This window comes from Xenopus laevis, chromosome 6L, assembly GCF_017654675.1.
Source record: "Xenopus laevis strain J_2021 chromosome 6L, Xenopus_laevis_v10.1, whole genome shotgun sequence".
NCBI classification, from domain to species: domain Eukaryota; kingdom Metazoa; phylum Chordata; class Amphibia; order Anura; family Pipidae; genus Xenopus; species Xenopus laevis.
Genome location: NC_054381.1, coordinates 125,069,357 through 125,213,535, shown reverse-complemented (window position 1 = coordinate 125,213,535; position 144,179 = coordinate 125,069,357). Strand labels below are relative to the sequence as shown.

Genomic DNA, 144,179 nt, shown 5'->3' with positions numbered 1-144,179 from the left:
AATCTCTTTTTTTTTTTTTTTTCGAAAGAATCAAGTTTCTCGAATTTTTGAGAAAACACAACTCGACCTTTATTAAATAACCCCCCTAATGTTTACCTTTGGAATATAAAGCTTTAAACCCATATATTATGGCAGTGCTGTCCAACTTCTGTGGTACCGAGGAGCATAGGGCAGGCATAGTAAGACACACAGAGGGAGCATAGGGCAGGCAGAGTATGGCACACACAGGGAATATAGAGCAGGCAGAGTATGGCACACACAGGGACCATAGGGCAAGCAGAGTATGGCACACACAGGGAGCATAGGGCAAGCAGAGTATGGCACACACAGGGACCATAGGGCAAGCAGAGTATGGCACACACAGGTAGCATAGGACAGATAGAGTATGTCACACACAGGGAGCATAGGGCAAGCAGAGTATGGCACACACAGGGACCATAGGGCAAGCAGAGTATGGCACACACAGGGAGCATAGGACAGATAGAGTATGTCACACACAGGGAGCATAGGGCAGGCAGAGTATGGCACACACAGGGAGCATAGGACAGGCAGAGTATGGCACACAGTGAGCATAGGGCAGGCAGAATATGGCAGACAAGGAGAATAGGGCAGGCAGAGTATGGCACACCCAAGGAGAATATAGCAGGAAGAGTATGGCACACACAGGGATCATAGGGCAGGCAGACTATGGCACAAACAGGGAGCATAGGGCACACACAGGGAGCATAGGGCAAGCAGAGCATGGCAAACCCAAGTAGAATAGGGTAGGCAGAATATGGCACACAGGGGGAGCATAGGCCAGGCAGAGTATGACACACACAGGAAGCATAGTGCAGGCAGAGTATGGCACATAGAGAGAGCATAGGGCAGGCAGAGTATGGCACACAGAGAGAGCATAGGGCAGGCAGAGTATGGCACACACAGGGCTCATAGGACAAGCAGAGTGGCACACCCAAGGAAAATAGGGCAGGCAGAGTATGACACACAGAGGGAGCATAGGGTAGGCTGAGTATGGCACACACAGGGAGCATACGGCAGGCAGAGCATGGCAAACCCCAGTAGAATAGGGCAGGCAGAATATGGCACACAGAGGTAGCATAGGGCAGGCAGAGTATGGCACACTCAGGGAGCATAGGGAAGGCAGAACAGAGCAGGAGACAGGAAAATCAGGACCAGTCTAATATGTACTACATACAGTGACACAGTGCTGGTGCCCCATTAGCATTTTGAATAAAGTGTGAACAGGAGAACAATGTGGGCAGTTTCAGTCTGGGTCTCAGGTGTGAACAGTACAGGGCTTTAGGGGAGTGAACAATAGAGGTGTCACAAGTGTGAACATTGCAGGGGGGATTACGTGTGAACAATACAGGACTTTATAATGGATAATTATAGGTGTAAACAATGCAGTACTGATAACTTTTAAAGATTACACATGGTAAGCAGGCACAGCAGGCAGACTTTCATATGGGGGGGGGTCACAAAAGGGGGATCACATGCCACATGCAACCTGCAGGCCGCCAGTTGGACAGCACTGTATTACGGTCATAGTTTTTTAGAATTCATTTTCTAGTAATTCGTCAAGATAATAGAGTTCGATAAAGCACAAGCCTCCATGTTCTTTTTGCAATTTTCACCCTGTCTCACATTTTGCATCCTGGATGTAGTCTTTGTGCTCCAGGATGAACACAACACTGCCTGTTTTCTACATTTCTGTCTTACTGAAACGGGGGCTGGGGAAGGCATGTAGCCCAATCCCAGCCCCTCCTGCCACTTGCATGTCATTCAAACACACAAGTTAGGGAGTCCGGTAGGTGAACAGTGTACCTTGTGTCTGATATTAAACTGGACACGTGTGTTGGGCATATTTTTGCACCTCTTAATAGACTTGTGTCAGGGATGGACGTAAATAAGCCCTAATGTTTTAACTGCTGTTTAGCAGCAAAATATTTCATCATATTGTGACCCCTATATTGATTGCTTAGGTCAATTTCACCAAAAAAATCAACATATCGATTTTTGTGTCAGGTGTGTGATAAGGTTATTTAGCAAACAGCAGCTGGAAACATTGCTTATAATTGTTCTCTCCCTCAGATGAGGTATACTCCATTCATTTTTATGGGCTGTAAAATAGAGCCAAATCAATCAGTATAAAGGAGATTATGTTCCTTAGTAAATACACCCCTTAGTCCTCTATCAATTACTATTCACTGTGTCAGCCCCTCCATGATTGCACCTCCCCGGCATCCATCACTGGGAGCTTCATCTCTCTGTACCCTGGCCATAATATAGAGCACACGCAGAACACACACTTCCTCCTTATTTTACTCTCTTCTTCCTTCTCCTCACCCTTTGCCTCCCTTAACGGATGGATTTTATGATGCATACATTATTAAAAATGGATGCTTGTGCAGTATTTTTCTTTGATGAGGATGGAAGCGTGGAGATGAAGCTGGTAATTAACGCAGTGCGTGCCTTTCCAACAGGCATATCTCTTGGACTGAACTTCTAACCTGACATAAATATATTGCATATTGTAACCTGTTCCTCCTGATTATTAACCTTCAGCATGGCAACCTATAAATCATCGCTGAAACAGCTGGCGTTCTGGCATTGCCCCAGAGGTGTAGAATTCTAATCGTTTCCTATATATCTTGGTGGTGTAGACATGAAAAATGCATTGGAGGGTGTTCTACTATAGGACTTATTGTAAAGAATTGCCACTAAAACATACATCATGCTTGAAAGCGGTGTCTGCTTATTATAATTCAGCAATTTATATTTCCCTGAATTACCTTGTCCGGCTCATTCATTTTTCTCGGTATTAGAGAAAAAGTCCTATTATAGTGGTCAGCTGTGGGCAGAATAAAAATGATGATCTCCTTGTTTCAGTGGCTTGGGGCAGAAATCTCTAATGATTTAACATTATTTAGATTCAGCTGGGATACTGAACTAGACTTCCTTAACTCTTCTGCATTATATGGCTGCCCTTTGAGTACTGTTTATCTGCTGGTGGGTCTGAGTATTTAACCACTTAGTATCTCATTCACACTTACATACTAGTAGTATGCATGAGATACCGGACCCCATACAGAAAAACATTGGGCTTTTCAAGCATCAGTTATGATGACCAAATCTGGGGGACATGTAGTGTGAGCATATTGCTGTTGAGCATCAATTAAGGACCCCAGCAGGGCCTCTATACTCCCTGACCCCACAGTAGCAGCATGGCCTACTGTGCTGCTTGTTAATGCTTGCAGATAAATTAACTTAATTAGCTCTTTCTCAAAAGGTATCACTGTCTGCAGACCAAAATAGAGTTATTCTTTATATTATTTGGTGGATTAAAGCTTTGTGCTTTCTTAAATTACAAAGTGTAGTTGCCTTATCATCCATGAACATAAAACATAGTGGGTGCAAAGGAATGACTTGTCATATAATGGAATATGCTTTTCTTTTGAAGGAGAAGGTAATTCTGTTGGGAGGTCATTCTATTCAAACTTAGGTCTTTAAAGAAATACCTTAAGGGTAGGGGCACACTGGGCAAATCGGGGAGATTTAGTCGCCTTGCGACTAATCGCCTCGTCTTTGCGGCTAACAGTCTCCCCGAACACCTTCCCTCTGTCTTGCGCCGGCTAAAATGAAAAATCGCCTGTGCTAAAGCACACGCAGTGCTTCGTCTTCTGAAGTCGCCCGAAGTTTCCTCATGCGGCCATTCAGGTACTGTACTGTGTCCATTCAGGTAGAATGTCACTCCTGGCTCCTAATTTTTGATATTTTTTTTAATATATCTTTCATCCCAGGATGTCTCTTACCCACCACCCATTTGAGCATGATCTGTCACTCTTGTAAGTGGTTTAATATTGGCACCAGTACAGCCATAGGATCATCTCATGCTTTGTGCTGCATTTGGGAAATATCTAGCAGTTGTTCCTGTAGGAAAGTTAACTTGTCTTGTCATAGAAGCTGATGCTACAGAGCTGATTATATCATTCTGATGCAATTTGCACTGGTTTCTGTGCTGCCATGTAATGATAATCTGAATTAATCACTAGTTAGCCTTGTATGTGCGACCTTTAGATTCAGTAGAGCAGTGATCCCCAACCAGTGGCTCATGAGCAACATGTTGTTCACCAACCCCTCGGCTGTTGCTCCCAGTGGCCTCAAAGCAGGTGCTTATTTTTGAATTCCAGGCTTGGAAACAAGTTTTGGTTGCATAAAAATCAGCTGTACTGCCAAACAGAGTCTCCTGTAGGCTGCTAGTCCACATAGGGACTTTCAAATGGCCAAGAACGACCCAAGAACAATTGTTATGCTTACGGTGCTCTCCAACTCTTTTTACATCTAAACGTGTCTCACAGGTGAGACAACTTTGGGGACTCCGCTACAGAGCATGTGCAGAGAATCAGCTAAAAAGAAAATGGGGAGCTACTGGGGCATCTTTAGAGATACTGATCTGCACTGCTACAGGGCTGTCATCACATTGGGCTATCAAAAAGGAATAAAACACAATGTGCAGCATTTTTAGACTTTTGAGCTTTGGTTTTCCTTTAATTTAGTGTAATGACCCATATCATATTTGTTGAACCCTTCACATGTGACATTACTATCAGTGCCGACCAAGCCAAACGGGAAAATCATTTTAAAAGCTACTAAACTTCCCAAACTTTAAGGAAAAACATCTGATTTGTAGACATAGTCTTACACTGGTCATCAGTACCACAGGAGGTTCTTCGTGCTTCTTTTTCATCCCCTCCCTCCCAATTGCTGAGCCTGTCGCTTCTGTTTTTATGTCTTATTTGTGCACATTTTGGCTACAAGTGTCCAGCTCTTTAACACACATTTTATTCCGTTATTCAAATAAGACAGCTACTGTATGTATAGAGCTACTTATATTTTCCTCTGCAGGATAAAATGGTAATGATTTGATAAGCAAAGATAATGAAATAAGCAAATGAAGGTTTAAATAAAGGGCAGCCTTTAAAGGTTGAACAAAACTAGTAACCATGGTTTTTATTATTTATCTTTGCATTCCACTCGTGTTTAACCGAGAACTAAATTAAAATGAGGCCACATGTAAGTTCTAAAAGGTCAGCAGTAATTACTGCAAACAAGTAGGGTCCCTGTTCTCAGACAACATAAGCCAGGCAGGCTGGCAGGATGTTTATATATCAAATAAGTTGATTTCAGTTTGTTTGTCGCACAAGACATCGACTGGGGTGAAAACAGAACATAATATATAACATTAACCAATAGCACTGACCATAAGCACAGTCCACATTACTCTCCCAAGGTTTACTCCCATTAACCATAAAGCTGGACATACCGAGATCTTTTATTAATATACCAACCTTGAGGTGGGTGATATTAGGCTGATCCAATCACAAAATGGTACATGCAGACCACCAGGGCAAGAACTGCATCAACGAGCCAATGGGCTCCTCATCCTGATGGGATTGTTAAACCTGCCCAATTAATATGTAGCTGATTTTCAGCCATATATTGGTTGGGGATACCCAACGTCAGCTTTTATTGGCTCATGTATGGCCACCTTATGACAAACACTTATCTTTAATAATAAAGGCTGACTTGAATTACCCCTTATTAATACATTTTAGGGTACCTTGCCTAATTTACTGTCTAATCTACCTCTCACCTGCACCAATGCACTCACGGCGATTCCGAAGACGGTCGAAGGTTTCTCACGAGTAAACTCCAGACGACTTCAAAAAACGAAGCACCGCAAGTGCATTGGCGCAGGAGTTTTTTCATTGAAGCAGGCAGAAGACACGGGGAAGCAGTTCAGGCAGATTAGTCGCCCCAAAGAATCTCCAGGTGTGCCCTTACCCTAATGGTGTGAACTAGGAAGCTGATCATCTTAAAGCTCCACCAAGAATTGGTTAATGGAGTTGGCACCCAAACAGCAGTTCCAGTTTTTGAATGCATAGAATTATGAGTGGAGATACTTATCTTGAAGTATTTTCCATAAGTTTTGCAAACTGCCTAAGTTGTTAAAACATTTTACTGAGAGAGAATAAAATTCTGTATTTGCAGATTCTCCCAGGACATGGATGGATTCTGTTCTCAGGCTAACCCTGGTCACTAGTACCCTAGCCTAGAGACAGAGCCACCTGCTTGGCTATAAGAACAGTTCTTTGTTTTTATGCTCTTTGATGGGATATCTCTATGTTCTCCCAATGGTAACTCCCTTTTACTCCAATACTTACTGTATACGTTCTAATGTTATATATTCTCAAGTCTATAAAACTTCCTTTGTTGATGGTTCTGACTCTCTGTGAGTTCAGAATCCTTGAACCTCGTGTCACGTTAACTTTGTCTTTCACTTCAAATGATCTCTGGTTCCTGAAATGCCACAACAGGTCTTCTTCTATTATTGCATGTTTATTAAGTTACTATAGGATTAAGAATGACTGACTCCCTTTATATCTATTTTATAATTGCTAAGCGTGCACCACATACTGAAATAATCTACTCTTATTTACTATATGCAAGGACTCCACTTAAATTTAACCTATGCTCTACCGATAGGCGGCTTTGGGGGACCGACATGATCATAATGTTATATGCACGTCCACCTCTGCTTCTGGATGTATCTGCATAGATGTTTCACCTCATTTTGCTTTTGATAGTTATAGTCTCACACTTTCCTGCATTTTTAAATGAAGGCAAAGCAAGTGAAATCAAGTTAACTGGAGAAAAAGGAAAAACGGGGCCGTTTCCAACTTGAGGAATAAAAAGCTTAAAGCCAATTTTATGCACATGATTTAAACACCCTTAGGCCCTAACACTAATGCAACTGGCAAATGGAATCACCTGGCCTTAGTTAAGGACCCTTTGATTCCAGAAACCGGTTATACACTTTTAGCTAAGAATTTGCATCAAATCACTTTATTTTTCCCATATGACGATATTTGCTCTCAGAATTCAAGCACATCTTCCATTCCTCTTAAAATAAGTACAGTGGACACCGAGTACAATCTGCTCATCTGTACATAAATATTAATGTGAATAATATATGATTCTACACAATAGTCGCTAATAATATATCATTCTACACTTGCAACCAGATGGCACACTTGGATGATATACAAGTATCAAGCATTTATAATATCCACCATTACTCTGCCCTTCTGCTGTCTGATCACAGAAACAACCAAGGCTCCATACAAGTGGTGGCTTTATTAGTCTGAATTCTGGATCATTTTATATGGATCATTTTCCATTGTAACGTTATATGTTTTATATTCCACATCAGTAACAGTTGTGCCTTCTTTTATACCAGGAAGTCAAAAACAAAGTTAGGGGCAAAAATCATCAAGTACAATTAAGTAAAAGTAACGTTTAATAGTCTGAAAGCAGGAAAGAATCTCATGTTTTGCAACATTTCCAGGACAACAGAGGCACCAGTATGTTAAAAACCAGATAGGAGAGCCTCAGGTATAGTCCACAGTATGCTGATGGTGTAACAATATCTTGGTTCATGAGAGATGGTCTCCACTACCTTTGTGGCCAACAAGAAGAGAAATGCTTTTAAGGCTTTGATAATAGATACAGTATCGAACCATCTCACAAGGCTCCAAGCAAATATTCCTGAAAACATTGTATTTACATATATAGTGCTGTCGGCTTTCTATATAGGCTAGATGTAGGTCAGGGACACATTGGTGACAATGTCAGAAATTCAAGGTTGACATACTGTATGTTATGCAGGGTTTTGTAGTCATATGACTTTACATAGTTAAGATAAGCTCTAAATCATGAGGGCAAAGACTTGTAGGCACTCTGCCAGTCTCTACACTTGCTTCTCCTACTTCTACCTTTGAGAATAAAACTAAAAACAAACTCATATTCAAAGCAGTTAGTAATTCTGCTACTCCCTGAATCTATCTGAAGTTATCTCCAAGTACTTACTAAATTGCTCTTCTTCTAATACACTCCATAATACCTCATTTATTACCTCTTCACAAACTCACATTCAGGACTAGGGGGTTAGGGCTGCACCTGTTTTCTGAAATTTCTTCCTATGTTCCAACTTTCTCCCAATCTTTCTGCCTTGAAACGCTCTCTTAAAATACATCTCTTTAGAGCAGGGATCCCCAACCTATTGAACCCGTGAGCAACATTCAGAAGTAAAAGGAGTTGGGGTGGGAGATGGGATTTCCTCAGCTTGCACAGGAAGTAGAGGCGCTGTTGGGCTTTCTTGGCTAAGTAGCTGGTGTTGTGGGACCAGGTGAGGTTCTCCGCCTGGTGGACACCAAGGAATTTGGTGCTTTTGACAATCTCCACATTAGAGACGTCAATGTACGGTGGCAGGTGGTCACTCCTAGTCTTCCTAAAGTCAACAACCATCTCCTTTGTTTTGTCTACATTGAGAGACAGGTTGTTGGCTCTGCTCCAGTCTGTTAACCGCTGCACCTCCTCTCTGTATGGTGACTCGTCATTATTGCTGATGAGACCCACCACGGTCATGTCATCAGCGAACTTTATGATGTGATTTGTGCGGTGCGTGGCTGCACAGTCATGCGTCAGCAGAGTGAACAGTAGAGGACTAAGCACACAGCCTTGAGGGGCTCCGGTGCTTGGTGTGGTGGTTCTGGAGATGTTTCCAATCCTGACTAACTGAGGTCTGTCAGTCAGGAGGTCCAGAATCCAACAGCAAAGGGAGGTGTTCAGTCCAAGCAGGCTAAGCTTTTCTATCAGATGCTGTGGAATGATAGTGTTGAATGCTGAACTGAAGTCTATGAACAGAATTCGAAACGTATGTGTCCTTTTTGTCCAGATGAGAGAGGGCCAGATGGAGGGTGGTGGTTATTGCATCGTCTGTTGAGTGATTTTGACGGTATGCGAACTGTAGTCGGTCCAGTGCAGATGGCAGCAGGGTTTTGATGTGTTTCTTGACAAGCTTCTCAAAACACTTCATGATGACGGGGGTGAGTGCCACAGGATGGTCATTGGGGCCGGACACTGATGACTTCTTTGGCACAGGGACAATGGTGGTGGTTTTGAAGCACTTCGGGACAGTGGAGGTGTTCAGGGAAATGTTAAGGATGTCAGTAAAAACATCTGCCAGCTGATCTGCACATTCTCTTAGCACTCTGCCAGGGATATTGTCTGGTCCTGCAGCCTTCCGTGGGTTTACGCTTTCCAGAGTCATCCTCATACTATTGTTTATATAAATAAGCTGATGTGTAGCAATGGGGGCAGCCATTCAAAGGAGAAAGGACACAGCAGATAGCAGATAAGCTCTGTAGAACATAATGTTATCTGTTATCCATTATTTATCCTGTGCCATATAGCCTTTTTTCAATTTCCACCATTGCTACACAGCAGCTTGTTTATATGAACTATAGTAGTGTTTCTGAAGCAAACATATCCGTTTTACCAGGGCAGGGCAACAGTACATTATATTGTCATACTTTAAAACACTTTAATTCTATGGTGTTGCTATTCCTTTAATTTTTAGTATGCTAAAGAATGGACATTCTAAGCAACTTTTCAATTGGTCTTCATTATTTATTTTTAATAGTTTTGTTTAAATTATTTGTCTTTTTCTTCTGACTCTTTCCAGCTTTCAAATGTAGGTCACTGACCCCATCTAAAACAAAATGCTCTGTAAAGCTACACATTTATTGTTATTGCTAGTTTGTATTACTTGTCTTTCTATTCAGGCCTCTCCTATTCATATTCCAGCCCCTTATTCAAATCAGTACATGGTTGCTCGGGTAATTTGGACCCTAGCAACCAGATTGCTGAAATTTCAAACTGGAGAGCTGCTGCATAAAAAGCTAAATAACTCAAAAAAACTAAAATAATAAAAAATCAATTGCAAATGATCTCAGAATATCACTCTCTACAGCATACTAAAAGTTAACTTAAAGGTGTACAACCCCTTTAAGTATTGCAATTTGTAGCATTAGCTTACAATGAACGATGAGGGATGTCAGGCTAGATGAGGGTAAGCTGCTCTAAACAAATGTGTTTTATGAAATAAAATTATGGCTGAAAAATTGGGGAAAGGGGTGATGACGACGGAAGGGAATTCTTGAGAAGGGAGTGGTGGGGATCCAATTACTGGCTGCATGTTGCTGAGATAGCTCCTGGAAGTGTATTTGTGTTGTATTTCAAATCCAACAAGCCATTGGCAATTGAAGATTGCTGAAGTATTCTTGACACCCAAGGTTATCATCAGGAGACAGTGTACTGCCTGTTTTCCATGAGTATTCTCACTTTATTAGCCACGCTTGAAGATTCAAAGCTTCAAAACTTCCTCTAGGATGACAAATAATCCCTTAATTTGACACCCTTATTCCATCACCCCCAGCAAGGTTTTTAAACTACTGGTATCAGATTGTTTTTAATTCCACATAAAGTTTGTGAGTTAGTGTAGGTGGTCAGATAGAGAGGACTAGTTTCCCTGTCTTTAATTATTTAGTTTTTGTCCATGTGAATATGTTTGTGATTGAGATAACAAAAGACTAGTGAAATAAACACATTGAGTACAATAAATCACCAAGTGAAAGGTCTGATTACCCTTCTAGAGGCAGGAATGATGATTTCTCCCCCTGAATGGAACCTTCTTCAGGTTCGGGGGAGGGGGCACTTTCTTTTGTATGAAGTAGATGCTAAGAAGGAAATAATGATACTGGGTGCCTAAGCCTTTATTCAATCTCTGTTTACGCAGCCTCTAAAGATGAATGGGGATGTCATTGTTTGTCTAAATCAGCTAATCGGGCCTCCTAATTTCAGTGGCAGTAAAATTGCACGGTGTGATCGGGTAACTGCTGCAACAACACACTGAAAACAGATTGCATGAAAACATTGCCAGATTTGCAACAAAAAAGTACATCAAAGGCAGAATGTTTTAGATACCATCTGGGCATGTGTCATTTTATGTGCACAAAACAACAGCAGCATCTTGAATCCTGGGCACCATCGCACTATACATTGTTATTGGTCTGCATACAAGTTGCCGAAGGTCACAAGGAACTAAGAGAGATCCGGGTGTCTTGTCTGTTTAGCTAAGCTTTAATATCTCTGTGTTCTCACTGCGCTCATTCAATGGTAATATATAGAATATATGCAATTTCATATGACTTTGCATAACCGGCCTGTACCCACATAGGTGCCTCTGTAACCATTTGAGCTCAGTTAGTAAGGGGGTAAAACATGCAACTGTGCCATAGTATTATGCCCCATTTATCTCTAGAGCTACTATGACTGCAGGCAGGCCCGGACTGGCAATCTGTGTATTCTGGCAAATGCCAGAGGGGCAGCTGTAACATGCCATAGACAGTATTTGGTGGGCTGGTGGGAGGCTATTTGGGCCTCTGTGTACTTGGAATGCCAGGGCCTATTTTTAATCCAAGGTAATATGAAGGTAATATGGGCACTGGTTTACCCGAGAGTACAATATTCACCATAACATGTCCTGTACTGTAACTACTGTAAGCTCTTAGCAAGCAGTGACTTCCGGAATTTATGTGCCAATAGTAGTTTCCTCTAACCTTAGTTTAAGGCCGAAGTGACCAGCCTAGGAAATGCCAGTAGCACTAACATAGTGCCAGCCAGATCCAGGCCCAATTTGTGAAAAGTCCGCAGGGGCCTGGGGCAGCAGAATTTTATGGGTGTATGGGACCCAGCTGCTTTGCAATGGGTTTACATATGTGGGGAGGCAGGAAGGGTGAAAGAGAGCGAGGAGTGGTCCTGGCCTAGGGGCACCTTATGTATAAATCTGGCCTTGGGCAGATCTGCTGCATGTTTATTTACCCGGCATATTAGGACAATTTAATTATATATTCTATTCTATATTCTAAACATTAAAAGCCTGATGCATTTTGGGCATATCGCCCTGAACTATAGGTGTCTATGATTAAGGGTGCTGCACCTGAAACGTGTCAGGCTTTGTTGTCCAGCAGCCTGTTGCAGAATATTACTATTTTTTTAACCCTGAGTGCGCCTAGTTTGTGGTTGAGAGGAGTGCGGATACAGTTGGGAAGCCCGTGGCTGAGCACCCAGGAAGGTCGTGGAATAATATATGCAGGAGCTGTGAAGCAGGAATGTCTGATGGAAGGTGGGTCTGGAGCAACTTTCCCCTATTAAAAAAGCATTGTCTGGTAAAATTCAAGCATTCTGTCTCACTAGGCTGACCAAGTGCACTGAAGGGGTGATGTTGTAATAATTGCAATACAGGTATGGGACCTGTTATCCAGAATGCTCGGGACCTGGGGTTTTCCGGATAAAGGATCTTTCCGTAATTTGGGTCTTCATGCCTTAAGTCTACTAGAAATTCATGTAAACATTAAATAAACCCAATAGGCTGGTTTTGCTTCCAATAAGGATTAATCATATCTTAGTTGGGAAGTACAAGCTACTGTTTTATTATTACAGAGAAAAAGGAAATCATTTTTAGAAATTTGGATTATTTGGATAAAATGGAGTCTATGGGGGGACAGTATGGGGGACAGTAATTCGGAGCTTTCTGGATGTCGGGCTTCCGGATAAGGGATCCTATATCTGTATTTGGTCAGACATTAACAACCAGTGATATGCTTGTTTTTGCTATTCTACCTGCACAAGACCAGTCAAAGCTGATTGGTTGGTATAGGTAACTAGGTCAGGTTGATATGTTGCCCATTACTACATAGCCTTCTAATGATGCTAGTCTGGAAGCTACTATTCAGATAAATAAATGATAACATGTGGGGAATATTTGCAGAAAAATAAACTTAAATACATATGTTTTTAATTTAACATGAGAAAGTCTCAGTTTTTATACCTCTCTGATAAATGTAATGTCTGTCATTTTTGCAGGTCCCCATCAGCAGAACATGGGCCCTCATTCGCATATTTTGCTGAATTGATTATAATCAATGTATGATTTTGTGATTATGATTTTGAGCCAGTTTTCTTACTGCTCAGGAGACCTCTGGATCAGGGTTTAAATTATTGCCAGATTTCTACAGGTTTCTGCTTGGAAGATCTGCTCAGGAAAAGCAAGCATATTAAGCAGGGAACAATCAATACAGTTTCCGGTTCCCATAATGCTTTTCAGAGTGTTAAAGGTCCTCTGGCACAATGAATGGTTAGCTCTTTTATTGTTTTTATTCTCCTTTCTCAGCAGAAAAGATATTGTGTCCTGTCTCTTCAACTAGCCATCCAGTAATCACTATAGGAAAGCCACTATAGGAAAGCTCCTGCACTGGCAGTTGTACCAATGGTCCTAAACTGGACAGTCAGTGGTGTCTCTGCATGAATAATGAGCTAATGACTTTCCTAGTGCTGGTTGGATATCAACATCTCAAAGACTTCCTTTCACTCAGATTTTCTTTGAAGATGGATGCCATTAATAATTCTTGTAACAATGGCCTACTCTAGCTCCATGCCTTGTGATACCCACAGTGATACTCTAGCTCCATGCCTTGTGATGCCCACAGTAATACTCTAGCTCCATGCCTTGTGATACCCAAAGAAATACTCTCGCTCCATGCCTTGTGATACCCACAGTGATACTCTAGTGCCATGCCTTGTGATGCCCATAGTAATACTCTAGCTCCATGCCTTGTGATACCTATAGTAATACTCTAGCTCCATGCCTTGTGATACCCATAGTAATACTCTAGCTCCATGCCTTGTGATACCCATAGTAATACTCTAGCTCCATGCCTTGTGATGCCCACAGTAATACTCTAGCTCCATGTCTTGTGATGCCCAGAGTAATACTCTAGCTCCATGTCTTGTGATGCCCAGAGTAATACTCTAGCTCCATGTCTTGTGATGCCCAGAGTAATACTCTAGCTCCATGTCTTGTGATGCCCAGAGTAATACTCTAGCTCCATGCCTTGTGATACCCATAGTAATACTCTAGCTCCATGCCTAGTGATGCCTACAGTAATACTCTAGCTCCATGTCTTGTGATACCCACAGTGATACTCTAGTGCCATGTTGTGTGATACCCATAGTAATACTATAGCTCCATGCCTTGTGATGCCCACAGTAATACTCTAGCTCCATGCCTTGTGATACCCACAGTAATACTCTAGCTCCATGCGTTGTGATTCCCACAGTAATACTCTAGCTCCATGCCTTGTGATTCCCACAGTAATACTCTAGTGCCATGCATTGTGATACCCACAGTAATTTTCTACCTCCATGCCTTGTGAAACCAACAATCATGTCTAGCACCATGCTTTGATATTCACAGTAAGCAGTAGCTAAAAAGCAGAGGAGGTATAAATTTCTCTGTAAATACGGGTGAGGAAAATTACTGTGGCACAGAAATGATGTAAAGAGTGATATTTTGGGACAATTTGCAATTGGTTTTCTGTATTTTTTATTAAATAAAATTAATTATATATATATATATATATATATATATATATATTGTGGTAGAGTGACCAAAACAATGTGGGAAAATGTGTGTTTTACCTTTAAGTTCTCCTTAGTGGGAGAGGTAGGCACCAGGAAGGGTGTTCATAAAGAGAGAATAGGTTCTCTCATTAAAGGTTTTGGCAGGCAGATTCTGGAAGCTGGAGTATTCTGGAAAGAACAGGCAAGCCAGGTACTCCGATCCAGAAGTCCAGCTCATGGATTAGAGCTCACCTTTCACAGGAAGGCTGTCCTGGGGAAAGGTATTTAGTTCTAGTGAGGCTGTTAGGAAGCTCTCTCAGAGCAGGACACAGAGCAGGAAGGACACCTGCCTGTGTAAGGAACTCCCAGAGGAGCTGGGGGTGCCATTTGCTACTGCAAGGTGCAGAGAGAGGAGACCAAGTGACAGAGGGTCTGTCTGTCTGTCTGACTGAGGAAAGCCAGGAGGCTGAGCAATCCCCCAGGAGATTCGTGAGTACAGGGGTGACCCCTACTTATGTGTTTGCTTACTGGTAGTCCACAAGGGGCCCAGTTTAGTAAGGGAACTCTTCATGTGTAAAGGTAGAGCCCAGTGGGCAGGATTTATTTTTATTATTTGTTTTGTATCCTGAAATGGTCACCCCTGTGTGTAAATAAACTGCCTTAAAGAGAAGAGAAGTGTCTGTCTTGGATCCCGCAGCTTACATATGGTGGAGGCATGCAAAGGGCAGAAGTTTGTTAGGAAAAGCAAACTTTGAAAATTTAAAGTAACAGACACCATCTTAAAGGCGAGGTTAAAGGTTCACAAAAACAGTGAAGTTGGGAAACCGTGTACCGTGAGTTTAAAATACCCATATTGTGTGTTGCAGTTGCTGTGGGACTGTGTAAAGTGAACTTGGGCTAAAACAAGTGTGAAAGTCCTGGCAAAAGTGTGTTTGAATCATTGCTCTGTGGTTCAGAAGCTGCTGCTGAAAGTCTGCTCACAGGTGCAAGTTAATTAAAGTGGCTAATTGATTCAGCTTGTATATGCAATGTTCACAGTGCAGAAATGGGCAAGAAAAGCAGAAAAGGTTCTGTGAAAGCAAAGTGCTTGCTGAATGTGTGTCCTAAACAAGAGGAAAGCTTGAGAAATCAAAGTTATGCTGCTGGAAAATGTTTACCACAAAATAATATGAATTGTGTGCCTAAACTTAAAAATGCTGTTGGTGTTAAACAAACATGGGGCATAGACTGTGCATTGCTTGGAGATGGCAATAAATGTGATTCATGCAAAATATCTCCGTGTCAATGTGAAAATTGTGCAGCTAAAGTGGGTAGTTCACAGCCCAAGGAAATTAACACTAAAGCAAACTTCCAGGTGCAGCAATGGTTAAATAGAGTGAAAACTGACAGTGAGAGTCAGAAGTTGCAGTGCCTTACTGAAATGGTTCAGTGGTTACAAGAAGGAACTTCAAAGTATTTACCAGAGTTTCCAACAAAGAGTGTTGTGTTTGCACTTATAAAACTGCTGGGAATGAAACATAATTTTGATATGATGAATTTTGCCTGCCAAGCATTAAAATGTGTTTTGGAAAAGTTGCCTGTCTCTTCTGAAGTAGTAGTTGATGCAGTTCCCATATTACTGGAAGAGGTACAATGTGTAAGAAACTTGGATGTGGTAGAACAAGCTTTTGCTATCCTTGAGATTATGTCTCATACACATGGCAGGGCCATATTACAGACTGGTGAACTGGGTGACTGTTTCTATGACTTAGAGTTCTTCAGCATCCAAGCACAGAGAAATGCTCTAGCCATGGCTGCCAAATGTTTACAGCAAATTCAGCCCAGTGAGTTTCATTGCATTGATAGAGCTTTGCCAGAGTTGTCACAAAGGTTAAGCCATCCTGACAAGGAGTCAACAGAAAGCATACTCCTGTGTTTCATGCACCTCACCAATAACTTTAAGTTTAACCAAGTGCTTTTGGAAAAAGTGTTGTGCCCTGAACTGGTAACCTACATCTTGCAATGTGATGGCAAGGAGAACAAGATGGTGGCATCCCTACTCCCACTGGTAAAGGTATTAGCAAATCATGAGAGTGAATCCTTGGTGGGGAGTGTGCCAGTTATAAAGAGAGAATGTGCTGTAGCCTCTCAGGAGGTTGATGTTTCTACTGCATACAAAGCAAAGGAGGTAAAGACGGCAGCTAGAGTGCAAGTGCCCACTAAAGCTGTTGTGGAAGAGGCTGAAAGGAGGGATCAGCCTGAACAGGTAAAATACATTGAAAAGTTGAAAATGATGTATGCTGAACTGGCCAAGGCTTTTAAAGAGAAAGAAAGCCAGCTTGAACAGTGCCAAAGAGAGGGCGTCACACTTAAAGAAGTGCACTCTGTAAATGTCCTTGATCTGGAAAGAGAAATCCAGTCACTAAAGGGGAGCCTTGCTTCAGAGATTGAGAATAATTTCCTGGAGTCAGAGCGGAAAAATGGAGTTGTGACAGAGCTACAGAAGGAGGTCGCTGACCTAAAAATCAGGCTTGCTGTGGCCTCAAACCTTCACAAAGAGACTGCTGAGAGAGCACAAAAATGTGAGCAAACGTGTACAGAATTAGCCCAGGCAAATGCAGCACTGCACACACATGTAGTAAATTTGCAAAGGCAATGTACAGAATTGACTGATGCCAAGGACCTATTGGCTGACGGCGAAAAGAGTCTGCAGGAACAGTTGAGAAGAGACACTGCAGAAAGAGCAACATTGAAGTTAATGTTGGATGACCTTTCCAAGTCACACGGGCTGCTGGAGAAACAGCTGTGTGATATGAAAGCCCAGAAAGCAGATCTGGAGAGTTGCATACAGGTACAAGCCAAATCTATGGAGCAGCTTCAGGCCCAACTAACCGCCACTCAATCAGAAGGAAAGTCTCTGAAGGATCAGAACTTTGAGTTTAAAGCTGAGAGAGATTCTCTGCAGCAAAGACTTTGCATGTTACAGGATCAGGTGTTGCATGAGACACAACACCAAATCACATTACTCCAACAGAGGGAGTGTTTACAACTTATAGTCTGTAAGAAGGATGCAGAGATTCAGTTGTTAAATGAGCAGTTCCTGCAGAACAAGTTAAAAGATACCAATGCCTTTTTGGAGAATCAGAAACCTGAAAGGGGAGTTAACCATCAGCTGAAAGTAGTTGTAAGCTTTACTGACCAACTGCAAGGGAGTGCAGTTGCACAATGTCCTAAGCTTAAAGAAGCAGGTGTACCTAATTGTAAAGCTTCACATTCTGGTGAACCAACAAAGTTGTCTGGAGATGGTTCAAGTACATACAAGGAAAAGTGCTTTGATGTTGAGCTCACAGGAGTGAAAATACCACAAAGTACAATACTGAGAGACTTTGGGACAGAAAGCTCAGTTTCTCATGTGGAGTCACTCAATACTCCTATGGATTCTGATGACCATTGTACTGGTGCGGTTGGACAGACCAGAGATGCTTCAGAGACCTCAGCGAAAGGTTTACTGTGTTGTGACCCAGAAAGGGAAGTGTTTTCCAATCTAAGAGTTAAGCATAGTGGGGAAACTAACAATGAACTTTCTGAGGTTAAAGATCCAGATGGAATGACAAACAACTATCACAAGAACATTGAAATACATGCCAAACGTACTGCAAAGGAACAGTTTAGAGACTGTAGTTGTAATGTTTTGTTGTCTAACAAATTTTCTTTGCAGGTTTCAGATCCAGTTGTGTTGCAACAAAAATGTATGATTAATGTGATGCCAATGATGTTACTGAAAGGAGACTTTAAATTACTGTGGGGGTCACTAAGTAAGAAAAATGTACCCCTAGGACAGGTATCCCAAGTGGTAGGTATTTCAACAGAGTATTTGGGCCCAATAAGTCAAACTGAAAATGCTGAAGAGAAAGGGGTAAGTAAAAAGGTTTTGATTTCCCGTTCCACTTCACATGAGACAAAATGTGTGGAGCTAAACTCAAAAGTTCAGAAAACCCCCACGATGGTCAAGTCCCTAGAGCAAGAGAGCAATGGGATGGCTTATTGTGCTCACCCCTACGGGCTGAAGCAGAGGGGGAGGATATGTGGTAGAGTGACCAAAACAATGTGGGAAAATGTGTGTTTTACCTTTAAGTTCTCCTTAGTGGGAGAGGTAGGCACCAGGAAGGGTGTTCATAAAGAGAGAATAGGTTCTCTCATTAAAGGTTTTGGCAGGCAGATTCTGGAAGCTGGAGTATTCTGGAAAGAACAGGCAAGCCAGGTACTCCGATCCAGAAGTCCAGCTCATGGATTAGAGCTCACCTTTCACAGGAAGGCTGTCCTGGGGAAAGGTATTTAGTTCTAGTGAGGCTGTTAGGAAGCTCTCTCAGAGCAGGACACAGAGCAGGAAGGACACCTGCCTGTGTAAGGAACTCCCAGAGGAGCTGGGGGTGCCATTTGCTACTGCAAGGTGCAGAGAGAGGAGACCAAGTGACAGAGGGTCTGTCTGTCTGTCTGACTGAGGAAAGCCAGGAGGCTGAGCAATCCCCCAGGAGATTCGTGAGTACAGGGGTGACCCCTACTTATGTGTTTGCTTACTGGTAGTCCACAAGGGGCCCAGTTTAGTAAGGGAACTCTTCATGTGTAAAGGTAGAGCCCAGTGGGCAGGATTTATTTTTATTTGTTTTGTATCCTGAAATGGTCACCCCTGTGTGTAAATAAACTGCCTTAAAGAGAAGAGAAGTGTCTGTCTTGGATCCCGCAGCTTACAATATATATATATATATATATATATATATATATATATATTTATTTATTTATTTATATAAATATGTATTCTATAAAGGGGTAATTTTACAAAGTACCAACATACAAATGTTATCCTTATAAACAGCACATTCTTATGTCAGTATCTAGCATAACTGGCAGTCACTGCCACACACGTGTCAAAATTGCTATCCTACCTGTTTCACATTGTGCCCATAGCAGCACCTGTCAACGAGTCATGAATTATCCCCCCAACTAATATTTTTCATAAATCATAAAGCAAAAAGCTATATTGATAGGATCACTGATCTAATAGCCTTTAAAATGACTGTATGGTGCTTGTTATAATACAGGTAAGTATTATATGTTATCCAGAATGCTCGGGACCTGGGGTTTTCCGGATAACAGATCTTTCTATAATTTGGATCTTCATACCTTAAGTCTACTAGAAAATGATGTAAACATTAAATAAACTGAATAGACTGGTTTTGCTTCCAATAAGGATTAATTATATCTTAGTTTGGATCAAGTACAAGGTACTGTTTTATTATTACAGAGAAAAAGGAAATTTGGATTATTTGGATAAAATCTATGGGAGACGGCTTTCTGTAATTCAGGGCTTTCTGGATTATGGGTTTCCGTACATGTACATAAAATTTAAATAGAGGCATTTTTACAACCAATTTATATATTATATTCTTATATAAAGCACATTATATATCAGGAAAGAAAGCATATCAATAATATAAGGACAAGATGTCCATGTCTCAGGAGGATGCCTATTTAATATGATAATCTTTTATATTTACTGGCATTTTAAAGAGCAGTAGTGTAATATAAACCTCACTTGCTAACATCACTATCAGTAATCGGTTTCTAATGATGCCTTTACAAATGCATATAATGTCCTGAATTTCCTTGTTTATGGGCTAAATGATTCCGGATGATGCCACAATGTATATTTTTGGGATTTGGAAACTTAATAATAATTATTTCAGTAAAAATATAGTTTTTTATTTTCACAATTTATATTCAAAAAGTGACTAAGCAGAACCATCTAATGGGACAAGAACCCCTGGTCATATGCTCCCTGTGGCCTATAAAGTAATGGATCTTTATTATGCCAATGAGACCCACATCATGGATGTCAAATCTGCAGCCTCCTGGTGGTGGTGTACTACATTTCCCAGAATCCACCTATGGCTATTGGGGGGTGCTGGGAACTGTAATTCAAAACAGCTGAAGGTTGGATAAAAGTGTTTTTCCCTGGGCCCCAGCATCACTAAGCACAGCCATGGCAGGAGGTCACACTGATGTTGTCACCTTGAGTAAGGCGCATTATCTCTAAGCCTGTCTGAGCCTATAGATGAGCAAAGCCAAGCACTCCCAATGGGATAAGTGATGATCAGTTACACCACACATAGAGATGAGCTCAGCATTCTCTCGTGTGCAAGAAATGGCTGGCAGAATAAAGAAGGAAAAAGCTTCTTCATTCACGGAGAATAGTGCAGTAATGCTGTACCTCTTGTCCTAGAGCCCTTGTCACTCTACAGATCCCAGCAGCCCCACACAGCCAAACTGACAGTTGCAGAAAGGTCGTCTCTGGAATAGAACAAATGTCATGTACAATACTACAAGCAGAAGACCAAGAAAATGTACAGGTTTTATAAGAATTTCACACACTATATATGTAATCATACTTAGATAGGATTTTATATATATATATATATATATATATATATATATATATATATATATATATATATATATATATATATATATATATATATATATATATATATATATATATATATATATATATATATATATATATATAATAAACACAAACTGCAGCTCATCCCTTTTTTATTGGGTGCACGTGGGTGAGGCTTGATAAACAAATTACACAAAGTTTAACCCCAGCACTCCAATATAGAACCCCAAGAGAAACCTATTTTTTCACAGCTGAACTGTAACTAGTAAAAAAGACACTTTTAGTTACAAAGTTTGTACAAAATATGCATAAGCTGATGCGCCCCGTCAAGGCAGTGTCCATGCGTCAGTCCTACCTAAGTGAAAAAAGTGTTAATTTTTCGCTTATTTTTATTCAGCTGTGCAAAAATAGGTTTCTCTTGGGGTTCTATATTGGAGTGCTGGGGTTAAACTTTGTGTAGTTTGTTTATCAAGCCTCACCCACGTGCACCCAATAAAAAAGGGATGAGCTGCAGTTTATTGTGTTTTATTTTATAGTATGGGGAGGTGGCTCTCTCCTTAATGCTTGCTCTCCCAACCCCCATTCAATGGTGTTTTTGGAAGAGATCATGCTAAATAAAGAGAAAAGCAGGTATGGTCTTTCTCCCCCCAAAAATAACACTTTTTTCACTTAGGTAGGACTGACGCATGGACACTGCCTTGACGGGGCGCATCAGCTTATGCATATTTTGTACAAACTTTGTAACTAAAAGTGTCTTTTTTACTAGTTACAGTTCAGCTGTGCAAAAATAGGTTTCTCTTGGGGTTCTATATTGGAGTGCTGGGGTTAAACTTTGTGTAATTTATATATATATATATATATATATATATATATATATATATATACACACACACAGGTATGGCGTCTGTTCTCTGGAAACCTGTTATCCAGAAACTCTGAATTACAGAACGGACGTCTGCCATAGACTTTTTTTTTAATCCAAATAATTTACATTTTTTCTCAGTAATAATAAAACAATACTTTGTATTAAATAATTAATCCTTATTGGGCGCAAAATTAGCCTATTGGGTTTATTCAATGTTCACATGATTTTCTAGTAGACTTAAGGTATGAAGATCCAAATTACGGAAAGATCCATTATCCAGAAAACGGGGAAGGGATGGTTCACCTTTAAAGGAGAACTAAACCCTGGGAATGAATGTGGCTAAAAATGTCATATTTTATATACTGAACCTATTTCACCAGCCTAAAGTTTCAGCTTGTCAATAGCAGCAATGATCCAGGACTTCAAACTTGTCACAGGGGGTCACCATCTTGGAAAGTGTCTGCGACACTCACATGATCAGTGGGCTCTGAGCAGCTGTTAAGAAGCTAAACTTAGGGGTTGTCACTAATTATCAAACAAAATTAGGTTGGATTGTAATATAAACTTATGCTACAGGGCTGATAATTAAATTCTGATGCTAGTTGCACTGGTTTCTGTGCTGTCATGTAGTAATTATCTGTATTAATTACTAATTAGCCTTATATTGTGACATTTCTATACTGTATATACTATATATTGTGAGTGGGTCCCTAAACTCAGTAAGTGACAGCAGCACAGAGCATGTGCAGTGAATCAGCAGAAAAGAAGATGGGGAGCTACTGGGGCATCTTTGGAGACACAGATATTTACTGCTAAAGTAAATTTCAGTGCAGAATTCTGCTGGAGCAGCACTATTAACTGATTCATTTAAAAAAAAAAAAAGAAATTCCCATGACAGTATCCCTTTAAATGCTCTGTAAGGCTAGACATTTAGGGGTCAATTTATCATGCTGTGTAAAAAGTGGAGTGAAACATTACTGGTGTTGTTGCTCACAGCAACCAATCAGATCTTTGCTTTTGTTTTCTGTTGAAATCTAATTGCCGATTGAATCACTTTTTACACAGCTTGATAAATAGGCCCCTTAGTGTCATTGCTACTTTTTATTGCTCATCTTTCTGATCAGGCCTCTCCTATTCATATTCCAGTCTCTTATTCAAATCAATGCATGGTTACTAGGAAAATTAGATCCTAGCAACCAGACTGCTGAAATTGCAAATTGGAGAGCTGCCAAATATAAAGCTAAATAAATCAAAAAAACAAATAATAAAAAATGAAAAGCAATTGCAAAAAGACTTTCACTCTGTACAGCAAACTAAAAGTTAATTGAAAGGTTAAAAACCCCTTCAATATTTTGTTCACATGCCAGGAATTTTCCATAGGCCTCATTGTAGTTCACCCGAGATGTGTCCCAAATGCATGGCTAGCGTTACTTACTAGCAAAGAATGGGAGCTGATAAGAACACGCCCAGCTGCTTCTAGAAATTCAGCCGTGGCCGACCCACGTGTGGGTTCCATCTTTGTCTTATAGAGAAAAATAGGCGCATAGAATTACAAAGGCTCCCTGTTATTTCCCAAGCATTTGTGTCTTAAAAGGCCTCAGAGAAAACATTATGTTTGCAACCATATATATGCTAATTCTGCATGTACATTTCCAAAATACCAGACATGTGGGTGTAGCCGAGCACAATAGCGTTTTGTTGCGTCTACACAGCACAAGGCCTTATTGTCAAGAGCAAGTGTATCGGGGAGTCCATCGAAGTTGCAGACTTAATGAATTCACTCAGGAAAAAAACGAGACTTCAATAATTCATCTTAGTTGAGATTGTGCTGTGGGTCTGTGTACCCTTCCCTGATAGATTAATTCACGTCTGCTTATTTTAGTAAAATATCAGCAAAAAAAAAAAAAAAAAAAAAAAAAACGATTCCAAATCCTGGGCTCACTCTCCACCCCAGAACAATTTCCATTACGCCTGTGTGTTCCCATTGGAAGCCATACTGTGCATTTGTATGAACTGCATGAGCACCTGCTGCTATAATACCTGGGGCTCCACATAGACAATCAATAACTGAACACACTGAAAGTCGCTCACATAAAGAGCTTGTTTCCTGCAATTACTTTGCCAATTTAAAGGGAAATATACCTTATTGCTCAGTAGGACTTATATTTATTATGCCATAGTGCAGCCCCACTGAGCTATATTCCACAAACACCAGTACTGAGGAACAATAGCAAAGGACAAATGCTAATATTCAATGAATTAAAATTGATACATCCCCCGTTGTGCCATTATTTGATGCAAATTAATGAAATATAAACACCACTTAGGCGAGGTACAGTATCGGAGCCATAGCAAATGTAGGCTTTTTTCTACTTGCTGCCAGCTCATAAACGTTCTTAGCCTTAGTATAAAAGAAAAGGCCACCTCAGCAAACTGATTTCTTGTTCATGAGAACATAGAATGGAAATGCGCTAAAGAAGATAGGCGACGAATAAGGACGATTTATGGAGGCTTAGCCTCTCCAAAAAGAGATGAACTTCTATATAATCATATAAGTTCTCCAATCAACAGTCTCCCTTTCTTATTAAAAATAGCTTTTTCACCCTTACAGGTTCTTACAGTAACAGAACAGAAATAAATATAACATGTTTAGTAGCTGGGATATCAGTGATTGGAGAAAGTTTATAGTCCAACAATTGTAGATACCGCACCTCCTCTCCTTTCCTATGATATTCCTGCCCGGTGGAGCAGAACTCCCTAGACGGTTGGCACACGTCAATCATACATAAGGAACATAGGAAGAGAGTCGCACATACACCATGTTGTTTTGCAGGTGGGGAGCTTGCCCCTTTTATTTTTACCACCCGTGCATCAACGTTTCACGGGGGGAGGGTGTCATCCTGATGAAGGGAGGGTGAAAACCCCCCTGAAACGTTGATGCACGGGTGGTAAAAATAAAAGGGGCAAGCTCCCCACCTGCAAAACAACATGGTGTATGTGCGACTCTCTTCCTATGTTCCTTATATATCAGTGATTGGGACAGGATAACAAAAGAATGGGCCAAGAAAAAGACCCAGCTAGAAAACGTTGCCTAGCAGGGCTCTAGAATCTCACTGACCTCTGGCCATAAAGGGCTCTCAAACTGAGCATAATGCACATCCGATGTAATGCTCCCTCCAGACTGTAGATGGCGCTGTAGAGTTGTTCTATTATCTACAATCATTATGCAAATATGTGTAGGCAGTTCCAAACTAGATATGAATATTATCCATGTGTGGGGAGAAACAAAAGCCACCGACTCATCACCAACAATCTAAATACAGTGGATCAACCACAGTCACTGAAATGGTGCTCGACTCAGAAGAAGCCTTCAAATCTGGACAACCACTGAGGCCTACATTTTTTCTCAAGTATATTTTAAAAGAGTGGTTCACCTTTAAGTTAACTTTTAGCATGTTATAGAATGGCCAATTCTAAGCAACTTTTTAATTGGTCTTCATTATTTCATTTTTTTATAGATTTTAATTATTTGCCTTTTTTCCTGACTCTTTCCAGCTTTCAAATGGAGGTCAATGAGGCTACACATGTGTTGTTATTGCTACTTCGTATTAATAAGGTTCTCTCATATTCATATTCCAGACTCAATGCATGGCTGTTAGGCTTATTTGGACCCTAGCAACCAGAGTGGTGAAACTGCAGACTGGAGAACTGCTGAATAAAAAGCTAAATAACTCAAAAAAACACAATTAATAAAAAATGAAAACCAATTGCAAATTGTCTAAGAATATCCCTCTCTACATCATTAACATTTTAAGTTTTCAGTGTTTTAAATTCTTAACATAAAAAAAAAATGAATGTGTTTTTTATGCGGCAGGGCTGGTTGATTCTGAAAGGTGGAATGAAAGAAATCTTGGTTCTCTCTACAGGAGTTTTACAGTTCTACGAAGCACCCTACAACTACTTTTTTTAAGAGTGGTCTTATGTCTTTAATCCAAGGCCACAGTTGCTCACAGGACCAACAGAGTGGTCTGACGTTGCTCTGATCAGGTATGCAGGGTGATGAGAGTTTATTAAATCTGACCATATGGCATAAGAGTGCTTGCTAAGCATGTTCATGTCATGGAGAATCCAGAAGGAATTACATTTTGACTACATTGCTTCAAAGAAGAACCTTACAAAGGCCAGTAGGCTGTCGGGGAAGAATTTACACTATTGAAGACTGCTAAACTGGCTACTTCCAAAGCAATCCATGGGATGGAAGTCTGAGGAGCAATAACTAGTTTCAAATTGCACACTTCTCATCTACTATGACCATAGACTTTTCCATTTTCAAGACAAAAGAGCAATGATGATGTGGGGGTGTTTCTGAGTGATCCCCACATGACACCGCTAATCCCAAGGTAAAAGTAAATGAATAGATTATAGGTGAGCAAGGGTGTTGTGACCATTACAGTTCCCCACATCAGTAACAACTGTTCTGCATGTCACGAGCTTAAGGAAATTCTCTGCAATGCTACAAATAAATTAGGAATGCACAGTTAGCGAGGTGATTTGAGTCCTGTAATGTCAATGGTAGACTCCTGTGCATAATTGTTCACCAGAAACTGAAACATCTACCTTCTGAAGTGTACCTTCTGACATGACAAATAATTCTGGGTAAGCACCTACTTTCCACAGTTCTGCAATATTATCCAACAAACCCAATACTTGATCCTGCATAGAACTGAACACCAAGCTTGAGGTGGAACTAGTGGGATCTTTACTGTAGCTATCATGGCTGGAACCATTAGATCAGTGACCCCCAACTAATGGCTCAGGAGGAACATGTTGCTCACCAGCCCCTTGAATTTATGCACTTAGTGGCCTCAAAGCAGGTGCTTATTTTTGAATTCCAGGCATGGAGGCAAGTTTTGGTTGAATAAAAACCATGTGTACTGCCAAACAGAGTCTCCTGTAGGCTGCCAGTCCACATAGGAGCTACTAATAGCCAATTAAAGCCCATATCTGACACTCCGGGAACTTTTTGCATGCTTATGTTGCTCTCGAACTTTTTAAACTTTTGAATGTGGCTCACAGGTAAAAAAGGTTGGGGACATTTGCTTTAGAGGAATCTAGGACTCATTTGCTAACACTGGGCAAAAGAGTCGTAGGCTGGTTATCATGGGTTGCTATACAAGGACACTAAACTGCGATAACCAGTCAGCAGCTTTAAAAAGTGACCTGAAGGTACATAATAAAAGACGGTATCTTGTTGCATCCATACAGATTTGCCCAGGGTTAGTAAATGAACAGCACTGAAGTTGCAGTCTTGAAGGCAAAGTATAAATTAAAAGAGGAAGGGATTGCAAGTGGTTCCCAAGCTTCTGTTTTGCAGGGTAATTAAGAAGATATTTTTTCCATTACTTTAATGCCTTCACGTTTTCATACACACACTACAGATGGTGTTGAACGCTCCCATCTCCAGGGCTTGCTTTGCTTGAGTCTATAAATCATAAGCTGACTCATAAATTGTCCTTGCCAGGATCATAAACCAGCATTAAATCAGGTGGGCTTCTGATCATTCAAAATTCTGCTGAGTCTCTGACAACAGGGAGACATTTGTTTTTGACCTTGTGTGACTTCATACAGCACAGCAGTTTTATTCTCTACTCAAAAAGCAGCGGGGAAAGAATATTACAACTTCCCTAAAGGCCAGGCTATCTGAGACACCTACAGCCTTGGGGCTTTCTTTCACGGCTCTGCCCCTGGTGCTTTCAGAAAGCCTGTTCTGGTTAGACTGGCTGAGACCTGAGCTGTCGCCTTTCATTTTCCCTTGGTTGACAGTAGGGACAAGATATAATTGTTTACATGATTATATGGAAGGCATACCATAATGGATAATATTTAAAGGGGACCTGTCACTGAAAAAAATTATTCCAAATCCTATTTTATCACGTTTGTCAAGCAAAATAAACTTTAATTACACTATTATTTGAATTTTGTTTCCTTCAATTCATGATTATAGAAAGCAGGCAGGAGCCATTTTTGTGGACACTGCATCAATTCAAAATCGTTTGTGCACCAGAATGGGGGACCTGATGTCCATCCCCATGAACTGACTACTCAATTAAATGGTGAAGAGAGAGGGGGGATGTGGGGAGAGCAGTGACTTCTAGGAAGAGCTGAATGGAAAGTGAAAGTAATTGCCTGCTCTGCTTCTATGGCTAAAGCTGGCCATACACAAGCCGATAAAAGCTGCCAATTGGCTTATTGGCCCATTTGTGGGGCCCTCCGACAGATTTCCCCCTATTAATATCTGGGCGAAAGTCGGGCAGATGTCGATCATGCAGGGTTAAAAATCCTGTTGCATTTTTTTGTTGATGTGGCCCCGCGATCTGAACGCCCGCATTGCCTGAATTATGATCCAATCGTTGGGTCCTAGGGCCCGCTATCGGATCATCCCAAAATCGCTACACACCTCATTGTGGGCATATCGGGGAGAGATCAGCTTATTTGGAGACATTGCCAAACAAATGGATCTCTATGTGTATGGCCACCTTAAGGCATAGAGGAGGGGCAGGCAATATTTGATTGACAGCTGGAATTTTTAAATGTGTTTACAACCGATACGAATGCTTTAATAAAAAAAATAATTTGGATTTCATGCTTTATTTGAAAAGGACTTTTATTATATAGCTTTTTATGTCTGGGTGATAAGTCCCCTTTAAGGCATTATTTTGGTATGTTTAGTGTAAGCAAAATACGTTGCTTATGCCTGAACTACAGTATGTATTTGTAAACTGTAACAGGACGATCAGTTGTTGAGATGGCCTAGAGCCCTGGCTGCAACCAGTGGCTCATTCCTGGCTTGGAGGCAAGTTCTAGTTGCATAAAAACTAGGTGTACAGGTATCGGATTTATAATCCAGAATGCTCGAGACCTGGGGTTTTCCGGATAATGGATCTTTCCGTAATGTGGGTCTTCGTACTTTACAATTTACTAGAAAATCATGTAAACATTATATAAACCCAATAGACTGGTTTTGCTTCCATAAGGATTCATTATATCTTAGCTGGGATCAAGAACAAGCTACTGTTGTATCATTACAGAGAAAAAGGAAATCTTTCAAAATTTGGATCATTTGGATAAAATGGAGTTTATGGGAGACAGCCATTCTGTAATTCAGAGCTTTCTGGACAATGGGTTTCTGGATAATGGATCCCATACCTGTACTGCCAAACAGTGCCTCCTGCCAGTCAACATAGGGCTACAACAGGGATCCCCAACCTTTTGAACCCGTGAGCAACATTCAGAAGTAAAATGAGTTTGGGAGCAACAAAAGCATGAAAAATGTTCTTGGGGTGCCAAATAAGGGCTGTGATTGGCCATTTGGTAGCCCCTATGGGGATTATCAAACTACGTTGAGGCTCTGTTTGGTAGTACAACTGTTTTTTTATTCAACCAAAACTTGCCTCCAAGTCTGGAATTCAAAAATAAAAGTGGCTTTGAGGCCACTAAGAGCAACATTCAAGGGGTTGGTGAGCAACATGTTGCTCACGTGCTACTGGTTGGGGATCACTGGGCTACAAGATAGCTAGATATATCCTTTATTTTCACCCCCAGTATCTTTTGTCATGCTTGTATTGCTACCCAAATCTTTTTACATTTGAATGTGGCTCACAGGTACACAAAAAAAAAAAAAGGTTGGGAACCCCTGGTCTTTAGGGTAAACATGTGACAGATAGTCCAGAATTGTAGGGCTGGGTGATGGCTTTGTACACTTGATGTGCAAATTCTGTAACGCTAAATGATTACTTACAATAAAAACCAATGCTGCATAGACACTTCCATTGATACCAGCTCATTGCTTCTGTAATCTGATTGTGCAACCTGAACAACAGGATTAGTGTAATATACATATCTTGGGAAGTTGCACGTAACACAATTATTTGTCTACTGTTCTTGCCAATCTACCCACACACCTCACATGTTTGCTTGAGTTAGTTTCCTAATATGCCAGAGACACCCATTTTGCAATCATGCCGGAAAGGTTGGCTACTTCTGGTGGGTAAGTGGAAGAGTGGCTTGTAGGCAACTTTTGGTTAAGTAAAAAACATGTGTACTGCCAAACAGAACCTCCTGTAGGCTGCTAGTCCACATAGGAGCTATAAAATCAAAACCAATCACAGCCCTTACTTTGCACCACTCAGGAATATTTTTCATGCTTGTGTTGCTCCCCAACTCTTTTTACATGTGAATGTTGCTCACGGGTGTAAAAGATTGGGGACCCCGTGCTAGAGAAATCCAAAAGGGCCTAACTACATGTTAGACCAGTGATCCGCAACCAGTCACTAGGGAGCAGCATGTTGCTCTCAGTGGCCTTAAATAAGGTGTTTATTTTTCAATCCTTGGCTTGGAGGCAAGTTTTGTTTGCATAAAGCCATATATACTGGCAAATAGAGCCTTCTTTAGGCTGCCAGTCCACATAGGGGCTACCAAATAGCCAAACACAGCCATATTTGGTACCCTCAGGAAAATGTTTCATGCTTGCATTGCTTACCAACTCTGTTTAAATTTGAATGTGGCTCACGGGTAAAAAAAAAAAAAAAAGGTTGGGGACCACAGACGATCAAATGCATTATTATGAACTGTGTCTAGCCTTCCTCTGGGATTAGTTTGTATAGAAGCACTGCATATGGACTGCTTGGAAGCTGTTCATTTAGGAGAAATGTTTACAGGTTATAGAGGAGAGGCTAGTTGGAAGTGATAAAGAATGAGATTTAAGTACTGACACACACACACTGAATAAAGTACCCCCTCTTATAAAATATAAGGATATTATGTTACAGAGGAGTTTCATGACCATATTCGGCCGAGTGTTTTTATACAGGTCACGGAACTCCGAGGTAACTTCTAATATCCTCATTTTGCAACAGGGGGTACTTTATTTATTATAATACACAAGTTTGAGAGTCATGTGACAGAAATGACCATTACTCACCGTTTATAACTGATGACATCAGAACTCACCGTTTATAAGGATATAATTTACAAGATATTCATGGCTTTTGTGTGTGTATATCTATCTATCTATCTATCTATCTATCTACATACATACATACATACATACATACATACATACATACATACATACATACACACCAGGGATGCACCGAATCCAGGATTTTGGCCAGGATTCTGCCTTTTTCATCAGGATTCAGATTCGGCCGAATCCTTCTGCCCGGCAGAACCCAAATCCTAATTTGCATGTGCAAATTAGGGGTGGGGAGGGAAATTGCGTGACTTTTTGTCAGAAAACAAGGAAGTAAAAAATGCTGGGTTCGGATTCGGTTCGGCCGAATCATTCGCGAAGGATTCGGGGGTTCGGCCGAATCCAAAAAAGTGGATTCGGTGCATCCCTAATATACACACACAAATATATGGTATCCGTTATCCAGCAAACTCTGAATTACAGGAAGGCCGTCTCCCATAGACTCCATTTTATCTAAATAATTAAAATGTTTAAAAATGTCCTTTTCTCTGTAATAATAAAACAGTAGCTTGTACTTGATCCAAAATTATATATAATTAATCCTTATTGGAGGCAAAACCTTATTGGGTTTATTTAAAGTTTAAATATTTTTATTCTTTAGTAGACTTGAGGTATTTAGATCCAAATCTTGCAAAGATCTCTTATCTGGAAAACCCCTGGTCCTGAGTATTCTGGATAACAGGTCCCATTCCTGTACAATCATTGGCCAGAAAGGGAAAATTAAAATGTGTCCCACAAGCAGATGACCAAATAGCCATATAATGAAATGAACCATTAGCCAGCCCAGTATTCAGTTTTGCTCAAACAACTGCCAATAAATGTAATCAGCCAACAGAACTGTCAGGAAGGCACATAAAAACCCTTATATGGATTAGTTGGAAACTACACACTGTGCAAAATATCCATGACACATATACAGACACAAAAAGCTTGCAACTCACTATACCTGCTTGTGATATTTAGTTTCACTATGTTATAGAACTGAACTCCTAAAAAGGGTTCTACTAACATCACAGATATACATTTAGGGCTCTGGCACATGGCTGTTATGCCATCAGTCTCTCTTGCTCTTCAAGTTCTTCCTCTCATAAGCCATGTTCCAATATTTTGTATATTTAGTTCATTAGTTTGGATTATGGTTCTAAATTATAAGGCAGTACCTGTGCAGCTTTCTGTTGCCAATACACTGTATAAACAACCCCTTCCCACAGCTTCAGCCTTTGTTAATCACAGAGCTTCACAGTTGTTTGATTGGGTACAGAAGGTGGTTGTTAATGGCACATTCTCTACTTGGAGGAAGGTTCTTAGGGGGGTCCCTCAGGGCTCGGTATTGGGTCCACTTTTATTTAACTTGTTCATTAATGACTTAGGGGAGGGTGTTGTAAGTAACGTATCAGTGTTTGCAGATGACACAAAACTATCCAGCCCAATTAATTCCATCCAGGATGCTGTATCCTTGTAACAGCATCTTGACAAACTGGCAATCTGGGCAGCTAAGTGGCAAATGAGATTCAATGTTGATAAAATGTAAAAATATCCAAGCCACTTATACCATTAATGGGACTGCACTAGGCAAATCCATTATGGAAAAGGATCTTGGAGTCCTTGTAGATGATAAACTTGGCTGTAGCAGGCAATGCCAGTCAGCAGCATCAAGGGCAAATAAGGTCTTGAGCTGTATTTAAAGGGGCATAGAGTCAAGGGAGGAGGGGGTCATTCTTCCACTGTATAGAGCACTTGTAAGGCCCCATGTAGAATATGCCATACAGTTTTGGTCTCCATCACTCAAACAGGACATTATTGTATTAGAGAGGGTACAGAGAAGGGCAACTAAGATGGGTAAAGGTATTGAAAATCTTAGCTATGAGGAAAGACTGGCTAAGTTGGGGTAGTTCACGCTGTAGAAGAGGCGCTTAAGGGGTGATATGATAACTATATATAATATATAAGGGGATCATACAATAATCTCTCTAATGCTTAATTTACCAGTAGGTCTTTCCAGATGACAAGAGAGCACCCATTCTGATTAGAAGAAAGGAGGTTCCATCTAAATATTCGGAAGGGTTTTTTACAGTGAGAGCTGTGAAGATGTGGAATTCTCTCCCTGAATAATTTGTACTGGCTGATACATTAGATAGCTTTAAGAAGGGGTTGGATGGCTTTTTAGCAAGTGAGGGAATACAGGGTTATGGAAGATAGCTCATAGTACAAGTTGATCCAGGGACTGGTTCAATTGTCATTTTGGAGTCAGGAAGGAATTTTTCCCCCAAATTGGAGAGGCTTCAGATGGGATTTTTTTTTTGCCTTCCTCTGGATCATCTGGCAGTTAGGCAGGTTTTATATAGACTTAAAAGTTTGAACTTGATGGACGCATCTTTTTTTCAACCTAATTTACTATGTTTCTACGTTTGGAATGACTCTTGAGCTGGCCATGCACAGGGTGATTATAGGCTACTGACAGGATCAGCAGATTATTGGTCTATTATGGGAGGGTCTGGACATCCAGTCAGATATCTCATGGCGGGTTTGGACCAGGTGAGGATTGCATCAATGTGACAGGTCGCTGCAGCCCTACAGCACATACAGAAGATCTGCTTGTTTGGTAACCTCTTGCCCCACTGCAAGAAATAACCATAACATTGCTATTTCTTAATTTATAAACTAGGAAATGTTTTCAGCGTAAGCACTATTAAAAAGGACACTGCTATACTGTATATAATGCTATATATGGAGCATGTGGAATGTAAAGATGGCTTTCAATGCGTTGCTTGCTTTCACCTAACTTCTGTAGTTATAAACCCCCATTATACACATATAGCAAAACTAGGTTATTTCACTCTAAGCTTCAACCAGTAAAGACCAGTGAAGGGTAAAAATCAATAGGTTCAGCACCTGGTTTTAGAAAACTGGGTCAGTTTTCATTTTATGTTTACTTGGCACAGTTTCTGCTGGCAACACAAGCTCCAGTCTACAGGATAACAGTGATTCAGCCTTCAGCTGACACCACTCTATTGTCTTTATACCTATTAACCAGAGATAAATGACCTACATATTGTGCCTATCAAAGACTTTTTTTTTTTGCCCTTCTGTTGCTAAGTGCTCCATATCTCTCTTTGCAGGCTCTCTGTGTTTTCCAAAGTACTCTCTGGTGTATGGCGCCTGTTACAATATATGCTTCTGCACAGACAGCAAGCCCGGTTGACATTAGAATTTCCCTCCTCCCAGCACCAGTGTTCCTTTCATTTACCAGTCAGTTCTCCGTTGCAGTTATCGTGTACCCGCCCCCATACAAGGATTTCAAGAAAATATACAAAAGCCATAATACTGTATTTGCTTCTATTGTGAGTACAAAATATAAAGTGGTGAACACCAGCTCTGAAATTTGGTTTCCCTAGACACTTCTACATTCTCTAATTACATCACTGCATCTCATGGATCACTTTTATTAAAAGCATCATTACTACGTTGGCAGCAATTTACATTTTATCTTACACGATAGCAGTTTCTGAAAGAAAAAAAACCCCAAAAAGACATCACAAAAAAAAAAAATCAAAAAGAAAAAACACATTTACAAAGTCTTGACTGTAAACTTCAAGGCTAGTTTAGAGTTGAGGTAATGCTGTTTAGCTTTGTGGCTAAAAGTAACAAAGTCCTTTAATTTAAAAAGAAAGACAAAAAAAAAAGAAAAAGAAAAAAAGGTACCTGATTTTAATTTTTATGCTTTTACCAGTGCATTACAAATTCATGAGACGATTCAACTGTAGTTTTGTCCTGTAACAACTTTTCTCAGTGTGTATGTTGTTAAAAAGGTACTCTTCACATTCAACAGCTGCCTTTTATTGCTGTGTCTCCAGGATGAGACATTCTCTCGACTGTGGAGATTGTCTGAGTGTATGTACGTGTGTGTTGCGTGTGCCGTTACGTGGAGTTTCTGTATACAGTCAAACGTGTAGCTATGATATGTACTTGTAAAAATTTATCTTGACCTTCACAGCAAAGGAAAAAAAAAAATGATAAATAACTTCATACTTCCTTAAGCAGCCTCACCTTCTATTTGCACAACATGATTAAAAAAAAATGCTGCTCTCATAATACCAACGGTAAAAAAAAAAAAAAGAGAAAAAAAAAAAAAATACCCGCAGAGCATTATGTATGTTTCCTTACAAAAAAAGATTTTTTTTCCTTGAAAATGTCATCTTCTCCTAGGAATAATAAATAACGCACTGCAAAATACTTAATGACCAAAATACCTTTTTGACAAATCTGTGTGACATGGACTTTTTTTTTTCTTGCTACACTATTTTACAGAACAGCTTATAAAAACTATGGACATTTACTGTGAGTGTAAACAGTAGGACTACCACTTGTCAAAAAGTTTTAGAACACTTTAACTGTATTTTTTTTTTTTTTTAGTTTTCGGTTTCATTGTCCAATTCATCTTCTCCATCTGGGGACTCCCCTTCTTCTCCTTGAGCCATTTCATCATCCAAAATGGATGAATCAGCCGTTTTATCAATGCTCTCCTCTGCGTCGCTTGCTTCCTGATTCTCACCGTCGTCGGCAGCCTTTTCTTCACTAGAGCTAACAGCACTCTGAAGTCCAGCTAGTGATGGGAAACCCGGTAGTGTCAATCCTCCTAAACCAGGAGGTAGAAACATGGATGGGTAGAACAGGCCTGGAGCCATTGTGGAGAGTAGGAAGGGACTGAAGGCCAGAGGATTGGCAGACAATCCAGCTGTGGTAGTAGCAGCAGCACCAACAGATCCAGAGTCAGTAGCAGAAACAGTATCTGTTTTGTCAGAGTCTTTAGCATCCTCTTCAGTTTCAGTCTTCTTCTCATCAGCCTTCGAAGTGCCATCCTCCGTTTCTCCTTGACTGGAAGCTGTAGTGGAATTACTGTTGCCAGCTGCTAAGGGGTTATTCAAAAGTCCACCAAGCCCAAACAGGTTTGGCAATCCCGCCATGCCTGGCAGCATTAGAGGCAACATGGCAGCAGGATTTTTAGAATCACCTCCAGCGGCAGCAGCTGCTGCAAGCCCAGGGGGAAACCCCATTAGGCCAGCAAGTTGGAGAGACTGCAGATTCTGGAGATTTTGAAGGCTAGCAAGATCCATTCCAGCAAATAGGCTATTCATCAGCAATGGGTTCATTCCAGATGTCGAGGCTACAGCAGCTGCAGCTGCTTTGGCAATTTCACTTTTTGGCCTTCTTCCTCTCCTGCTAGCCCCTTCTTCTCTTACTACAGGCCCAGTAAGAAGACGATCAAACATCGACTCTGGTACGAAACCCTGCAAGATGGAAAAAAATAATGAGGGCACTGAAAAACAAAAGTCTGACCATTAACTAGATTTAAAGGCCAGAATCTGCGACGGGGGGTAAGTATAAAGTATGGGGCATTTCCCCGGGGGGAACTTAAGCTGGGGGGTCTACGGGGTTTTTTTTCATTACAGGGTTGAATTCTCCTTTACCGGCTTAGGTATAGGATAACAAGTTATAACTCGGCATCCCATTCAGTATAGGTAACACAAACCACACTACAAGATGTATAAAGATTTAAAATGATGGCAAAATAAAGGAATATAAATAAGAAAAAGTAAAATTCGTTTTTTTTTCAGCTCTGATGCATATACCTACAGTATTTAGTAGAGGAACACTGTCCAAGTTTAATACGCGATAAAAGATTAATGAAGTATAAAATAATCCAATCAAAAACACCAATTCGCAATACAAAAATGGCAAATATGGTGGTGCTAAACAACTACATGAAGAAATAAGTACTGCTAAACACAAGTCCACTTACAGATTGCTTTACGATATCTGTCCAGTCTGGACTAACCCCAAATTCGGGGTTTTCTTCCAGCCATCGTGGAAGGTCTCTCATAGGTGGTGCCATGGCTCCTCCCATCTGCAAAACAAGTTCATATTTTAATACTGAACAACTCTGGTCTGAAACAAGTGCAGAGGATGCAAAAAAAATGTTCACTGCAACAAACAGCATAATTAAGGACCATATAATAGTTAAAAGGAAACCAGATCAACATTTAAAACATCTTTATGTGCCTAGAGGGTACAATGTAAGAAGATGACCACACACCCATTCAACCCCATACATGTGGTGAAACTTTGTTGTAATGCAGCTTTCATTTTTTATTAATATATTGGATAGACAAAAGCTCCAATATAGGCCCTATCTTTTTGTAAAATCTGGAGATACTAGTGTGAACAAACTTATACAGATATATTTAAACTAAGAAAAACAGATGTTAAGGCTCTACTAAAGCGTTGTTGTTCCAGTAGATCAAATAAATGTAAATATATGCCACTGTAAATAACGTGCCATGAATATACTAATACACTGCACAACGGATATCACCAATATACATCTCAAGCCAAGCAGAGTGAAAGATATCTGGAAATGTGGAATGTTGTCTGCGTTACTTTTGCAACTGGCCGGGGAAACATCCAGATACTAAAGTAAAAGCAAAGAGGACACACAACATACCTTTTTCCCATTGCGTTTGTTCACCACAGGCACCCGTTCATCTCCTGTCAGTGTGTTAATGTCCAACTTGTTAGGATTTCGACACCTGTGTCGCTTCTGTTTAGGCTTTTGAAAGTGAGAGAACAACATATCTGCAGTCTTCTGGAGTAAAATAAAAATAAAAAAAAGTTAAATTATAAAGACATTGACACAATTGCCAACAATTTCCTTAAAAAGGCTAGCAAATGTACTCATTCTATATAGCAAACCCAGCAGCCAGAAAGGTGCATGAATTCCATATCGTGACTTAATACAAATATACAAGTCAAAGTCATTCTTCTGCTTAGCAATTCAAACAAAAATGCTTAAAATGAACATATTATATAGCCTTGACAAAGACTAAAACATTCGATGCAATTAAAAAATGCTGTTTTATACGAACAATAACATTCAAAAAGCAGTAGAGAACCTCAGCACAGTCTGAAAGAGCAACTGGATTATTATTCAGGGTTGCATGTGATGATCACCTTAGTTACAGCTCTATGCTCTTGCAAGTACTCTGATAGAAGGCCAGTATATTTTGAATAAATTTAGATGCAAGTTCTACATTATGCATGCAAACACGGCTGCAGTTATCACTTAACATAGAAATTAAAATGACTTACTGGTACATAACTTGGCATATCAACAGTGTACGTAGGATGCAACTTTAACCATTCAACTAGATCTTTGTTTTTGGGGGCTTCTTCCCCAACAAGCCTGGTCCCATCGTCCAAGTTAATGACAGGGATACGGGTCTCCGGCTCCAGCTGTCCAGGAGATGGAATGTTTCTAGTTGGTGGTGTTTCTATATCTTCATCATAGGCTTTGGTCACATCGGTGTCATCCTATAAGGGAAAGGAAAAAAGTTGTTTATATTACTAAGTAATTATCCTATTTTGGATTCGGCCAATGCCCCGAATCCTTCATGAAAGATTCGGCCGAACGAAATCCGCATATGCAAATTAGGGGTGAGAAGGGAAAAAAATTTTTACTTCTTTGTTTTGTGACAAAAAGTCACGAGATTTCCCGCCCGATTTGCTTATGCAAATTAGGATTCGGTTCAGATGGGCAGAAGGATTCGGCCGAATCCTGCAGAAAAATGCTGAATCCCGAACCAAATCCTTGTGCTGCACACAAATCAGAGATTTGCCAGATTTTCTACGGAATAAAGCAACAGACTAGCCACAATTATGAAGCCATGTCTTTATCTGCTTCCATATTGGAGTTTAAAGAGTTTTGCAAACATGAGTTTAGATATAGGAGGAAATCCAAAAGAAAAAAAAAAATTGCGTCCATACCTGCAAAATTCAGCAAAAGTTCTACTAAATGGACTTTTTTTTTGCACTACATCTATTTCTGTTCAAACATAAGAATTTGCAAGTTTTATAATAGTGTTCCCCCATGAGGAATAGTTAAAGGTCCAGAAGGTACACAGTTATGGTCTTGTTAGCAAAGCATGACAGGATTAGATATTACTACATAGATAAAATAAATGGTGCCTACATAAACCCAGAAAATGTCAAACTCACATTGGGCAACCAGAATCAGTAAGAAATATTTGCTGGCAAGCGAAACCCAATAAGAAGATGTGCTGATTTGTAGCAAGGCAGCTGGTAGGGATGCTGCTCAAGAATCCAGCTAAAATTTTTATTTGGTGGCCTATATACTAAATCCTCACATGGTCTTTAGATCAATATGGCAGTGATAATGGTGTCTAAGCTGAACCATATTCAGTATAAGGCACTTTCATGAAGAAATGCTAGGCCAAAGAAAACCCTAAATAATGTTCTTTTTTAAAATCAGTTTACTACTTTGTTGTTTTATCTTACCACAGATAATGAAGACCTTTTGTTACTCATAAACAAAAGATCTAGGCCTTCAACATTTTTCCTTCTCCCTCTTCGCCTTTTCATGGGGGGTTCACCGTCAATTAAAGAGCCATTGAGTAGATGCCTTGTAGGTGTGCATGAAAGACCTGCCTGCAGTCGCTCCATTTGAGTTTTAAAGGCATCTGAGACTGGGGTGGATGAATTATTTAACAGAAATTGAGACGTAAGAGATGGAAAACTTGAGGTAGAACTTGTAGCCTCCCTGGAGGCATTTGATAAATCTACAACTTTTTCTTGTCCATTTTCTGCTCCCATTTGAGATCCTCTCAGCTGAGCCACCATCTCCATAAGATTCCTTCTCTTAGCAGCCCGCTCTGCCTCAACCTCAATCTTCCTTCTCCTTCGTCTTCGCTGACGTGGCACAGATAAGCTCAGTGCAGTTTCCTGAAATGTACCAAAAAATATAAATGACTGTGTCAGAGAAAAGAATTTAATGCATCACAGTGCAGATCTACATTTATTGTGAACAGTTGGAACAGAGAAATGCCCAGACAGACACTCTTTACTAGAAACCTTCAACTTCTGGGAATTATCACAAATGTGAAAATCATGGATTGGGATGAACCATACACCAGTATAGAATACCAAGGGTTAGATTTATTATGGGTCAAAGTGAAAGTTCAAATTTTTGAATTTCTTTTTTGGTCAAAACACTCAAATACGAATTGATGATTATCCAAACTCGATTTGAGTCTTAATTCAAAGTTGAAGCTTGAGATTTGTAATACTCTGGCCCTTTAAGAACTCAAATTAGATTATTCGCCACCTTACACCTTCCAAATTACTGTATAAATCAATGGGAGAGGTTCAAGGATCAATTTGCAGTCTTCCTGACATTCAAGTTTTTTTTTTTGGAGAAAAAAAACTTGAATCGAGTTTTTACATTCGATTTGAGTTTTCGGGTTGATTCAATTCGTCCGAGCTGAGAAAATTCGATTTTTATTAATACATTTCAATTGGTCGAATTTCGAGTTAATGAGAGTTTAAAAAAACAAAAACAAACTCGCATGAATTCGAAATTCGACCCTTGATAAATGTGCCTCCTAATGTCCTATTTTACCGAAAGTCTCAATATAGTAATTTCTTTGTTAAAAAAGTGGGTAGCCACACACGAGTATATCATTCTTTAAAATTGATTGCTCTGTAATAAAAAGTATTTCATGATAATGTGACCATAGACGGCCTTGGGGGGGGGGGTCACACAGAATAGATTATTGTCTATATGAAATGCATATAGTGTATTTTTAGAAAGATAACGCTATTCGGATAATAAATAAAAACATTTACCTGGGAGACTTGCGGTGAAGCACTAATGTCTTCACTGCCACTATAGCTGCCCTGAGCCACCATGGAGAGCTCAGCAAAGCTTCTCTTTTGCAATGGGCTGTCCACAGCAGTTGGTGTGTAGCCAGGGAGGAGTCCTGGGAAGTCAAACATCTGCCGTCTATTTACTGGCCACTTTCCTTTCAGCACAGTTTCACAGATGTTGTCTAATCGGTTGATCATTACACGGTCCTATATTGGGAAAGTGGAACAAAACAATTTTGTAAGAAAGTAGCAACATGTAAGGGGAAAATATTACATTGCCAAACTTTTTCTCTACAGGATTTTGTTGGCATCATACCCAAGATATATATCTAAAGCCTACAAATTAAAAGAGAGAGTGGCTTTCCAGCAGGGGGTAAGACAAGCCTGCGGTGAGCCTATATGCTGAACTCCTACTGTTTCAGTCTATACCGCATTGTTTGGCATAACTACTGCACAAAGAAACATCTGCTTCCAGTATCTTGTAACCAACATGACTCAGAGCTAATAGGCCAGGCCTAAAACTCTGTCCTAGTAAGTGGTTCCTCATTAGTGTCAGTATCAATAAAACTCAGCATTATAAAACTTCACCAATGTCGATATTCATTCACATTCTGTATCACTTAAACTCCAGTGACGCGTAGATGAACATTAAAGTGATACTGACACTAAAAAAAACTACTTTTTAAAACATGAATGTACATTAAAAGTTACCTATAGGTCATGCTAATTGTTTTTGTAAGTAATTGTTAGTTTAAAGGGGACCCGTCAAAATCCTATTTTATCACATTTGTCCAGCAAAATGAACTTTAATTACACTGTATAAATTTGAATCTGGTTTCCTTCAGTCTGGAAATATAGCAAGCAGGCAGTGTGGACACTGTTATTAAGACAAGCCTTACATCATCTCAGAATCTTGTTTGTGCACCAGAATAGGGGACCCGATGTCCATCCCCATGCACTGGTTACACAATTAAATGGTTAAGAGATTGGGGAAATGTGGGGAGAGCAGTGACATCTAGTGCTGAATGGGTTTCTCCCGCCCTCCCTCCACCCGCGCCTGACTTCCGGGTTCCTTTTATAGACCGCCCATGACATCACAAAAGGGGTGGAGCAGGCGCTCGTCTATAAAAGTTTAACTACCACACACTGGTTACACAATTAAACAGTGACGAGAACGGGGGAATGTGTGGAGAGCATCTAGGAAGTGCTGAATGGAAAGCACTAAGGCATAGAGGTGTGGCAGACAATATTTGATTGACAGATGAGATTTTTAAATGAGCTTACAACAGCTATGAAATAAATAGAAATTGGATTTCATGTTTAATTTGAAAATGACTTTTATTATACAGCTTTTTGTGTCTGGGTGGCAGGTTCACTTTAAGTTCCTGACTGTTTTGCCAACCTGATTGTCCTATGTCAGCCTGTCAGTTAAAGTTTCTAATGCTAAGGGACTCCTGCTGCGCAAATATGGCAGCCCCTTCATAAGCGATCACAGGGAGTCAGATAGGTTATGTAAAAGCATTGGGCAAATACTTTATGGCAAAATAATAATTTTATGGTAGATGTATAAAAAAAATTTTAAATTTCTGGTATCAGTATCTCTTTAAAGGAAAATGCTAACAAAATGCATTCAGAGAGGAGAAATGGAATGCCATCTTGGAACTATCTGTATGGGAGAGACAGCACTTTCATTTTAATATTTTGCATGGTAAACTGAAAACAAAAACTGTTCAAAAGCCACAAGTGGGTTGAAGCAGCTGCTGCAAACTGTCTTTTCCACAGGAATAAGCCTATTAATGTTTTGTTTTCATAAGCAGATGGCCTTTGTCGTGGACATTACAAAACTTTTTCCCCCCTTTATTTCTAACTAAAGTATTCTGAATAAAGGTTACATTCTCAAATGGTGTTTTTTATCCTTTGATTTCACACTGAAGGAAATGATATATCCAGGGAGGTAAATACTTCACACACCTTGGGCCAGAAAGAGAAAGAGAAGGTCCTCTCACGAAGCATATGCAACCCAGATTGTTCTCCATCCTCCAAAAAGAATCCATCTCGGGTTTCATCACGGGCAGTACTCAAGGAAGCATTGCTTTCTTCATCAAAGTTCTTATCCTGAGATGTAATACCCACTGCAACACAAAATGTAAGTGTGACCAGTTTTTGAGAAGTGGTTTGCATCCGCTCATCAATCACTTTTGCATTAGCTTAAGGGTCAGGGCTCAGATTTGGGGAGATTAGTCACCCGGCGACAAATCTCCTCTTCGTCAGGGCGACTAATTGCCGCAAACTGACTGCCGCCGGCTAGAATGTAAAGTGCAGGTGGGATAGCACTAGGAGCGTTTCGTTTTCTGAGGAAACTTTGTGCGACTTTGGAAAATTAAGCGCTCCGAGTGCCTTCCCGCTGGTGATTTAAATTCTGAGGAGATTAGTCGCCTTGAAGAAGAGGACCCTAAGGCAGCCACAGTAAGAAGGAAATGACAAGGGCAATAAAATTACTTGATTCAATGTCTTATCACCAAGAATGGACAAATATGAAAAGTAAATAGAAAGCCTAATTTAAAGAAAAGAAAGGCATATGTTTCTGCATGACAATCTGAATGTGGATACAGGTATGTAATCTGTTATCTGGAATTCTTAAGACCTGGGGCTAGCCAGATCTTTCTGTATTTAAACACTTAAGTGTTTAGTTTTTCCATGGACATGGATTTATGCTAGCTTAGTTATCATCAAGGACACGCTACTGTATTAGTATTGAGAACATACAGCTAGTCAAGTCAAAAATTAAAGGAGCAGTATACCTGCCACTGAACCATCAGTTCAGCAATTAGGAATTAGGGCTCATGCTGAACATAATCAAATATAAGCCAAAAAGGAAGAAATGTTTTATTGTTATTTAAACATACAATACCCAACTATATGATCACATTTCTGGGAAAAGACAAAAAGAATGCATAAACAGATCACAAATCACATTTTAGGTCTATCTTTAAAACACAAATTGGTTTTCAGCATAGCCTGTTATATAAAAAGCATAACAGAAGTAATGTACTGTACATCGACTAGGCCCAGAAGCAGTCTACAGTAATCAAGTGTAAATGTGTAAAAGGTGTAAACTATTAAGATTCTGTAGATTTTTACCTTCTGCCTGGGAGGACTCCTCAGATTTGTCATCATAATCAAGCTTTTCATCATCTTCCTCTGAGCCTTTTTCTGAAATGGATTTTGGACCAACTGGAGCCTCTTCTGCTATTTTAATTTCATCGTTAATAGCAATGGCCTCTGGATCACTTTCCTGTTTTACAGGCTTTTCAGCAGTGTCTGCTGCTTGTTCTTCCTTGACTTCTGCTTCTTCCTTAATTGCAGGATCTTCAACCGTCTCAGTTTTTACCTCCTCATTACCTGAGCCCTTTTCATCTGGATTAGGGGTAGAAGGCATTATAGGTGGAGTGTCACTGTAACCAGGTCCAGGTGGAATTAGAATGGGCAAGTTGCTTGGCTGGGAAGACCCCTTGTTCTGAGCAAAACTCCTGTGGGCTTCCAGAAAAGAGAGATCTGGATCATTTAGGATGTGATAATCTGTCCTACTGACACCATGCTTAGCTGCACCGACAAGCAAATCTCTGTCGTGTTTTCCACAGTCCCACCATTCTGGCAAATCAATACTGGACTGACATAATTTAAGTCGCTCATTCAGTTGAGGGTGATTAAGAACCTGCTCCCTTATTTTCCTTAACAGCTCAATACGATAGAGAGTTCTAGATGCACGTTCTTCTGTTATAGGCTCAATCATCATAGAGAGATCACACATATCTGTCCAAGAGATAAGAACATTCTTTCAGATGCATTAAAACTAAAAACATAAGGGCATTGGCCAGACATCAGGCTGTCTCAGTCTTTACGACATTTATTAACACTTACCTTCATCAGGTTTAGTTCCCATGCGACAAACTCTCCGACACATAGCCACAAAGCAGCTGAAGTATTTTTCCAAGCTCTCGTCAGATTTTTTATCCAAGCGGGCATAAGCTCTGAACTGATTCCAGTCAAACTTTTGCTTGGCATGGTCAAAAATAACTCCAAACGTAGATACTACACGATAAAAATCTGCTTCCTCTCTCCTTGTCCACCTTCAGAAACAAAGAGCCACGTTAAGAACATAAGCTTATGCACACTGTTTAGATATTTTCCATAAACACTGTCCATGGAGAAAATGGTCGTGACCCTTAACTCACTTTTGGCGTTTTTCTGTTATTATTGCTTCTCTTTCAGCTTCCAGGGCTCTAACTTCGTCCCGAGGACGACGTCTACGGCGATCGATCTTCATTTGTGAATCTTGCCTCATTTGTTGCCTTTTGTAACTGCGTTGATAAGCAGTGATGAGGCGTCGAAGGCGGGTGGTTAGGGCTGAAGTGTTAGGCCAATACAAATGACCTAACTCTGTGCTGCCTTCGCCAGATTTTCCTGAAGCAAACACACGTACAGAGAATATATCAAACAGTTTGAGCTTTTGCAGAGTAAATCAACTCAGCTGTATAAACTCCTAAAGTTGATTTTCAACTCTTGTTTTTTTTAGGGGATGTCTGCTTTCAGTTTTAGTACAGCTAATCATTTACATCCAGGAGGAGTTTTACTCCTGATGTGTCAGTATTAGCATGGATATTCATCAAAAAACAGACAAAAAAAACATCATTACTTGTAGTTAACAAGTCTCACCTGTAGGATCCATTTCTAGACATTCTTCTTTATCATCCATCGGCGAATTGGCAAATTCCTGGCAGAACACATCAAGAGTAATGATTAATGACGGTTAAACTTTGATTGCTCAATAATGCGGTTCTGATACTGAATCGCTTCTCAATATGTCTTGAATAGTATTTAAAATGGAAATTTGCTTTATTTACCAGTTGGGTTTATCACAATACATTATATAATAGTAGAACAATAAGTCTTATTGTGCACCATTTGCATCTTATTTTAAAACAATATAAAGCAGCCTTTCATTGTTACACATGTGTACAAACTAAGAAGCTATATTATGGCATTAAGGAGATCCCTCATATAAACAAAGAATGTCATAAGCACCATATTAAAAACATGCCCTTACGTCAATGTCATCCTTAAATGGCAGTCTTGTTGGTTTGTATTCAGGATCCTCATCCTCTCTATCAAAGTCACCCCTGGTAATGAAATAGGTATTTAAAAAAAAAAAAAAAAAAATGAGAAAAAAATGTTGCTATACTTAAATGTATAATAAATATTGCCTAAATGTTAACATACCCATCTCCACCATCTGCTAGCATATCTGTTCCTCGCTGTTCAGCAGCAATTGCCTTAGCATCCGGCATACCAGCTCTCTCTAGGAAGCTCAGAGCAGGGTCGGCCCTGATAGAATTGTATTTCTCGTACCCTACAGAGAAATATTGTGGTCCATCACTTTCAACGAGGATGCAAGGTTATAAACACATTCTCTCCATACTAGCAAGTGCTGTGCTTTGGTTTCATCTAACCTTTACCGTATTACAGAAAAATCACAGGGCAAACTAGCAAAAGATGAAAATCAGTTGACAATAAAACATTTAGCTTTTTGTAAGCATTCATAAAATAGAAATATGTCTTAAAAATACATCATTGTAAAAAAAGAATGCAAGAGAAAATGTCAGGAAATGATTCAATTTGTTAAACAGGGATGCTGTAAACCTGCACGGTACTGGTGCCTATCAGAATTAATGTATTTAAGCACTACATGAATAGAGCTGCTGGTTTGGAATGGTTACTTTAGTGACCTCTGCTCTAAAAAGACCCACCCCCAAGCTTTGCTGATTGTCTTTTTGGTCTAACCAGAGTCTAACTGCTCCATCCCTCCTCCCCCTCACTTACTCAGTGAGCATGGGTTATATGAAAGGCCATCGAACCTGTCTTATTAGGTTTCATGTGATGTGTGTCAGTAAGATGACACTGTTCCCTCTACGGTCTTAGCAGTGCTGTTTATCTTTTTTTCCGTATGAACTGACTAGATAGAAAATGGCAGATCCTAACAGTGCACTGCAGGAGTAAGACTTTTAGACCGGGCTCGTTTCAGCCAAGGCCCCACCATTTCAAGAAAAAAAAAAAGCAGTACATAGACAGAACAGCACAATTCAATTAGGATTTGTACTACAACACACTTCTCCTAACTGCTGTAGAGCCTGAAGCCAAACTGTAATCATGAAAGGTTTTATAAGCCATCATTCTCTCCTTTAGTCAGGCCATGCTGCTGAGAATACGACTGCGACCTCAAGAGAATTGGGATTATAATCAGGAATCGCTCACTGTATATATCATGCCAGCTCTGCATCCCAGAGCCTTTCAAAGTTAACAAGGCTGCATCCCACTCAAGGGAGCTGGGAGTTCTCGGCGCTGACATTTGTGAAATATTGCTTGGAACAAAGCCCAGGAGGCACTTGTACAGATTAATAGCAGAGGTTAAACCCACCATCCACTCTGACACTAGTTGGCAGAGTTAGCAAGGGAAACCGTGGAGTTTATGGAGATCTAGAACACTACTAAGCCATTACTACTACTACTACAAAATAAGGGATTGTTTTATTTATATATTAGCATTGAATATGCTTTCCCCTCTCCACTTATATTTTGGAGGCAAGATTGTTTCATTAACCTCAGCAATTTGCTTCCTAATTGTTAGGCTTAGAACAAGATATCATCACAAAAGAATGAGACTGAAAGAAAATATATATCCTTATTCTAATTTACTTAGCAATAACTAAACAGGTACAGCCAATTACAGAACAAATTTGCAGTTTTCAAGCATGTTTTGTGGTTGCCACCTTCTAAATGCCATTATTTTAAGGAATGACCCCTAATTTCTATTACATCCTGTACAAATACACACAAACAGGTATTAAAGTAACCACTAGCTCCATCAAATGTTATGTCAAAGGTTAATCTTCTAAGATTACTTGTGTGTGAGAGACAGCAACAGAAATAGACCATGTATAGGTGATCATACATGGAAAATAATAGAAGTCAACTAGACAACTACAAACAGAGTCGGCAGGTTTTTAACTGGAGTATGATCTGGCTACGAATCAGCCAGATATCGATTGGAAAGTTGGAATGTCCTGTCGGGTGAAGAACATATTGGCATGTTGACAGGTCTCCTTAGCACCCATTATGATCAGATTGTTGGTCCGGGGGCCTAAACAATTGAAAAAGCGGATTTGACCCAGAACGCTGGTGGCCAAATTTGGTAAAGATCGACTCGTTTGGCAACCTCCACAAACATACTGATCTTGTTTTGTTTGCCCAGCATGCATGTGTAGTGAAAGAGAAATGTGCGTGTGATTAAGGGGAGCACCTGTATGCAACTGTGAAAATATGTGGTTGAGAGAGTGAGTGTGTGTGCATGTATGTGACTACATGAGCGAGTATATATATATGGCGGTGCAAGGAAGCCTACTAGTGACTGGTGTACACACGCAACCTGCCCCTCAACACAGCACAAGCTTTGCTATAACATACCATGCTTGAAGACACCAATCAAAAGGGATTTGTCAGCTTCATTGTCCCACCAGTCTGTAGGAACCTCAGCATGGAAGGGCTCTGGAATCCACACGTCTACCTCACTGAAAAGCAGTGTTAAAAAAATGGTTCAAACAGTCCTTCAGAATTATCAGGCACAAAAGGGCAGCAAGAAAAGGATTAGTTGAGTATTATCAAGGATATTTATTGTGAAGTGAAATTAACAGCTCTTATAGAGCTTAAGACCAGAGGAGGGGGAAACAAACATCCCCATAACATTAAATATAATAATTCCTAGATAAAATTCTGTTTTCAGTTAATCTGCACTGGAAAAGGTGGAAAGAAGACAATAAGCCGGAGATATTTTGAACAAGAATAGGTAACGACCTTGCTTTCTTTGACAAGGACACGAGGATCATTTTCTAACCTTGAGTCAGCACCCTCCAAGATTTTGTCAGCTTGGTCCCCTATCACTTCTTGCCTCAAATAGTACAGCATGCGGACACGCAGCAGGACCCTGGAGAGCAAAAGAGAAGAGGAGAGGGGGTGAGGGGAGAAGTTCTTAACTTCAGGATTGTTTGCCAACAGTGGCTTTTGGCAGCTGCTGCTGTTCATCCATCATCCTGCCAAGGCTGATTAGCCATGCTGTATGGTAGGCTTGAAGCGTGACAGATGGTGGCATATAATCACCTCTGTGTGGTGCTTTCTGCTGGCTTCCAACGGGCCTGCCTGGCAACCGCTCACGCTGCACAGAGAGCGAGCGAGCAGGCTGGGCCCAGCCCAGGCGCATTACATTTAGTCCTACCTAGTGCAGCTTGTGAAGTTCAGACACGTACTGCACCGCTGCCTCTGAAGTACTGGAGCAAGTTTGTAAACAACTGAGCAGATGGCTTTCACTAACTGTTCTGCTTCATTATCTCATAAAATTTCCTCAGCTGCTGCCTTAATACCATTTTTGGAAGCACATCAGAAGTTGCAAGGATAAACGAGATTTTTTTTTAACTACTGAACAATAAACCCTCACAATGGCATGCTGGGGCTTCAGTTTAAGGCCTATTTGTTTCATATAAAAAAACCTCTATTTTAAAAGGCTTCAACGGGCTCTAGTCCATTGCTGTTGGGGATCTGCAGAGCTTATACTAAAATTAAAAATGCTGCTTAAGTTCTGAAACAAAACAAGTGAAAGATTTTCAATAAACAGCTGCCAAACCATGTAAGTGCCCCCTAGTTTGGGATAGCAAATATACAGCGCTAAGAACAAGCAGATGTTTGAGAACTATAACCCCCTAAAGCTGATGTTCTAGAACTGCTGGAGAACACAAGTTTGCCTATTCCTTTATTATGATCCCAGTAAGAATCGTACCCAGCCCAACTGGATTATGCAGATTAGTATTTCCCTTTTAAAATAACATCCATTCAAAATGTGCCAACGTTGCTATAGTACACAGTTATTCAGTGTACTGGAAAAACATTCAAAAGGATGAGTGTTCAAAGGATAATTGTGCATAGGGCAAAAGAATAAAACTTTAATTTGCACACTGGTAGATTTAAATGCACCAGCAAGATATAGTGAATAAAGTACCCCCTCTTGTAAAATATAAGGATATTATAAGTTACCGAGGAGTTTCATGACCATATAAAAACACGAGGCCGAAGGCCGAGTGTTTTTATACAGGCCATGGAACTCCGAGGTAACTTATAATATCCTCATATTTTGCAAATGGGGGTACTTTATTAATTATAATACACAAATTTCAATGAGTCATGTGACAGAAATGACATCAGAACTCACCGTTTATAACTGATGACATCAGAACTCACCGTTTATAAGGATATAATTTACAGGATATTCATGGCTTTTGTGTATTATATACAGATATAGGTTTAGATACTTTGTAAAACAGTCGCATATTAGAGCTCTTATATACACTACAGTAGTGGTGTACATCCTTTTTAAAGCTTGTAACTTCTCAATGTACCAGGACCCCACATGACATCCTTTTGCACTATTCCGAATTAACAGATCAGCAGGATGTCAATGTTTTTTTTTTTTTTTTTAAGAGGAGAAACTGACGTTTAAAAATAATGACCCCAAAACAGAGTTATGTATCACAGACACTCATTTGCTTACTTTGGGAGTCAATAATGGTATTGCGGAGATCACAGTTCAGAATCACTTTTGAAGTAGTTCTGAAAAAAGCATCTAAGCCCTAAGTACAAAGTGAAGCAATGTGCATTCCTTTACATACTTGTTACAGTGATGCTTCAGGTGCTTTTTGTAGCTATCCTCTTGGAACAAGGCATCAGGGTTACAGCTCTGAAGCCAGTCAGCATGCTTTAAGACAGGCTGCGAATTCTGGCTTTTAACTTTCTTGCCTTTTCTTCCCCTGGGCACAGGGGCAGAGAGACCTACAATTAAACAGAAAAAAAATAGTTTGCCTTTAAACCATTCTTATTATTTTATTATTATTAACATGTATTTATATAGCGCCAACATATTGTGTAGCACACATACATATATATATATATATATATATATATATATATATATATATATATATATATATATATATATATATATATATATATATATATATATATATCTATCTATACCAAACCTATATATGGTACATAGTTACATAGTTAAATTGGGTTGAAAAAAGAGAAAGTCCATCAAGTTCAACCCCTCCAAATGAAAACCCAGCATTCATACACACACCCCGCCCTACCTTTAATTAAATTCTATATACCCATACCTATTCTAACTATAGAGCTTAGTATCACAATAGCCTTTGATATTATGTCTGTCCAAAAAATCATCCAAGCCATTCTTAAAGGCATTAACAGAATCAGCCTTCACAACATCACCCGGCAGTGCATTCCACAACCTCACTGTCCTGACTGTGAAGAACCCCCTACGTTGCTTCAAATGAAAGTTTTTTTCTTCTAGTCTAAAGGGGTGGCCTCTGGTACGGTGATCCACTTTATGGGTATAAAGGTCCCCTACTATTTGTCTATAATGTTCTCTAATGTACTTGTAAAGTGTAATCATGTCCCCTCGCAAGCGCCTTTTTTGCAGAGAAAACAACCCCAACCTTGACAGTCTACCCTCATAATTTAAGTCTTCCGTCCCTCTAACCAGTTTAGTTGCACGTCTCTGCACTCTCTCCAGCTCATTTATATCCCTCTTAAGGACTGGAGCCCAAAACTGCACTGCATACTCCAGATGAGGCCTTACCAGGGACCTATAAAGAGGCATAATTATGTTTTCATCCCTTGAGTTAATGCCCTTTTTTTATGCAAGACAGAACTTTATTTGCTTTAGTAGCCACAGAATGACACTGCCCAGAATTAGACAACGTGTTATCTACAAAGACCCCTAGATCCTTCACATTTAAGGAAACTCCCAACACACTGCCATTTAGTGTATAACTTGCATTTATATTATTTTTGCCAAAGTGCATAACCTGCATTTATCAACATTGAACCTCATTTTCCAGTTTTGCTGCCCAGTTTTCCATTTTAGACAAAACACTCTGCAAAGTGGCAGCATCCTGCATGGAATCTATAGTTCTGCAATAGGCCAAATACCTGAGTGATTAACCAAAGCTCTTGTTTGTCCATCTTCTGTCGGTGTAATCAAGTCCCATATGAAACCTTTGATATTTTCATCCCCTCTATAATGGTTGAGACAGTAAACCAGAATGGTACGGCAGATTGTTTCCACATCTTGCTCAGAAAGCGGACGTTTGAATCGGCCATGTGAGAGTATGTCAGTCCATCTACCCCACCTAGTCAATAATGTAGAGAAAGTTTTTAGATAAGCTGCAAATAATCAAAGCTGTTCAATACAGGGCACTTTGTCTACAATGCTACAAACAAGAATATCCTTATGCACATACCCATATACTAGAAGATTCTTCTCCACTCTGAAACATTCACTTCTTGCATAGCCCTGAGATTTATCCTGAGGCCTACGTGGTTTGATACTTGGTCTGTCCTCAGAATCGCTCTCCAGATCAGAAAATTCCATGAGCTCATCCTCCTTCACTGCACTAAATAGTCTGGTTTGCTTTCTTACCCGTGGCGTGTCGATTACTAAAGTGTTCTGCAAACAAAATGTGTTCTGTTACTAGTTCGGCAAAGGATAAATGCTCTCCTTAATCATTAAGCAATGCATGCAATGTCCTTACCCTTCCATGCAGCATATCAAGATCCAGTTCAGCTTTCTTTGCCCATTTTTGCCAGAAATTGGGATCATCTAGAGAAATGTCTGTCCTGTTTCCAGATGCAACAAAACTAGCCTAGCAGGTTTAAAGACATATGCTTAAAAAGGTGAAAACAACTGCAAAAGTTGTTATTTAGATACTATGCATAAGAACATTCTTTTTTAAAGATAAAGAGCATGCAGGAGTACAGAGCTACAGCTTTTTATTGTTCAGGCAACAATATCCAACATGTTAGTTTATAGGAAACAGTAATGACTCATCGACAGTGTCAACATCTATAAAGAAGCACTCTTGCCTTACACAGCAGGATACTGGTTATAAATTTCCATTTGGCTAGAAGAGAAAGTGGCAGCCACCAGAAAAGCAATGAAAAGAACATACACAAAGCATCTAACACAGAGGGGATTGACAACCACATACCTTTGCAAATGTGGACCCCTTTCCTTCAGACTCTATTGTTATTGTATGAGTGCGGCGGGAGAGAATCTGATCAATATCTTCTTCACAGAACTTAGAGCCTTCATCTTCTTCATCCATCAGTGCTCCATAAGCACCTTTTCGCAGCAGGTCTTCTATTTCTTTTTTGGATAGCTGTTGGACCTATGGAAAAGGAAGTGCTTTCAGTTTTTTTGTGTTTGTGGACTTTTATTAACTGTTGGAGGTGGATATTAGTCCATGGATCATTTTTAACTTGAAGCTGTGTTTACACACTATAAACAAAACACAAAAAAATTAAAACTCACCCCATTGGTAGCATTTTCTCTTCCACTCATGGACTGCAAGACTGCCTTATCCAGCCCAAGTTTTAAACTGGCCTTATCAAACATCTCCCTCTCATAGGAATTTCGGGTGATCAGTCTGTAAATTTTCACGGACTTACTTTGGCCTATTCTATGGCATCGAGCTTGAGCCTAGAATTACAATGATTATAAGTTAGATTGGCACCAGATATGTAATACTTACATTTAGAACGCTTATGATCTATTCTAGATTATATCCTTATCAAAATGTTTATTGTGGCAACAATAAAAATACTTTGGAAAAAAACACACACAAACACAGCATAATAGGCATGCCAATGAGACAGTTTTATTCCACTTCACTATTCCAAATGTAATCGAAAGGGTTTTTGTACCCATACACGAAAGAAACACCATGGTTGGCCTGACATAGATAAACACAAACTATAGGTACATTATCATTTATATATCTTTCAGCTCATGCAATGTCAAATATCTACATTTTTGAATTGTAGGAAAAATGCTTGGCCAATTTTACAAGTTTGGTAAAAGGTGTCCAGAAGAAATTCACGGTTTGCTGTGTGGATAGAGAATACAGTCACCAGAACTCCACACTGGATATTTCTATTCAGCTTGTCAAACATCTATACTTTCATTATCAGATTAATGCTGGATAACAATAGCTGCTTACCTGAAGGTCATTCTGGGGGTTCCAGTCAGAATCAAAGATAATGCAAGTATCAGCAGCAGTTAAATTAATGCCCAGACCTCCTGCCCTTGTACATAGCAGGAACACAAACCTATCAGAATCGGGTTTGGAAAATCTGTCAATAGCAGCCTGACGAAGGTTGCCTCTTACTCTGCCATCAATTCTCTCATATGGATACCTGTGTAAAAAAAAAAAAAAAGATACATAAGTAGCCAAGTGGTTATCCGAGAGGCAAATCAATGATTCTTTACTTTATGTATGTAATATTCAGCCTATACCAGAGATGTTTCATCTACTGGATGATAAGCAAAAGTAAGAGTTTTGGACAAAATGATGCAACAGTTAAATAATGAACATATACAAGGGCTTAAGATCAAGCTGCATACTAAAGAGTGAACCTGAAGTTTAGACCCTTAAAGGAAAGGTGAACCAATATGCATGTTCATAAGGTCTCAAAACCATGGTGAGGAATGGAAACCTGTGACTGTTGGGGTTAGTCGTTGCACAGTGAAGTTAGATGAGACTCACCACACATGGCACATGCATTCGGAGATATTTGATTGTAATCTAATTTGCTTGGGCAAAGTTTTGAGCAGATGCAATCTGGAGCACTGGAATCCAACTGCATTGTCCAACAGACTGCATTAGTAGTGTTTAGAGACTGAACAGGATGCATTGCTTTAGGCTTGCTGACTCACCTTCGTTGAATGAGGTAGTCTTCCAGTATGTCCAAGCAACGCACCATCTGTGAGAAGATAAGCACCCTGTGGCCACCAGCCTTCAGCTTTGGCAGCAGCTTGTCAATCAAAACTAGTTTGCCAGCGGCTTGGGTCATTGCCTGGAGCTGAAAATCTGAAGGGTCACAATTGTGCGTTTCTCGAAACTCTTCCAAAATTTTCTCTTCAGCACCTGCAGAGATTTAAAAACTCAAGTGAGCAGGAAGAATAATTTACTACCAATCTGAATTCTCCCTATTCCTCAGTCTAACATCTGTGCTGATGCCATACCAAAATGGAAAAAATAAGATTGCAAGGCATTATAGCAACAAAAGCAAAACAGCAAGAATATAATTTCTTAGTAGCTACCCGTTTCCCACACACTCAAAATTCAAAAAATGTCAGCGGTGGACAGTTCATTTTTTGCATGATCATTACCGAACTAGAGCGCAATCTAAAAAGCTATGTTGCTCTAAGTGTTGTGGAATTAAAACCAATCACCCTGTAAGAAGTCTTTGTTCAACCAAAGAGCCTCAGGATAAAGTTCCAGTGGTAGAACAAAAAAGCTCTAGACAACCATTATATGCAAAAAGTAATCTCAAAGTACTAGTCTGTAAGCGTTTGTAACCATCTTCAGATCACACATTGGCCTCAAGATTGGCCAACAGGTCACAAAACAAGCACATCACAGTCCTGCTGAGCAACTGAAGGCCCACAGAAGACAGCCACCCTTTTGGGCCTATCTGCTAGAGCTCCACACACCTATTTGTATGACAAAACAATATGGTTCCATTCGGGAAACCAGATATTGGCCCACCATGGGAAACAAGATGGACAGCACTGATTTAGAGAGGTGGAACCGTGAGAGAAGGAAATTTTCTCAGTCTCCGTGAGAATTTATTACAATGTATTCTTTAGTTTAAATATATTTTAGGACAAACATATTTCAATCAGTAGAAAATATACAATGCAATTGTTTAGATTTTGACTCAGCTTCATCCATGCTTTGAGAACAAACAGTATACCATTCATATATGCCAAGTGCATTGGTGCATTGGGTAATTGATGGATAAGTCTTTAAATGTGATGTGACGAGGATTAGTTGGATATAGGTTTGACAAATAAGCAGCTCTACTTTAAAAGCAACTCATACCAGGAAAGCTTAAAGGGAGGGCTGAGAGTCCAAGGGCAGAATATCCAAAGCAGTGCCCGAAGGAAAGCGCATGCCAGCGTGTAACATCTAAACAGACGGCACATGCAGTTCCTGACTGAGTCAGCAGCATGGGGCCTGGGGCAAATTGCCCAGGATGAATTCCGCCCCCCCCTGAGTGACAGCCTTGTCTAGAAATGTTATTGTGAGTCAGAGTCATCGCCTGAGGGGGAGGGAAATAGGAGGTTGGAGGACGTCCCACATCAGTCAATGCAGGTTACCACGTTATAATTAAATATAATTTGCAAACAGTTTTATTATGGGTTAGACAAAAATTCACATGCACTCTTAAAGCAATATCCCGCAGAACAAGGGACTTTCTAAAATGGTTGGGTGTATGTGCAGCCATGAAGCTTTTGATATTTTTGAGGTGACGTTACCATTTGGGTTTTTGGCAGCTTTTACAACTGCCACACACATTCATTAATGTATGTCAGTACACAACAAGATCAGAGGACGCCAAAATGAAAATAGAACTGAATAAAATCTCTGCAACACATAGTTAAGGTTTATCAACACCTAAATAAGTAGCACCAATACAGAACTAATCAAGAGAAGGAAAACCCAATTCTCCCAATGCAATTACCATTACTCATGATCATAGAAGTACGGAATCACTCCATTACAGAGTATCAACATCAAAAAGTTCCAGGTATGAATTAAAGTCACATTAAAATTATGTAAAGAAGCTGCTGCTTGTTGACACTGCAAAAGGCTCGGGCAGTGCTAAAGATTATTGTCAAGAATGCTAACCCTCATGCCATATCTTTTGTTAAACAGCTTACTTTTCCTTGGTTCCAGTCTGCTTAAAAGGTACAGGTCGCAGGACTGCTTTAAAGCTTTGGGTTGACCTTATGCGACTTCATATTCTGCAGACTTACCATCCCATGTTTGATACCTGCAGCCCAATAATAATAAAGGAACTTCTATTTGTTTATTTTCATAACTCATATCGCCAGAGGGCAAAATCTGCACAAAGTATACAAAGCGACTGCATAGCAAGAACACATGACCATTTAAAAAAAAAAAAAACAAAAAAAAACTCTAAAGAGCGCTGTTGTTTAACCCCTTAGCACAAGACAGGAGAGCAATAAAGTAATGTACTTTGCAGCCCTTACAGCAATCAATACAGAACAATCCAATTAGATGGAAGAATTTACTTCTAGGCCCTTAATTATTTTAAAGTTGAAAATGCTACGCTACTCTGTATCCTTACGGTGTACCAAAGTCAAATTCAATAACATTAAAGCAACGCTTAGTCAGCTAAATAGGGGAATTAATGAGCCTGTCTACATACTTATTCACCTTTCATTAGCACCTCCTGCTTGAGATCCCTCTGGTGAGAGGGTAAAATAAGACCTTAAAAGTTAAATGTTTTACTTCTAGAATAGGCTTTCTAGTAACACAAATGGAGTCTTTGCTAATACAAAGCTAATTTTAGATTTATGAATGGACTTGGAAAGATAGGGGAATAAAGACTATGTGCAAAAAATTGTATAATTTGTTGAAATGGAATATCTTCTGCTTTCAAACCTTCCAATTAGATTAGTGCACAGAACCTATCCTATCTGTAAAGCGGACCATAGAAGCTGTGCAACTTTTATTAAACCAATTCCTTCTTTTTAGAAGTCTATTTATTCCCTATATCGTTACCTTATCCAAATGTAACATTATGCATCAAATATATCAGGGGGAAAAAAAATCAACTTAAAATATTTTAAGGTAAAACCCACATCCTACATTTGCTTCAACCCAAATACACTGACCACTTGACAAAGGTCATTTAGAGGAACAAAAGGAACGCATTACTAAGAAAACATTTTAGGTTCTGGACAAATCGACTTGTTTTGCAGGCCTGATTTTAGTGGAATTGCATGACGCTCATGTGTGTACATCAAAGGGCTTGGACTCACCATTTATAAGGTAAGGATGATTGCAGCATTTTCGGAGTTCCATCATAGTGTTTAAAAGATTAGGGACATTTGCATGACCACCTCCTCCACCCTTGGAGAGGAAAGCAAAGTTCTTCTCAAGAATTGCACGATAATATTTCTTCTGAATGTTTGTCAGCTCTACTTCTATTATAGTTTCTTCTTTTGGGGCCAGATTCTTTTCCACATCTTCTTTGAGGCGTCTCAGCATCATTGGTTTTAGAATGCCTTGGAGCTTTTGCACCTACAATTGAATAAAAATAGATTTGTTCATCATTGGTTTAAATTGTTTAACTAAAATTTCCTCTGCTGTACAAAATATTTAACACAATTCTTAAAAACTGCTAAGCCATTTAAAAGAAAGCGTTCCATTTAATTGTGCCCAGAGCAGGCCAGTTTCAGAGGCAGTATTATTACCATTAACATCTTAAAGTAATTATGCAATGGCAAAGAGCGCATTTTTGATACCAGAACTACTGGTGACAAAAGCCTTCTATAGGCAGTTTGGATTTAGTGGTTCTATTCTTTGTCTTACCTGTTCTTCAGTTTTTAGATCCCCAAATTCTTGCATGAAATTGCTCTCTGAAGGAAAACGGTCTGGTTCTAAAAAGTTTAGCAGACTAAAAAGCTCCTCCACAGTGTTTTGTAACGGAGTTCCTGTTAGCAGCACTTTGTGCTCCTGCAAGAATAAAAAGTAATGTAGGAATTCAAAACGTCACATAGAAACAGTACAAGAAAGCGGTAATAGCCCTGCAAAAGTTTACTTCAGCTTGTTTAGAACCATTTTCCAAATCACCAGCCCACTCCCACCACAATGCTTAATCATTAGTTGGTATATATAATGCTTACTCATTACAGTGATTTATATTATATATTATAAACCAAACAAACTATAAGACAGTGATTTCTTCATCTACAGGTTTCATCGTTCTCTCTTGTTTTTGATTATAATGAGAAATATCACTTTGATCTGATAAGGTCTGATAAGCTGGACATTATGTATTAACCCTGTATATGGACTAAGTTTACAACGCAACTTTGTGCACGCTTGTGCTTCTTATTTGCCCAACAAATTTGTAGGCTATAGGTAGATTGTGATAGAAAAACTCTGCTGATTCAGCCTTTTCCTGTTGATATTACACAAGATGCCCTCCTATAACCACTTAAATAGCACATATGCATAAGCATGCTCACCAAGGCAGATTGCTGGTTTTTTATATCACATAATGGGGAAAAAACTGTATTTAGTTCTACATAGAATCCACCAGCACCACCCAAGAAACCAAGAGCTGTAATCACTTACCAAAGCCATCATCTTCAGGCCTTCCAAAAGCTTACAGTTCCTGTTCTTCAGTCGATGAGCCTCATCAATAACCACGCATCGCCAATGGATGTTCCTGAGCTCAGGGCAGTCAGTCAAAATCATTTCAAATGTTGTAATGATCGCGTGAAACTTGTATGCCCCTTTTATTGTTTTTCCCTAAAAATAAAGATTTGATGAAAATCTCTGTAGAGAAAAGTCATGATCTACTAAAAAAAAGCACAATAGTATTATATAGTTGCTGAAATCGACTTTTTCTTCAGGAATAACACCTAAAAAAATGTAGAATAACGAGCTAGGATTATGGAATAACATTACAGGGATATGGTCATGGGAAAACATGTTTTTTTCAAAATGCCTCAGTTAACAGTGCTGCTCCAACAGACTTCTGCACTGAAATCCTTTTTTTCAAAAGAGCAAACTGATTTATTTATATTTAATTTTGAAATCTGACATGGGGGTAGACATAGTGTCAGTCTCCCAGGTGCCCTCAGTCAAGTAAATGCTGCACTGCAAGTTGGAGTGATATCACCCTCCTCCCATACACCCCCACCCCATAAGCAGAACAATGGGAAGGTAACCAGATAACAGCTCCCTGGTAGATATAAGAACAGCACTCAGTAGTAAGAATTAACCACTGCGACCCTATTCAGTTAAATTGAGTAGGAGAAACAATAGCATGTCAGAAAGCAGTTCCATAGTGCAGCACTGGTTCTGAAAAGCACATGAAAGCACATGACCAGGCAAAATGACCTGAGATGGCTGCCTACACACCAACATTACAACTAAAAAAGACACTGGATTAGGAATGAAATTTTATATGGTAGAGTGAATTATTTGCAGTGTAAATAGTGTATTTTAGGAAAATAAAAGAAACCATAAAAACAGAATCTCTTTAAAGAAACCTACTATGGAAGTGAACCAGAATGTCCTACATCTGGAACATTGTCCAGAGTCCAAGGATAATTGGCTGGATCATTAAACTTAAGCTGGCCATAGATGTTGAGATTTTTAAAAGATCCGATCCTCATCGTGAGACCACGATTTTCTCGGAACGATCGTACAAATTGACCATCAACTAAAAAGACCAATTTACCAGGAAAACAAACGGGAGCTGCCTGCTTGGCCCTGCAAACATAGATGGATTGCACTGGGACCGACAAAGATTTTTTGACCTGGCCGATCAATTTCCTGACAGATGTCGGTCGAAAAATCTAAGATGTTCGATCGTTCGAATCACACTAACTGCACGATAATTTCGAAGGATTGGTCGGACTTCCCTAAAATCGGTAGTTTCGGCAAGAAGAATCGTCGCGTCTATGGGGAGCTTAATTCTTATTCACGCCCTTTTCTTCTGATCAGGATAAATCTGCTGCTATATTGCTAGCTGAATTGCAATCAATCGGTCTGATTATGTCCACCAGCAAGAACAGGAAGACACTGTCTACAATATCATCCCTAAACAGATTTTTTTACCGTAGACTGCTTTTCCAATTAAATTCCAATTATATTGGTCCTGCAGGGGACTAACAATTTTCACCATTAGATCTTTGCCACAAATACTTAAGAATAACCAGAGGTCGAAGGAGGACACTTTTTGCCTAATGCAGTCTCTCATACCACTGTGCATCAGCCCCTTCAAGAGCAGAAAAAGGCTAAAGCATAGATAGGAATGATACTTGATGACTCAAAGTAAAAAATCATGACAAATGGTTGTAGTGTACACAAATGCAAAATGGCAGTTTATACCTGTGGATCCTTGAAGCACATTTCATAAAGTTGAATGGTTTTCCTGCTTGCTTGACTCCCATGATAAACTACAACATTCAGTTCTGTCCAAGTGCGAAACTCCCTTTCCCAGTTTGGGATTGTTGAAAGTGGAGCAATGACCAAAAAGGGCCCGTGAATTCCCTTTAAGTATATCTCATAAAGAAAAGTGATCGACTGAATAGTCTTCCCCAAGCCCATTTCATCTGCTAAAATGCAATTTCGTCTATTAAAAAAAAAAAGGAAAAAAAAAGAGGAAAAAAAAAAAGAAATCTAGATTAGAGATTTATTGTATTGTAATAAAATTTCACTTTTCTACAACACAGATTATTAATTTAACCTATTACTTCTACATATACATGGTAATATTTTCATCATTTACTTAATGAAGATAACTATGAAAGCCTTAGGAAAAAAGCAAACTATAAGAAAATATTTAGTGAGATTGGGCTTCAGGAATGAGTTTCAGGCATTGTTTTTACGTTATTCCTGCACTGCTTTATTTTTTTTTGTGTTCACATAAACTGCAACCAAAAATAGAAAGTTCAATAAAAATATGGTTTTCCGCATTTTTATTTTTTAATGCAATATAAATCACAAGCCCTAAGATGCCAATAACATCTGTTGGGCTAAATCATTCCATGAAACAGAGCTATTAAAGTTTAGTGAAGCTACTGCTAAAATGGTGGGAAAATACTTACTTGTTGTACCAATTGAACAGCAGCCAGTTTACTCCCTCCAACTGGTATTCCCTGAGACTGTTATTATTTTTATACTCCCTGGAACTCTCAGATTTCTTCCAGTCATCGGCAGGAGGTCGCTCCTGTTTCAAATGAAGTAAATCCCATTAGTGGTTTTCCGAAACACCACATAACTGAGCTATTTTCAAATGAAGTCACTGGTTGGCTGTGCCAGTTCTTACCATGCTCTCTGTTTCTGGCTCCCTGCTCTGAAGTTTCTCAAATTCTTCAATCTTTGCTTGATCCAAGTCCTGCTTCAGTTCCCAGGTGCTGTCCTCATACGGGAGGGAACACCATTTCACCAAGTAGTGAGACACAGGCTACAAAAGATACAGGTAAGGGTATAATGTCTGGCTTTGTTGACCCAGAATAGATTAACGAATATAAACATGATGCAAGGTGCCCTCTTAAGGGATGAGGGGGTCCCAAAGCATACTAGGTGTTACATTATTATTCTATTAGGTCCAATTAGGGTTGCCACCTTTTCTGGAAAAAAAATACCGGCCTTTCTATATATTTATCTTTTTTCCCTATTAATAACATTGGGTTCAGCCAACATTTTTACCGGCCAGGTGGCAACCCTAGATCCAATAGTTCTATAGACCTGCGCTATACTTGCTGCCACAAATAATAGTCTCACAATAACAGCTTTTGGTCTTTTCGATGGAATACTGCAGATTCTTTAGCTCACCATGTTAAAGGGATACGGTCATGAGAAAAATTTTTTTTTCAAAACACCAGTTAATAGTGCTGCTCCAGCAGAATTTTGCACTGAAATCTGTTTTTCAAAAGAGAGGACAGATTTTTTTTATATTTAATTTTGAAATCTGACATGGGGCTAGACATATTGTCAGTTTCCCAGCTGCCCCCAGTTATGTGACATTTGCTCTGATAAACTTCAGTCACTCTTTACTGCTGTACTGCAAGTTGGAGTGATATCAACCTTCTCCCTTTCCCACCCAGGAGCCTTAAAACAGAACAATGGGAAGGTAACCAGATAGCAGCTCCCTAACACAAGATAACAGCTGCCTGGTAGATCTAAGAACAGCACTCAATAGTAAAATCCAGGTCCCACTGTAACACATTCAGTTACATTGAGTGGGAGAAACAACAGCCTGCCAGAAAGCAGTTCCATCCTAAAGTGCTGGCTCTTTCTGAAAGCACATGACCAGGCAAAATGACCTGAGATAGTTGCCTACTAAAAAAAACAAAAAAACGTATTGGTTCAGGAATGAAATTTTATATGGCAGAGTGAATTAATTGCCGTGTAAACAGTGTAATAATAATCATGACAGAATCCCCTTAATAAGGTTCAATCCATTTATGACATTAACATAAGTAAATGAAGGCAAAATAATATATGTTTAGACTCTGCCTCTCCAGTTGTTGAACTACTATTCTCAAATCCTTGAGACACAGATGCTAGGGTTGGTAGTTTGCCATGTCCTAATCTGGCAATTCATTTTAATAAGCAGTTCCTAACCAACACCAGCAATTTCAGGTAAACAATTGGTTCTCAATCAGCTTTAAGTGCCAATAGGGACCCTTTTGAACTCTCTATTTGTGTCACATGGAACTTAGAGCCGAAAAATGGAGGAGGGTTTAACAGAAATAAAGAAAGAGAATAAGCCATAACACATTGATGAAAAGCTGTGAGCAAAGTGCTAGCAGTCTGTTGGGAAGGATCGATTAGCACACAAGGTACAGCCAAATGGTTGGCACATTTGGCAGGGGCTGCAGCAAAAGAAATCGGGAGGAAAAGAAAACAGATGATAGCCCAATATATTTTGAAAAATAAGCTGCATTGAGATTTTTAATTAAAAGCGGTTTGAGAAAATGACTAACACAGAAAGTGCCTGCACAGGAACCCCAAAGCTGCCTAATTTCTGCAAATAAATTCAAAATATAAACAAGTGGCCCAAGAAGACAGCACAGCACAGTTAAGGCAGGCAGTCAGTATGGTAGCTTTAACTCCAATTTCAACATGCAAATACGCATAGAATCGTTTTTACCAGATTGATATTTATAAATATATATTTTTTTTAAAAAAAATGCAGTTTAGAGACTATGTACTTTACACATGTTTATTACTCATTGTTCTCTCTATAACATCTTGCAATACCTGAGCGGTTTCCAGAGGCAGCCTAGAAGATTCAGCTAATTTACTGTAGCCTCCATTCAGCATAATACTTAACTTGATCCTTTAAAGGGAATCTTTTATGATGTAGTTTTTATTTCTAAATTACACTGCATATAATTCACCTTACCATATAAAATGTAATTCCTGAACCAACGTATTCTTTTAGCTGTAATATTGGTGTGTAGGCAGCCATCTCCGGTCATTTTGCCTGGTCATGTGCTTTCAGAAAGAGCCAGCACTTTAGGATGGAACTGCTTTATGCCAGACTGTTGTTTCTCCTACTCAATGTAACTGAATGTGTCGTTAATGGGACCTGGATTTTACGATTAGCGCTGTTCTTAGATCTACCAGTCAGCTCTTATCTTGTGTTATGGAGCTGCTATCTGGTTACCTTCCCATTGCTCTGTTGTTAGGATGCTGGGGGGGGGGGGTGATATCACTCCAACTTGCAGTACAGAAGTAAAGAGTGACTGACGTTTATCAGAGCACAAGTCACATGACTGGGGCAGCTGGGAAACTGACAATATGTCTAGCCCCATGTCAGATTTCAAAATTAATTAAAATCAGAAAAACTGAAAAAAAATACCTCTCCATTTTCATCTGTGCTGGGAGCCACATCCAGTATCCGATCAACTTCAACGTAGTCAGGATTAAACAGATCATCCTCAATCTGTTGACAAGTAAGAAAATCGGAGGCTTATTTACTGCATTACTAAGGGAAGCCATCTCTTCGCCAAAAAGGAGTACAGCATTAGGGTCACAGTAACCTGAAAGTTCTGCGCAACATTCCCCAAACATGCTAATTGAAGTACTACAATTCAGCAGGATTACTCCCCGTAAGGAAAGCAGACTTTTCAGACTTTGTTAACTGGGCCTCTTAATTACTGTGTGAAAGCTTTAACGGCAGGAAAATGTTGAAGAATATTTTAAATGAAGTGTGAAATTACAATTCACTAATGAGCAATCAAAAAAGGGCTTAAATCTTGCACTGGTCTCGCTAAATCTGTAGTTTGCTAAAGGAAAGGTGTGTTATGAAAGTGTGCATTAAACACTGTAAATACCAAGAAAAATTAAGTTAGTGGGGATGGTAATAAGTTAACAACAGTTAGAGTTTATATTTCTGTAATGCTTGGCATTTCTAGTGCTTCTAAATGGAAATAACTATGCTAAAGTCATGTGACTGGTTTAAAGGGGACCAGTCTTCGCATCATGGACATATACTCCTCGGCAAATAGGGTTACGCAATTGTAGGCTCCGATGTAGAAGGTAACATGCAGTTTTATTACTTCAAAAACATATATTAAATACGGCTAGGGATTCTAAAATTTGCAACACTTGGCACTTGTCAAATGGGGTTTTTAAGTTTACAAAAAGAATATCAGAATGATGTGTAGTTAACATGGATTTGTGCTACAATTATTTGTGTGTGTATGTGAAAGCTTCTGGATAATGGGTTTCTGGATAAGTGATTCCGTAGCAGAATCATGTTTGCTAATATGAGCTATTCACGCGAAGACCCAGAAGCTAAATTATGTGATGCTGAATATAATAAAGCAGCTGGCAATCTGTAAGGTCCTCAACATACCTGACAAATGGTTGGTCTGGTGAAAAAACATTCATATGAGAAAGTGAGGCTAAGACACGCATGTTAAAGTATTGACATTAGAGAACGCAAAAATAGGGAAAATCTGTGGGGCTTTCAACTGTGTGACCCATGTCCAGTCCTGCATACAGATCTAAGCGAAATTAAATTGGTGATCAGAAGCTTATTCCCATGCGGGCAATTGTCCAAATTTGAGAAGGACAGCCACAATCCTCTGCATAATTAGCTGCTAGAGAGATGAGGAGCAAAATATGCATGAATGCTCCCAAGCATAGCAAGGAGTACAGACTTAACCCCTCTGCATAAGGTCTGCAAGCTTAATGCATTCCGTTCAATAGAAGTGCTAAGGCTCTAATTAAATAAAGGTAAACAATCATTTGCAAGCGCTAAATAATATTCTGAGGAACGCCTAAGTGCGCCTCTATGGGAACACAAATGTGCATATATAACAAATAGATATATCATTTAGGGCTGCAATGCACTGCACTCTGGATCTCACGTAATGGTAAGAGATGATATAGCAGAGGAAAATATAAAAGAAAGTTGTTTTCAGCCAGGGCAGCTCTGCGGACAGGAAAGAAGAAAAACAAAGAAGCTGCAGGACTGTTTGTCTACTTCTTTTCAGCATATCTGAACAAACTTCCCACAATTCTTTATTTTGCCAGACGAAAGGCTTTGTACATTGCGGCCACAGGAAAGCAGACATATTTCCTGTTTACACAACCAATAATAAAGAGATTATGGCAAAGAGACAGGGAAGACGTGCAGAGTGACGAGCCAAAGAGACTTCAGCTGCGCACAGAAAGGACTCACTGTGTAGTTAATTGGACTACTGCATATAAATTCTAGATTTCATTATTTTTGGCTTGTGGCGAAGGTGCCATTGTAGATGGTTACTTATTTTTGGGTGATTTCCCTACCTCTGAAAGAAACTTGTTTTGCCCTTGCTTTGCCCTAAAACGTTTTATTTTCTGCTGGATCCTCTTGTCTTTCTCCAGTTCTTCCAAAGTAGCCCAATGGCAGTGCAAGTACGAGCTGCAAAGAGAGAGAGAGAGAATTCAATGAGCACGGCACACAATTAATAATGCATTTTGATGCCGAAATGAGACTCCTGAGCACCTGTTTCAGGTTTCCCAATGGGAAAAGTGCAGGGAGGGTCACTAGGCAGTACATAAACCAGCTTAAAGATACAGAGACATGGTGGGGGGGGGGAGATAAAGGTAGACTATAGACTTGCGTCCCCTATTGACATGCAGGAGTATCACATTTTTAAGTTCAAATGATGCAAATCAAGATGTTTGCAATGTTTCAGTAGGCCAGGCATGTATCATGTGCAAACTGGAAAGTTTTTTTTTTTGTTTTTTTTTGCAGGAAGGACACATGCAATGAGGTTGAACAAAGCAGTTAAGATTTTTAAGAATTTTGTACTCACTAGTTCTTATATTTCACATAGAATTCTTCCATCTCTACCTCTTCACCAGATTCCAGCTAAAAAAAAAATAGATTTTTTTATTCAACACATCAAACCTTAAAATGTATATTTATGAAGCGCTGCTTTAGAATATTCTTTTGTATTAAGACATCTTTTCCCAATAAATATCATGTGCAAATAGGGGAAATATATTCAACAAACTCATCCAAAGCAACGACAGCTTTTGGCAGACGTAGCCAGAACAGGTGCAGTATTCGAGAATATGCAGAGAGAGTGATTACATGCATCCAGCACGTTTACTTGTCATGTGATGGATGCAACTGCTTATACAGCAGCCCTATAAAATATATAAAATAAAAAAATAAGTAGCCAATACTGCGCTTTTCTTGCCTCCACCATGTGAGAGTCAATTCCCATCAGTGCCTTGAATATGAGCAGTTACATGGAGTGCTGAGCAGTGTACTGTGTACATGTGGCTGCCATCAGTCAATAGATGGAGCCAGGACACGGAGGTGATCTGGCAGTTAGGAGGGGTTTCTTAAGGGCATGGAAACAATGGGGCTTGTACGAGTCTAGGTCCTACTTTATTTAGCTATGCACTGAAAGCATGCAAGTCCAGCGTGAAATATCTTGTCCTAATCCTTCAAGATTATCTGTAAATTCTCACTTATTTATAAATTTGTGTACAAAACTGTATTTTATTTATAAAGCCCAGTCTTAAAGGAGTAGGAAAAATGAATTAAGCTTTTTCAGAAAGGTCTATATAAATACACCAGTAAACCCTCAAAGTAATGCTGCTCCAAGTCCTCTGTCAAAAGAAACAAAGCTTTTCTTTCCTTCTTTTGTGTATACATCGGCTTCTGTATCAGACTTCCTGTTTTCAGCATAAATCTCCAGGGCTAGGGCTTGAGCATGCTCAGTTTGTCCCTCTCCCCCCTCCCAATAAACTACTTTGGTAGCTTTCCTTCTCGTTCAAAAAAAAATTAAAAATTCCTATTTGATTTTAACGATATGCTTATAAATGTAAAGCTCAAGTCATTGCAAAACGAAAAGACCCACTATCTCCACAGCAGCTTGGTGTGCTGAAAGCAAAATCACTTTGCAATAAGACATTTTCACATGTCTACGGATCTAATAATATTCTCTGCAAACAAAACTGTACTTTTTTAAGTGCAAAAGGTGCCTTTCTTCTAAATAGCAAAAATCCACCATTGTCCACGTACATGACATTTAAAAAAAAAAGCCACCAAGTCCTTTAAATCTCGAGCACAGCGGAAGGGCAGATTTGCACTATTAGACCTCAGTAATGATAAGGCAAATCTCTCAGGAACAGCTGCACGGTTGTGCATTGTCATATCTGACACATGAATCATTTTTAACTCCTCCTTCCCCACACGCCATCTTCATTCACAACAACCTGAGCCCGTATCTGGCTGGCTGCCAAACCCACAGAGTTAAGTAGACGCCAAGTGTACCATTTTCTCAGGCAGCAGCCAATTAGCAACTGCACTCCCTAATGCCAAATGTATTATTTTTGGCTGGCTCAAGACTGTCTTGCTGCATTTTACAATTGGCTTCTACAGGGTGTGTACTTGTGCGTTGAGAGAAAACCACTACGATAAAATGCTTGTGGTATAAATGTATATTGCTTTTGTGTTAGCACTTAAGACGGCAGCAGGAACGGGCTAGATTTAATAGCGTACTCTTTTAATGGTTAGGGCATGTTTAAATGTTACATTTTAACCTTCAAAAAGTCTGAACGGACAATGAATAGACAGGTACAAAAAATATTAGTCCTTAGCTGCTGTTCTGTATGTAGTTTCCAGATGCTGAGCGGCTGTTCGCCTAATTGCACTTTCAGGCCGTCTAAGAATATTTACTATACATAAAAACAGAGGAATCACCAGAACTTGTAAACTGTTAATAAAGCAACTAAGTGCTTTATAACTGTATGGGCAACTGGAATGGTTTGCTACAGAAATCAACCTGCTATAGTTGGCCAGATTGTATAGTTTAACCAATTGTTCAGCTTTAGTGATAATGACTGGATTGCATGCAATTTGGCCAAACAAGAGGATGGCACAACTACATGATTTCACTCCATCTGAAAGGAAGAAGGCATCTTCCATAAGCTTCACAAGATGGTCTTTGGCTGACAAATCAGCATTAATCTGATCAGTTTGGTGCTTAAAGGAACAGTAACAACAACAAAAATGAAATGGTTTTAAAATCATAATACAATGTACTGTTGTGCTGCACTTGTGCAAATGGTGTTTTTGCTTCAGACACTCTACTATAGTTTATATAAACAAGGAGCTGTTTAGCCATGGGGGCAGCCATTCAAAGCTGGAAAAAGGAGAAAGGAATAGAATACACAACAGATAAGCCTTGTAGTATACAAGGGGATTCTTAATAAAGTATCTGTTATCTACTGAGTATCAGGTGCTTCAATGGCTGCCCCCATGGCTACAAAGCAGTTTGTTTATATAAACTATAGTAGTATTTCTGAAGCAAACATTTCAGTTTTACCAGTGCAGAGCAACAGTACATTATGTTGTCATTCCATTAAAACACTGATTTTTTTGGTGTTACTGTTCCTTTAAGTATGGAGAAATCATGGCCCAGTTTAGCACAGTGTGTTGGTCCTGCTTTAAAGGGGACCCGTCACCCAACAAAAATTATTCCAAATCCTATTTGATCATGTTAGTCAAGCAAAATGAACTTTGATTACACTGTAAAAATTATTTGAATCTTGTTTTCGTCTGGGAATTCATAATTATAGCAAGCAGGCAGGAGCCATTTTGTGGACACTGTTATTAAGACAAGCCTTGCATCATCTCAAAATCTTGTTTGTGAACCAGAATTGGGACCTGATGGCCATCCCCATGCACTGGCTGCACCAATCAAAAGAACAGAAACACCAAAAAATGAAAGTGTTTTACAGTAATGAAAATATCATGTACTTTTGCCCTGCACTGGTAAAACTGATGTGTTTGCTTCAGAAACACTACCATAGTTCATATAAACAAGCTGCTTTGGAGCAATGATGGAAATTGAAAAAAGGCTATATGGCACAGGTTAAATAGTGGATAACAGATAACACCATTATGTTCTACAGAGCTTATCTGCTGTGTAACCGGAGCCTTTTGTCCTTTGAATGGCTGCCCTCATTGCAGCTTATTTATATAAACAATAGTAGTGTCTCTGAAGCAAACCGCAGTTTTACTAGTGAAGGGCAACACTGCATTAACTGGTGAAGAGAACAGGGAGAATGTGGGGAGTGCAGTGACATCTAGTAAGTGCTGAATGGAAAGTGAAAGTAATTGCCTGCCCGCCTCTATGCCTAAGGCATAGAGGAGGGGCAGGCAATATTTGATTGACAGCTGAGATTTTATAACAGCTATAAATAAAAAAATTGGGTTTCAGGTTTAATTTGAAAAGGACATTTATTATATAGCTTTTTATATCTGTGTGACAGGTCCACTTTAAGGTAGGGCTATACAACTAGTTATTCCGGGGACACATCTGCCATGAACAGGAGGAGGAGAGCAGCGGTCTCTTGGGCCTCCATGCTGACATCTCATTGATTGATGACTGAGCAGCAAAGTGGATGCATCTTTTAGTCCAACAGCCCAAAGGGTTTGGCGAGTCAGACATCCATAAGATGCTCTCAAATTCAGTGGTTGAGCCTCCAGATTCATATCACTAATTTAGATGACTTTCAAAAATGGATTAAACTTGGTGGGAAAAGCCTACATGAGGTGCATCTGGACACTGTAGCATGCCAAAGCTCGCATAAAGATATTAATCACACAGGTATGGGACCTGTTATCCAAAATGCCTGGGACCTGGTGTTTTCCAGATAACGGATCTTTGGGTAATTTGGAACTTCATACCTAAAGTCTACTAGAAAGTCATGAAAACATTAAATAAACCCAATAGGCTGGTTTTGCTTCCTATAAGGATTAATTATCCCTTAGTTTGGATCAAGTACAAGGTACTTTTTATTATTACAGAGAAAAAGGAAATCATTTTTGAAAATTTAGATTATTTCGATAAAATGGAGTCTATGGGAGATGGCCTTTCTGTAATTCGGAGTTTTCTGGTGGGGGGGGGTGTGTGTGTGTGTGTTCAGCATAATATGTGCACATTTTAACAGCGATGTTTCGAGCCAAGTTTAACCCTTTCTCAAGCCATGTGAACAATGGCTCGAAACGTGTAGGCTTTTTTAATATAATCTTATTGCATTAAGTTGCGAGTGCTGTCTATTTTTTTGCACTAAATATCAAGGAATCACTGGAAACCTCACCTTAGACCTGCACCGCACACAAAGAATGGAGCTTGAGTGCTGTTGCTAATATATATGAATATATATATATATATATATATATATATATATATATATATATATATATATATATATATATATATATATATATATATTATATATATATATATATATATATATATATATCAAGCAAATATATATATATATCTATATATATCTCCATAACTTACACCAATGTTTCGGCTCCTGCTTGGAGCCTTTTTAAAGGTTAAATAATACAAATGTACTATTTATATCATGTGACAATAAACCACACATGACAACAATACATGTGCCACCTATTTATACCTATTCCCGTGAAGCTGTACATGTGAATCTGTACATGTAAATCAAAATAATGCCTTTAACAAAGCAGTGCAGTGCATATCCAAAGCTCCTTTTTAAATATACATGTGCCAGCTTAAACACAATGAATTTTCAGTGAATCTGTGTAGTTGTATCAAATAATGCCTTTACCAAAGCAATACAATAAGTGATGTGCGGGCCGACCCGATACTCGTGGGTTGGGCGGGTTCGGCCCGACCTCGCACTCTTCCTCAAGGGTGGCGGGCGGGTTGAGCTCTTCTCTGCTGGCCACCGTCAACTGCCGGCTTCCAACTTAGTCTTTTAAAGACGCTGCGCTTGCTCGCCCAGGTCTATAAAAGCAACGTGGAAGTCGGATGTGGGCGGGCGCCAAAGGAGGGCGGGGTCGGGGAAATCCCGACCCGCATGTCACTAAATACAATATATCTGCCAACTATTTTCACATCAAAATCACCCTTGACCTAGTGCAGTGCATCCAAATTTTATAAAACAATGTTTAGTTCTCCAATGTATTCATATACACCACTCACAACCAGGCCCTAAGCAGGAGTGTGTGTGTCCATGACCATATAAAAGCACAAGACTGAGTGCTTTTAAACAGGTCAAGGAACTTTGCAAGGAACTTTATCCTCACCACAAATTTTTAAAACCATTAGGCAGGGGTGTAATGAGGCTGTATATACACATACAGTGAAGGCGGTTCGCACTCCAAATGTCTATTTCTCAAAGTGAAATAAATTATACCAACTTTTCTGCTCCTGCTTGGGGACTGGTTGCAAGTGGTGTTTGAATATATTGGAGGACTAAACATGGTTTATTGTCTTTTAAAAGATGGGTGTATATACATACACACACAATTGACTGGTTAAGCTTTATAAATACAGACCATTGACATTTATTTCCCACTGAATCATCACACTAAGACTTTCAGCAGAATGTTGGAATGACTAATGTCAGAACTCACTGGAAATGTACAATAGACAGACTCTGTAATAATAGCAAACATATTAACTGTAATTTTTTTTTTTTTTTTTGCAATAATGCTGAAAACAATCCCATTGCCAGGGCCATTTTGTTAAATATCGCTGTTCTCTCCCAGAGTCAGTCCTGCTGCTGTAACCTCCGAATTCCAAATCAGCACAAATAAGACGCTCTGCATGGGTGAGATATTTATATATAGGAAGTACAATTTCAGATTTACACCGTAATATGCACTAAAGTGGCACGGCATCAAGATACCAGATGGAGTAAATAAAAAGGCTTCACATTGAGCAGGTTCATTGGAAAGGTCAGGCAGAAAATCAGCCTTAGAATGCTTGCGGTAATCTTCAAGCACTTGACTAAATTATAGCTGCCAACCAGAATAAACTCCTCCCTTGCTACTTCTAGGAAAACGTGCAGCCTCATTCATTTCCTGCTGAGGTGGATGTTATATTCTCCTGGAAATCTTACATTATTGTAGCTAAAAGATTTTTTTTTTTTAAAATATCTCAAACCAGGATGAAGCCCTGTGCTTTTCCGTTAGGCAAACTGAAATTAGCAACATCATCAACAAGTGCACAGAAATAACAGAGGCTTTTACAATTTTTTTATTAGTATTTCTGAAGGTTGATGAAGCATAGCTCTGCTATCAAAGTGCATGCTAACGCCTGATAGTACATTTACTACAATTTGGTGCTGGGACCACTCTATGTACATCAAAACGCCACAGCCAGGCAGCAACAGTTTAAAATCAATGGGAATCAAGTAAAAACAACAAGGTGAATTCTATGCATTTCTCTTCCATAAAAACACTGCTGATCTGATCCCTCATTTCAAGGGATAAGTGAAGTATTTTGCAGCCAAAAAAAAAACAAAAAACAATTCAAGTTCAGGAATGCTCTCTTTAGAACATCTTCCAAAACAAAATGTGTCCTGAATTTTAAAGGGATACTGTCATGGGAAAAAAAAAATCAAAATGAATCAGTTAATAGTGCTGTTCCAGCAGAATTCTGCACTGAAATCCATTTTTCTTAAAAGAGCAAACAGATTTTTTTATATTCAATTTTGAAATGTGACATGGGGCTAGACATATTGTCAATTTCCCAGCAGCCCCAAGTCATGTGACTTGTGCTCTGATAAACTTCAATCACTCTTTACTGCAAGTTGGAGTGATATCACCCCCTCCCTTTTTCCCCCCAGCAGCCAAACAAAAGAACAATGGGAAGGTAACCAGATAACAGCTCCCTAACACAAGATAACAGCAGCCTGGTAGATCTAAGAACAACACTCAATAGTAAAAAGCCCATGTCCCACTGAGACACATTCAGATACAATGAGAAGGAAAAACAGCAGCCTGCCAGAAAGCATTTCTCTCCTAAAGTGCAGGCACAAGTCACATGAACAGGGGCAGCTGGGAAATTGGCAAAATGTCTAGCCCCATGTCAGATTTCAAAATTGTATATAAAAAAATCTGTTTGCTCTTTTGAGAAATGGATTTCAGTGCATAAGTCTGCTGGAGTAGCACTATTAACTGATGTGTTTTGAAAAAAAAAAAACATGTTTTCCGATGACAGGATCCCTTTAAGCACACGGTAAAATGAGAGGAGCATTTTATTACACTGCTTTAATCACTAGGTACCAACGCACACAAAGGGGATGAGCCCCTTAACGCAAAGCACTCTTAAAGCACATTGAAAATGATAAATGTCTAATCATAAACCAAATAAAGATTATGCAACAGAAAAATCACCAGCAACACAAGTGAATATAAGCATAACCCACAGGCTTGCTAAATAAATAATCTAAAAGAAGTAACACTGGCACAACAATACCTGGACTTTAGAAACACAGCAGGGTTATGTTCATTTTGGTCTAGTCATTTCAGCCATGTCATGTGTTTAGCCCTCATAGATCTTGCCATTGCTCATTGCTTTTGGTTGAGTTTATGAACAGTGCTGGGAGTATTCTATTAGATATCTGTCAAAATTTTAATGTTTCAAGTGTTTTGCCTTTAACGTATGGGTATTGGTATATGGGTATCACTCGTAAATACAGCAGCGCACGCCAGCGTTTACACCTACAAGGGCACAGCAATTCTAATGCTCTTCAATGATAATGTATATTCCGACACAGTTTACCATTAACTAAAGTCTGCAACACACAAACACGTATAAAAGGTAACCTACCAGTTTTTTTGTCAATCGACAACTCATTATTTTCTCCACCACAGGTCCTTCAGCATCCAGCCCATCCTAAGAGAGACAATTATGAATTGTGTGTGAATAAATGTTGCTTTTTTGAAAACAATAGATTCACATACTGCCGTTAAACAGGGAAAACGGTTACTTTTCCATACATAGTTTTTAATAGCCCATAGATTATACTGCATTATACTGGGATATATAATATTTTCAGAATTGGTTGCATAACTAAGATACTAGCAAAGAAACAAATAAAAATACACTTTCAAGAATATCTGTTTGAATTCAGTGAACACAGATCGAAGATGTTCTTTAAAAAAAAAAAAAAAAAAAAAAAAAAAAAAAGCATTTCTTGGGGTAAAAACTAAAAAGTTCCGTCCTAAAACATAAAGGAGTAATAATGATCTGCAGATTAAACCTCGTCTTTCCATTGTAAAAGAAACCATAGAAAGGCACATGCAGCGGCACAGGTTGTAAAGTATTCAAGTGCTTTGAATTAAACGATTTTTCTGTGGATTTATTCTCGTGATATACTTCTGCATTAGTAGTGGATGGATAGAAGGCAGCTTGGATATTTCAAAGAGCAAGCATTCTGAAATTCAACCAAGGTACTAGAATCTTTGAAACTCAATAGTAGTTGGAAAGAATAGCATAGGAGTGCACTTTGTAAGATGCCATTCGGCTTGAAATGACTGTACTGCAGAGGAACTTTGTATTGCTGCTAACTTCTAGTGCTACAGACTTAGGAAATGGAATTGTCTCTTTAAGAGTTCAGTACTTCTCATCCAGGATTTGGATCGGGATTTGGCCGAATCCTTCTTGAAAGATTCAGAGAAACGGCTGAATCCCAAAATAGTGGATTCTGTGCATCCCTACTTTATCATCTAGATTAAGAGGTCGAATTATTATGCTGTGTAAAACGAAATTTGTCAAAAAAAAAAAAAAAAGTGTAAAAAGTTGTGTGAAATAAATGGTGAATCTATCAAGGTGTGTTTTATTTTACGCCATTTAAATGCCAGATTTGCCATTATTTTACACTGCTTCAGACCTTTTTAAGTTCCAATGGAAATTGCTCAATGAAAATTTTTTTTTTACACAGCGATGGCTGGTGAATTAATCACCACATAATAGGACTTGCTATGAGTAAGTGTCCATTTGGCACCAAACGTGCTAGGCAACGCATTTCCTAACATTTTTACATTTTATAATTACACTTGCTACTGCATTTACTATTAGTGGGTCTTTTTCACCTATTTTGAGTTTTACAATTCTTGGCAATCCTTGGACTGTGGACTGTTCTTTGTTATGAGAACGCAATGTTATTTTTTTTACATTTTATTTGTATACTTTCTGCCTAGGAGCAGACATATATGCCATTTTGTTTATGCTAGGACTTGCTGTTCAACAGCAGCTGCAATGTCACATCGCTCATTCACAGATGTATAGATTGAGGAAATGACAACTTCTTTCTGGGCAGAATCTCAGACATGAAAGTTGATGTAAACAGCTTCCCTATATACTTACTTTATTTACAGTACTATAATATCAAACTTAATCTTGCCATGACTGCAATATTTTCTCTTTACAAAAAAATAAAAGTAAATCAATGGCATATGTATTTGGCCCCACGTAACTATTAGTGCATTTTTAATTAGAACAAACCTGTTGTTCCGACTGAGATGTGTTGGAAGGAGAGTCTCTACCAGTGGTATCTGCATCATCAGGCTCTTCATCTGAAATCTTAAATTCTAGGTCTTCGGTGTAGCGTTTCCTTTTAACCTGCCTGCTTGAGCGTCTTTTCTGCAGATATCAGCAAATGAGAGGTGATCAGCAGGGGTCACTTCCACAAATAAGAGGGTTAAATAGCAATAATTTGTTACTGGGAATCTACCATGCATGCTGCCAATGTAGAGATGAGCAAACATCACAACCTTTGCTTAGCATCATATCTGTCATTAATCTTTTCATTATGGCTGCCATGAGTCAGCCTAGATATTTTTCAGATTTCTCTCTCTTTTAATCAATGCACTAAAGTACAGTGAAGTTTCATTAAAATATATTAAAGTCTCAGAAATAGAAATCAGGTTCAGCAGGTGACAAACGATCAGAATCACCCTCCTTGCATTCCTATGGGAATCTTTTGAACCCAAAGGTGGAGTTGTGGGTTATTTGAAAATGCATTAGCCATAATTTTCAAGCTAGGATGTCCAAATACTAGGATAATCACCCAAAGTGTCACAGCCCTTAGATGCCACGTGCTGACCTTTTATCAGTATATTGTTGCATCGCAGGAAACATTACAAACATAACATTTTGGAAATGTATGGCTACATTTTAGTAGACAGAGACCCATACTAATCTATGTACAGCATCACCTTCTAGGGAAGCCACATCCAGTCAAATTAAACTGGAAAAATGTGACTGTCTAGTTATATTATACACAGGAAAATATATACATTGTGTTTGCTTTGACTAAGATGAGAGGACCACAAAATATGTTAAATCTAATATTTATATTAAAGAAAAAAGGGCTACCTGTACTCCAGAGTCATCTTCCTCTTCGGGAGGAGGAGGAGGAGGAGGGGGAGGAGAAGGGGGTGGTGTTTTATCCAAATCTAAAGGTTCAATCCCTTCTGGTTTCACTTTGCTGACTTTTTTCTTCTGAGCGCTGCCCTCTGCATCCGACTTATTGCTAAAGAAAAGGCAAACAAGAAAGTTTAGTGATCGGCTATGTTCCGAATGGGTCATAGGATATACGTGGTATCAGTGCATAGTAAATGTGCACTCTTCCATTCTGGCATCCAAACTTTTACTTGGCTACTAAGGTAAGGGAGACCAAGCAACCTGACTGCTGTCAAAATATCAAGAAAATGTCACAAAGAAAATGTATACACATATTTCTGTATTAACCGAGAATACATCCCCACCACTAAAATGTACTTGTACACGCTACAAAGTGTTTAAGAAAAATACTGGTATTGTGGGGAACCTGTTCACCAACTGGTCTGCCCCCAAGTATGTAAGTAAATCCATGAATGAAACCTTTTGTAACAATATTCATTAGAAGGCAAACTATATCTACATTTCCCATGGCATCTCGGGGAAGCATGTACAAGATTCCAAAAGCAAAAATAAGACCAATGCCATATTAGAAAAGTAGTCTTTATTAGACTAAAAGTTTGTTTTAAGGTGAATTACCCAAGTAAGGTTCTTTTTAAAGACCTAATGACTTCTTAATATGGTTTATCACACAATGCCTATAAATGCGAAAATATTCCCTTTTTTGTCCCCACTGGCGTATAAGTCGTTCCTAAAATGTATATTACATACAAAGGAAAACATTGGTCACATAAAGAAAATGTATACACATATTTCTGTATTAACCGAGAATACATCCCCACCACTAAAATGTACTTGTACACATTACAAAGTGTTTAAGAAAAATACTGATATTGTAGGGAACCTATTCACCAACAGGTCTGCCCCCAAGTATGTAAGTAAATCCATGAATTAAACCTTTGTGACAATATTCATTAGAAGGCAAACTATATCTACATTTCCCATGGCATCTCGGGGAAAAGATGAAAAAATGCTGTCGAATGCAGAGAATAATTATCTGAAGATGTTGCTTGACATTCTGCCGCCAAGCTGTGACTGGAGCCAGACGGCAGACTCTGACGGCATAAATACATCACAGAAAAAAGTCCAAAAAAGTCCCTGCAGGGTTCTGTCATGGCTGTACAGCAAAGGGCTCATCAACTGGTAAACTTGAAGTCTCAGAAAAGCCACAAAATACATATAGCTTCATATTGACAAAGTTGTTTAATGATCAGCAGTATCCTACTTACACTATCCACTAGCTTTTGGGAATGAAAACTCCAGCATTTCACATGCGTCTTTAAAGGGGAACTATTGTGAAAAAGAAAATGTAATAAAAGCTTCCTCATACTGAAATGAGAAATTGTCTAAATAGAATCAATTAAAAATTCTGAACCATTTCTAAAATATCCAAGTTACTCTTCATATATACATATATATGTATATATACACACAAACATATATGCACAGCTTAATTGTATTTTGAATAATGGCTCTTTCATCATTATCTGATGGCTTTCTTTCAGTGCCCAGCTAGTGGCTCAATGAATAAGGCTATTCTGTTATGGGAAGCAAGCACACAGTCACCAGGGAAGTCTTGCGAGTACAAGTTTAATTACAGTAAATATACTGAAAAGGACAGAAAAAGAAAATGCTCTATATAATTGTATGCTTGTTAAAGCTGCAGTATTTGCGTTTTACAGTACCTACAACAGGAGTGGTGAACACTTGGGGGAAGGATAGGGAATATTGTAAAAGAAAATAGTATAAAAATTTAAAAAAATAAATAAATAAAGAGTGTGAATGTTGTTGTTCCTTCACTACCCATGGTGGGCAATGGAAGGTTACTGAAAAGTCCCCCAACAATAAAAATTCGAGTTGTGTAAAAGCCCTAAATTGTTTGATTGGTACCTTCTTTTTTTTTTTAAAAAAAGAAGGGTAAATATGTCCACCAGACAAGAGGTTAAACGAAAACAGTGAAGAAAGGGAGGAATAAACCCGTGTGCATGTGTGTTTGTATGTGTGTGTGTGTGCGTATGGATGTTTGTGTGTGTGTGTGCATGTTTGTGTGTGAAGCCTGGGAGGACTCTTCCCAACTGCCCTGGTGTTTGTAGTGCACATGGACACAAGTCTCCCCTAGCATGAGGCTCCATTTCCAGCCTTTATTTCCGCTCTAACTGCCACAAATTATACAACACTACAGCTCAGCGCTGGGCCCCTTTCCTTTCATCTACACGCCAAGAGCAATCACATTACCCTGGTAACCAGCGATCACGTGACCAGCACCTGCTCTTTTGGCTGGGTGCCACTGACTCAAGCCATCTGCTTCCCTCAATCAGCTTTCAAACATTGGCAACACCTGCGCTATAGCGTTCTCTGCTGCTTTTTCTTTCTCCTATTTCTATCCTAGGGAAACTGGGCAATAAAATCATCTATATTTATATGTGTGTGTGTTCCAGTGGGCAGAGAGTTAACTCCTACAGCAAGCACTCGATCAGTTAATGAGGCGGGTAAAACCAGACCCGTCATGAGGAGAAAAAACAGGGAAGGCTCAGGCAGGCACCTGAGAGGAAACAAATCACCTTTCTTTGGGTGGTGGGGGCTAGGTGTGAGGGGAGGAAGGCACCCAGTTCACTTTCCTGTTCCTTTCCAATCTCCTCACACCATAATCATCACATAAGAGGAGGAAACAAAGCAATGTGTATATAGCAGTGTGTTATAGAAACTGTTCTGATTTAACATCAATTTCAAAGTCATTTTTGATCATTATTTTGACTCTAGGATATGCTGGGCTGCCTGACACTTCCTGCTGCTGAATTAGGATTCTTTGGGGGGAATGTAATTAAAGGGTATGTAAAGTCGAAAATAGAATAAGGCTAGAAATGTTGCATTTTGTATACTAAATATAAACATGAACTGACTGCACCACAAGCATAATCAAACAAATAATTTATGCTTTCAAAGTTGGCTACAGGGGGTCACCATCTTGTTACTTTGTTAAACATCTTTGCAAGACTAAGACTAAGTGCACATGCTCAGTGTGGTCTGGGCTGCTTAGGGATCGTCATAAACAAAGCTGCTTGAATTCTGCATGGCTGGTAAGTAAGGCGGGGCTCCCCCTGCTGTTCATAAGTATGATTGTTTCCCTGCTCAGCAGTTAGGGACCGTCTGACAATTCCTATCCACAGCAGTAAATGAAGGGAGAATTTCACTGCATACCGTCAGGTTTCCTATAAAAACGGTACACATTTTTAAATTTAAGTATATTGGAGATTAGTTTCTTTTTCATTAAAGAAAGTAAAAATGGGATTTTATTTTTTTGCCTTTACATGCCCTTTAAAGTCGCAAAGAGAAAAACAATTCTCACCAATAAGAATACAAATCCACATCTCGCAATGTAATATTGTTCCTTAAACTGCTATTGCACTGTGAATTTTAATTAAGAAGTGCTTGAAGGTGTCGTAATCTTTTGGAGCAAAACAGAACGACTTTTTCAGTAAGAAGTTTTACTAGATTTACTGCGCATTGGTCAGAAGTGGTGGCTAAACAGATGGCGGGTTCACAAAAGCTATATTAAATTGGCGCAAAGGAAAAGACATAACTTTTCGCATTACAAATAGTTTTATTTTATTTTATTACATGCCCCTGTATGTATCTACCATCCAAGAAAACTGCTGCATGATCTTAAAGGAACATGACCTACAACAGATGTTTAAACATGTCCAACAAGCCATCAGTATTTTGTTTATGTATGTATAGATGTAAATATTAATATACCACTGTATATACAGCACAATAACCATACAAACATTTCAAGGACGAGGAATATACAACTAGGGGGATAATCGGATACATACAGCCCACTGCGACCCCATCTTGCAACTAGTGACATAACAGCAACAGTGGGTTGCATTGGCGACTACGTGCAACCATATCCTTAAAGGGATAACTGCAGTTTTAGGTCTATTGCCTATTTCAGCCAGAGGAAAATTAGCACCCGTGACTCCTAATAAGCTACTGGACAGGGTTTAAATATCTACAGGGTGTAAATTGACCTGGCATTGAAAGAGTGTCAAGGAATGGCAGGTTCAAAGGGCCTGCAGTCTCTCCAGAACCAGACTTCAAAGAAGAGCTTGCAGCACTCACCTTTAACTCATAGAGGGACCAAAGCCATTTCTAAACAGATACAGATGGAGGAATGCAATTTCCAGTGCATTCACAGCACATCCACAGATAAAACCAGACTTTCTTCCAAGGAAACAGAGCAACCCTGTCTCTGGCAGCATCCTCATGGAAATTGTCAAACACTTTGAGCCCTTGGCCCATATTGTTTAGTTTTCCCAGTGCAACAAAAACTGCAGCTGCTTTTCATGGACTGGACCAGAGGCCCCTGGTTCTATGGAAATTCCAGCATTCAATTCCCTGCTTCCTACTGTGTGGCAACAGTTTGGGGAAAGACACAATAATGTCCCCCAGCAATGTCTGAACAAAATTGCTTTGGTATGATGAGAGAGGAATTTCAATGGCTGCAAAGAATTCAGACCCAAACACCGAAGGGTTGAAAAGTGGAGGCTGTTCTAGCAGCAAACGGGGAACCAACTTCACATTTAGAGATTTGGTTTCAGAATGTGAGGTTATGAAATGCAAGTGAAGATACTTTTGTTTATATCAAACATTGCAACAATTGGTGCACAATGCCAGTAATAGTACCATTAGTAATCAAAAAAAGGAGTGTCCAAACAAATAATGAAAATGGAAAAAAATACTCACAGTTCACCCCAGTCCATGGGTGCAAAAAACTGAAATAGCCAAAGTTATGAGTTTTCTTCCAAAAGTAGAGACCAAAACTGTTTAAAAATTCAAATAGGACATACCGCCTAATGCGTTTCGTGCCTACTGGGGCACTTACTCATAGGAAAAAGGAGAAATACCCTTGCACACCCTGGCCGGCCAAATGAATGCCAATCCCAGGTGCTCGGTGGAAGAGGAATTGGCAGCCTCAAATTCAGTGTAAAAGAAAGAAACACCGGCACATCATGGGTAATGCTAGCAGGAAAACCCTTGCTCGTTTATTGCGGATGCAACGTTGCATCCGCAATAAACGAGTAAGGTTTTTCCTGCTAGCATTACCCATGATGTGTCGGTGTTTCTTTCTTTTGCACTTACTAATAGGCTCATGACCCAGTAGGCACGAGACGCGTGAGGCAGTCATCTGAACGTCCTAATAAATGATTTTAATTTTTAATCAGTTTTGGTCTCTACTTTTGGAAGAAAACTCACACCTTCTGCTACTAAAGTTACTTTTGGCCTTATATTATAAATTATTGGGACAAGAAACTGAGCCAGCTATGTAATATTACCATAAAGTATAAATAATGGCTGTTGACAAGTTAATGCCGCTAATATTACAATAGGTCAAAATGGTGTTTTTAGGAAGTAGGGGTGGGGTGACTGTATAAAAGTGAATCCCAGCGAAGAGTGCAGTTCTAATTGAATGTGTTTAAGAAGAGAATGAGTGAGGTGTTGAGCATAAGATCCTTAGGTTAAAGCGGAGCATATACGGGAAAACCGTTCATGTCCCTGGATCCTGGGCAGATTAGCCACCCACACCTATAGAGAGCAGCTAGCAGAGGACTGCTTCAACATGTCAATGCATCTATGCAGATGAGATTTTCTAACTTGTGCAATATCCCACCAATTTATGGCCAAGTAGCAGCCGGAAAAACCTCATGCACGGGACAATAAGCTGCTGATTTTGTCTTGAAGGGCCGAGTCGGCAACCTTTAATGGCTTTTTATGGCGATTCCGTTTGATCATACTTGAGAGATAAATTCAGAGCTATAGGGTGTGGAAGAATTGTAGTTCAGGAGTAGGGAAATAAGAGTCAGTCATAAATAGATGACGATGAGTGAATTACAATTTGGTCATAACCCAAGATAACGCCATTTCTCTCCTTTTTTTACATTGTACTATAACAACTTTATGTAAAGCAACCTGTGTGCAACTACAAAACTTTATATTACAGGCCGGGTAAAGGGAGAACATTTTTCATGACACCACTCGCTTCGAAACGAGGCTGTAACCTGCTATGAAAAGCAACGGCATGAGAGAACAGAGAGCAACATTTTGCACCTAAAATAGGCCATGCAGATGTCAGTATGGAAACTGTCAGGGATCCAGACTGAGGACATGTCCTAATGGATCCAAGAGTAGACTGCACTCATGGCAGACAGGATCTTATGCATTTAAAAAGGAAAATCTATTTTAGTCATCAGCCTTAATAGACTTTTCTCAGAATAGCTAGCAGTTTAGTTGGCATGGACAAAGGGGTGCAAACCGATATTTAAGCGTAGAGCTGGCATTTAGATAGCTCCCCCTTTCTGCTGAAGTCCATCTCATAATATAAAACTCCAACAGTTGCCTGCCTGTGGAGAGCAGACGCTGTAGTTCTGCAACAGCTAGAGAGCCAAGTTTGGACACTGAAGCGAGCAGCTATACATAGATTTAATCAGCAACAGAGCATGCCGTTAATAGGGGGAAGTGAAACCAGCTGTGGAACAGTCACTTCTACTACTGAAGCAGTAATCTGTTTTGCCTGCAATTGGAGCCACGTGCGGATATCTTGGGATAGCGCCCCCCATTATGTCTTTTATGGCTCTGCTTCATGTCAATATACATACAGTACAAATCTCAAACAGAAGAGTTGGTGAAACTGACAAAAGTGAATAGAAGTTCCCCCAAATCTAGTGGTGCTTGCATGGGATTGGAGTTATGCAGCAACTGCTGAAATCCACACAGACCTGTCTGTAGAATATGCACCATTTCTATAGGTTAATGTATCTTATATGCCAATTTATAGAGCCCCTACACACATTTATATATACACATAGCACTTTAGTCTGTCTCATCAGTAAGAGCAGATGGTCCTTGTTGCAAGTCCTGCCCTTCCACCAAACAGATAGGTTTGCAATTTAGAAGCTGCTGGGGGGGGGGTGATATCACTCAAACTTGCAGTAAAGAGTGACTGAAGTTTTTCAGAGCTCACATGACTGGGGGCAGCTGGGAACTGACAATGTGTCTAGCCCCATGTCAGATTTCAAAATTAAATATTAAAAAAAAAAATCTGTTTGCTCTTTTGAAAAATGGATTTCAGTGAAGAATTCTGCTCAAGCAGCACTATTAACTGATGTGTTTTGAAAAAACATTTTTTTCCCATGACAGTATCCCTATAAGCAGCCTTTTTGTAAAGGAAAATGTATTCTGTGTAATACGGCCAATAGCAGCACAATATGGTTCAAATCTAAAGACAACTGGCACACTGAAATGAATAATTAAAGGGCTAGATCACCTTAAATTATATATTCTGCCAATGGGTTTTTATTTTTCATGTTTCACAGCTCTCTAGTGTGAGATTTCAGCCATAATCTGGCTGCTGGGGTGACATTTAACCTACCCACAATGCGGTGGTCTGAATCAGGCTCCACAAGCGTTTTTGGTAGGATCGACCCCCGCCCACAAAATGCACGCGATAAGTTAATGGAGTCGCGTGCGTGAAGATATAATTGGACTGAATGAAAAGTTGGAGTTAACAACTACATGGTCTGACTGTCGGCTGAAGACAGTCGTGTCGCGACGGTTGTAATGTAGTTTTTACCTCCGAACTTTCATTCAGTCCAGTTATATCTTCACGCATGCGATTCCATCCGACTTCTCGTGGGCGTTTTCAGCGGGCGTTGATCCAACCAAAAACGCTTGTGGAGTCCAGCATTTGTAGTTTTGCAGATAAATGACTACTTCGAACACAACAGTATACACTATATAAACAGTAATATCTTGCAAATATATATGCAACGTCTCACTCCGTAGAAAACTTAAAACTGTAAAATTGGCCTCTAACCTGAAGTATATTTTAATTCTAACAACACAAACAGTGTTTCTCAGCTGATTTGGGTTAGGCAAGTCTGACTATGCCTCCATCTGGAAAGTATATATTTTCCAACATTGGTCACAGCTTGAAAAACAGGTTCAGATGTTTGGAATCCATTCAGAACAGTTGTAAGACATTTTGGCTACAAATACAGAAATGAGTTGCTGGTATATTGCCTCTCAAGCTTCTTCTGAAAGTAATATTTCCACCTGAACATATGTTCACTTTTATCCGGATGATCATTGCAATTTTACAGCATATTGTAATTTACCACCAGCCAACAATACAAGCACAACTGTATAGTTTTGATGTACATCATTCTGTTAGGCTGCTGGGGAATTTGCAGTACAGCAGTAAAGAGTGACTGAAGTTTATCAGAGCACAAGTCACATGACTGGGGGGCAGCTGGTAAACAATATGTCTAGCCGCATGTCAGATTTCAAAATTAAATATAAAAAAAATTGGTTTGCTCTTTTGAGAAACAGATTTCAGAGCAGAATTCTGCTGGAGCAGCATTATTAACCGATATGTTTTGAAGAAAATGTTTTCTCATGACAGTATCCCTTTAACGACAAAGATACACATCAGATTGGTTGCTATGGGATACAAGACTAAGTAAAGTTTTGCTAGTGTCCAACAATGCAAATGTGACTAGCTTAAAACAATCACAACAAGGAGAAATCAACTATGTTAAGGACACACAGAAGCCAGGTGCATGCTAAGCACCACAGATACACTGCAGACTTAGTAATATTTCTGTCAAGATGCTCAGAGTATAAAACAAATGAATATTGTAGTGATTAGTAGTACCTGTAAAGGCAACAGGTTTTAACAATTATCAGCATTATACCCAGCTTGAAGCTTTCAAAGATAAAGTATCCAACACTTACTTATTACAGCAACTCATGTATTAAACTATTGCGAAAATGAAAATTTAATATAAGCTTCCCCACAAACCTTCTAAATACAATCAATTAAAAACTCTGCACTGCTTCTGAAATAATCAAGTTTATATTCACTCTTCCTCTCTCAGCATCTGTTTCTCTTCTTTCAGGAGTTGGGTGTCAGATGAATGATCTGACACACAGATGAATTAGAGCTCACTCAAACGGATTCCAGTACAAACAAAATCCTGCATGTAGAGAGACGGGATTTCTGGTGATTAGAGTGAGCTCTAATACATCTTCTAGGCAAAAGGAGCCCCCTATAAGATATATTGGATCATTCACCTGACACACAACTCCTGAATGAAGACAGAATGAGGTGAAACAGATGCTGAAATAGTAATATTGAAGATAAACTTGTTATTTCAGAAATGGTACAGAATTTTTAATTGGTTGTATTTAGAAAGTTTCTTATTTCTGTATGCTGAAAGATCCAAGGTGCTGTTACATGAAAAGATTTGGCAATGATTAAGTGATGTATGCCCATGCCTGATCTTACCTGGTCTTCTTGCTTGCCTTTGGTTTTGGCGTGGTTGTCTTCGCCTTTTTCTCTTTTGGCTCTTTGGGAGGCTTGGGTTGTTTAGGAGCCTTAGGTTCCTTTGGCTCTTTCTTTGCTTTGGGCTCTTTTGGCTCCTTGGGCTCCTTTTTGACTTTAGGCTTTTTCTTCTTCTTTCCATCTGGTGCTCCGTCAATTAAGAGGTCAGGGTTTTCCCCAGGGAAACCTTCCAAACCAAACCCTTCAACGGTTTTATCAGTGGCGATGTGGTTGTTTTTTTTCTTCCTTTTCTTTTGCGGTGTCTGGGACTGCATGGATGGCAAAAAATCTTCTGTGTTTATTAAAGAAGCATTGGGGCCACTTATCAGAGTCATATCCGGCATAGAGTTATCAAGGAAAGATTCTGATGGAGAATGCTGAAAAGCAAACAAAACAAGGATTATACATGTTACAAGGCTAAAAATATGTTATAGTATTCAATACTGGGATAATTTGCATTAAACATCTCAATGGTATTCCCCAAGAGATAATAATGACTTCTAGGATTGGACTTTTACATTTTTGTCTAGTCCTGTGTTAGGGAGCCGCCATAACACTTGAGCCAATATGGAATATTAAATATGTTCTTTAGAAACTGTCAAGGAACAAGACTCTAAAGTACCAATTTATAGAAAAAAAACTGAAGAAAGCATAATTCTCTTTATGGAGCAACTCATTTTTGAACATGATAAAAATGCTGTGCCATATCTAACAGATGCTGAGCAAGGCAATACAATTATGCTCATTTGCTACACGAGATATGAGCTGGCCATAGACGCAAAGATTTGACCAAATAATCTTGGAGGTTAGCCTCTCTATTATGCAGTTGGTTAGCTAGAAGTACATATAAGCCGCATGTTTATCACCCACTTTTATTAGAATTCACCAAATGCCGAATGTTTTTTGGAAACTATTTTAGTGTGCTGCTATAGTAGCAACTACATCCAACAGGTCTACATAGCACAAGTGTAGTCTGAAAAGTAATGTTCGATGGCCTTTATAAAGATATATCCAAGGTAATCTGTACTTTTTAATTTGTTAATGGGTAACATAAAATATTTATTTTATTGTATTTACAAAGTTTCTTATTTCCATATGCTGAAGCTTATATTAAATTTTCATTTTGGCGATAGTTCCCCTTTAAACATTTTCGCAATCTATATTTGTATGGGGAGCCTGGTCATATTTACAACTTGACTATTCTAAATGGAGTGGGCAGAAATATAAACAACGTTCCAAGTCTCCCTCCTTAAAGGGAAAAGTTGGCGTGTATAGGCATATGAAGTTTAGAATTTAAATTTTCAACAAATCCATACTGCCAAAGACAGAAACCATGCAAATTGTTGCAATTTACCATTTCATTTACAGTAGTAGTTCTGGCTAAACCATGTCTAACATTGTATTGTCAGTATAACGTGTCACAATTCACAATGCTTTGGGTTGTCCATATTTGCAGAACAAACAGTATTAATCACTGGAGAGGGTGTGATTATATGTTTAAGACTTATGAGACCACAGATCAGCAGGTGGTCATTTGGGACTACATGAATCTCATGCATGAGATCTCAGATATTTTCATAGAATTTTTCCTCCTTGACCACATTTTTACAGTTGTTTTACGGGAGCCATCTTGGGTTCACCCAAGCATGCTGGGAACTAAACAGATGTGTTGCCCAGAGACAAAGATGACGCTTCCAACCATGGATGAGGGATTAGGATTCAATATGGGTGGCCGTGTACCTATTCTGTACTTGTACAAAGTATATTGAGTTAGCAAATGCCAGTAATAATTCTAATAAGCAATTAATCAGTGCATTGTAATTTAAAGGGGATGTATTATAGATTTTTTTCCCCAAAACAGGTGGTATAATTTAATTTGAAAAGAAGAGGGTAAATGAAATACATTTAAAGGGTACACTTTAATTATAACAATGAGAGAAGTGGGAAGGTGAAAAGGTGGCTCTAGGAAAAGCAGTTTCTGCAAACATATAACAAAGAACAGATGGCTGGGAGGAGGGACAGGGCAAGGGAAAAAGGAGCTCTTTAAAGAAGGGATTTGCAAAGCCAATCTTGTACTCTGGGAGAGGGTTTGTTTTGTCATGGGGACATGGAATGCAAAGTAGTTTATCAATCAACACTAAATGATACAACTGAACTCACACAAATATACTTTTACCATCTAGGGTCAAAAAAGAGAGACTGTAATGCAGCTCAGGCAAGGCAGGCACTAAACCACCCATAACAGCGAGTTGCTGCCACAGCATTCATCAGTCCCAGTGACACGGGCTGTTTATATGATCTTGTAAGTGTAACACGTGTCATGCTAAGTTAGACGTTGTCTATAAACAGCCCTCCCCTTTTTATAGAACTACAGGTTTGTTTGCAAAAAAAATCAAGTTTAATTTTCCAGTCACATGATTTTAGCTCAGTATATATATATATATATATATATATATATATCTCTGCATGTATTGCCGATCGTATGATTTTCAGAGGGAGTCTGTCACTAGCTTTGGTCAGTCACATAACTTTCGTACGATTGCCGTCAGGGGCAGAACATCGGCTCATCTGTTCTTATGTACTTTATTTGATCGGAATGGTTAGTGGCAGGTCGGGAGATCGTATGTTGATTCGTACAATCGGATCTGTGCGTCTGTGGCCAACTTTACAGGCACTTCATATTCATACAATTGTTAAACTCACCATCAACGGCAGACTGTGTTGATATCCGATATAGAAAACAAACCAAAAGTTGTGTGTTTATGGTCAATCTTGGTAATGGGACAATGAGGGAACCTTGCAATGGGTGATGCCTGGAGTTAAAAAAAAAACTATACCCCCCCCCCAAACAATATAAGTCTCTATAAAGATATTGAATAAAACAGCTCATATGTAAAACCCTGCTTTATGTAACTAAAAATGTTCACAATAATATACTATTTTAGTAGTCTGTGCCATTGGGTAATCATAAATAGAAAATTGCCATTTTAAAAAATAAGGGCAGCCCCCAGGGATCGTACGATTCACGGTGAACACAAACTAAACATGTTAGGTCACATGGGCCAATTAACAGACAGAGTTCGGTCTTTTGCTTCCACACTTCTTCCTGTTATAGTTAAGGTCCCCATAGACGCAAAGCTTTTTCTTTGGTGAATGACCGATTCTATCTAAATCCGTCCAATCCGTCAAATTATCATGAAGTTAGTGGGAATCGAATGATCGTACATCTTACGATTTTTCGTCCGACACCTGTCCGAAAATTGATCGGCCAGGTTAAAATAAATGTTATCGGCCCCCAGTGCAATCCATCTATGTTTGCAGGGCCAAGCAGGCAGCTACACCGATTTTCCTGGCAATATTGCCTGAAATGGTCTTTTCAGTAGATGGACAAATCGTTCATTTAAACGATCGTGTCGAGATAATCATGTTCTCACGATAACGAAAAGATCTTTTACAGATCTTTACAACTATGGCCAGCTTTAGAGTTGTACTATTTCTGGTCAGGTGATCTCTGAGGCAGCACACAGACCATCACCAAATGGTGGTACAAGGCAAGATATGTAAAAAGGACAATATTTACTTAAATATATATTTACCAGTTTAGTAAGATTCTTTAATATGTCACTTAATTTGATATAAACTGTTGCTTAAATATTCATTTTGGGGCTTTAGTTTCAGCAGAATCAAAGTCTCTTTTGCAGTGAACTATCAGGATGAAACAAGCAACCTCTATGGGTGACATGGTGTGAGACATTGAGGTGCAGCAGCAATGTGCTTTCACATCTAAGTGTCTAGTACTCCAACCCATTGTGCCTTCTCCTCTCCCTAGATCTGTAAGTTAAAGCTAGCACAAAAAGAAATTAATCCAATGATTGGTATAAAGGTGAATTAGGGGAAGGGCAAAACACATCAGCACATTCAATCCGGATTATTACTACTACTACTACACTGTAACCCGAGTTAACCCTTCTGCCATGAAAATCATAACCTGTAACTGCTCAGACTGTCAATAGCTTTAAACAAGGGCTTATCCAAAAAATAATATACAGCCTGGCTGGCACATGGCCAGGCCATAAAAGCAGTTAACAGAAGCATTTGTGGAAAGCAAAAGACAAATGGATATGGGAATATGGCTATAGCACACAAACATATTCACTCAATATAACTATTTAAATTGTAACAAAGCTTTTCCTCACAGTAGTAGGCCAAACTTTGGAAGCAGTTACAGTACTTTGCCTCAGGGCAGGAGCGGCCCTGTACCCACTCCCATTGTTAGAGGTTTCTCTATAATGAATCCTAAACCTGTCTACAAGAGCCAGTGACACACATCAATACTTTTTCAATGGGCTTCAGATTTTTCACGATTTTAGGATTACAACAAGAAAAAAGTAAATCTGCCATTTCACACATATACAAATGTCAATCAACCAAAAAAAAAAAATAATGCAAATCCCGGTTTAACAACGGTTTCAGTACAATCTCCCGGGGAACGTCAACCAAATTTGTGTGTTTTGATTGATTTTAAGTACAAATCTTTCCCCAAGATCACAAGTCAATTTACATTGCTAAGAAATCTAGGAAAACATTAGATTAACCCACTTTTACAAACATAAAGCCACGCTGGGCTGCATATGTGTGTGTTTGTGTGTGCAAAACACAAGCACTGGGATAGATTTGAGAGTCTATAAGTGTCCCCCTTTCCTGGTAGACCGCAGAAACTAAAGATAGGGTAAAGAGTAAAAAAATAAATAAACTAATTAACAAATTAAGCACACACTAGGTAAATTGGAAGAGCAAGAGTTTGTCTCATGTAATAAATCTTTAGGTATTATACAAGACCAAGAGGAAGGGTCAAGAAGACCAGAACCAAAATGGACAACAGTTCACGGATCACTTGTTGTTAGTGATGTGCGAATTTATCCACCAATCATGGATTTCGGACGAATTTCCGCATTTTCCTGCCCCTACTATTGTTTTGCGTATAAAAATTGTTCGGACGCCCATTGACTAATGCATTTGGACAAAATAGTCATGCATATCAAAATTGTTGCTCGTGTCAAAATTATTTTGACGCCCATTGACTTCAATGCGTTTTGCTCATTTTTCACTGTTTGGGAATTTTTGTTTTGCCACTCAAATATAATCCAAAAACATTTCTGCTAAGGATTCCATGCATGGAAATAAATGATGGCAAAGTGCATGCTATTCTTAGCAGAGAGGGACAAACGATTTTCCTGCTGTTTTCAGGGAATCAGTCTTGTAAACAGCAGTTGAACATAGCGAGAAATATGGATCCCTCCAAGCCTGCAGTATTTTATTAGATCTGTAGAATGTTTACATGTATGTGGCTGTGTGAGAGTCATGGTACATGTCCTTGCCCAGTCTTCTATATCCATCATTCTAGTGTGTAAAACATTCTATATTTGCATTTAGTCAAATAAGAGATTTCATGCCCAATTTGAGTGGCTGCACAGTAGCTCTATTTCTGACCATAAGGTGGCGCTCTTTCACTGATCTCACCTGAACGTTTGTTTCAGCACAGGCAACATTCCATAGTAAGGTTATAAAAGTTGTTTATTAACTGGGTAGGTTTTCCTTTAAATTCCTGCTAAGAGTGCATTAAAAAAGTGAAAATGAATATGAGCCTGCACGAGAGAAAATCTGGTTTGACATGACAGCAAACCGGATGCGAGTATGAGTAAAGCCTTCAGATCCTTCTGTTCTCTGTAACAACGTAAATCACAATTTAGAAAGAATTAGGCTGAGTACAATACGTGGGCATATAGTACACATTGCCAAGTGTTGGAAAACATGAAAGCCTTGCCAGTGGAAATGTTCTTTTATATTGCATTGTGTTTAACTACTGCATTGCTGGATTATCTACCCTGCTATGGGTCACGGGTAAAATGAGAGATTAAACTCTCTCTGCAACTTTATTAAAGTTAAAAACATGGATAAGATTCCTTCCATTGCTTTTTTTGGCAGAGATGCCAAGTCAGTTGGCTAGCTGAGGATGCTGGGAGTCATGGCCAGTTTTAACATAATATATATCTGCAGTAAAGCATTCACAGTGGGTCCTCTGGCCTTTCTGCAATGCAAGGAGGCCCTATTCTCTAACACTGATCCAGTAAGCATTTCTTCCATACTTTCAACATAAACTAGAGCTTCGGAAATTCTATATTGCCCTTAAGAGTCAATGGCACTTAAAGGAAAAGTTAATTGCAATAAAAAGCCATAGCAGTGTCTGGAAACATCTGTGAAAGTCAAAGAATATCTACATGGGTAAAGGCAACTTCCCTTCACAGATTAATTTATTTTACAAGGGAGTGATAAGGCAATGAGATCCTCCGAATAAAAAAAAAAAAACCTGATGACTGAGCTGTGAAGAAGAGACCGACGTATCCGCTATAAGGGGGTTATCTTCGAGCGTGCCGTTTGTGCACACCAATTCCCCAAGTGGCCATTAACAGCCAGTGCAGTTATTGCTGCATTTAAATCTGGAAAAAATAGGCCAGTTCATTTCAGCTGTGTTAGGAACTCCTGTAAAAATGGATTGGATTACTTTTATGCAGACTGCATGGCCATCTTAAAACTATGCAGGTTCTTCAGTGAATATATAGCTATCTATATATCTATGTGTATATGTATAGATATATAGATATTATATAGTCAATAAAGTACCCCCTATTGTAAAATATAAGGATATTATAAGTTACCGAGGAGTTTCATCGGCCTCGTGTTTTTATACAGGTCATGGAACTCCGAGGTAACTTCTAATATCCTCATATTTTACAACTGGAGGTACTTTATTTATTATAATACACAAGTTTCAGTGAGTCATGTGACAGAAATGACATCAAAACTCACTGTTTATAACTGATGACATCAGAACTCACCATTTATAAGGATAATTTACAGGATATTTAAGGCTTTTGTGTATTATATAGATGTATGTATACCCATCCCAGCATCATCACAACTATCTTAATGCAAACTATCGCTTTAACTGATTAAGTAATTGAAGCAGAAAAAAAAAATAACCCACATGCTCTTTGAACAGAACACACACCCACAACTGCCGTGCAAAACATCCTCTTCCACATGGCAAGTTTCTAAAGAGTCTACAAAAAAACCTCGGCTACAGGGGCACGATCCAGGAAGCCATATGAAACTGAACTGTAGAACTAGTAGCCTAGCAGAACTGGGACACACACACACAATGAAGAATGGAGTCCTTTAAAGGGGTGGTTCACCTCTATTTAACTTTTATTATGTTATAGAATGAATTATAAGCCACTTTTCAATTGGTCTTCATTATTTATAGGTTTTTAATCACTTGCCTTTGACTTTTGACTCGATTCAGCTTTCAAATGGGGGTCACTGACACCATCTAAAACTAAGGCTGCAAATGTATTATTTTATTGCTATTTTTCTTACTCATCTTTCTATCCTATTGATATTTCAGTCTCTTATTCGATTGAATGCATGGTTGCTAGGGTAATTTGGACCTTAGCAACCAGATTGCAGATATTGCAAACTGGAGAGCTGCTAAATTATGACAAAGAATTCAAAAACCACAAATAAAAAGTGAAAACCAATTGCAAGTTATCAGAATATCACTCTATATAGAATACTAAAAGCGCAAGTCAAAATGAAAATGTGCCTCATAAAAGAAAATATAATTCTAAGCAAGTTTGCATTAAACATTCATTACACATTTTCTATGGTTTGTAGTACATAGTAAGTTATGTTGAAAAAAAAGACACACGTGCACCAAGTTCAACCTTTTAACTTTTTTTTAACCTGCCTAACTGCCAGTTGATCCAGCGGAAGGCAAAAAAACCCATCTGAAGCCTCTCCAATTTGCTTTAGAGGGGGAAAATATTCCTTCCTGACTCCAAAATGGCAATGAGACTAGTCGTATACGCAATACTTCTGAAAGCAGAGTTTGTATGTTCCTTTCTTTTCTCTTCCCTGGTGGCTCAGACTGATACAAAATAAGACAAGACAGCTGATTAACAGACCTGTCTTTGCTGGGGAACCAAGACTTTTGCAACATTGTTTAAAAAGTAACAACCAGGACATGCAAACACAGGACGTGTTATTATGAATAACTTTGAAAGCACTGAAACTTTTCAATGCATGTATATTAGAAAGTTGCTCGGAATTAGGTTTTCCTTTATAAGGCAAATTTTTATTTTGGGGTTGACTTGCCCTTTAAAGGTGAAAAAGAGCATTTTTGCTGACTCTTTCTTGCCTTACAATATATTCTCATACTTAACCTCCAGCTGCTACTTCCAAGAAAAACAACAGTTCACTTTCCCACTGCATACAACTGCTGTTCTGCATGGTCTACACAGACAGAAGCTTGGGAAGTGCACCCTGTTAGTGGGATACCAGGCATTATGAGGAGAGCGATGATATAGAAGCTTCGTATATTTCCACCAAGTGTAATGACATAGTAAGCCATGTTGTATTTCAGCCCTTATCTTGGTTAGCATTACAACACCAACAGGAATAGCGAATGTGAAAGTCAACTGTAGTATCCTGTTTCATGGGCTGGTTATGTCAGAGGTTTGGCTTGTGTGAGATACAAGCGATTCCTTCCTATCAAGCAACTTCCTTCCGCAGGCTGCTGTGGAAATGTACGTACAAGCGCAAATGAATTGGCACAGACAGGTCCAATGGGCAGAATCGTATCATTTCTATCAGCATTCTCATGCTACGTAGTCAAGCACATTGAAAGCACAGCCAGAGACACAATCGTTCTGGAAGGAAAGCATGCGAGCTAAGCAGGAAGAAGTGACCTGCGGCTCTCCAGATGTTGTTGAACTACCACTCTCACATCCCACTGACTTCCTTTATGCTAAGCACAGCAAGGAGAGAGCCCTCAAGCAGCACTTTAATAGAGTTGGCAAAAAGCAGCCGCCTAGTTGCTCTAAAGGCAATGAGGATCACTAACATAATCAAAGCCCCACAAGCCCGTTTACAAATTTTGCACTAGCCACCAATTTACCCCCACGGGGCCCTTGACTGCCCCTCCATAGCTTTACTATTGATGGAGATATGGCATTTGCAATACACATCTGTAACTAGACCTGGCAATTGCCTGAAATTTTTTATTCAATTTAACAGGAGGGGGTGAAACTTTGAGCTGACACCCCCGCCCCCCGTTTGCGCCAAAATACTCTTAGGGGTTGTTCACCTTTAATTTAAAGGGCTACTGTCTTGGGAAAACTTTTTTTTCTCCAAACACTTCAGTTAATAGTGCTGCTCCAGCAGAATTCTGCACTGAAATCCATTTTTCAAAAGAGCCAACAGATTTTTTTATATTCAATTCAATTTTGAAATCGGGACATGGAGCTAGACATATTTTCAGTTTCCCAGATGCCCCCAGTCATGTGATTTGTGCTCTAAAAAACTTCAGTCACTCTTTACTGCAAGTTGGAGTGATATCCCCCCCCTCCCTTCCTAACCCCCCATCCCCCAGCAGCCTAACAAAAGAACAATGGGAAGGTAACCAGATAGCAGCTCCCTAACAGAAGATAACAGCTCCCTGGTAGATCTAAGAACAACACTTAATAGTAAAAGCCAAGTCCTCCCACTGAGACACATTCAGTTACATTAAGTAGAAGAAATAACAGCATGCCAGAAAGTAGTGCAGGCACAAGCCACATGATTGGGGCAGCTGGGAAACTGAAAATATGTCTAGCTCCATGTCAGATTTCAAAATTGAATATAAAAAAATCTGTTTGCTCTATTGAGAATTGTATTTCAGTGCAGGAGTAGCACTATTAACTGATGTGTTTTGAAGAAGAAAAAAAAAACATGTTTTCCCATGACAGCATGAGATTTTACTGCATTAAAAGAAGATCCTAAAAAACTGCAGAACCCATAGGTTCAAAAAGCTCTCCAAATAAAAATGTGCAATTTCAGAATGGAAAATTATGCAAAAGTATATATTCACAACCAAAATGGCTTGCTCTAAACTATACCTCCCAACATTTTGGAAATAAAAAGAGGGCCAAAAAAAGTTGCTGCACGCAGCGTGCCGATTTTTTTTTAGACCACGCCCATTTTTTGTGGCCACAACCCATAACAACCATGTTCATTTTACAAAATTTGGCATGTTATGAAAGTTTGAAGATATTTCTGTGATTTTTTTTTTTTTTTAGTTATTACAGTTTTGCTAGTGAAGGTGAATTGCCCTTTACGCTGTGAGTCTAACTTCTCCCAAGTGACCTGTTATCTTATATTGTAACAATTACTTATTTACTTATCTCAAAATTATCTACAGCTGTGGCTTTACTAGGCTCTCTGCCAAAGGCCAATTAAGTTAGGAACATTGTTTCTTTTTCTGCCTGTTCAGTGCAGACAAAGTCTGGACTTTCCAGTACAAACGAGGGACTGCAGGTTGAGCTTTCAAAAGAGGGACTGTCCCTCTAAAAACAGGACAGTTGGGAGGTATGTCTAAACAACTGAGCAAAAGAGAATAAACCATATTTTATATTGTCTACTTTAAGTTACTCATTAAGGTGCGGTGCATGCCCATTATTACGATAAAGGAGGGACTTGGTAAGCACCATGCGACTAACAAAAAAAGACAACTGAATTAAAATTTTTAGGTCAAGAAGCAGCGCAAAAGAATATTGCTTCCTACATACAGATGCCCAAGGGGGGAAAAAAACAATGTCTGCAACCAGTCAATGCACGGGAAGCTCTGTGATGGTAATTAAAGGATTACAATTTCAAAAGCTTCTTTTATAGAATAAGCTTTGGTAATTGCTAATTTTAGCTTACTCCTTTAACACCTTAAAAGAACTATGCAGATACAGGGCTCATAGGTGGATGCATTCTAAATTCATTCATTATCCATAGCAGCCCTGCACTACAACTATGAGCATTCACAACTACACCTCACAAAAAGAATAAAAAAAAAAAAGGAGTACACACTCTAGCAATAAATGCCAATTCAGTTTTGCATCCATGGCTTTGAAATGGGGCAGAATAGGGTCACCTTTATATTTTTTTAATCCTGCAGTTGTCAGAAGGCTGTGGTGTAGGATAAGTACAAAATACCTGGCTTTCAAGAACAAAGATCAGGGTATAGAGCCTGTTTACTTATAAGGATGTGCCCAGCATTTCTAAACATGTGGCTCTACCCTGCAGAAGAGTATCTACGCCAGCACATACACACACATTTATTGTACAGGTTAGAAGAAACCCTGATACATAGAGGCACATTTATCAAAGGTCGAATTTGTGAGTTTTTTTTTTTTTTTTTAAAAACGCCCATATGCTTCCAATTTGACCTATCGGAATGTATTAATATAATCAATTTGGTGAATAGAATCAACCTGAAAACTCAAAATCGAATTTGATTCAAATTTAAAAAACTCGAACGTCAGGAAGGCTGCAAACAACTCCAAATTGAACCCTGGACCTCTCCCATGGACTTAAACTAAAATTCAGCAGGTTTTAGGTGGAGAATAGTCGCATTTGAGTTCTTAAAGGACCAGATTATAATAAATCTCAAACCAAATTCACATTTTTTTTTTCTAAAAAAACTCAAATCGAATTTGAATAACTTCGTAGTTGAATTTGACCATAAATTTCAAATTTTCACTTTGACCCTTGTTAAATCTGCCCCATAGAGTGCGGTTTCTGACCTTGTTAAAGGAAAACTATACCCCTCAAACATAAAAAGATATTGCATAAAACAGCTCATATATAAAACCCTGCTTCATGTAAATTTTCATAATAATATACTTTTCTAGTAGTATGTGCGATTGGGTAATCATACATAGAAAATTGCCATTTAAAAAAAAAAAAAATAAGGGCAGTCTCCTGGGATTGTATGATTCACGGTGCACACAAACATACCAAACAAACCATACATGTTAGGTCACATAAGCCAATTAACACACAGAGTTCTGTCTTTTGCTTCCTCACTTCTTCCTGTTACAGTTGTAGTATTTCTGGTCAGGTGATCTCGGAGGCAGCACACAGACCATCACCAAATCACCAAGAGATGTAAAAGGGCAATATTTACCCAATACCCAATATATATACAACAAAGCAATGTGACAGCACTCCAAGGATTTATGACATGAACATCAGTCAAGCAAACAAAAGGTTTATTATATCCGACGTTTCAGTTCCAGTGCGGAACTTTCATCAGGGTAGACTATATCTATCTATCTATCTATCTATATATATATAAATAAAATGTAATTAATTTGATATAAACTGTGGCTTAAATATTCATTTTGGGGGGTATAGTTTTCCTTTAAGCTGCCCCATGCCATAGAGGCCACGCCATCAATCTCTCATGACTTTTTCTAATGGGATTGTAAGTACAATAGGATCCTTGTTGGAGATACAGGTATGGGACCTATTTGGATCTTCATACCTTAAATGGGTTGTTCACCTTACAACACTTTTATCAGTTCAGTTGGTTTCAGAAATAAAGACTTTTTCCAATTACGCTCTATTTTCTATGTGTGACTTTTTCTAATATTGAAACTGAAGTCTAAATTTTCAGCTTTCTAAAGCTGCTCTGGGAAGGGGGGGTCGCCGACTCTCTAAACTGCTCTAAATTGATACATTAGTTGATACAGTTCTAATCTTTGTCCATGCTGCGTAGAATTCCTGAATTTTATTAAAGGCAGTTGTTAGAATTGATACAATTGTTGCTAATACTCCAGAGATGCTGCTGAGAAATGTATCAACTAAATATGGAAAAATTGTAACAGTTACGAATCTGCACCTGAATTACTGAGCTGCCAGACTCAAACACCAGAGACAGGAACATTCAACTTAGATTTTGGAAAAATGGTAGAAAATAAAAAATGAAAAGCAATTGAAAAAAAGTCAATTTCTGGAGAACAATCTGAAAACAACTTAACTTTCTACTAAACAATCATTTAAATAGTAAACCCAATAGTCTGGTTTTGCTTCCAATAAGGATTCATTATATCTTAGTTGTGATAATGTACAAGGTACAGTTTTATTATTACAGAGAAAAGGAAACCGGTTTTAAAATTTTAATTATTTCGATAGTCTTTGGGAGATGGTCTCCCTGTAATTCAGAGCTTTCTGGATAGCAGGTGTCCGTATAATGGATTCCACACCTGTATAAGGAGCTGGTGGCTAGCCTGCAGTGAGACAGTGACTTCTTGGGCAAAGCCATAACTGTAAGTAGGGTCAGGAATACCTAAATAAAAAATTAGCTGTATGTCCTATTTGATACTGGCCTGATAACAGCACCAGGTTTTAAGGCAGATATCCCACTGACTAGATCAAGTAGAAAGAAGCCTGACCATCTGCAAACTTGTTTTAAAGGTACATGCAGTCTGTGAGATAGTAATTCCTAGGAGCTTTATCCTTGAGGAAAATCACTTTCCCAAGGTCAGAGCACAAACCATTAATATTTTAGTGCCTCATCAACAAAAAAAGATCTTGGTGGTTCTCTTTGCTATATATAGTCAGCCAGCTGCAGGGGAAGGATACAAATCAGCATCTGATTTAATGGTGCCCTGATGGTGACTTGCAATCACCGCCTTTTAGCAGCCGCACAAGGATGGCTGACTTGCAAACTCCCAGCTGAATTACAACTCCAAGCATTCGTGAAGTGGGATGGGAACATGGAACTCCCCCCTCCATTCCCACTCATGACGGAGTATTTTCCCTCTCAATAGAAAAAGGTGGGTGGGTGGGTGGGAGGGAGGGATGGGACACAAACACACACTTTCTGCTAACTTCAGCAGATGCGGAATATAATTTTGCCGTGCTATATCTGTGTAGATTCAATTATTCTTTCTCCCACCAACTGTTCATCAGCATGGGCACAATTATCGAGAAGGCTGCAATGCCACTTACTAACCCTTTCCATACAATCAAGCCCTTCTCACAACACAAGAAATATAAATGACGGTATGCAGCACTACTAGTCACGGTGAGGTTAAAGCCAGTGTGGCACAACAATTTACCAACTACATTTACATTTAAAATTAATTTATTGGATTAAGGAGCGGACATGATAAATGACTATTTCGCATCGCTGCATTTTTTTTAAAAGCTCATCTAAAGAGGAAAAACGTTCCACCTAGAGCTAAGCCTAATTTAAAATAAACTAATGAGACCTCTTTAATTAATCATATTGGTTGTGCATAAAAGAAACAAAAAGGGCCTAGAATTGACCAGAATGGTGGGAAGGGGCTTTACACAGAAACTTATAGATGCAACATTTTTTTTCCATATAAAACTGGCAGGCCTTTTATATAGTAAATTAGCACTACACCTATTTGTCACTGCTGAGGAGTATATAAAAGCGACACTACTAAAGTCAGATGCCGTGGCTCTGCAATCAAACTTTAATCAGCCTGATAGAAACCTTGTGTCTTATTTTAAAAGCTCCTTTCCAAATACATTGGCTCATAAATTCCTCCATCTTAAAGGGGTGGTTCACCTTTAAAGGACCAGTAACCATTATTTTTTTTTGTTTTAAATTGATAGTAGTATAGAACGAAAAAAAACCCCCAAAAAGACTAGAATTAAACTTTTATATCGCTAAGTCTTTATTAAAAAATAACTTACCGAAACTCCACTTGTGCTTCTCTTCAGAAATGACAACAATAGGGCGATGATCCATCATGCGGCAATCTATTTTTCCTCCCTGGCTATCTCCTATAAGGGATGAGAAATCGAGTGCTGGACGATGGATTACTTTTTCTGAAGAGGAGCACAAGCGGAGTTTCGGTAAGATATTTCTTAATAAAGACTTAGTAATTTAAGAGTTTCATTTGTCTTTGTTTTTTTTTTTCGTTCTATACTAACAAATTTAAAATAAAAAGATGTTATTGGTCCTTTAAGCAAGTTAGCTTTAAATAGCCTACAGAATGGCCAAATCTAAGCAACTTTTCCAGTTGTCAAATGTGGGTCACTGACTCCATCTAAGAAAAAAAACGAATTTTCTGTAAGGCTACAAACGTATTGTTACTTTTAAATTACTCCTCTTTCTATTCAGTCCCTCTTCTATCCATATTCCATTATAGTAAAAGTTAACTCAAAAGGTGAGCAAGCCCTTTAATACTATAGCCTCTGGAAGAGCTGGGTTATTCTGTTTAACTACTGGTGGCGGCCTATGGAAAGTCAACACATGGTGAACCGACTGGAAGGCTGCATGGAGCAAGGACACTACATGAACAAATACTGTGTACATTGCTGCATGTGTATACGAACACGCCCAAAACACGGGAAGCACTTACATTATTTACATGGCCCTTGCACACAGTTGTCACGCTGTGCTGAGCTCTATTGAACTCTAGCACCAGGATTTAGAACCTACTCGCTACCAAGTGCTGGAACTACATCTGTCTGGTTTTGCCGTATTCTGGGAGCATTACCAATCCACAACTGGCAAGTAGTCCTTCCCCGTGTACCTCTCTGCAATAAACCAAAACAGTCCGACTAATTACTGGATTCCACACAGTGACGCCATGTGCTTTAATCGGCTCTTCCCCGATATGTCCTGAACAGCAGAAATAGATCAAATACATGCTGAAGCAAATAACACATACCTGTTTACTTAATCATCTCTCTCTATGATGCAATTGTTATTCGTGCACTTTTTGGTCTATTAAGAAAGGGGGGTAGGGAGATTGCACAAAGGATGTTTATATTAAATTGCTTGCTCGAATATGTGATTGTGAACTACAGCAAGGGAGTGGTTTCCTCTATGTGCTCAAGTAAAAAAAAAAAAAATTGTATAGGGAAGCCACAACGGCAATCACTGCGAAGGTGTCACGTCTGTGCCCCCCCCCCCCCCGAGACTCTCAATGAACAAGATTCTCAGCTCATATCAGGGGGTAAATTCATTACAGCTGGAGGGCTGCAGGAAGGTCAAGTTAAAAATCTAGGATGCTTAACCCGTTTCCCCCATGTTAAGCTTTTCTTTCCCCTAATATTTAAGCAGCATTTCTGTATTATAGCCATTACAATTATAGTTAACCACAGGCACATTTTATATTTTGTTTACAACATGGATTTGTGTGTTCTAACTTAAGGTAAAGTATTACGTTTATATCCTCGTGCCCCAAGAGCCTGTACCCGCAGGAGCAGACTGCAATTCTGAATGTGGGGGGAAAAAAATGGTAAAAAAAATAAAACAAAACAAAAAATTTCCCCAAATGCAATAAACACACATGGATGGGTACATTCACAAAATAAGCAATACTGAAATTCAGTAGCAATAGAAGTCAACATAAACATGCTGATAAAGATACATAATTAAATCGTAAAGCAGGAAAACACAGTATCCAATGAATTAGCTTTTTTTTTAAGTCAGATTAAAGCTGAAGGCTGATTGGATGTGGTTGCTCTGCGTTACTACACAAGGCAGATTCTAATCATAATACCTGTTATCCAGAATGCTCGGGAGCTAGGGTTATCTGGATATCTGTAATTTGGATCTTCATTTCTTAAGTCTATCAGAAAAATCATGTAAACATGACTGGTTTTGCTTCCAATAAGGATTAATTATATATTGGTTTGAATCAAGTGCAAAATACTGCTTTATTATTAAAGAGAAAAAGGAAATCATTTTTACAAATATGAATTAGCTGGTGTCTATCGGAGACAGCCTTTCCATACTTCAGAGCTTTCTGAAAAACAGGTTTCCGGATAACTGATCTCATAACTGTATAGCACAATATAATGCACTACATTTTTATACAGCAAAGAGGTGCCTAAAAAGGCATATATACGATATATAGATTATTCCAAATAGGACAGGCAGTCCTATTTTGTTCTTACGTTGAATTTGTATGCAAGTTGAAACATATACATTTACTTATTAAATGCAACTTGAGGCCCCCATATACGGGCCGATAAAAGCCAGACCAAGTCAGCAGCTTATTGGCTCATGTGTGGGGCCATCTGATGGGCTTCCCCGACCAAAATCTCTCAATCAGGCAGGTTAAAAAATCCCGTCTGATTGCGGCCGCATATATGCGTCTATGTGGTCCAGCGATCCGACTGCCCATATCGGATCCATTATGATGCGATCGTTGGGCCCTAGAGCCCACGATCGGATCAGCGCGAGATCGCCCACTTCAATGTGGGCATATCTGAGAAAGATCTGCTCATCTGGAGACATCGCCAAATGAGCGGATCTTTAGGTCTATAGCCACCATTAGACAGATGTCCGTCTTTACATAGTATTTATTTTTACCTTTCTGTGTTCTGCAGTAGGCAACACACACCAGAGGGGATTGGGGTTGGTGGTTTATTAAAGCTAAATGCTAATAAAGGCCAAGCAAACCATAGTACATTACTGTAATAGCCCCCATCTGTTGAGTTGTATGTAAGTCAGGTGTATGTAACTCGAGGACTGTCTGTATAAATACAATTCAATGACCACTGCAGATTAAAAGTCCTAGTATGACATGCCATACTATATTAACCATTTTGCAACCACGGGAAGACACGGCTTGTGGTAAATTATTCAAGTTGTGTGTGGTTACACATACATTCTGTGAGAGCCATTTCTGGGTCACAGATAAAAAGAAAAGTCATCTTGGGACACAGAAGCCAACACAATGTTATACATGTCTGTTGCAAAGAATATACTATATGAAGACATTGGTATCCAACAAGACAAGACAAGGCCATCACACGCCAAGATGATGGCCTAAGTGCAGCTGTTAAGAGATTAAAAGTATACAGACACGTGTGCAGGTCCTTTTGAAGAAGTAAAATTCTATTCATGTTTATATTTGAAAGCCCTCCTTAAACTGCATCGGAACTACCTTGACTTGGGCCAGATGCATTTCCCTCTGCAGACCGGAGACTGAATGTAGTAAAGGTGATACCGAATGTAGTAAAGGTGATACCGAATGTAGTAAAGGTGATACCGAATGTAGTAAAGGTGATACCGAATGTAGTAAAGCTATGGGATCCATTATCCAGAACGCTTGGGACCTGGGGTTTTCCGGATAATGGATCTTTCTAATTTACAGAATATTATTAAAATACAATCAAGGGCACATAGATACTTGATACATCTGTATATACACACACAACCTTCCAGCACGTGCGGTTAATCATCTGCACTCTACATTGTCGGATTGCAAAGGAAGTGGAATTTTTATTTGCCAAGAAAATGGACACTACACTGCATGACGTTAATTAGTTCTGTATCCTTCCAACCCCTTCTGTCTCTTGCAGCTTGTGGAAAATTATGTGACCCTGCTCATCTCTAAATCAGTGTTTTATTCGGTTTCATAATTACAATTTTCCCAAACAATCACTTACTCAGAAACCACTAAATAAGCTCCAGCGCTTGGCCTTCCCCAATTTAAAGTCAAACTGTTTCTATTTTAAAAATAAATACCCTAACATTGCAGAAGGAAGAGATAATTTAATTCTATAAAAGGTTTATGAGCTTGCAATTATTTTCTCATTATGCTCTTGGCTGTGCACTGAAAAATTCTCCGATTCCAAATGAAGAGGCACTCTGGTCATTCAGCCATACCAAATAATGCAAGAGACAAAATGCTCTTTTTTTATGATGCAGGTGTGTTTAAATAGGGTATAAACTGGGTAATAAAGTTCTGCACCCCAGAATATGTGGACAGCAAGGAAGTTAATGGCTGGTTCCTCTGACGGGATCCAAGATTCTCTTTCTATTTTGGGAATATGCAGCTCTGTTCCACTCCTTTGTCAGAACTGATGATATCATGGTGAAGTGAATCAGTGTCTGTAGTTCTTTCTCCATGGGAGAGCCTGAAAATCCCAGCCTTCTGAGACAACTTCTACTTTGTGAATCTACAACTTAAAACCTCAGAGACAATAGCCTGCAGCAGCAGTGGGGTGCTGGGATTTGTCGTTTAAAAGCTTTGAGAAATACCGGAAGTGTCCTCAAGGCTTGGAACAAAAATAAAGCACTGCTATAATGGAGTTAAATTGCATGCACCATAAATGTTACATATGGAACAGAAGCACCTGCAGTCTTAGGGCTAGTCCACACGGGGAGATAGCCACGCGTTTGCGGTCGCGGCGACAAAGCGCCGCGACCGGCGCAGGCGACAGTTTTGTATGGGCGCCTATGTAAAAACGCCTGTGCTAACCACACGAGGCGATGCGCTTTTCAACAGTCGCCTGAAAAAGCCTGGCGAGGCATTTTCAGGCGACTGTTGAAAAGCGCATCGCCTCGTGTGGTTAGCACAGGCGTTTTTACATAGGCGCCCATACAAAACTGTCGCCTGCGCCGGTCGCGGCGACTGGCGCGGCGCTTTGTCGCCGCGACCGCAAAGGCGTGGCTATCTCCCCGTGTGGAATAGCCCTTAAGGCTGCCACCTTCCTAAGTTTTAACATCTTTCCAAATTAACATTGGCTACAAACATTTTTATTTGACCAGGCAGCAATTTACTGGTTGGCAAGCAAACCTAAAGGACAGCAACAGCACTCTCTTATTTGAGACGACGTACTCTGTGGAAACTTGTAATTTCAAACAATAATTAGCAAATGTATGTAAAGTCACTTTGGCGACAGTTTAGCTTAGCTTTAGAGAGATAGATAGATAGATAGATAGATAGATAGATAGATAGATAGATAGATAGATAGATAGATAGATAGATAGATAGATAGATAGATAGATAGATAGATAGATAGATAGATAGATAGATAGATAGATAGATAGATAGATAGATATAGAGATAGATATATAGATAGATATAGAGATAGATATAGACATAGATATAGAGATAGATATAGAGATAGATAGATAGATAGATTTTATATTATTATATCTTAGCTTGGATCAAGTACAAGGTATGGGATACAGCCATTCCATAATTTGGAGCTTTCTGGATAATGGGTTTCCGGATCCCGTGTGTGTGTGTGTGGTGTGGGTGTGTGGTGGGTGTGTGGTGGGTGTGTGGTGGGTGTGTGTGTGGTGTGTGTGTGGCGTGTGTGGTGTGTGTACACACATATACACACGGGGGGAGGGGGGGAATCAGCTCCCCCAGTGTGCTCCTAAAAGGATGAATTCCCCATACATTAACCTCCAGTAGCAGGTCAGGTGGCTCCTGCACCCACCAAATGAGAATGGGCTTGTTGACTCTCATTGTTATGTTAATACAGAGAGAACTGGCTTTAACCGCCCTGGAGAAGAGATAATGAATGGCACCAATTACTCTCACTCAGTCAACTGATAGTACCTGAGATGGAAGACTCATCCGGAGAGGGCTTACAGCTCAAGGGCACAAAGCTACTTTTCCAGCCAATGTGCCTTGGTTTTAAGAAAAAATGAGATGGGGGAGTCAGAGAAAGTACTGCATCCTTAGGATACTGCAGAGGAGAGAGGAGTCTGAAGTTAACTGCTAATTTTAAGCACAATTTTATGTGTTGTTAGTAAAGGGTCTAGTCAGCAATTTAATAAAAGGGTAAGAGGGAGGGGATCAGCATGAGGTCTATTCTGGTTTGTCAGAATGCAGAGAGGTGTCCTAACCATGGGTCACTAGATCGCTGACGTTACTAAGCATAACAAAGAAGGTGCCTGCAAATCATTTACAGGATGGGAGGAAAGAGCGAGGTCACATATGGGTGGATTCCACAAAGATGTTCTACCTTTTTTCTTTTTTATTCCACATGACTGCAAATCTGTTAGTGATAAGCTTCTGCTCTACCCATGTTCCACATATCAACAGCTGCCCATACAAGGTGCTTTGCTATTCCTTAAAATAGTACGAAGTTATGGGTTATAGGAATCTGTACATTGAAATGAGGTCAGCCATTTTTGCTTATACTTGATAGAAAGCGAGTGGGACACAGACTAGAGCAAATACTGTTGGCAAGTCTATTCCATAGAAAAAGGCTATTTTTTCTCTTTACTGGTGACATAACTAGAAGCTAATGGGCTCTTCTAATACAATCTTCTTGAGGCCCCCAGAATGACTACCCGCTTTGCTAGCATACATAGTAATCACATAAATCATGTGCGATACCAAAGAAACCAAAAACCTCTATGGAGAGGAACCCTTCGGACGAGCCGATGCTCCATTTCAGAAGCTGTACTCGGTGCAGCTGTACTAGGTGACATCTCACAGTGCCACAATGTCCTCATATTATCCAGCACAAATGCATTTTAGTACATGGAGTTATATTATTACACTCTATAAGAAAATCCAGAGAGCTTTTACCTGCTATTTGATATACCTGTTATTAAAGTTTAACATGAGGTCAATGAATAGGGCTTGAGCTGAACATACTTTGACTATTGTTTTAATCTATGTTTTTGTTATCTTTGAGCTAAACAGACAGGGAAACTAAGGGTAAGGCCACACGAGGAGATTCAGGGAGATTTTGTCGCCTGGCTACTAATCGCCTCGTCTTTTGAGCAACTAACTCCCTGAACTGCCTCAGCGTTTTTCCCCATAAGCTACAATGAAAAGTCGCCTGCGCTAATGCACACACGGCGATGCGTTTTCAATAGTTGCCTGAAATTGCCTCACTGAGGCAACTTTGGGCAACTATTGAAAACGAATCGCTGCCTGTGCATTAGCGCAGGCGACTTTTCATTGTAGCCTATGGGGCAAAACGCTGAGGTAGTTCAGGGAGATAGTTGCTCAAAAGACGAAGCGATTAGTCGCCAGGCGACAAAATCTCCCTGAATCTCCTCGTGTGGACTAGCCCTAAAGCTACTCCATGTTGGGTCCTTGCATATTTGATAAGACTACCAGTGCACAGATAACCACTACATAATGGACTCCTGCTAACAAGACAGTCACAACAAAAGGAAGGGAGTGGGTTGTACACTGGTAAATATTTCCCTGTTTAGTCCAAGAAATTATGTTCTGCCATGACCATCAGGCCACACCTTCTCCAGACTTCTTGAAATGGGATTATAAACACAATAGAAGCCCTCAGCAGCAGGTAAGGAGCATATGTCCAGATAGATGCTGCTTAGGGCAGCAGCGGAGTGGGAGATGTCGCTCAAAAAAAAAAAAAAAAAAAAAAAAAAAAAAAATTTGCAGGCGACAAATGCCTCTGCATTGCCAATAATTGAAATCGCTGGCGGTATGACCAACATATTGCTAAGTCTCTCAAAGTTTACTGCAGAGGCAACTTCAGGCGATTTAGCGATATGTTGGTCATACCGCCAGCAATTTCAATTATTGGCAATGGAGAGGCATTTTCAGGAGAAATGGTGACAAATCTCCCTGTCTGCCACTGCCCTTAGGTATGAATAATAATGCAGGCAACAATGGCAAACGTAATGTTTCCCTGATGGCCGGGAAAAAAATATACACACTTGTTACCCCTCTGTGCAGCCTGTAACTAGAGTTGCCACCTTTTCTGGAAAAAAATACCGGCCTACCTATATATTTATCTTTTTTCCCTATTAACATTGGGATCAGCCATCATTTTTAATGGCCAGGCCGATAAAATACCGGTCAGGTGGCAACCCTACCTGTAACTGAGATGAATGGAAATACATTTGCACATTTCAGGTCAAAAACCACATGTCAGTGGCAGAGACACGTTAACCGCGCCAGGTCCAAATTGAATATTTTAATGTTTTCATTAGGCAGATCATAGAGAAAACAAAAAGTAATGGTATAATGGTATAGTGATGGGTAAGCACTATGACATTCCAATTAGGCTCAATGTGATGTGTATAGCACAGACAGACTGATCATGGGGCATCCTGTCAACCATGATTCTAAAGGTGGTCATACACGGCCGATAATAGCGCAGACAGACCAAATCGGCCCTCCGACGGGCTTCACCAATCGATATCTGGCCGAATGTTGGCCTGATGTCTATCGGGCAGACTGAAAATCCTGTTGGATCGCTGAGCGCATCTGTTCGTTGATACGGTCCCGCCATGCATTATGATCCGATCATTGGGCCCACAATGGGATCAGTCCAATATCGCCCACCTTCAGGTGGGCATATTGGAGAGAGATCCGCTCGTTTGGCATCTCCAAACAATCGTATCTCTCTGTGTATGGCCACCTTTATTGCATGCAGGTTGTTCCATTGCCAATCACAAAATTCTAAGGTCTTACCAAGCATAACCTGCGCCACCCCATATCATTCTCAGGCTTAAAAAGGCAAAAAAAAGAATGCTCACAAGAGGTGCTCAAAGCATCACAAAATGGTAAATATTTCTTAACGGGTGTAGTTCAGCAACAGCAAGAGGGTCAAAAGTTGAATAGTACCTGTTCTAAGAATGTTAAGAGTGCTAAAAATGATCACAGTTCTGCTACCTGAGGTTCTATGACAACAGGGTGGGTAAAATATGCCACGAAAGACTAACATTGCAACAACACACACTAGCACCATATTACCGTGCAAGGAAGTGTGATAGACAGAAGCAGTCTCGTCACTTTCAAGTAACCACATAACTGTGCCAGGCTGTAAAGATAACCACGGCCTTGGAAAGAAAGACAGGCGCCTGGACACTGGCACAAACTGTAAATACAAATTTATGTCCTCTAAATGTGAGCACATTTCCATTCTTTCAAAACAAGTAATTCCATTGTTCTGGGGAATCCATAGAAATGGTTCCCACACCATCAAAGAAGCCATCTTGTGTCTGTCTGGATATACCCAATAGCAATTTCCTACCACCTGAGGGCACCTAACAGGGGGAAATCTGTTGAATGTGTGTGCTCCCATCTGACCCTATCCCACATCAGCCTCATCAATGAAAACTCTGAGGACTTGCATGAACCGGCAACTTGTGTTTTAGGGGGGGGGGGAAGTAAAATCTATGGGCATTTTTAGCTCCCTCCCTAAGGAAAATATAAAAAGTTAGCTTTCAGTAGAAGAATAAATATTCCTTTATAAATCACAGCCAAACCACTTCTACGTTCATTTACATTTCAGCTCTTGCCGTTTCAGTAGCTGGCACATTGAAGGCAAATTTAACCCCCAACAATCATAGAAGTAAGGTCAAAATATACTTAAAACCTTCCACAGAGAATTGAAACCCTTGCCCTCATTTACAAGATTAAACATTGCACAATTGGCATTTTGTGCTTTTGTCAATTATAGTGAAATTGTGGGCAAAGCTAATATAATCTACACATTTTTGTGGAGCTGTATATGATATATGCTTTTCAACACAAGGAAAACTGATGCTCAATATGGATTCTGGCTATTACTGTAATCAGTGGAGCTCTGTGTAAACAACTCCATCCATTTTTTGTGGTGGATTATAGATAAGCAGAAATACAGTATGCATATGGTAATCTGAAGAATTTACCTTTTCTTCCACTCACAGATGCTTGCAACAGCCAGAAAGTTATGATTTCAATTGTTCAGATTCCCCAGTTAAGTTCAACAAACAGCAAAATACATAGGTTTTTCTTAAAAGGGGATCTCCTCCTCTCCTCCAAACAAACTATTTTTGCAAAACGAAAGCAGTGTCTAGTATACTAAAATTTCAAATAGTTCTAAATTACTATATATTGTAACTATTTGCAATTGAATGTAGCATTTCTCCCTCTCTTCTCAGGTTCTAACACATGAAACAACATATCCGGTTATCAGTTGGCATTTGCAACATTGTTTCAGGGGTCAAAGCCAGGTAGACACCTTTTAGTGTGATATAGAGGGTGAGATTCTGAGATAATTTGCAGTTGGTTTTCATTTTTTATTTTTTGTGGTTTTTGAGTTATTTAGCTTTTTTATTCAGTAGCTTTCCAGTTTGCAATTTCAGCAATCTGGTTGCGAGGGTCCAAATTACCCTAGCAACCATACATTCATTTGAATACCAGACAGGAATATGAATAGGAGAGGCCTGAATAAAATAGGAGTAATAAAAAGTAGCAATAACTATAAATTTGTAGCTTTACAGAGCATTTGTTTTTAGGTGGGGTCAGTTACGCCCATTTGAAAGCTGGAAAGAATCAGCAAAAGGAGGGAAATAATTCAAAAACTATAAAAAAGAAAAAATGAAGACCAATTGGAAAGTTGCCTAGACTTGGCCATTCTATAACATACTAAACGTTAATTTAAAGGTGAACCACCCCTTTAAAGGGCAAGTCCACCCCAAAATAAAAATGTACCTAATAAAAGAATACATAATTCAAAGCAACTTTCCAATATACATCAGCTGCTTGTCTTTCATTGTGTCAACAGTCTGAGCCACCAAGGCAGAGAATAGAAAGGGACAGACACGGCTTTCAATAGCAATACATCTACAAATAACCTAAAAACCATAGAACATTTGTAGTGAATGTATATTGCAAAATTGCTTAGAATTAGGCAATTTATTTTAGGGTTGACTTGACCTTTAATAGACATAACATGTTTTTAATGAATACATTTTGCTGCTCAAAGAGGTATATGTATGTATTTATTTAAATTCAGAGGCACTGTTCTTTCTGGAACTTCCTGATGCTTTCTCCCATCAAAACTTGAGTGTACAGGACTAAAAATAAAACTGGCAACTGCCTCAGTGGCAAAATGCATAAGAACAAACCTGTAATTTTTTTTTTTTTATCTTTAAACAAGTGCCCTTGGCACTCCAAACACAAAAACATGAGGGTGGAGACTTGCGGACTGCACAAAACGGTTTGAATAAATCAGTATTGGGTCTTATTTACAGACACTGGTTACTGCCCTAGTACCTCTCCATTATGAAGTTCATTATAAAAGGAACACTAATACCAAATAATTTAAGTGTTTTAAAGTAATAAATATATAATGCAGTGTTGCCCTGCACTGGTAAAACAGATCTGTTTGCTTCAGAAACACTACATATAGATCATATAAACAAGCTGCTGTGTAGCAATGGCGGAAAAGTCTATATGGCACAGGTAATGTGTTTCTGAAACAAACAGCAGTTTTACCACTGCATTATATATTACTTTAACATACTTTTGTTTTTTGATGTTACTGTTCCTTTAAGTCAGTGCTTACCGGCGATTTCCATTGAAGTCAGAGAAGGGGGAAATCTCAAGTATTTTCCCCATTCAAAGAAGCTATAAAACGGGAAAAAGATTATATTTGAAATGCATTATCTAAAAATTTCTAACAAAAGTGGAGAGGATGTTTGGCTCTTTTTAAGCACCATGCTACAAAGATGCAGCAACATCAAGGGTCACGGTCCTCACTGTCACCTGATGAAAGAGGCTGCAATTATTTTTGTTTCACCTGCAGTAGCAAACATAACGGCAGTTGTTTTACATGAAACAACATTACACAACTTCCTGTTGTTGCATATGGCTTGGTGTACAATAGGAAGGAGGGAAAGTAAAATCAGAGTAACCTGTACTCAGCAGGAAGTTCACGAGCCTGGCTTGTACGAAAGCCGCAGCAAAATAAAGAAAATAAAGCAGCAAATCCTCTGCGGGACCATTCTCCTTTCAGTTTAGAGGTTTCAAAACACTTACCTGATGGACAGGCACTTTCTGAGGGGTGTTCTGAGGCGACTGGTGAAGCGAAGTCCATGGTTGGTGATGAGAATGTGACGGAGGTGAAGACTGATGGTGCATAGCTGGATGAGGCTGACAGTTTGCCATTTGCTGCTGAAAAGATTGATGAGCAGGATGCTGCTGACCAGACATCATCCTTTCTTGTATTGCCTGTGGATCTGCATGGCTAACTCCAGGACAGCCATTTGGTCTCATGTGCCCACCCATCTCCCTTGGTGCTGAAGACATACCCATGAAGGCCTGACTCTGCTGAATGTTTCTAGGGCCGATATTCCTTTGCCCCATACCTATGCTGCCAGGGGGCTGGTGAGTCGGAGGAGGATGGGGCATATTTGGGTAACTTCCAACATCCATTGGTATCCCAGCACTGCCGGGCCGAACTTGTGGTGGAGGGGTCCCTGCTGGATTACTCATTGCTTTCAGTGGTGACATGGGAGGTGGAGAAGCATATGTTCCCTGAGGCTGTGAAGGATGCATAGTTTGTGTGTTCATTTGGTTAAGTGAGCCACTAGGATGAATAGTTTGCTGGTGCATCAGTCCTTGGCTATTATTTGATGGAAACCCCACAGCATTTGGGTATCTAGGTACAGAGGGAGTCATTGGAGTGTTGTTTGTAAGGCCTAAGTTCTGATTCATCCCTGTATTATTAACTAATCCCTGATTAAGGTTACTATAAGGATAGCGGGAATACTGCCCTGAGTTGTTTAACGTGGGTGAAGGTACAGTCTGGTTACGAGAATTAAAATTAAGGGACTGTGGCCTCACTGCACCCTGCTGAGAAGGATTAGGAGAAAATCCAGGACTGTGAGCAACGGATTCTCCATGGAGAGTAGTGGGGGGATGATGATGAAATTGTTGTACTGTATGACGTAGAGAAGCTCCCATGTTAGGATTTTGCTGGGGCACATGTGATAAATGACCTGGTCCTGCAGCACCAAGGAACGGATTTCCCTGATTAAGACCATCTTGCCCTTGTGAAAACTGATTCATCCTTTGTGACGGTAGTGGACCATGTTGTTGCATTGAAAAATCTCCTCGCACCATGTAATTTCCCATCTGTTGAACATGCTGAGGGTGAGGCTGTCCCTGGGGTCCCGAAGGTGCTGGTGGCTGCTGTTGTGACTGCTGCTGGTAAGGTGGTCTGATCTGCTCCGGAACCTGCACAGCCCTGGGTCCCCACATAGCCCCATTGTCCACAAAAGATGGCCCATTCTGCATTCCAGGGTACACGCCCATTTGGTTCCCTCCATGGGGGACTTGAGGAACAGCTGTGTTGTGATACTGTGAATGTGGAGAGGCAATACCATTCCCAGGAGTGTTTGCCATCATTCTGTTCGGCTGGTCTATCATGTGCATTTTTTGTGGTTCATATTGGTTATAGTGATCAAAATGTGTCAGCTTAGACTGGTTTTGATTGCTTGTACTGTGGTGGAGTGGTGACTGCATTGCACCAAATCCCTGGTCCATAGGCATTTGCTGTGCCATGGAATTTACAGGATTTTCTGGGTAACCACATTCACCTAGACCTTCTAATCCTTCACTAAAAAGGTTCCCATCCTCTCCAAATAAACTCATCATGCCAGGGTCTGCCATTTTTTAATTCTTTGCGTGCCTCTCTCTGGATTGTGCTTCACCTCACTGAGGTGTTTTGTCCTCAAAGCTTTTAATCCTTAGCTAATCGCTTTCATGTCATTCCATATTTTCTTAATTCTGTTGGACTATGCAGCGTTAGGCAGTCTGGTAGCTGTACCTGAAGGAGACATAAGAGAAAACCAGTGAGGATACGCATATTGGAAGACCTCTAAAAATCTTAAAGAAAAGGTCAAACGATTAAAATATACCTCCATCTGAAAATTAGGTAAATAGAATCAGAAACATGTGAAGATATCGGGTTTAAAGGTTGCCATACACGGGCCGATAAAAGCTGCCGACAGACCGTGTCGGCAGCTTATTGGCCCGTGTATGGGGGCCCCCGACGGGCTTCCCCGATCGAGATCTGGCCGAAAGTCGGCCAGATCTCGATCGGATAGGTTTAAAAACCCCGTCGGATCGCGGCCGCATCTGTTAGTTGATGCGGTCCCGCGATCCGACCGTCCGTTTGTGAATGCTAGGATCCGATCGTTGGGCCCTAGGGCCCACGATCGGATCTGCCCGATATTGCCCACCTCAAGGTGGGCATATCGGAGGGAGATCCGCTCGTTTGGCGACATCGCCAAACGAGCGGATCTATCCGTGTATGGCCACCTTAAGTATACCAGGAAATACTGCTTAATATCCTATCTGGTTGTGGGGGACGGTTTAAAGAAAACTCTTTTTAAACTAAGAGTATTCTGTTGCATTGGGTGGTAGAGAACAAAAGAACAATATGCAGCAACAGAATCAGCTGCCACAGCAGGCAGACAGATGTATGGATACAGCCAAGCATCCCATCTGCTAAACTAAAGCCCTGAAAATGCTCTGGTTACCAACAGCATGTCCTTAACCTTATTCCCCTGAGGAGTGTAATCAGATGAGCAAGCAGCAGCATCAACGCCTGTAATTCACTAAGGTTAGCAGAATCTTAGTCCATTTACCAAACCTCAGACAGTGGAAAGTCATCCTTTAAAAGTCAGTCTAAATTTGTTTGACACAAATATTAACCTTCTTTGTTCTCCTGCCTTTTGTAGTGGACATTTTGCCCAATAATTCTCCTGTACGTTAAAGGAGAAGTAAAGCTTAGCTAAAAAAGTAGCTAGGAATGTTGTATATTATGTTTTGGGCTTCTGTACTAGCCCAAAGCAACCACAGCCCTTTAGCAGGGAAGATATGAGTCTACAAAGATGCCCCAGTAGCTCCCCATTTTCTTTTCTACAGATTCACTGCACATGCTCTGTGCTGCTGTCACTTACTGAGCTTAGGGACCCACTCAATATACAGTACACAAAGAATATAAATAATAAACAATATAAGGCTGATTAGTAATTAATACAGATAATTACTACATGGCAGCACAGAAACCAGTGCAGCTAGCATCAGAATTTAATAATCAGCCCTATAGCATCAGCTTATATGACAGACAAACCTCATTTTCTGCTTGATAATTTGCAACAACCCCTAAGCTTAGCTCCTCAATAGCTTCTCAGAGCCCACTGAGCATGTGAGTGTCACAGACACTTTCCAAGATGGTGAACCCGTGACAAGTTTTAAGTCCTGGATCATTGCTGCTATTGAGAAGCTGAAACTTTAGGCTGAAGCAATAAGTTCAATATAAAAAATGGCATTTTGAGCCATATTAATTTTTAGGGATTAGTTCTCCTTTAAGCCTGCAAAAGAGGCTCTTCTAGAGGTTATAATGATTAGAGTTGTGGATTCTCTAACATGATGCACACAAGTCCATCATCAGGGTGTAAGTCAACACAAGGTGGTGCAGTTAGCAGTGCAGGTGGAGCTGTGAAACTCAACTGATAAGTAGAATAAATACAGGGCACACGGTGATTAACATTAAAGTCTCCTTCCACAAGGCAAAAGGATACGGTTTAGCTTAATTCTATTGTATTGAGTGAGGTATGTTCATTTCTGCAAAGGCCAGGGAATCAGCCTTGACAACAGGAAGTTTAACACACTGGGTTCTCCACTTAGTCTAACGTGCCATGGATAATATTAATAACGTCACAGCTTCCTATCTAAACTGGATTGTACAGGCTGTTCCGACGTGACTAGCCAGCGAGTTAACTCTATAGGGTTTCCCCTAATGTACAAAATGCAGGCCAGTAGGCTAGAAATGTTCCTGAATTCAGCAGCTTTTCTCCGGCAAAGTCGAATTAACCTTCTGGACTACCGGCACCTCTCCAAAACTCCCCCTCTTAAGTACATAAAACGGTGGGTAAGAGAGTCGGGTTTCACGGATCAAACGGAAAAAAAAAATTCCCCTCTGAATCTACAGTCCGAAATTATGATGAATAAATTAAGCTTTAAAAATTCATACAAAAAACATATTCAGGAATGCCAGCAATGGTCGGAATTTGTCACTATGATTCTAACCCATAATCCTATTTTTCTTTCCAAACATTAACGGTTGCGGGTTAGTGCTTCTGTGGTGTGCATTGGGAACAAGTAGCTGAATTCATAACTTCTCTAGGAAACTTTCCTCTGGAGCACAGTACTTTATAGATCAACATTCTGGAACTTTAACCCAGAAAGTGCCAGGGCATTTTGTTAAGTCTTTAATAAAAGGGTATCGTCCACTTTCATTGTGCTTTCTCTTCCTGCATTTTGCAACGCACAGTAACAATGTAATGGAACACATTATCTAAATATAACAGTGTGACTGGGAAAATATTCATAGACACTTTGCTTCCATTGTTAGGAATGCAGGAAAGTAATGGCACTCACCCACACAACTACTCCTCCCCACATTGCAGCCTTTTAGAATAGCTTGTACAGACAAAACTTCATAGAATAGTATCATTAAAAAAAAAAAAAAAAGAAGCAACTACAACCCATGAGCCTCACTAAGATGAAGGGGAATCAAAACTATGCTATTGAACGTTAAAGCTAGACAGGTTAAGTACATGTAATTAAAGAAGTATTTTTAAATAAAATTCCCAGAATCCTCAGCAAGCAGAATGCTCTCGGAAGAAGGCTCATTCAAAACAGCTGTGGGTTTTGGGAATGGACATCTGTTACTTCCCCTCTTACAGGGGGGGGTGAATAAAATACTACTACTGAGGCAAATATTTTAGTGCCAAATTGCACTGAAGACAAACCCCATAAATTATTATAAAGCCAGAATAATTGTACAGAAAGCAAAATGAGTCATCAGTGGAACAACAATACACCCTCCCTGATACTTATGCCTTTGCCTTTCATCTAATCTATGGATATTTACTCACCTGATTACAATGGGAGGATACTTAAAAAAAAAAAAAAAAAAAAAGCAAATATTGCAGCTAATAAAGAAATGGCTGATGTCACAGACGTCTGTATAACTGGGTACAAGAGCATGCACCATTTAAACCCTATTTATTAAGACATACTAGCAAGGAAAAAGAACCAACCTTAGTGAAGGAAGGACCTAGAAGAAAATATTGCGCAGTCGCAACAACTACTTCAGGTATAAAAAGGTTTGAGAAGCAGAGTTTAAAGGCCAACAGAAGGGCAGCAGGCTGAGTGTTGCAGTCACCATCTTCCTGATTAAACTTCTCAGAGGCTATTAACCTACTGCTACTATAGGCACCATGCCTCCCTACTATACCTGCTATACCACAGCCCCCTCCCAGAGACTATTATCCCACTGTTACTATAGGCACCATCTCTCCCTACTATACCTGCTATCCCACAGCCCTTTCCCAGATATTATTATCCCCACTGTTACTATAGGCACCATCTCTCCCTACTATACCTGCTATCCCACAGCCACAGTCCTTTCCCAGATATTATTATCCCCACTGCTACTATAGGCACCATCTCTAGCTACTATACCTGCTATCCCACAACCACAGTCCCTGGTCAGTGGTTACAATTTCCAGTGCTACAATTATCTCTGATTCTCAGAGATGGACACTAACCATCAGAAATTCCCCACAGCATTTAAGAGACTAGTCATGTGTCAACAACCCATTGACAAAGGCAGGCCATTTTTACATTTAAATAAATAAAACCAAAGCCACATTTTTAGTATTCCAACAAAGTTTGATTTTAACCTGCCTGGTCCTTTACAGAGAATGTGTGGTATCCCTTCCCCCCTCTTCCACACCTCCAGAGGACTTTTCATTGGCCTGACCTGCAGCTGAAAATAATTTATCTCCCTTTTTTGGGAAGGCGGTGGCATATGGGGTGGGGGCAAGTAAGCCATCATGAATAAGCTGCAGCACAAAGACTGAGTGTCACAGGATAGAAAAGGTCAGAGGTGAGCACAGTGAGCTGGAGGGGACTGCACATTGGCTCTTCACACACGGCTGCCTCATTTAACTTTTCCTACACATTGTGCACATACAGAAATCTGCCCACAGAAGCATTTGTTCACATAAGGAGACCACACAATATACAGGCACATCACCAATTATGGCAGATTCCAGAAAACAGACATTTTTTCTGCAGCCTCCCAGAATTCCTTTTTGTGGGGCAGATTTATTAAGGGTCAAATAGGAAATTCTAGTTTTTTTTTGGGCCAAAAATCTCAAATTCGAATTGTGAATTATCCAAACTGGATTTAAATTTCAAGATTTATCAAACCAATACCCCAAAAATAATTTGAATTTGACAAACATGCTGAGTTCATGTAGAAGTCCAGTGACCCAATTGAAGATGTTAATAGACTTCCAGAGAAAAAAAAACTAAATTTGAGTTTAGCCAAATTCGATTCAAGTCGTTAATATTAGTTCGAGTTTTAGATATTCTATTTTTTCTTAAATAGCCTGGCAATCGAATTTAGAGTATATTCAAATTTATTACAAAGAAAAAAACTCACATGAATTTGAAATTCAGCCTTTGATAAGTGGGCCTAGAGTACATTAGGTTGTATTTTTGCATTAGTCTGATTGCATGGTTCATCGGAGTCTCCTTTCCACTATACATCATAAAACCAAGATACTCCTGACCTCCTGCACTAAGGCTACTACAATAACCTGTATTGTTCTAGTACAAGGTATGTGGGTGTCCTCCTCTTTAAAAAAATCTTAAACACGTGTGAGCAGCACAGACTCTAGACGGATACTAAATTGGGGCAGGCCTGCAGCTGTTATTAAACGATAATACCCAGCACATGAAGCCAGGGTTATAGTTCAACAGCTTGAGGGCTTGCAAGAGCAATATCAGTTTGTTGCTGCTGCTGCACCTGTGATTTTCAGAGCAGATAAAGGACATCAATGATCTCAGCCACTATTGTCATGGAGGGTAGGAAGCCTCCCAGTCAAAGAAGGTGCAAGCAAAAAGGATAGAGATAGATATATAATAAAGATAGATAGGTGAACACCTAACAAGTCAGCAAACATAGATAACTACAAATAAGAGCCCTGTCACAAAATAAAGACAATGGGGCTTATTTATAAACACTGTGCAAATCTGCACTTGGGCAGTAGACCATGGCAACCAATGAAATGTTTGCTTTTATTGTTCAACCTGCAGCTGCCTGCAAAAAGCCAGTCACCGATTGGTTGCTATGGGTTACTGCCCAGGTTCAAATTTGCCCAGTGTTTGTAAATGAGCCTCACTAGTATAAGGAATACATTATGTTATTTAGTATATATTGGTGTTTAGTATATTATCCATATATCAATCAAGCAGGTTTAAAAACCTTGTATTATGAGGAGCACATTAGAAGGATATGGCCCTCGTCTGACAGGTCACAGTAGGCCCCACGTTACGATCCCATTGTAAACATAGATTAAAGTTAAAAACCAAAAAAAACCATCCATCCCTTTCACCAATCTACATGTCAGAAAAAGCTCAGAATTGCCATCGGATACATTTTCTGAATTTCTATTCACAGGCCATTATCTACATACTAGTAAGAGAAAAATGTGAGATCGTGTTCATTCATTCTACATCAAAATTACAGACAATATTCCCTCCTGCATTCATCTAAGCTGTCAATACGTGAAAGCAAGATATGATTACCTAATTGACTTTATTATACCTTTAGTACACAAACACACAAAAGCTGTACGGACAAAGAATCCGCAATACCACACTGCTCATTAAATAATCAAAGGCATTATATTAATTCCTCTTAATGACAGTGTGTGAATTAAACAAGGGTCTATAATATTCTCTAGTCCTTGGTAAATAACAAGGACACATCTAATTATACTGTGATTTCAATAAAAGCTGTTAAACAATACTGCAAAGCTAAATGTAGCATCATAAAAGTCCATGAGAGTATGGATAGTATGCCTTAAATACACAGAGAAAGCCTAATAATATGTTTAAATGGATATGGTCATGGGAAAACAATTTTTTTTCATGCTCCAGCAGAATTCTGCACTGAAATCCATTTTTCAAAAGAGCAAACTGATATTTTTATATTCAATTTCCCAGCTGCCCCCAGTCATGTGACTTGTGCTCTGATAAACTTTAGTCACTCTTTACTGTTGTACTGCAAGTTGGAGTGTTATCACCTCCTCCCTTCCAATTCTTTTGCACAAAAGTAATTATAGCACCAGATTTTTTTTTTACCAGCAGGCACTATGATGGAAAAAAACAGTTCTTTCCTTCAGTCCTGCTGAGAAGAATGAAGCGAACCTACTTAGAGAAAGACATTTCGAAATTAAAAATTCCCCTTTAAAGGAACAGTAACACCAAAAAAACTAAAGTGTCTAAGTAATGAAACTATTATGCACTATTGCTCTGCTCTGGTACAATTGGTGTTTTACTATAGAAACACAACTATAAATTATATAAACAAGCTGCTGTGTAGCCATGGGGGCAGCCATTCAAGCACAGGATGCACAGTAGATAACTGATACGTTCTGAAGAATCCCATTGTATAGTACAGAGCTCATCTATTATCTGTTGTGTATCCTGTGCTTGAATGGCTGCCCCCATGGCTACACAGCAGCTTGTTTATATACAGTATAGTTGTGTTTCTAAAGCAAACACCAGTCATACCAGTGCAGCAAAACAGTACATTAAATTTTCATTACCTTAAGACACTTTTTTGGTGTTACTGTTTTTTTAATCCTAAGGGCTCTTACAGACGAGCGTTTTTACCTGCGCTCCCCTGCGTTCCGTTTTTCTGCGTTCAGCCACAGGGGAGCGCAGGAAGACGCATTACAATTTTTCCAATGGGGCTGTACTCACACAGGCGCGTGTAGGCGCCGAACGCAGGAAAAATGCAGCATGTTGCATTTTTCCTGCGTTCGGCGCCTACATGCGCCTGTGTGAGTACAGCGTGTAGGCGCCGAACGCAGGTTGAGACTCAACATGCTGCATTTTTCCTGCGTTCGGCGCCTACACGCGTCTGTGTGAGTACAGCCCCATTGGAAAAAATGTAATGCGTCTATTCCTGTGCTCCCCTGCGGCTGAACGCAGAAAAACGGAACGCAGGGGAGCTCAGATAAAAACGATTGTCTGTAAGAGCCCTAATAGTGACAACCCCAGAGTTTATGGTTGTTGTTTGGCTGGGTAGAAAGGCAGAAACTACAGAGGCAGACCCACAAGTGGAGTGTGTAGCACACATTATGTGAGAAATGTGATTTTTTTTTTTGTGAAATGTTTTCCAACATGCCAAGTTAAAAACGGTTCTTTGGATGGCTGCGGAACAAAAGCTTTCCCACCTGTGAGCCATAACCTCGTGCTGGCAGGCCATGTTTTTGTATGTGGGTGTTAAGTCAGTACATTCAGTTTAGCACAGATGGATCAATGGCTCAGTTTATTGATCTCTATAAATAGATTGAAACTGGGCTAACTTTGAACACTTTATATACTCTTAGGAAGGCTCAATTCTACTGGAGCAACATTTCTTTAAGGAGTGGTTCACCTTTAAGTTAAATTTTAGTAAATTAGTACTAGTAAATTAGTAGTCTTCATTATTTTATTTTATTTTAGTTTTAGTTTTTGAATTATTTGCCTTTGACTCTTTCCAACTTTCAAATGGGGATCACTGTCCCACCTATAAACAGAAGTTCTGTAAAGCTACAGATGTATTATTGCTACTCATCTTTCTATTCAGACGCTCTTCTGTTCATATTCCAGACCCTTAATTCAATGCATGGTTGCTAGAGTAATGTGAACCCCAGCAACCAGATTGTAGAATTTGCAAACTGGAGAGTGGCTGAAAAAAATCGAAATAACCACAAATAATAAAAAATGAAAACCAATTGCAGATAGTCTCAGAATATCACTCCCTACATCATACTAAAAGTTAATTCAAAGGTGAACAACCCCTTTAAAGGATCAGTTCCTTGATAATAATAATAATAATAATAATAATAATAATAATAATAGCCAGCTCTATAACTCTGAGCTAGTCAGCGACTTGAAGGGGGGCCACATGGGACATATCTGTCAGTGAGTTTGTAATTGATCCTCAGCATTCAGATCAGATTCAAAATCAACAGGTATGACCCATGTGCCCCCCCCCTCAAGTCTCTGGTTACCCTGGTTACCAAGCAGTAACCAGTCAGTCGAAGCCAAGAGAGCTGAAAAGCAGGAAGTAGTGTTCTGGCTATTATGTTACACAACCAGTCACTCCAGCCTTTATACATTACATTTTTTGGCTAGCTAACTATATTAGAAACATTTTTATTTTGCACAGCCTATTTACACAGTTTTTATTTTTATTCTGAACAATTCCTTTAATGGCTCAGATTGAGTTTTGAAAGTGTACGTAGTATGTGGTCGAATCCCAAACCAAATACAGAGTTTAGGTATCTCTATTTTCCAGAAAACAATTGCTAGAGAGCAAAGCATCCATTGCTGTACTCTACCTAATAATCTTTACTATAAGCCAGTCATTAGGATGGAGCATGGACTACTACTAAAATGGCAAAGGTAAAAAGAACAGAGCCTGAAACCCCAGGGATAAAAAAATAAAAAAATTATATATATGTTTACATGAGATATATATATATATATATATATATATATATATATATAACCAAACAGGACATTTTGAAGTTATACTTAAATTAAAAGGCATTCCTCATAAAACATGTTAAATAATCTATGGAGTTTTGTAACTAGCAGTTATTTAATGTGGTAAAAGTTTAAAGAACTGCCATTTTCTTGAACTGGCAAATAGCAAGGTTAAGCGACATCTGTGAAACTTGTGGTCCCCCGACAAAGTCCTGTATTTATTATAATATTGCAACCTATTTATTCTCCGATAAAGGCAAATTGTCATGAAGTTTTTCGGCAGAGGTGATAAAACATTTCACAGGGCCCCGAATACATGATCCGAAAACTATTAGGATTCATGTTCTGACAGCGCAACAGTAATTACCTTTGCAAACTGCAGAACTAAAAGATCTAAGGCAAAAGGGGAAAAGTAGCTCACTTTAAATACAGGTGAAACTTATTACAAATAGCAATTATTGTTACGACCTTTAATTATCAGTTATGTAGCCTGGCAACTTTCATGCTTACATAATATTGGCTTGAAACTGAATTCTAAAAAAGTGATTTTTAACCACTTCTTACAACAAATGGGAGGTTTAATGGACCATAGCAATGGAAGAAAGATGGCGTTTTAACTAATGACTGTTTTGACGGCTGCATGAACAAAATTAGGTAAGGGCCCTTCAAATGTTGTTGCACTAAATTCCAGATTGGCTCTGAAAACCTTCAACTCTCAGAGGGTGCTCAGAATCAGGGTCTTTTTTTTTGGGGAGGGGGGGGTAAATTATGGGCTACTGCCCAGGACCTGGTGCAAAGTGCCAAGTGATGGTAGTATTAAACGGATTCCCAGATGATTTATAAGTAGAAAATCATTATTAGGACTTATTCAAAACCGTGTTTCGTGCCACGGGTGGACACTTTCTCATAGGCTCAATGACAGAGTACAAGAAATTGCCCATTCCAATGTTTAGTTAGTTTGGATAAATGGTGGGGAGGAACATTTCTATTAACAGATGCATTACAAATGCATCTAAACGTATAATCATCATCATCTATTTATATAGCACTGTCAAGATACGCAGTTTTTATAATCTATAATGATGAAGGCAATGATTGTCATAGGCTGGAAATTACACAAGTCTTATCTGTAGAAAACAATAGGAACATTAGTAATGGCCCTGGTGTCTTGCATATTCTCACCTGCAACAAGCAGGCGACAAGACAAACTGAAATGCTTGCTAATGTATTAGTGGGGTAAAAAGCCCTGCTATCAGGCACCAAACTTGATCTTGAACTGCAACTCCCATTCACCCCCTGAGAGCACAACACGAACACAACAGGTGGGATTCAAGGCTGGAAATCCCAGTTTATATGTTAGCACCTTAGATGTTAAATCTAACCTGCCAACAGCTTAAAAACAACTCTGTTTTGCAGTTCTGTTCTAATCAGCTTTTAAATGCTTATGGAGAACATCCTGAAGAGCTTTGGTGTCATACGCAGCTTACTTGTTTTATACACCATACGACAGGTATTTAACACTCTCCTTTCCAAGGAAGACACATGCAATTAATTGGACTGTTCTCAACAGTGGACAAAATAAAGAACTACATACAATTATACAGAGTTATAGATATATATTTTATATATATATATATATATATATATATATATATATATATATATTTTTTTTTTAAATATGTGGTTAAGCTGATACGGATTCAGCCATTTTTCTTTATCTCCCTTTGCAAGGTCAGAATGCTCATTCCATGTACCTGCAAATAAACACTCCATTCAGTTCCCGTCAGAGGCCGGCTTTGTAATAAAAATGGATGGATTTAAAGCAAAAAAGAGTAAGATAAGGAAGGTATAGCTCATCGGCTACTCACACAAGTGACTATGCTGTAGCAGAATCCTAGCATTAAAGGAACAGTAACACCAAAAAAATAAAGCTTTTTAAAGTATTGAAAAGATAATGTAGTGATGCCCTGCACTGGTAAAACTGATCTGTTTGCTTCAGAAACACTACTATAGTTCATATTAACGAGCTGCAGGGTAACAATGGTGGAAATTGAAAAAAAGGCTGTATGGCACAGGTTAAATAGTGGATAACCGATAACATTATGTTCTACAGAACTATCTGCTGTGTAACTTGAGCCTTTTCTACACAGTAACTTATTTATGTAAACAATAGTAGTCTTTCTGAAGCAAACAGCAGTTTTACTAGTGCAGGGCAACACTGCATTACATATTTATTACTTTAAAACAATTTCATTTTTTGATGTTACTGGTCCTTTAACATGCAAGGTCAAACAGATATCCCAGCATGCAATCACCTGTGCAGCTATGGATGCTGGTACAACTGTAATTTTCTAAATAATATTGCTTACCAGGGCCACAAGAATAGGGGTGTGGGAGAATATTACTGGAACACATTATGGCTTCACTGAATGTCTCACTAGAAGTCTAAAAAAAGCAGAGACATTTCCAGCGAATGAATCACTTATGAGCTTAAAGGAATTGTTCAGTGTAAAAATAAAAACTGGGTAAATAGATAGGCTGTGCAAAATAACAAAATCTTTCTAATATAGTTAGTTAGCAAAAAATGTAATGTATAAAGGCTGGAGTGATTTGATGTATAACATGTCAGTCAGAACACTACTTCCTGCTTTTCAGCTCTCGGTTTACACTGACTGGTTACCCTGGCTACCAGGCAGTAACCAATCAGAGACTTGAGGGGGGCCACATGGGTCATATCTGTTGCTTTTGAATCTGAGCTGAATGCTGAGGATCAATTGCAAACTCACTGAACAGAAATGTACCATGTGGCCCCCCTTCAAGTCTCTGACTAACTCAGAGTTATAGAGCTGAAAAGCAGGAAGTTGGATTCTGGCTGTTTTATTCCACATCCAGTCACTCCAGTCTTTATATACTACATTTTTGGCTAACTAACTATATGAGAAACATTTTTTATTTAACACAGCCTATTTACACAGTTTTTATTTTCACACTGAACTATTCCTTTAATTTGCTATAGCTAATCTCCTTGAATTACCAAAAAAATATATTTAAAGTAAGTGTGTGTTTGTTTTTAATTATACGGAAAACTCATTATCCAGAAAGCTCTGAAATATGGATAGGCTGTCTCCATAGACTCCATTTTATCCAAATTTGTAAAATTATCCCCCAGGTCCAGAGGACTCTGGATAACATGACCCATAACTGTATTAAATCACACACAATACATGAACTTATTTTAATTTTGCAATTATATATACACTCACATGCACACACAACTGTGATATTATAAAATACCATGACCTTCACAACTTTTTGCTATATAGTGGCACCCCTAAAAATAACAAGAACTGCTCAAAATATGTACCCAACAGTCAGATTAAGGACACAATCTTGCATCAAGGTTGTGACTATTTTACATAGAACAAAATGTGCACAAATGTATATTTTAGTTTGAGGTTTTTTCATTATCTTGTATAATGCACTCTACTGTAAAAAGAAAGGTTTTTAATAAGACATTGTAGGCAGAGATTGTTCATCAGTAAACGAGTTGTCACTGTAGCAGTTATTGGGTTAAGTCCATCCATTGTCAGGTGCTATTATAACACTTGTATCACTGTTCAGCAAGACTACTTTTAACACATTCATCACCAACGTCTCACTTCAGCTAAAGGAGGAATTTACTAGAACTCTCTGTATTAAACAAGTTAAAGGGAATGTGCCCTAAGGCATCTGGTAGAAGGAGATTACACATTATGTTAAACTGGTGTACAGCCGCCCCAGTTTACCACAGGATGGCAGAAATGGTTAAATGAACAGTCATCCATTCATGCTGCGGAAGGACCATATCAGAGTTTTCCCTTCTGCTAACAAGCACCCATGATGTCACAGAGCTTAACTCAATCGATGATTTATAGTGACTCACTGACTAACCTCAGGCACATTCCCACTCACAAGGTCATACCTAGTGGGTCAGAACTACCACGTGCTGCCGGCCACGGAGAGAGAGAGAGACGCATCAACACAGCCATACCATCTAAGAAACTAAAAGTATAGTCCTTTCCCAAGTTCCATTAGAACAAGACAAGCCATAAGAAACAACAGGATAAACAAACTAAAAGAGATACTTTATTTCCCTTCCATATTCTTGCAAGATGCATGCTACACCACCCTAGAGCAGCATATACTGTAAGAGTATTTATATTTATGAATAAAAGCAGTTTGTAGTGTACAAGGTAAACTATTACAAAAGTGGGGAAAACCCTCCGTTATCTAGAAATAGCAAAAACCTGGACTGTAATGGATAATTCCACAAAGTAACAGACCGAATATCCCATAAATTATATATAATCTTCTCAGGACAGCCGTCTCTACAGTTTCACCGGCACTTAACAGAATTCTCTGGTTCCACCAGTGTCTTGTCTCACTGTTCTCTGGTTACACTCTGCCCAGAGACAAAGAAGCATCACCCATCACATGTAATACTTCTCACTGGTCCCCTCATTCTACCCCACTCCTTGTCTGCTTCAACCTGCACTGCTACATCTAAACAGTTCCCGGCACACACCACTGATATTTCAGCAACCCGAAAGTACACCATTGTCAGCTAATATACAAATATTACTGGTGTGATGCAGATGCAGAAACACTTGTTGCACTTTAGAAAGTTCTATATTAACAATATCTGCTAGCAACGAATGAAAGTGATGTAACGGAACTGAAAATGTTACAGTAGCCAACACAGCAATTCCATTAATCCAGCAAACAGTACAACAGAGCTGCTTTTACCAGCTTTGCTTCAGCTCTTAAACTTTCTTCAGTTTTAAAACAGTAGAGAGAATAAAATGCAGTTCCTTTAAAATATATAAACATGCACAATTTCACACGTGCAACCGCAGCCAAACCAATTAATAAACAAGTGCGATTTCAGATTGGAATAGACCCAATATTTTAAAGTTTCGTACAGGTATGGGATCTATTATCAAGAATGCTCAGGACCTGGGGTTTTCCGGATAATGGATCTTTCTGTAATTTGGATCTTTATACCTTAAAGTGATGCTGACACTAAAAAGCAACTCTTCAAAATATTAATGTTACATATAGGTCATGTTGACCTTTTTTCACTGCTTTTGTAAGTAATTGTTATCTGAAGTTTCTAAACCTGACTGTTTTGCCAACCTGACTGTCCCATTTCAGTCTGTCAGTTAGACTTTCTAATGCAAACAAACTCCTGCTGCACAAACATGGCAGCCCTGTCATAGAGAAATTTGGGGTAGGTGATGCAAAAGCATTGGGCAAATACTTTTAGGGCAAAATTATAAATAGCATGCAAAGAGAATTTTATGATAGATGTAAACATGTTTAATTTATGGTGTCAGTATCTCTTTAAATCTACTAATAAATCATTTAAACATAATAAACCCAATAGGCTGGTTTTGCTTCCAAAATAAGGATTAATTAGATCTTAGTTTGGATCAAGTACAAGGCACTGTTTTATTATTACAGAGAAAAAAGGAAATCATTTATTTTCATTATTTGGATAAAATGGGAGTCTAGGGGTGATGGTCATTTCTGGATAACGGGTTTCTAGATAATGGATCCCATACTTAGACTTCATTCCTGGGTTGCATACAGTTTTTATTTTAATTCACTGTGCATCCCCATGTGAAACATCAGATTAACATAGGATTGAAATAAAAAGTTGATGCAGCAAAAAAAAAAATACTGTATAGAAGTGTTTCCATACATTCACATATTTTAAAAATCTATTTTCACATAAAGACAAGTGGAATGATCCATATGCAATGTGGGTGGCTCTAAAAGCAGAACAGATCCAAACAACCAACAGATAGTTTTTACAGTCAAGAGATTTGGAGAACCATTAAAACCAGGAGGGCATTTAAATCAGTAAAAAATAATAATAATTGGTGTTTTATCTGGTGCCATATTAAAAGTTTCAGCCTGTTCTAATCCCAAACAGCAGTGCCCAAATGTCAGGGTGTTGATCTAGCAAAGATATTCTCAATATAAAACTTGAAAGAACATAACTGTAGGTTGGGCAAATGTGCTGGCTAGCTGCCTATATATATATGTATGGGTCACAGTTGTAGCAACACGTTTTAAATTGCTTCGTCAGACATATCAGGCACATGCTGCATCTTCACATCATTGGTGAATACATATGTAGACGTAATGAATATTGCTGCAATAAGAAAACTGGGATGATCCCTATGACTCAAGCAATACTATGAGTCAAAAGCCAATCCTGTGCAGCAACAGATGGTTTAACAATGTACTTCTACAGCATATAAACTTTAACCCCCATCACCCCTTTTCCACTTTGGAAAAAAAAAAAACTATTTAATTTTACCATGTAAAGCCTACAGTAAAAGAGATACAAATGTACTCAACGGAGAAATGGATTATAGCAATGCAATAATAGGTATCGACTCAAACTGCTGCTTTCATCACTCAATGGGGAGGGGCCAGGTGATTTTTCAGTTTACACCTATCTGTGAAACACACTTCTTGGGATGGGGTATTTAAATGGACATCTACCTGCAAATTCTTACCATGAACGAAGAACATTAAACAGTGGATCTCTCTTTCTTACAAGTCATTTTACGTTTTGTGTTTAAACTACTTTCTGGTTGTTAAGCTAAGTGGCCCTGGCACCCATGAGATTAAGCCTATATTAGCTGTTTTAGATGGGCATTATTCAATTATTCTCTGTTTTGGATAAATTAGCTCATGTAAACAATAACCAGACAGAAGGTACAAAAACTTTAGTATATGGAAAATTAAAAGAAGTTCATATATTGTGTGTGATTTAGTACAGTTATGGGACCCGTTATCCAGAATGCTTGGGACCTGGGGTTAATGGTTCTTCCTATAATATGGTTCTGAATACCTTAAGTCTACTAGAAAATCATTTAAATATAATAGGCTGGTTTTTCCACCAATTAGGGTTAATTATATCTTAGTTTGAATCAAGCACAAGGTATTGTTTTATTATTACAGAGAAAGGAATAATTTCAAAATATTTGGATAAAATGGAGTCTATGGGAGACAGCATTTCCGTATTTTAGAACTTTCTAATGGATACAGAAAAGTTCACTCTTTTTAAACATAGCTGACAGGACATGTGTTTAGACTGAAAGCTTCATGAGAAAGAATATAAAAATGGTTACAACTGCTTGCACATTAATTGTTACAATATATTTTATCTATTATTAGGTAGCAACAGGAAAGCACACATACAGTATTAGCAGATCAATAAACTTGTATCCACTCTGTCAGCCTAAGTAACATTCAATATTGCAGAAGGTGGAAAAACACACAGCAAAACCAAGGAAACGTCTTTGTGTAGCCTGGAGAAGTGAACAAATATAAATGTGTTTTTGCATGAATGGTATTTAAAAGTTACAGCTATTTAACTTGTTACTTCCAAGAAAAACCTGTTACATCATGGGCATTTTCACAGAAAAACAAAGTACATTGTGTATCCAAATGTACATAGCCAATACAAACTTATTTCCTTGAACAGTATTTAGACTTTTTATTAATAGCCCAAAATAGTCAAATATTTACAGGGAAAATGCTATATAAAAAAAAAAAAGTAGGTGGTTGAAGAGTTCCCTTGCCCGGTTCAGCCCACAGCTAGTTTAAGTTTATTCAAAAGGAGTATCCTGTGCTGCAGTGGGGCCAGTACTTTGCCCTATGCATGGGATGCAGCACACACGTGGAAGGCTGGGTCTCCCAACTTCAGGAAAAGAAGTTGAACTAAGCCTGTCAGGGGATGCTGGGGATTATAGTCAAAAAGCAGATGGAAGGCTACAACTGGGTGTCACAAAAGGTACAGAATTAAAAATGTAAATGATTGCACAAATTCAATTGCAATTAAATATTCTGGCCATAGCGAGGCAACCATAGAAAAAAGAATTAGTGGCATGCAACGTTAAGGATAACCTGTGGATAATACGGATGGCCTGATCGGCCAGTTGCAGTAGGAGAAAAAAAAAAAATGATGCTGGGGACAATGGGCTCCCTGTGATTAGCATGCATGGCTGCTAGGGACTTGCATGGGGCACCTTCCTGTTCCATGTTTGGGAGATTGAATTCACTTGTCTAGAAAGCAGGGAAAGCAAGTTGCCAGGCAAAAGAAAATTAGAAAGGAAAGGGGGTGAAAAAACCAAAAAAAAACTTTATGGTAGGGGGTGATTACAGAAAAACTAAAGCTCCCTTCATTTGCATTTGTTTAAAACTCTAGAGTGGCAGAGAGAATGCAAAGTGCTGAAAAGCCAGAGCTGCATGGTGCTGGTCCGTGAGCTCTCCCATTCAAAGGAAACTCCTCCTCAATTGCTACTTTTGTGTCCTTTGTCTATTGTTTGCTAGGGGAAAGAAAACACTTTAAATAAAAAAAAAAAGGGGGTGCGTAATTCTCAGTGAGATACTCCTGGCAATAGCTCCAGTGGCCCTCTGTAACAGGGTGTCTATGGCTTGTGTCGCCAGTGCTTCTCCCAGCCACCCCCGCCCTTTGGCTCCCCTAGGGTAACCCCCTGTGAAAGGGCATGAGGAGGAGATGAATGGCATGCAGTGATGGCTGCTGGTAGCCCGCAGCGCCTTCTCCCTGAGCCTCATCAACAAACCTCTCCCTCCCATGATCCACACACACCGCTTTCCACCCCCCTGCTCCCCCAGCAGGACCCTGTGCAGGGAAATAAAACAAGGGAGGCCATGTCTTTCTACAGTCGGACAATGACCCATTCCCAGCGATCACTCCCCCGCACACTGGCTAATCCCCCCCGCCAAGAAGGCAATTAGCCTAAAGGGCGAGCAGCCGCCTCTCAACACATCCTCTGGGATTATTGCTACCATTTAAACGGGTGCCTTGCTGTATTCCAATTCAAAAGTGCCCACTAGGTATAGGTTATGCACTAGGCATGCCACTCACGTACGGTCACAAACAAATGCATTTAGTTGGCACAGAACACAACTGTGGCTGGACTACATTTCCCATGATGCTGCGAGAGGCGCGGGAGCGGTTTCAGGTGGAAGGATTAGGGTTAGAATTGATGCTGTTAGTTGTAGCCTTCTCTCCTCCATTGCAGATGCTCAGGGCAGCCCTATACACCCCCAGCATTACTCCCCCACTACAATCACACTCCATTGCTTTTACACCAGTTTTTTCTCCCTGCAACAACCCCTCCTGCTTTTACTTGTTTTCTCTGGGCAGCTCGTGTCCCGAATAAGCCCCCGCCCCACTACACGAGCCCCCCAACATGTGAGAGGGGTGTGAGAGTCTGTGGAGAGATCCCCGCGGATACAATGAGTGCGGCTCGGCTGCAGCGTGGCACTAGTACACAAACACACGCCTCACATGGACGCGAGAATACAAAGCCAGGAGTGTACCTTTAACTGCACCACATGCGCCTCGATCCCGACACTTTGTTTGCACAAGTTGATGGGCGGTCGCAGCCCGGGGACCCCCCAATATACACCCCCTCCCCTCACTAACTTGACCCCAGCGGTCAAATGTCGCGATACAGACAGCGTGCTCCTGTCGTGATTTCTAAAGGGGGAGGGACAGCAGGACCTTCTCATGCGGCCACGAGCTGACCCCCCCCCCTCCTCCACAGATCCTCCATCTCCTCTATCCATCGCTTTATCTGCCCTCTCACCAGGGCCGCCGTCAAACAGGGGGTGTCAGGCCAATATAAGCCCCGAATAAAACTGAGGGCTCCGACCTGCACCACCTCCCGCTATTATACCAGGACTCCCAGCATTCGCCTGTAGTTAAATGAGCGGCTGGAGGGTTGTATCGCTGGAATAGAGACTGGCAATCTCGGTTCCGTGGGGACCCGAGGCTAAAGCCCTTTCTTTTCCCTAGCCCCTAACTGGCTCAATGTGACCACCCCACCACCACCTCGGTTGGCACGGTCCGCTCACTGACTTGTGCTGAGAGAGGAACACTATACTGAGGTAGGAAGGGGGGCCAATATGCTGAAGTAAGTAGGGGGGAACCACTATACTGAGGTAGGTAGGGGGAGACCACTATGCTGAAGTAAGTAGGGGGGACCACTATACTGAGGTAGGTAGGGGGCACCACTATGCTGAAGTAAGTAGGGGGGACCACTATACTGAGGTAGGTAGGGGGGACCACTATACTGAGGTAGGTAGGGGGGACCACTATGCTGAAGTAAGTAGGGGGACCACTATACTGAGGTAGGTAGGGGGGCCACTATACTGAGGTAGGTAGGGGGCACCACTATCCTGAGGTAGGTAGGGGGGACCACTATCCTGAGGTAGGTAGGGGGGGGGACCACTATCCTGAGGTAGGTAGGGGGGGACCACTATCCTGAGGTAGGTAGGGGGCATCTCTCGGGGTAACAAGAGGCAACACACACACACTTGCTGGATAATCACTGCCACAAACTTCGTGCAGCTGCCAGGCAACTTGTGCCCACCTCGGTGCGGGGCAGAGAACCCCTTCTCTTCCCCTGGGCCGGTAGTGCCAATTTGGGAGTTGCATTGTTAGGCTGCCCCAACGCCGGGCTGATTCATTCACACGCTGTGCCCTTTCCCTTCCCCACACTCCCCATCCCGCCCGCCCCCCCGTGGGCACTTACCCGGCCAGGAGGAGGGTGCAGCTCTTCGCCCACCGGTGCTCACACCGCCCTATTGTCTCATGAGCAGATCAGTAGATATGGGCAACTCTTATCTCCTCTCCCCCCTGCCCTCCTCTCCCAGCCGCACGGGAGGAGGGGGACGATCTTTGCCTGTAGAGTTCACGCTCTCCTCACACTCCAGCCTGTTCAGCTTTACTCTCTCTCCGTCCCGTGTCCGTGCGGCTCCTCTCGGCTTCCTGCGGTCTCTCTCCCCCTTTTTCTCTTTTTGCCTTTGTGTTTTAATTTCGGCTCAAGTTTAATCCGATAGAAGTGCACGAGCGCGCCCGTACGGAGGAGGCGAACCCGCGGCTCCGCCGGACACTCACAGCTCAGTCACATTCACTCACTCTTCAGGCACCAGCTCCACCCGCGCTCACGCGTCCTCCCAGAGGACCGAGCGCGTTCCCGCAAGCCGCGAACTCTCACACACACCACAGGCTCCTCCTACTCCCTGCCCCCTCCTTCCACCGCCGCGTGACGTCACTCAGCCACCAGGCATAATTTATGCAAGAATTCACTAGTGCTTTTCATTCACATCTCTCTCGTGCCTCCTCCCCTCTTCTTAAAGGGGCCCGCGTGTTTATCTGCGGCTGTGTGTGTGTGTGTGTACACTTTGTGCTAGCAGCTAATGGTGAACACGTTCTGGCTAATCTAAATCACATTTGCTTCGGTCTCAATAACAACATATTTAAGCAATTTATAATGCTTCTCATTTTACCTCAGAACTGTACACAGAAATGTTCGAATATGGCGCTTTCTGTCCCTGAGGGACCCCCTGTGGGAGATAAACATAGATACAAATCTAAAGTATCTGGCTATCAATTACATTTCAGCAAGTGGTAGATTTTCTCATTAAAACCATCAAGGACGTAGAACCTGCAGCCACCTCAGTTGTAGTTGAACTGCAACCTCCACTTCCTATGACTAAGTGCCCTCTTTTAAGTGCTTTTTGTCACGTGATATGTGTATTGTGTATTGTAATGTGGGAAATCCAGTGCTTCTAATCACCTCACATTGACTGTGTGTATTTTCCATTCCTTCTAGTAGTCGTTGGAGTTGAAGGACTGCATGTTGGGCATCCCTTATTTATTTTATTTTCCTTGTGTCATATAGGAACCCCAGCTTTCCATGAGGGATCTTAGACACACTTAGATATCATTTCCCCAACCCAACCTCAGTATATTTGGCTACAATAATCTGTATTACTGAATGCCCAGTTAAAGGTGTTTAATCTTCACACATAGGCGTTCTATTATGCAAGATAAGGAACAGCAATCCTCTGTCGTGAAGCAAAATGGTGGGGCCGGCATATTCTTGTCTGCAACAGAAAAAAAAATAACGCTTGTAGCTTTAAGAGTAAAGATTCCTGTTTTAAACCAGAGGTTGTGGCTGAAACAGCAGCCTCTCATTATGCCGAGCACCAGTGCAAGCCAAGCAGGCATTAGGGGGCTGTCCAGCAAATTAGCTTCACGTGAAGGGGGACTGATTCTGGCCCGTCCAGGAACCACAATTTGTAATAATTACTCTGACAGTATAGGAATGATTTCATATCCTGTCTGCAGGTTCTCTAGAGTGAGTAAGGAGCAGGTTATTGCTCAGACCATCTGCTATTATTACATTTAATAGTGGCAAGACAGACAATTCCATTGTGCTATACCAATCAGAGACTACAGCATAGTCAGACCAGGTCCTATTTGTACAAGCAAATTATCTTGTAAAAATCAGGCTAAAGGTCCCCATAGACGCAAAGATTTCTCATGCCGAACGAGCGATTTTAGCGAAGTACGACCGATCCTTCGAAATTATCGTGCAGTTAGTGGGATTCGAATGATCGCACATCTTACGATTTTTCGGCCGACATCTGTCAGGAAATTGATCGGCCAGGTTAAAAAATCTTTGTCGGCCCCAGTGCAATCTATCTATGTTTGCAGGGACAAGCAGGCAGCTATCCTTTTTAGTTGATGGACAATTCATAAGATCGTTCCGAGATAATCGTGGTCTTACGATGATGATCAGATCTTTTAAAAATCTCAACATCTATGGCCAGCTTAAGAGCGATCCATGTTTTTCCGTTAGTGATGCATCGAATCCACTAATTTGAATTCGGCCGAACCCTTCGTGAAAGATTCGGCCGAATACTGAATCCGAATCCTAATTTGCATATGCAAATTAGGGGTGGGAAGGGGAAACATTTTTTTCTTCCTTGTTTTATGACAAAAAGTCACGCGATTCCCGCCCCTAATTTATAGGCTACATGGAGTTCAGAAGTGGATCTCTTGTCTGAGCAGTTCACCTTTTCACTGTTAATTCATGTGGCCTGGCCAAAAGTTGCTGTACATAAGAACCGCATTTGTAAATCTTGTCCATTTAAAATCATAATACATTAGCAATGTGTAACACCTGTACAGCATGATTAACCCAGATCTGTATGTATGTACTTATCCTGTGGGTCAGGACTGAAAACAGATCCCCTTGATATTTAGCCTGGGTCCCAATGCCACTTTATAATACGATGACATTTCTTCCTAAGATAGACAATGATAATTAAAATAAGGTGCAATAATTTTAATCTAATTCTTGAGTGACAAAACTTTAACTGGGTCTCCCAAAAAAAAGGTTAATGTATCCTATTGAAATAATCACTGGCTGTGGTATCAGTGTGTGTTCAATTGTAAGAGACTTTGTATCAAACAGATGTTTGTTATATGTATATGACTGATTATAAATCAAGTACAGCCTTTCCAAAGAAGAAAGGGGAACCAATACATTGTGAATAAACAGTTAAGTATCAAAAATGTCCAGTGAAAGCTGGAGTTGTAGTTCAACAAGGTGGAGAGTTGACGGTCCTGGTCCCATTTCTACATGGAGAGATCTGCTTGAAAGACAAGAGGCTGTCATATAGTCAGAACTTCAATCCTGTGTTGTTGCCCACCTCCTCCTTACAATGTGACTACTGACTAGCCTTATTTGTGAGCGTTAAAACTGCACCTGAAGGAGGATTAAGGATTAATTCTGTGGCCTTGCACATAAGCAAAAGGGTATGTTTTTGTGGGCTGGAAGTTAAATTAAAGACAAAGATTCCTTCATAGTACTCAAAGACTAATTGCACACCCCAGAACACACAGCAGAATAAATGCAGTAGCAATTTCATTTAAAATACTTCTAAAGTAGGCACCTAGGCAGATAAATGTGGTACCAGTTTTATGTATAATACCACAGAACAAATGACAAGATAAATATAGTGCCAATTCTGCATATAATAACCTCCTGCAATGCATAGCAGGATAAATATATTTTCCTGTATTTCTTCTTTAAGCCTAGCTCGGTGCTCAGCTGGGGGATTGGCACCCCTCTAGGAACAACAGAGCAATTCAATGCAGGGAGCATTCCCCTGCTTTAATTTAAAAACATGTTTTGGGGGCGGTTCCCTTACCCAACACAGGGGACCACTTCCAAAATTTTGGTGTGTGCTCTAAATAGGGTTTTTCCTTGCAGGTGGAGCAGGATATCTAGAAGGAGTGCAGATTCAAGAACAGGTAAATACAGCAGTCATCTTACTTTTGCTAAATTGATATATTCTTGTGTCTTTTTAACTAAAATTACTGGCGAAAATGCCATAGTTAATTTTTCAGAAATAAAAAATTATTTAAAATTTGCACTGCTTTTATCTAACTAGAGTTTATTGAACACCTTGCTTGATACAGTATATATACAGTAATAATGATGCCTATTGCCTCTATAATGGTATGAATCAGCTGGGGGCTTTTTTAATTTAACATAGCATCTTGTCCTTATGTTACAGATGATCTAATAAACAACTTTGCTGTGGAAGCCGCAGTTGAATACTTGACCCAAAGAAGCAAACACATCAGTGCCATTAAAGCTGATGCATTCCAACCATGGAGGGACACATCAGTGGTTTGTTTCAGGTTTTTTTTTTTCTTTTATGAGAATGAAGATACATTTGAAGGTCATAGAATTGTGGTTGTAGAAGCAGTGAAGAGAGAGTATCTTACGTCATTTGAAAATGGAACCTATGAAATTATGCATCATCAAAATGGAAACTTATAGTATGAACAATCTTTGAGTTATGATCATTTCTCATGATAGGAAACCACTGAGCCATGTCATGATCACTGCCTAACTCAAGGACATATATAGCCAGTCTCCTTTTCCAACTGCATAAAAGTGGATACAAAATCAAACCACAATGGCTCAATAATCTCTTCAGTTCATAGTATAGTGATAGATACACTTCTATCATTTCCCCCTGTTTTATATAATTTAGAGATGTACCCACACATCAAAAACATATTTATATTACATATGTCTTCTGGTCTTGTTTTCCTGTACTGAAAAACCCACACCACTTGGTGAATAGGAGAACTAGAAGATCAGGCACCTGCCAGTATCAAATAAAAATGAAAGGAACTTGTTTATTCACTAGACCTCTAGTCACAACCCCACCCTCCTTAATGTGATCAGATTTATGGGGAAGGAAGTAACTACATGCTGATATCATAGGTTGCCAAGCAACAGTAGAGGTGCAATGCGATTGATTGAATATTGATTACAAAGTATGGCTGAAGAATCAACAGGAGATAATTTGGAAGGTACTGTGCCTATAAGTATTTATAATTGGCACCACTGTTCCATCTGAAATCAGTGGTTAAAACATAAATGTTAAACATCCAATCCTTCCTTGGTCCTTGAAGTACCAAAAAGAAAGCCAGAAAATGTCAGGGATTGGTCGGAATGGAAGTTTATCACCAATTAGAGGACTGCAGGTTGGATGAGCCTGGACTTTTTAGTTTTTTATTGAAGTACCTGTAAAACAATAGGTAGCATGTTATATCATCTAGGGTCTCCTATGAAACATTGCCCCCAACAGCCTAATTATTCTGAAAAATTGTAGAACAGAACCAACCAATAACTTCTGAATGACATATCTCTCAGTCATGGTAGTACTTATCTTTAAAGAAAACAGTGATGATCAGGGTGACCCAAAATCTACAGGGCCTGCAGGTCAAGTGGGTATAGGTTGCAAGTAAATCTTAATTGTACAAGTTTGGGTGGTTATCAGAATCAACAGTGTGCAAAGACGATAAAAAAGTCTCAGGAATGAACCTTCCTCCTTACGATTATCATATTTTACATGTTCCTGGCTCCATGTTCTCTGTCATCACTGGTGGGCTTAGCACAGATTCAGGTCAGAAAAATGTCTGCACACTGTGGGCCAGTGAAAGTGTTTGTAAATAGGCAGTGGGCTGGGGTTCTATTTTTTAACCTGGTCATCACTAAATTAAATGAAAACTAGAATTTAACCTAAGACCCCAGTACTGCAAGACAGCATTGTTCATTGGCTTATGTATTATGAATCAAATTGGTCAATCCAGAAGAATTACCAGAAGTGTAAACTGCACTGTGGCACTTTAGCACTTGTTTTAGGAAATGAGCCCTATTATATACAAATGCAATAAAATGCAAGGTAACAGATGACTGAGACCTACTTAATTGTTGGTCTTCCTTCTATGTACCAGTTCTGAATCAATAACAAGGACCATATTCCCTACATACATACAGTTAATTCAGGTGTTAAAATTATTGTCATGTATTAAGCAAAATCTTTCTGCACGTCTTCATTCAAATTGCACTGAATTGCATTTTTGTAACGTGTAAGTATATGCGTAGTAATATATTTAACAGACAAATATAGACTTGGCTCCATTAAACAGAATGTTACTGCACACTATCTAAAAAAGGAGCAATAGTTACTTACTGTTCTTCTTACTGTTCTTCTACAGGAGTCATAATCAGTCTCCAGCATTCAATGGCAATCGAAAGTAAATCGGCAACCCCTCAGGCTTGTCAGCACAGCAGGGAAACTATTTTTTATGTCTCCATTTCTCTGCCTTAGGGCATGGGTGCTTTTGTTGGATGTCCTTGCATTGACAGATCTCATACCACAAGTCGGATGTAGTTGCACATGTCTAAAATGATGTAAGTGATGTTAGAATCTAATCTGTAAACTACATGAATGATTTACCATACAGCACAACACAACTGTTGGAAGGGGATAGCCTTTTATTTTTTGTGGGAATACATTGGCTTGTAGGTGCATTTTAAAACAAGAAACCATACAGCTTTATCTGATCAGATGATACATTACACTATGGAGGGATCAGATTTTGTAGCATCCCACAAAATCGCTGTTGCATGCAGTTGCATGCAGTTGCATGACAGTATTATGTAGGAAAATTAGGTCTAGCCAACCCAACCAAAATCTCCTGTGTACATCAAGCCTAAGAATAGATTTCCTAATTTTATAAAACTTGATATACAGTATTCAGGCACTGTGAGTTTTCGCATCGTAGGGCTTGCAGAATACATTTTGGCACTAGCACTAAATGGAGATGAAGAGATTTTTCCCAAGGACACAAGATGCTGTAACTAGATTTGAATTCAGACCTCCCTCAAACACATTCCAGCATCTTAAGGCAACCTCTTCCTGATAATGCCAAGATGATAATTATATATAAAGGTGCCTTAATATGAGAAGAGGACAATACAGTGTGTAATTTGCTGTGTGAGTACAGATTAAGAGACGGAAGAAATTTGAAGTTAATTCTAAATTTGATGAAGAATCAGTTTTTTGCTATACTTGGTTCCAAAGTTATTTGCAGGTGCCAGATATTTACAACATGTATAGGATCTATTATCCAGAATGTTTGGGAAATGGAGCTTTCTGTCTAAGCAGCCTTTTGTCATTTGGATCTCCATACCTAAAGTCCACAAAAAAAAAATGTAAACATTAAATTAACCAAATATGATTGTTTTGCCACCAATATGAAGCTTAGTTTGGATTAAGTACAATGTGCTGATCTATTTTTGCAGAGAAAGTGTAAATCATTTTTTTTAAATTAGAATTATTTGCTTAAAACTGACTCTATGAGAGATGGCCTGCCTGTAATTCAGAACTTCTGCATAACAGGTTTCTGGACAAGAGATCCCATATCTTAGGACAGATACATTTAAGAATGTTATTATCCCTTGCTACTGTTGATTAAACCCAAAACAAGATTCAAAGCTATCAGTTTCAGAATTTCCCAACATCTGTGGGTTTTTTTTTTTACGGTCTGTACCTGGAGTCACAGAGCTGCAGTTTTGATTGGCTGGCAGCTCCTCAGTTGTATATGCAGACTCTGCATTGCAAGAATGGAAGTGAATGTTGCAGTAGATAATGAACCACTTTAGCAGCTACTGTGTCCTTATTGGAAATATTAACAAGAAAAGTTGTGATCACTATAGATGGGAACCTGCGCATGCTCTCTAAAGCTATGTATCACGTAGAAGTGAAGTTTTAAAAATTACTTTTTATCACATAGACATAATACAGCACTGAGGAACATGCTAGTGCTTCATAAATATGGGTTAACAATAACATCATACAATTAGAGGAGTAAAAAGCAACTTTTTTACAAAAATGTAAAGTGATGTTGAAACGCCTTGAAAGTGTAATTGCTTCTGAAAGCAATTCTTGTCTGCTCCTTTGTATTATCTGCCCTGCTGGTTCTGACTCCTGAAACAATGTAAAAGAAGCCAGCTGATTACCAGTCATGATTGAGAAATGATTTGTGGTACATCGAGTCAGAACAGCAGAGAATAGAGATATTTGGGGTGGAAGGAGAAACTTTGCATGTTCAGTCATTTTGGTCTTTATGCTGATTTTCACCACTTATAGGATATTTTGATATGACATAAAATAAAAATAAAAACATTTTTTTTACCCTTCCCATAGCCTTTAGTGAGTTATTTAGTAACAAACTAAACATTAGATTTGATAGCTTGGTGTAAGTTTGGATTATACTTATTTATACACAGCACTGCATGATATAATATAATAACATATTGATATAAGCTTTCTTAGTTATTATCTATATTATAATTAGGCTGCAAATTGGTCAACAAATGGGTCTTCTTATGTACTGCTGATATCATTTATTAGCCTTTGATATCTCATTTCTTCCAGCCCAAATCTGCAGATACGAGACAAGTGAGTCACATTTCTGATAAAGAGAAGCATTTCCAAGACATTAGTGTTCATACAGCATCGCTGCACTTCATTTTAGGGTCATCAAATCAAATGACAGTTTTCTTCAGTTCCAAACCTAAGCACACCTCCTGCTTGCACAGGCGGCTCTTTAGCCTAAAGTACTGGGGAATTCCAAGAAGTAAAAAACCTAGTCATTAGACGAAGAGTGGGATGATTTGAATAAATAAAGAGCAGCAGATATATGCTATGAGAATTCCTCCCTCCAAGCATGCTTGATTTAAAATGAGGAATTGAAAATCTCCACGTCTCTACCTCTGAATGACTGAATTTACTCTATGGCTACCTTAACACTTTAACATCCTCAGCACACTGTAACATAGGGATAATATACAGTACATTTTTTAAAAAAGTTCTCATAATTGTACCTTTTATTCTAATTTGATTTAATTACTGTGGAATGGAATCTTTTTGTGAGTTCAAGGTAACCTGAAGAGTTCAGCACATAAGGAACGATATGAAAACATGATGTAAGAGGTAAGCCAGCCAAGAGGAATGAGTATGCAATGGGCTCATTAAGTGACACACACATAGGAATTGCACAAGAAATGACAACACCCTTGACAAAGAGAAATTTAACAATTTAAAGATAATTTAAAATGACCAAAAAATGAAAACTAACTACCAGTACAGGATCTATTATTTAGAAACCAGGAGAAAAAGAGAAAATAGCAGTAATATTACATTAGAGGGCTAGTGTATTATTATTGTTGTTGTTATTAATATGTATTTATAAAACACCAGTATTTACCATGGTAGGGCAAAGTGCAAAAAAGCAACTATATATTTGCAGGGGGAGAGTGTGGGTAGCATGTGGGGGTCACTCAGAACAACCTGGATCTGGAGTGCTGGGGAGTGCAAGGTGCTGGGGACCCCCTGTACCTTATGTGGTAAAATTCCATACCCAGCTTTTTTTTTTTAAGCAGGTTTTAGATAAAGGGAGCACTGTACTTTATAGACTTTATACAAATTGTCAAGGGGCATCCATCTGCTTATTTTGCACACGGTATGTGTCAAACTTACCAGTATAATCCAGTCGTAGAAGGAGCTGGAGCCGTAGATAGTGAACCCACAAGCGCCTCACACAACCGCTACCCACCTGGAGTGGAACAGGGAGCAGGGTTGTGGAGAGTAGCCAATGAGACGATCAGCGAAGTACAAAGGGAATAGGCAAAGTCGTGGTCAGGAGGTCCGAGGTCGAAAGGCAGGCAGCGAGATTCGTAAACGATGAGACAGGCCGAAGGGTCGAGACAGGCAGCAGAAATCGTAGTCCGGGTACAGGCAAGGGTCGACAACAGGAATTCAAAGAGTATAGAGACGCTAGGGTTTCAGTTAAACAACCTAATAACCAGGCAATGCATCTCAGTCAGAACCAGGTTTAAATATTGTAGTTTGGCGCCAAACTGGCGTCTTTCCGCTGGCGTTGCAGCACTGACGCCAGCACGTCCGTCTTAGGCGTTTTCGCCTGCGTCCTTGCGCCAGCGACCGCCGCCGGCGCCTTTGCGCCCGCGCCCGTCGCCAGCGTCCCGCGTCACGCGCCGGCGCGCATTAACGTGCCCACGCCGGACAGAACGCAGGCCCAATTCCTCACATTGCCCCCCATCAAGGAGCGGCCTCAGGACGCGACAACCAGAAGGCTTACCAGGGTAAGTTCCATGAAACTTTTCCAGCAACTCCGGAGCATGGATGTTAGAAGCTGGTTCCCAAGAATTCTCTTCCGGACCATAACCCTTCCATCTCACCAGGTACTGGATACGCTTGCCTTTTAACCTGGAATCCAAGATCTCCTCAACCTCAAATTCTTATGACCATCAACCACAACAGGAAGCGGAGGAGAAGCCATACGCCCAGGAAATCGAAACGTTGAGGCCGGTTTCAAAAGTGCAGCATGAAACACTGGATGAATGCGCCAAGATGCTGGAAGTTTCAGCTGGAAAGCCACAGGATTAACCTGACGAATAATGGGAAAAGGACCCAGGAACCGTTGACCCAACTTCCTACTGGGACAAGAAAGCTTAAGGTTAGCAGTTGACAGCCAAACAAAGTCACCCACCTTGAACTCTGGGTCACCTCTCCGTCTCCG

General features: G+C 39.6%; 1 protein-coding gene, 1 long non-coding RNA gene and 1 other non-coding gene across 3 annotated transcripts; 1 reads left to right on the top strand and 2 right to left on the bottom strand.

Moving 5' to 3' along the window:
• Nucleotides 1-34,977: 34,977 nt before the first annotated feature.
• Nucleotides 34,978-134,201, bottom strand: chd7.L (chromodomain helicase DNA binding protein 7 L homeolog; the record flags this gene model as incomplete). The annotated part of the gene is given in 16 exon segments (NM_001091800.1): nt 34,978-35,987; nt 36,500-36,604; nt 37,202-37,342; nt 37,846-38,067; nt 39,052-39,495; nt 40,399-40,626; nt 42,391-42,551; nt 43,561-44,232; nt 44,341-44,549; nt 44,655-44,883; nt 45,136-45,154; nt 76,064-76,111; nt 76,847-77,003; nt 86,280-86,692; nt 112,727-114,518; nt 133,948-134,201. Coding segments are annotated over 15 exon segments (5,562 nt in total). The 3' UTR covers nt 34,978-35,108.
• On the bottom strand, nt 45,004-45,094 carry LOC121394921. The gene has a single exon (XR_005962092.1). It is a non-coding gene; the product is annotated as a small nucleolar RNA U6-53/MBII-28 (small nucleolar RNA).
• On the top strand, nt 132,986-143,098 carry LOC108719267. Its single transcript, XR_001936193.2, has 4 exons — nt 132,986-133,300; nt 137,482-137,522; nt 137,789-137,904; nt 139,791-143,098. It is a non-coding gene; the product is annotated as an uncharacterized LOC108719267 (long non-coding RNA).
• Nucleotides 143,099-144,179: the final 1,081 nt, after the last annotated feature.